This window comes from Mus caroli, unplaced genomic scaffold, assembly GCF_978045245.1.
Source record: "Mus caroli unplaced genomic scaffold, Mus_caroli_1 scaffold_13, whole genome shotgun sequence".
Lineage (NCBI taxonomy): Eukaryota > Metazoa > Chordata > Mammalia > Rodentia > Muridae > Mus > Mus caroli.
Window position 1 is genome coordinate 69211156 of NW_028227268.1, and position 142649 is coordinate 69353804.

A 142649-nucleotide genomic window follows, 5' to 3' on the forward strand; every position below is an offset into this window, starting at 1 on the left:
CTGTCCACAAGGACTTAGCCATTGCTCTTAAGGCACCCACCTAAAGGCTCACAGACAATAGTTTCCCAAGTATGGTTTTCATTGATGGTTGTCTTTCCTGCTGCTATCCTCATCCTACAGGGGAAGAAGCTAAGAGTAGTTAATTACTGTGCCCCAAATCATAGTCAGAGCAAGACTTGGGCCTGGCCACTAGCTATCCATGAACAGCACTTGGACCAAGGAATCTAAACCTTAAGCCTGCATTTCCTATTTTTTAATCTCTTTTGCCCCTTGTTATTGATAAGGCCAGTGCTTAATTCCAGGCAGTGAAGTAGGCACCACTCAGACCAGGGAATCCAAACCTTGACTCAGCATTTTCTGGCTTTTTCTTTGTTTTGTTAGTTTTTTGTTTCTGATCACACGAAGGATCTTCCTTTTCACCCAAGTGCTTTATATATGTGAGTAATGTGGAACTTGATAGTCAATGTCAGCATCTTTCTCAATTGGCACATTAACTCATTTTGTGTATGTATGGTATATACATGTGTAGCTATGCATATGTGTGTGTTTGTGTGTGTGTATGCATGCGTGTGCACACACAGCATGCTTGTAGGCCAGAGGTTAAAGTTGAGGGTCATTTCCTTTTTATTTTTAATTTTTCAACATTTTTATTTAGTGTGCTGGAACAAGCAAGCTTCTGCCTCATGCACGTACGATCAGATGTCAACTTGTGCCAGCTGGTTCTCTTCTTCCACTACGTGGAACCTAGAGATTAAACTCAGAGCCTAAGGCCTGGTGGCAGGTGCCTTTTCCTGCCGAGTCATTTGGCCAGTCCTGGACTCTATAGATTCAGGTAGTTTGGCTGGCCAGTACACCCCAGAGACTCTTGTCTCTGCCTCCCTGATGCTGAGAATACAGGTACAGTGCGTGTCCAGCTTTTTGTGAGGCTTTGGAGACTCAGCTCTGGTTCTCATGCTTGCAAAGCAAGCACTTTGGGGTTTTTTGGTTTGTTTGTTTGTTTGTTTGTTTTGTTGAGACAGGGTTTCTCTGTATAGCCTGGCTGTCCTGGAACTCACTTTGTAGACCAGGCTGGCCTCGAACTCAGAAATCCGCCTGCCTCTGCCTCCGCCTCCTGAGTGCTGGGATTAAAGGCCACCACGCCTGGCTCAAAGCAAGCACTTTGCTGACTAAATTATCTTCCCATCCCCTCGCTGATTTGTTACTTGTCTTACTACGTGTTTAGTTACTACATACCTAGTCTTACATAGAGAGTCTAGTTACTAGCCATTATCTATAGCAACAAGAAACCTTAAAACACTTACGATTGTTACACAGTAAGTCTTCACAGTGGTCCTCAACCTAGGGCCACCCCCTTGGCAGCCCTCTGTTTCCTCAATATAACAGAAGCAAATTTTGTTATGAAGTAGCAACAAAATCTTATGGTTGGAGGCCATCACAACATGAACTGTATTAAAGAGTTGCAGCATTAGGTTGGTTGAAAACACACTGGTACCACAAGGTCGAGGTCTCCTCCACCAAGGGCAACCCAGTGCCAGTCACCCAGCCCAAACCGCTGCCACTGGTCAAGTCCAGCCCAGAGCACGGACACTTGAGTCACTGGTGGTCAGCCGGGTGACCTTGGCTCCTGCGTGGGCCAGTGTTCCCGGGGCTTCGCAGCAGCACCACTAGCCCTGCGCTGTGAACGCGCGCTCCTGCGCGCGCATTGCCCCGCCAGCCCACAGCGCCCGCCCGTGGTCTGCGTTCGCTCAAGGTGAGCTCGGGCCAGTCCTGCCTCCCCTAGTTTTCACTTTCGCTTTTGCTTTTAATAGCTTCTCTGAAGAGAAACAAAGAGGCAACCTCGATGGTCGACTGCCACGACGGGTGATGGGGTCGGAGGTGAGGGGAGAGGAGAGCGGCCGCCTGGACCCCGGGCCCACAAGAGAGGTAAGTGCAGCCCCTGCCGCTCGCGGGCTCCTCCTTGCGGTGCTGGTGCCAAGCTCTGGATCCACGCGGGTCACAGGGACGCCTGGCGTGTTAAGCGTGGCAGGGCTGGGGTCCGAGTGGCTCAGAACCACAAGGCCAGGCAGGAGGATCTGGGAAGCCTGGAACCAGCGCTCTGGGGATATTGCAGTCCAGGGTCCAGTGGTGCGTTGGCCACCTAAGTGAGCTTCTTTTTGTAGCATGCACACACACCTTCCTCTGTCCCTCTCTTCCTCTCCTTCCCTCTGTCTGTTCCTCTCCTCCTCTCCTTCCTTCTGTCTGTCCCTCTCCCACACCCTCATCCCCCATTTCCTCTTCTCTCCCCATTTCTGTAGAAATCCTTCTGAACCCATGTTGCCTTTTGCGGCCCCCCTCCACACACACTCTTTCATGGGAGTATGCATCTGAATGCAGAACCCACTGCCCCACTTGAGCTCACAAGGAACGCAACCTCCCCTCCAGCCTTACCTGGCAGCCTTAGCCACTGAGCTGCCAAGGTTTGTGCACCTGTCCTACCTCCTGAGCGTTACAAGACCCTGCAAACGCAGCTTCCCTTTCGTGATCATAGACATTAAGACTAGGCTAGAATCAACCCTTCTTCTGGTGTCCTTCCCCTAAGTGAAGTCTGAGGGTCATTTTATGAAGGGACCATAGTCCATGCCAGCAAAGATGGACAGGGACCTTCCCAGACCACAGATCAATCTCCTGCCTCCCACAGAGGAATGAAAATGGTGGCTGTTTTGTCTTGCCTGTAGTGATGTATACACACTTAGGTGTGAATACTGGACTCCATCCCAAACTCTGGAGACAGCCCCTGCCCTCGGGGCATCCACCTTCCCTGGCAAGAAAAACTGTACAGATATGGTTCAATAGAGAACACCTACAACCCCAGCACCCTGGAGGCAGAGGCAGAGGGGTATCTGAGTTCCAGGCCAGCTAAGTTCCAGGTCTCAGCCAGGGCTACTTAGTGAGACTGTTGTACAGCAGAGATGAAACACATGGCACAAGTGACAAGAGCTAAAAGCAAAATGACCAAGTCTTCAGGTGCCTGCTTATATTTGAATGACAGCTTTTTGCCTGACTTGTGTGTGCTTGGCAAGGACGAGCTTGAACTCAACTTGTGTCTCCATAAACGTTATTTTCACCTAATCTCAGGGATCTGACCCTAGGTCCACAGCTGAAACAAAACTTGATCTGAACTTTAAAAGCGGGGTCTGAATTTGAGAAAGATTGCCAGATGTCCTAAGTTTACAAAACTCTGGATCTTCGCACCCTTAATCCTAGGATGGTATGGGGAGGCACGGCTTCTAACACATTCTGCTTAATATGCCAGAAAAATGAGGTTGTTATCTCTCATTTTGTGGCTTTCTTTCTTTCTTTTTTTTTTTTTTTAAAGATTTATTTATTATATGTAAGTACACTGTAGCTGTCTTCAGACACTCCAGAAGAGGGCGCCAGATCTCGTAGCAGATGGTTGTGAGCCACCATGTGGTTGCTGGGATTTGAACTCTGGACCTTTGGAAGAGCAGTCGGGTGCTCTTACCCACTGAGCCATCTCACCAGCCCCGTGGCTTGCTTTCTTTCACAAGTTATTCCTTTTTCTCCAGGGCTCCTTTCTCTCCCTCTGAGCCAAATTGAAGCAGCAACCATGGATAATAAATAAACCCCCAATATTGTTTTCTGATAAAAATGAGCAGAGTGCATCACAGTGACTACGCCATCTGGACTTAGACTTGTGGGGTGGTGCGGGTGGGGCAAAGAGGCCCTCCTAATTCTGTCTCTAAACACTTTTGGTTTTGCTTTTGGCTGTGGACAAAATTTTATCAAATGCTCATTCTGTATTTGGCAAGGTAATCTTGTGATCACCTCTCCCTGCCAATTTATAACAACATTAAATTGAGCAGCATATCCTATTTTCTGTATTCAAACACAGCTCATCTAGGATAGAGATCTGCTCATTGGTAGTTGATAGAACACTCATGTGGGCCTGAAAATATGGGAGAGAGATTTTAAAATCATATAAATTGATGTCTGTGTTAAAAGGAGATTTACCGGAGTGGCTTACAGCTTGTGGTCCAGGTAATCCAGCAGCGGCTGCCTCCTGAATGGAAGGCCAAGATTCCAGTAGCTGTTCAGGCCATGAGACTGGATGTCTTTGCCGTCCCCATCTTGTAGTGAACCCCCAGAGGATGTCTAGAGAGCTGCTAGTCTTCAGTCTATGTTGCACTACTGAAGAAGTGGATTCTAGGGGCTGGTGAGATGGCTCAGTGGGTAAGAGCACCTGACTGCTCTTCTGAAGGTCCAGAGTTCAAATCCCAGCAACCACATGGTGGCTCACAACCATCCGTAACGAGATCTGACGCCCTCTTCTGGAGTGTCTGAAGACAGCTACAGTGTACTTACATATAATAAATAAATAAATAAATAAATAAATAAATAAAAAAAAAGAAGTGGATTCTAACAGCAGCGAAGAAACCAAGCTGATGCATTCGCGGTCCAGGGAGAGTGAGGGCAAGCAGGCAGTTCCCGAGCCCTTTTATATGGACGTTCACCAGAAGGGGTGGCCCCGATTCAGGGTGAGTCTTCCCACCTCAGAGAAGACAATCAAGAAAATTCTCACCAGTGTGCCTAGCTGCTTGGGTTCTAGTTGATTTCTAGATTTGGCCAAGTTAACAACCAAGATTGGCCATGGAGCAATGTGCTTTTAATTGATGAGCCGTCGATCATTTAGGTGACAGTCTTATGACTTTAAAGATGTCAGTTCATGTGGTCTTTTTCTGTTTAGACCCTTTTTATTTTTAAATTAATTTTGTATGTGTATCTGGGGGGCCGGCACATGTGCCTGACATGACACACATATGAAGGTGAGAGAGAAACCTGGCTGATACTCTCCCTCTGTCATGACACCTGGGATTGAACCTGTCACCAGCTTGATGGCAAGTACCCTTGCCTGATGATCTTCTCTCTGCCCTGCTAAACCTCTTTTTATTGATTGATTGATTGATTGATTGAGGTTTTGCTTTGTTTTTAGTTTTCTGAAACAGGGTCTCACTATGTAGCTCTAGCCATCCTAGAACTCACTATGTAGATCAGGCTGGCCTTGAACTCACAGAAATCTGCCTGCCTGTGTGATACAACACTTGGGAGTAAATGCTGTGATTAAAGGTGTGTGCATCACGGGCTGGAGGTTGGTTAAGAGCACTGACTGCTCTTCCAAAGGTCCTGAGTTCAATTCCCGGCAACCACATGGTGGCTCACAATCATCTGTAACGGGATCTGATGCCCTCTTCTGGTATATCTGAAGACAGCTATAGTATACTTGTCATATTTTTAAAAATAAATAAATAAAATCTAAAACAAACAAACAAACAAAAAGGTGCGCATCACTACACCTGGCCTGTAAGCCTCTTTGCAGAAGGAATTCTTGTCTTGGTTATTGTCCACCAGTCAGCTTTGTCTTCCATAGCTCCTACCACGCTGATTCAGGTTTTATACTTAGTGTTCATTTCTCTATATTTTGTTGGCTACATGCATTTTGTAGTAGATTTAAACAGTGTATATGTGTTTATGAGAGAGGAAAGTTCACTCCTGCTTCTGTGAAACACTTTCTGTAGGCAAACAAGATTACAGTGGTGGCTTTTTCCTGGACCATTTCCTATCTCTTACAAACATAGTTCTACAGTTTTCCAAATTATGTAAGTCATAGGCCACACACACACACACACCTCTATTTAAATGGAATGTCCTAATTTATCCAGTTTCTAACGATAAAAATTATTTTAAAAGCCTTGTCTTTGAGTAGTAGGATCTAACTGGTCTGTATTGATTTGGTTCAGTGTAGATGTGGTCTTCGTTCTGTCACTTTGGCATATATTTATTGTGAGTTATTCCCCTCCTACCCCCAGGTTGGTTTTTTTGGTTTTTGTTTGTTTGTTTGTTTGTTTGTTTCTTGAGACTGGGCCTCATGTAGCCCAGGCTGGCCTTTGACTCTAGGTGTAGCTAAGGATGTTCTTGAATTCATGATCCTTTGTCTTTACCTCTTTAAGAGCTAGGGTTTCAGATAGGACCTGTCTTCATTTTTTTCTTTTTAAAAAGGATTTATTTTTGCTGATGTGTATATTTGTACATATATGTATGTTCATGTGTACGCTGACATACCCATGAGTGCCTTTGGAGACCAGAAGAGATGGTTGGGCTGTTGTGGGCTAGCTGATACGGTGCTGGAAACGAACTTCTGTCATCATCAAGAGCAACAAGTGACCTAACACTGAGCCTTCTCTCTGGCCCCTCATGCTTATTTTTAATTTTCTTTAATAAAATAGAGCCTTACTCAGTATGTCCTCTCAACCTTCTGCCTTTAGTCTGTAATCTCCAGTAGCTAGGACTACATGTCTGGCTTTCCTGACCATTTTTTGATTAGAGATTGGAAAGTGCCAAGTTGCAAAGTGCCAAGTTTTACAAGGGCCATCATTCAGTTCATATATATACATATTCATATGTGTGTATATATATGTATGTGTGTGTATAGATAGATAGATAGATCTATATATATATTTCATTTTAATGGTTGTGTGTGTATGCCTGAGTATATGTCCACCGTTTGTATTCAGGAATCACATGGGGGTCAGAGGAGGGCACCAGATCCCTGAGAACTGGAGTTATATCGGTGGTTGTGAGCTACCATGTGGGTGCTGGGACTCACACCCAAGTCTTCTGCAAGAACAGCAGTACTCTTAACCATTGAGCCATTTCTCCAGTCCCTGTCATTCAGTTCTTAAAACATATTTTCCTATCAGTGGCAAATATTAATAAGAATCTATTACTTTCTTTGAAACATGAAACCTTTTAGCATGTTTTAATTATCAAACGCTTATGTGTGTGCATGTGTGTGTGTGCACATATGTGTGAAGATCAAAGTATAACATGGGGAAGCCAGTTTCTCTCCTTCTACCGTCTGGGTCCCCAGAGCTGCACTCAAGTCAACAGGCTTGGCGGCAGTCCTTTTACTGAACTGAGTCATCTGGCTGGCTCCCCAATACCTTCTGAGCATGTTTTTACTATTCTTTTCCAGCTTTCTCCAGTATTCCTACAGATAGTATCTGCCCAGAAGAGTCATCTGGAAGCTTCCCATGTTATTAAATTCTTCTTGCTTTGTTTTAAAATCCACATTTATTTTTTTTCCACTTTAGAGATTTTTAACCATCACATTTATCTGTAACCTATTCGTGTAACTGTCTGAGGAGTGGAAGGGAAAGGCTCAGACACGTTTAAGAGTTTCCCCGTGGCTCTCTGAAGATGCACAGTGAAGTGGATCTGCACAGTGACGCTTCCCAGAGGCTCACATTTCTCCTAAGTATACTTTGGAATCCCTGCCCTTCTGGTCCTCAGCTGACCTTTCCTGGCACAGAGACCTTCTGGAATATTTGCAGATGCTGAAGTCACTTCCTCAGGTTTTGCAGCGTTTACTTTAGCTCAGTTAAACCAAATGCTCTATCGCTCTGTGTAAACTTCCTTGTAACTGAAGGCTCCCATAAAAACCCTGCCCTAGAATAGGAGACTGGCTAGAGGAACATGGAAATTGAAATTGAGCTGCTGGGCACCAGTGATGTAGCTCCGTTGGCAGAATGCTTACCCAGCCTGCACAAGAACCCTGGTGTTCCATCCCCTCCACTGCACAAACCCAGGGATTGGGGGGAGGGATGCTGGAGCCACGGCTCAGTCATTAAGAGTACGTGCTATGCAATTATGAGCATTGCAGCTTAAATCTCAGCACCCACACCACATGCTAGGTGTCCCATGCCTACTTGAAACTTAGCTTTGAGGGCACTGGAGACAGAAGGATCCCTGAGCTTCGCAGCTCCGGGTTCAGGCAGATACCCTGCCTCAAAGGAATAGACAGAAAATGATAAAGGGGGCCCCCTAATCCCCTCTTCTGGCCTCTGCATGCACCCCATCACATGAACATGCAAAGATAGGCAAATCTAAAAATTAAAAAAGTGTGATAGCAAGTCCCTCTAATCCCCAAGCTTGGGAGGCAAAAGCAGGAAGATCAAGATCATGCTTGGTTACTTGAGTTTGAAGCCAGCCTGAGAAACATGAGACCTTGTTTCAAGAACCAATGGGCTGGAGATATGGCTCAGGATTTACAGCTCCTCTTCTAGAGGTTCAATTCCCAGCACCCATACGGTAGCAAACAGCTGTCTGTAGCTCTAGTTCCAGGGGATCAGTGTCCTCCTTTGGCCTCCATGGGCACTGTATACATGTGCTATACAGACCTACATGTAGGCACACATCCATACACGTAAAATTTAAAAACAAACAATGACAACAACAAAAACTTGAGAGTTTGAGGGATGGTTCAGTGGTTAAGAACACTGGCTGTTCTTCAGAGGAGCCAGGCTCAATTCCCAGTACTCACATGGTGGCTCATGGTTCCATCACTCCTGTTCCAGGGGCTCTGCTGCTTTGTTTTCTGGCCTCCACCTGCACCAGGCATACACATACCATTTGCAAACAAACCATTTTTATATATTAACACACACACACACACAGAGTTAACTTTCCCCTGCCCCTAAGTCTGCCAGATTTGCCATCTGCAGGCAGGCCTTGGTCTTTTTATGCTCTTAGAATCCAGTTAGGCTCCTGTGACCCTGCATGCAGCAAGGGGGCTGGAGCAGGGGGTACATTGCAGGGAAGCAGTCTTCCTGATCATCTCCCAGTCTTTTCGGGGTACTAGATCTGGCTTTTCACTGAACCGAAGGCTGCTCTCTGACACACAGCCTCATCATCTCCCACTGCTGTTATCCAGGTCTTAGGACCTGAGTTCGATCACACATGAGAGAGAGAAGCAAATTCCACAAATTGTCCTCTTGTCATTTGCTCATGCACACACCACTCAGTGGCTTAAAATAACACATTCATTATTTAAGGGTTCTGGAAGGCAGAAGTCCCAAAATGGAGAGTCTGGCAGTATCGCACTCTTTCAGGAACCCTTAAGGAAGAACTGTGATTAATACATTCACCTGGATGCTCTCTCCTTCTCAAGACACTCACTCACTCACGTCTGCATCACCCCCTTGTCTGTGTGCAGGAGCCTATGACAGTCTCAGGAATCCACATCTTTGGAGAGATGATTGCCTTTCAACTCACTACCTAGCATAATCTTTTAAAAACACACATCTGAGCACATTACTCCTCTCTGCCCAGGACCCTGAGAGTTGCTGTGGTTCACAGAGGATACCTACTGTTTGGCATCCAGTGCACTGAAAGACTGGCCACGCCCCTTCTTAGCCGCCCGCTGCCTCCACGCAGCTTCCTGTCTGTGAACTAACCTGTACACAGAGCATGCTTCCTACTGCAGGTCTCCACCCCACCCAGGATGTTCTCAATCTACAGAGAGTAGCAAATCTTCCCTGTGGTAACACTCTAGGCGGCAGGGACCACAGTTACTATGTAAAGACTCCATAGGAGCTAAGAGCCTGGCTAAAGCTTACTTATGATTGTATCCCTAGCAAAACCTGACATGGTTCTTGAAGACAAAGGAATATACACGAGATTTGTTTGTTGACCTTGTTTTCTACCGTCTATGCTTTGCTCATGCTCAGCGTGTGTGTCTGTGAGTGCGCATGTGTACTATGGACGTGCGTGTGTGTGTGTGTGTGTGTGTGTGCGCGCGCGTGGATATACAAGGCATGGTGAATGTGTGAAGATCAAAGGACAAGTTCAGCCGATGGTCCTCACCTTCCACTTTGCTAGAAGCAGAGTCTGTGTTGGCTGCCTCTGTGCTGTGCACTCCTGGCTAAGTGGCCTGTGAGCTTCGGGTGATTCTCCTGTCTCATCTCCTGCTTCCCCACAGGAGCGTTTGGAGTATAGATTCATGCACCACTGCACCTGGCTTTACATGAGTTCTGGGGAATCGAACTCAGGTCTTGATGCTTGCTTGCTTGCTGTGTGCAGGTACTTACCCACTGAGCCATTGTGCAGCTCCTGCTCTGCATTTACCATCTTTCCTGTGTTACCTCTAGTAAGTAGAGTGGAAGCCCTGAGAGGAGAAATTTATCTTGTGTGTATGCATCTCTCACCACAAATACCAGGGCGGTGCTGTATTCGTGAAGATGTGGGAACAGCCTCCAGGGTACTCAGCGTCTCCAAGTTTCCATTTCTCACCAACCTCTTTGAAATCAGCTGATATCCCCGTTCTTCATTTTAATCACCCAGCCTAATTTTGACATCAGGCTGACTGGCGGAGACCTTTTAAAAAACATTCACTTGTTGCTCTGAGGATTCAATAAATGAATAAAAAACAAGCATATGGCCTACAGCTGCGTGTGAGGGTTAGCTGCTGTTTTTAAGAAACAGCTGGGGCTGGTGAGATGGTTCAATGGGTAAGAGCACCCGACTGCTCTTCCAAAGGTCCGGAGTTCAAATCCCAGCAACCACATGGTGGCTCACAACCATTTGTAACGAGATCTGACTCCCTCTTCTGGAGTGTCTGAAGACAGCTACAGTGTACTTACATATAATCAATAAATAAATAAATCAAAAACAAAAAAAAAAGAAAAGAAACAGCTGTGTGTGAGGGTTAGCTGCTGTCGTTAAGAAATGTCTGTGGGTTGGGTGTGTTAATCTCAGCTCTTGGAGGGCTAAGGCAGGTAGATCTCTGAGTTGGAGGCCAGCCTGGTCTATACAGTGAGTTCTGTGATAGCCAGGCTATGTAGAAAGACTTATCTTGGGGTTAGGGGGAGAAAAGAAAAAGAAAGAAAGAAAAATTGGATGGGACTGGCAAGCTTGCTCAGTGGGGTAAAGGCACTTCTCTTCTACCCTGATAATCTGAGTTCAATCCCCAAGACCCACAGAGTAGAAGGAAAGACCAAATTCCTGAAAGTTGTCCTCTGACTTCCACACACATGCTGTAGAGCATACATGCCAACACACACTCCCTCCCCAAGTCAACGAATACATACATGTAATATTTTTTTAATGTTTATACTTGCCAGGTGTGGTGGCACTTACCTCCAGTCCCAGCACTTCGTAGGATGAGGCAGGGGGATCACAGGTTTCAGGCCAGCTTTGATATCAAGGTCTAAAAAATAAAATTTATACAGCAGCTAGGTGTGGTGGCCTATGCCTTTTAATCTCTGGAGGCAGAGACATCCAGATCTCTGTGGGTTTGAGGCCAGCCTGGTCCACAAAGCAAGTTCCAGGCCAACCAGCGCTACACAGCCCAGTCTCAAAATAAAAATAAAATAAAATAAAATAAAATAAAATAAAATAAAATAAAATAAAATAAAATAAAATAAAATAGAAAGGGCAGGGAGGTAGGGAGGGCTAGAAGAGCTTGCTTTGGTGGGTGGCTTTAGCTGAGTGCTCTGGGTCAGTCTTAAGTGTTTCTATGTCTGGCCTGCAGGTGGCAGCATGCCCCGGGCCTCCTTGTGATGTCAGGAGGCTGGACAGCCAAGAAAGAAGAAAATGGACTCCCTCCTTCTGAAGACTTGCCTGAAAGCCAGCCACGAGTGAGTGTGAGCTTTTGCAGCCTCCTGCGTTAGATTGTAGGCGCTGATGTGAACCACATGTGTTCCGTGTTGGAGTTGTTTGTTGATATTCACAATTCGTCTATAAAACCGTAATCTGTGAAACCAGCTATCTTTACAATGTTGCAGGGAATGAAGGACTCGGGGTGGGAGCGGGGGAAGTGCACCCCAGTAGCTCAGCAGGTGTGTGGTCTGTTGGAGTGTGAGGTATCTGTGCTGGGCTCTTTAGTTGCTCTCACAGCTGCTCTGTAGTGCTTCAGGGTCCACTGGGGACTTATCCTGGCTCACCAGATCCCGAGTTCTGTCATCCCTAAGGCCAGACTACTCCCTTGATCACCCCACCCACAACCCATTAATTTAATAGCTTACTTATCCTAAGACCTTCTTTGTGCTTCAGTCCTTTGAGGGGCTGGAGAGACCTCGGGGGGGGGGGGGGGGCTGCAAATGCTCGCGGGTGGAGAACACATGCTCTTCTTCTAGAGGACATGAGTTCAGTCCCTAGCTTATAACCCACCCCTGGAACTCCAGCTCCAGAGACTGATGTGTTCCTCTGGCCTCTCATGGCACCCACACACACAGCTGTGCACATGAACAGACATAAAAAATAAAGCTTTAAAGAAAACTCAGTGGACTTGCATGGGCTGCTGGTGGTTTATGGTCTATTTTATTTTATCCCATTTTGTTAGTGTTTCTACCAAATGTTGTATTGTTATTGAGATTACCTCTGCCTTTTCATGCCAAAGGTCACTGCACCCCTCCTTCCTTCTACCGGCCCTCCCTGAATTTCACCTGCTGGGCTTGGTGTGATGACTGCCCCTCAGCTGTGGTCCCTCTGAGTCCCCACCTGAGAAGGTTCCTGTGACATCAGCAGCAACCTTGGTGGTCCCTGGTGCTCAGCCCCAACCAACCTGGGTCAGCTTTGCTCCACACTGTCTTCATCCTGTGGAATTCCAGACACTCAGCTGAAAAGTTGGATCTTAATTTTACCAAACACCATGCTTAAGAGTGAGGTTTTGCTGGGCGGTGGTGGCGCACGCCTTTAATCCCAGCACTTGGGAGGCAGAGGCAGGATTTCTGAGTTCGAGACCAACCTGGTCTACAGAGTGAGTTCCAGGACAGCCAGGGCTATACAGAGAAACCCTGTCTTGAAAAACAAAAAACAAACAAACAAAAAAAGAGTGAGGTTTTTATGATTGGAAGAAAGAGGTATTTTGTAAATCAAGTTTGCTTTTTGTCTTTTGCCTAAAATTACTAATTTTAAAAAAATATTTAAATTTGGGTCTGGGCATAATAGTTCATACCTTTAGTTCTAGGGCTGCAGGCTGATCTGAGTTTGAGGAAACCTTGATCTACATAGTAAGTTCCCAGACAGCCAGGGCTACACAGTGACACTCTCCAAAACCACCTTTAAAAAAAAGACTTATGGGGCTGGTGAGATGGCTCAGTGGGTAAGAGCACCCGACTGCTCTTCCAAAGGTCTCAGGATCTCTGGAAGAGCAGTCAGTGCTCTTAACCGCTAAGCCATTAGTCCAGCCTTCCAAAACAACTTTTTAATTGATGTATTTTGTTTACAATCCAGTTTCTTTCTCCCTCTCCTGCTCCCTCCTACCTTCACCCCTCCTTCCTGGCTTTGTTTTTTTGTTTTGTTTTGTTTTTGTTTTTGTTCTTTTGAAACAGAGTTTCAACAGTGGCCCTGGCTGTCTGAGAACTCACTCTGTAGACCAGGCTGGCTTCCGACTTAGAGATCTGCCTGCCTCTGCCTCCTAAGTGCTGGGCCTGAAGATGGGCACCATGCAGTTTAGTTCCTTTCTCTTCTCTCTCTTAAATTGTTTTCATTTGTTTGCTGTTTCATTCTGGCTATCTGTGGCAGTGGGTTTATTCTCAAGCACGGTCAATAGCCTAGAGAAAGAACTACTACCAGGAGGAGGGGGGTGGACGTGGGGTGGCTCAGGAGGCGAAGGGGCTTGCTGCCAAGTCCAGAGACCTGAGTTTAGTCCACAAGACCCACATGGCAGAGAAAGAGAACCAACTCCCACAAGATGTTCTCTGATGTCCATCGTGGTGCTTACAAGTGCACACAGACAGGCACACAAAATAAAATGGAACTTCAAACATGTTATTAAACAGCTAATATTAGGGTTGGAGATGTCGCTCAGTGGTAGAAAAAAAACAACAGCTGCTGCTGCTGCTGCTGCTGCTGCTGCTGCTGCTGCTGCTGGTGCTGGTGGTGGTGCTGCTGCTGCTGGTGCTGGTGCTGCTGCTGCTGCTGCTGCTGCTGGTGGTGGTGGTGGAGGTGGTGGTGCTGATGTTATTCTTTAGTTAGAAGTACAGAAGCCAGGGCTAGGGGTGTCACCCAGGGAACAGGTCTACCCAGAGTTTCATTCCCAGCACTTTAAAGAGAGAGAGAGAGAGAGAGAGAGAGAGAGAGAGAGAGAGAGAGAGACTGTGACTTACAGAACAAGTTAGGATGCCCCTAAGACCCCAGTGGGTTTCTTACCCCTTTGGCCTCCAGCGGGTGGGAGATGAACCACATTTATCTTCATACTGACCAGAAAAACAAAGGGAAATTAACGAGAGACAAAAACATAATCGTCAAACTATTCCTGGCTTTACACTTACTATCCTTTATTCAACTGTCTGTCCTGTTGCTTTTAACCCAAATGGTTGAAACACCCTGGCCAAACTTCCCTGATCTGCATGATTCAGATTTTACTGGTTAAGGGTTGAAGTCGCATCACAAGAGCCAGAATGCTTGCCTAGGATGTTCAAGTCTGCATGCTTCGGCCCCAGCACCACAAAGTTAACAAATTACCAGTTAGAGGACAGATGGTACAGCTAGCTGGTAAAATGTGTCAGATTCCATTCTGCAAACTGGAAAGGGTTTTGGTGGTGGTGGTGGTGGTGGTTTGGTTTTGAGACAGGGTTTCGCCTCCCTGGCTATCCTGGAACTCCCTTTGTAGACCAGGATGGCATCAAACTCACAGAGACCCACCTGCCTCTGCCTCCCAGGCTGGGATTAAAGATGTGCCCCACCACCTCCCAGCCTGGAAAAGTTTTCTTTTAAAACTTGAAAAGCCCTCCTCTGTACCGAGGTTTTGCAACACATTTGAGGGACTCACACCAATGAACACTGAACTCCAGGGACATAGCTGTCTCCGTTTGTTCTAGAAACTGATACAAAAGAACCCAAATTCTTGCCGCAAGTGAGCTGTTATCCCAGTCAGTGACTTTGGGAGCAGTCTTCATCTTTTAAGTGCTTGCAGATGTTTAGATGGGTGTTATCTGAGTTGGTTAAGCGCTGGTCACAGATAGCTAAGATTCTCATACAAGTCTTCCCAAACATGTCTGACTCACTGCTATGAACCAGGAACCTCTGGGACAAACGGGGCATTTCATGCTGGCTGACTTGGGTCAGTAGACACCCCAACTATGAATTTGTGATTTGGGGAGTGTTTTGGTTTTTAAATTTTCCTTTAAAAACAAAAACAAACAATCAATCAATCAAACAAACAAAAAACCTGCACACACAAATGTAATAATAATTAAAAAAATAAGCAAGAAATGAAAGTATGGGTCTTGAGGTTTTTCTGGAGAGAATGGGTAGTTGTTGAGAGTGGAGACTCTTCCCAGGGCTTTTCCAAGGTGGACTGGACAGGGGAGTAGGAGCAGTGGAGGCCTGAACCAGAGAGAAGAGAGAAACAGCAGAAGTTGGGAAGTAGCTTGGGGGCCTGGGGTGCTGCTGGGTAGCTACAGGACATTGTTCCCTGAGCCTGCCACTGTCTACAGCATGGGTGGCTGGAATTCTCCTGCCACCTCTGTGTGCCTGTGTTCAGCTTCTTGCCCACCCGGCCTTAGAAAGCCCTGGGGCTGGGCTGCTGCTTTTGAGTAAAACACAGGTGTGAGCGCCGTGGGGAAGGACAGAGCAGGCGGGGACACAGTCATAAGGCATTTCCGGCTGGGTTGTTTTGAAGTCACCACTTAGCAGTTTTCAGTTGAATTGTGTTTTCCTTCCGGCAGCCCTTCCTTCACTGAGACTGCAATACTGGTGATTGCACTGGGCTGTTTTTAGGGAGTTCCTCTGCTGGTGTGGTATGGTCTGCATTGGAATATAAATGAATTCCAACCCCCCGACCCCCACCCCACACACAGGCCAAACATGTAGAAAGGGGTGTGGCTTAAATGTGTCTCCAATTTAATTTCTAGGTTTCATTCCTTTGCTTGGAACAAAGAGGGAGTGTTGGGGTCACTCTTAAACACATTATAAGGTGTAACTTCCAGTGAGTCAGTAGTTTTATTTGTAAATTTTTTTTGTTACATATTTGCCCTCTGAACCATCTCACTGGCCTAGTATGTGTGTATGGTATGGTATGGTATGTATGTATGTATGTATTGTGGTGCTGGGAACTAAACCCAGAACCTCGTACATGTTAAGAAAGTGCTCTGCTACCAAGCTATAGCCTGACATGGTATTTTAGATGCCTAAAAGAAAAGACAATTGCCCCAACAATCTTATAGTCCTCCTGGGGCTGGCAGTCCAGCATGGTCAGTAGATGGCTTGCCTGGCATGCAAGAGGCCCTGGGCTCCAACCCCAGCACTGTATAAAACTCAGTGTGGTGATGGCCACTGTCATCCCAGCACTGGGGAGGTGGAGGCAGTAGGATCAGGACTCTGGGGTCATCTATACAGACATGGAAAATACCCTAAAAAGCCCAGGTAGACCAGGCTTCATAAGACTTGCCCTAGGAGTTCCAATAAGTTCCAGCTGGAGGAAAGAAGACTGGTGGTGTCTGTCTTAGACACTCAGGTGTGAAGAGAGAGTGGCTGTCGAAAGCCATCATACTAGATAAGTTGGCTGGACAGATTTTGGTGGGGTTATGAGTTTGAATTTGATGCCAAGAAAGAAAAAAGAAAAGAAGAAAAAGTAATACATTTTGAAACAGAGGGGATGCTTAGAGAATAAACAGGAAACTTTTATTTTTGCTTTACATCTAGAAAAAGCAATGCTTTATTTTTGAACAATTTTCCAAGGTCACAGGGCCAGCTGGGATTGGAGTCAGCACACCTCAAGAGTCCCATAAGCTGGTTTGTGCTATCTGCAGCTACAGGTGACCTTGCCTGTGACCAGGTCCCCACCCAGCCCTGACCTTGTGTATCTTTAGTCTATACTTGGCTACATTTATCTTTGACTATCACTCCCTAATCTGATCTGTCACAGGGTGAAAGGGGACTTTACCTAAAGTCCCTGTGGTTGGCACTGGGAAAGCTGGGGCAGGAAGCTGGCCAATTCTCCTCACTCTGAATAAAGAATGTGACAGACAAGTCCCTGGAGCTGGGGACTGCATGAACTGGAGTCTGTCAACTCCCTGCCAACTTTGGTTTGCACCCAGGTGTTCTGTGTATTCCTTTGTTATTTCTTGGGTGTTCAGTAACCAGCTAAGCACCTAAAATGTACCAGGTTGAGCGGTGGGCACGGACTTGTAGTAGGGAAGAAAGGATACCAGGCCTTCCCTCAAGAAGCGATGGCAGACCCTAGAGGGGAGAAGGAGAACCCTACTGACCAATTCTGTAGTGAAATACAGTCTGTCTTTATGGTTAGAAAGATGGACTTGAAAGGCTGGGGAATGTAGCTTACCCAGCACCCGTGAAGCTCTGGGTTCTGCCTCCAGCCTTGCAGAAATCAGGTATGGTGGTACCCACCTGTAATCCCAACCCTGCCAAGGTGGAGACAGGAGAATCAAAAATTAAATTCTATTGTGCATAGAGTTCCCGGCTTGCCTAGGCTCAGGAGACCCCATGTAAAAGAAAAACCTAAAACAAGCAAAGTGGAATATAGGAAAGAACAAAGTATACAAACTCTCTTAGCACGGTTTGATTTTGTTTGGAGAGACTCCACCTTGACCAGAGAGGGCACTTACATCCTCACTCTCCTCTCCCCCAAGACCCTGGAGACCCAAGCTGTTGGCCCTTTTCTTTTTTTTTTTTTTTTTTGTTTTGTTTTTTTTTTTTTTGGTTTTTCGAGACAGGGTTTTTCTGTGTAGCCCTGGCTGTCCTGGCACTCACTTTGTAGACCAGGCTGGCCTCGAACTCAGAAATCCGCCTGCCTCTGCCTTGTTGGCCCTTTTCTTGATCTCTCTAGTCTCCAGTGTGAACTTTGGTTAATTCTATTCTTCCTGTCTGAGGGGAAAAGTAATTCTTAAGGAACATCCCCATTCTAGAGGGTTCTGGTTCTGCTTAAAAAATAAAAACTGGGCTGGTGAGAGATGGCTCAGCAGGTAAGAACACTGACTGCTCTTCTGAAGGTCCTGAGTTCAAATCCCAGCAACCACGTGGTGGCTCACAACCACCTGTAATGAGATCTGATGCCCTCTTCTGGTGTGTCTGAAATCAGTTACAGTGTACTTATGTATAATAATAAATAAATCTTTTTAAAAAAAAAATAAATAAAAACCGCTGGGCAGTGATGGCCCACACCTTTAATCCCAGCACTGGGGAGGCAGAGGCAGGTGGATTTCTGAGTTCGAGGCCAACCTGGTCTACAGAGTGAGTTCCAGGACAGCCAGGGCTACACAGAGAAACCCTGTCTCAAAATAAAAAACAAAAAATTAAATAAATAAATAAATAAGATTAAAAACCCTCCCAAAAGATTGATGGTGGTGGTGGTGGGGTGTTCTTGAGCGCCCATGTGTGTAGAGGCCAGGGAATGGTGTCTGGTGTCCTCCTCAGCTGCTCTCTGCCTTGTTTTCAGAGGCAGCGTCTCTCACTGAACCTGGAGCTTCCGGATGGAGTTAGGCTGGCTGGCTAGCAAGCTCCAGGGACATGCAACCCCAGCTCCATCTGCCTAGTGCTAGGATTACAGACACGCACAGCAATGCACCCAGCGTTTTACATCTGAAATCATGCCTTCATGCTTACAAGGCAAGCACTCTAGACCACTCTCCCCACACCCCTACCCCAAAACTTAAAAAGATTAAAAACACCCCTGTATCTAGGGTTTCATGATTGTTATTCATTTCATGCAGGCCCCAACCCCTTTCTTTTGCTTTCAAAACAATCACACACGTCTGTATGTCTGGGCATGGAAGGACAGACAGGCATGATACTGACAGCAGCCAGATCACCTTTGCTGTGCCCCTGGACTGTCCCTAAGAGACCTGTCCTCATGGTTTCCTCATCTGTGCACTGGAATGAAATAATTCATGGTAAGGATGCAGCAAGGCTGGCTATGACTGTACAACCAGCATAGTGTATGGCTTAGGGTAACGACTCATGGACCACTGGCTAGGATGCTTGTGATACAGGGAGGAAAATGTAAACCTGGAGGTCGACTCCGCAAAGCCCTGGTAAAGTCTGAGCAAATCCAAAGCTGGTCAGTCTAGCTAATGCTCTCCCTCCAGATTTCATTCTGGCTTCAAGGGAAAATGGTGATACTAAACAGATCTTCTGAGGCCAGACCATTACCTGCCATTTCTAGCTTTTGCAAGGGAAAACTTCCTTAGCACACAGGAGCCTCAATTCTAGGCATGCAGAGCCCCTCTGAGCCAGGCAAATGGGAGCAAAGGACAGGGTGTGCCACCCTCTTGCTTCTGTGAATGGCAATAGCAAGGTTAGGGGTAAGGCATGTTCCTGGTATAGCCTATCCCTTGCCTGCTGTAGCCATGTCCTGCCAATCTCCTTGGAGCACCACAGAATCCTCCTGGAGCCTGAATGGGGAGTAGCTGGGTGGGCAGGCCCTGTCACCTGCTCTCAGGTTAGTTAGGGTGGAGGCATGGGCTCCTCAAGCCGATCTTTTTGCTTTATGGGACAAGACTATGAGGCACTCTCTCCAGCCACCCTGGTTACCTGGTTGCCATAGAACCCTTCCCACTGGTCTTAGCCACAGAACAGTGGTGGCTTTTGCTGCTGATAGAGTAGATGTCAGAGCTACCCAGGAGGGTTTGCCCAGGAGACAGATGCATGTGGGCATGCTTGGGAAGGAATTCAGCTTTTCAACTCGTACGTTTCTATATGTGTAAAATGGGAGCAAAACTACCCACATACTTTGTGGTATGGTTTGAACAAAACAGACAGGTGCAAACTATAGAGCACAAGCCTGTACGTGGGAGCTATTTTAAAAACAAAAACAAACCAAACAAAAACTCTAGTAGTCTCTCAGTAGAAACAGCCAGGGAGTGTGACCAAGCCCAGCTTCCTGAAGACTGTACATAACGCAGCTTCTAAATTGAAAAAAACCAACAACCTCCAAGATCCCTTTGCCACACTGTTGGCTTTTTAATTTTTATTAGATTTATTTGTGTGTATGCTGCTTCCACACGTGTGCACGTGGAGGTCGGAGGACCGCTTTTGTAAGTTGGTTCTTTCATTCCGCCAGGTGGGTCCTGGGGATTGAACTCAGGCCCTCGGGGTTGGCAGCTTGGACCCACCCACTCCTTTACCCAACTGAGTCATCTTGCCAGCTCTCTGCCACTGTGTTATACTCAGTGATTCTTGTTGCCTAGGGTGGGTAACGGAGCCGACCAGAGTGTGACACCACACCACTCATTTCCCAGCATCTCTTCTGCATAAGTTCGTTGTCCTTGAAAGGAAACACAGTTACGCAACCAGCCTGACACTGTGGGGCTGGCGAGGCAGCTCTGCAGGTAACACGCATGAAAGCCCGAGTTCAGATCCCCAGCACCCTTGTGAAAGGTCAGAGGTCCGGTCTGGCCAGGCATGCTTCCGTAATAAGGGCAGTGCCATGGGAGATGAAGCCAGGAGGATCACTGGAACCTGATGGCTGCCAGCTCACCCCACGGTCATTAAGAGACCCTGTCCCAAAGGAATAAGGTAGAGAGTGATCACAGGACATCCGATGTCATTCCTCTGGCCTCTTCGCAAGCACCAGCACACCATGGGCACATCTACCATTCTCACCAACAAAAGTAAATAAATAAGTTGAAGGTTTATAATACCGAAGGCTGTGCATAATTATCCCTTTTGAGTCACGTAAGGTCTAGGTGGAAAAAAAAAAAAAACCAGACAGCTGTGATCCCCAAGGCAGCCCTGTTGGTGTGCAGCAAACCTGAGCTCAGGTGACACAGAACAGTGCCTACCTTCGCCTCGGCACTGTCCCCTGAACGTGGCTGTGGCTGAAGTGACTGTGACAGCGGGTACCCTGGTTGAGTCCCTCCCCCACAAGACTGAGCTGTGCATCACAGTTTCACAAATCTGTCCTGTTCTAGAATATTCCAAGGAACACTGCTGGCTTTTCCTTTGGTGGACACTTTAGGTCTGGAGGGCAGTGGCTTCTTCCTTGAGTCCCTTTTGCAGTGTTCCCCAGAGGCTGGCTCCCCATGCTTGAGAGAAAGAGATTCATACTGAGAGCTTGCTCCGTCCGTCTCCTGGTAGAAGTATGAACATGAACGGGACAGCCACCGACATGCAGGTGGTCAGGCTTGAGGCTGGCCTAACAGAGGCATGTGATGTCTGGTTGAACAGTAGGCAGGCACCATACCCAAGTGCCCTCCAGCTGAGTAGCTGGTCCCTTCCTCACAAGTCTTCCATACATCTCTGTCTTTGGGGAGCCAGCCGATCCCCCAACAAAGTGAATCAGGGGCTGTCAATCAGAGGCTGTTGTCCCCCTGGTCTACAGTCCCAGAGGACAGGAAATGCAGATCTGACTTACTAGCACTCTTGACACCTGAAACTGAACCTGCCCCTCATAGCAAGTTCCTACTTTGTGTCTCATATGGTTCCCCACGCAAGCTGCTGTTGGGCAGCCTGGAGCCCAGCTGGCCAGTCTCCAGCAGAGAGACCCAGGACTCAGAAGGCTCTAAGGCTGCCAGCATGGCCAAGCTGGCTGTGCTGCTGTTAATACTAGCAGCTTCCATGGCGACCTGGAGATAAACACCTGTGATCCAGCAAAGGCTGGAACAAGATTAGGTGTCTGGGGCAGGGTGGGGCCTGGACTGTGATTCAGACACCCTTATATGACCTGTATTTTTTATGGGGCTATTCCACCGGTATAATTTGTTTGTTAGCCAGATAAGGTAGCAGGAACCCAGGCTCCCTTGGGCAGGTATCTTAGAGGGAAGCAGGTGCCTTGAGCTTTCTCTGGATGAAATGCTGGGGGGTGGATTCTAATGGGAGGGATGTTTGGGAGCTTCTAGGCCAGCCCAGTTTCCTAATCAGCCAAAATCTCTGCTGCCAGCCGAGGTTTGCAGCAATGCTGTGATCACCTCCCAGTCTCTTTGCAACAAGTGGCTCCAACACCTTCCTGCCCTAAAGCAAAACATGTGACTTAAAAGAAGTAACCTGACCTCAGTTACCAGGTGCAAATATCAGTCACTGGGAGTCACGGAGAGGCCAATCTTTGAGCTCTGCTTGTTAACTATTAAGAGTACACTGTTCAGGGTGTGATAAAGGCTGTCTGCCTTGCCATTTATGATTTCCAGTAAACGAGAGCACTTCAAGGAAGGGCCAGGGCAAGAGAGAGGTTCCAGACCAGGCCCTCCACTGAGCTGGAAAAGCAGTTTCTGCAGAGGTCTAAGCGGCAGGAGCAAAGCTCCAGATCCTAACAAAAAAGATTGGTCCTCTCTAGCCAGGGCAGCCAAGCACTCGCTCTGGGCACACTGGTCTACCGTTCTGAGCACCAGCAGCTCCGCTCTTACAGAAAGCTGGGGAAACATCCCCAGCTGACACCTGTGCTGGCTTCTTCTGCATCTGGCCACTGTGGGGAAGCCCAGACCACAAGCAAACTGCAGGCAGGCAGTATGCCTGCCTGCGATGGGAACTGAGGTTCTGTCTACCCTCTGATGCCAAGATGGAGGTGGCTCTCTAGGCCCGTTTGGAGTTTTTTGAAGCATCTAACTGAGCAGCAAATACAGAAAATTTGTATCAAGTGAAATTAGCCTGCAGTTACCAGTAGCATGTGCCCACCTACTTGGTGTGTTATGAACACTGCCCCATCCACACACCTTACCTATGCTAAGGCACTGGGGCAGGTCTTTGCTCAAGTGGAGAAACAACTGAGTGGTAGATAGAAAATAGACACAGGATGAAACACTGAGGGCTGGGGATAAGGCCTGGGGATTCAGTCTCTAGCTATAAACTAGGTGTGAGGGCACATGCCTATAATCCCAGCATTGGGTGGTAGAGGCAGGAGAATCATAATTCCAGGGTCATTCTTGACTACATGGTTTGTTTGAGGCCAAAATTTAGATTCCATCCTAAAAAAAAAAATAAAAAATTTACGATCCTAGCAGTGCTAGTCGTAAGTGTTGTCTGAAAGTTACAACACTGATAATGTCACCAAGAGACTGAGGAACTGATAGGGTGGTCAGGGTCAGGCTCTCAGGGCTACCTGAAAGAGAAGCAGAGACAAGAAGGAATAGGTGCATAGTGACCAGTTCAGTCCCCTGTCCTCCTGACCCTTTCTTTCCCGTCTTCTGGATTATCACCCAAACACCCATTTGGTATAAACTTTTATTGGGTGTCCTCGGTGCCATGCGCTCTGCTGAGCAGTGCTGAAACCAGGACAGATCGATCTATCAAGTTCCCTTCGGGGTGTTGGAGAATTAACCAGAACCCCACAGAAGCCGGCATGGTGAGTTCTGTGAGAGGAGAGTCCCAGAGGCTAACAGAGGTCAGAATGGCTTTCTGATCCACCGTGGGCTCTGAGGGAAAAAGAAGGAAAAATGATGCTGTGCTATGGGATGTGGTGAGAGGATGCTGGAGCCTGAGGCAGGTTAAGGGATGGGGTGAGTAGACGCCTGAGCCATGCTAAGGGAGGAATGTGGTTAGTCTGCAGGCCTGTCCCAGGCAAGGAGAAGCTGGAGGCTGGGGGTAAGCAGGCTTGGGAGGTCTTTGAGATGGACAGCTGCTGGGAGCAGTCAGAGACCTCCGAGGCTCCGGAGCCTCAGCCAGACACTCAAGGATAGCTTGTAGAGTTGAGACAGATTACTATGGGGCCAAATCAGCAGCAAGCAAGACTGGAGAACAAGATGCTGCTTATGAGCTGTGCCTTAGACCACTCTGGGGCACAGATTCCTACCTGAGAGCCAGCCCCTGGCATGGCCATCCCTGCCCAATAGCCTCTCTTCTCAGATCAGCATAGAGATGGACCGTAGCCAGGCACCAGGATGTGAATGAGCAAGCACTCAAACATCCAGGAGGGCACATCAGCCGCTTAGCTCTCAGTGGACAGAGCTGCACGGGTCCAACCTGTGAGGCAAAGGCCAACCAGGCTTTGCATTTAGGTCAAGAAGACTTTTGTCACCAAATCCCTCTCAGGCATGTCACTGGGTTGTATAATGACAAAGGAGATTGTCATCACATCTCAGTAGATATGTATTTGGACTTAAGACACAAAATAATTGTGTATGTTACCCCAGCCTGCTGGGGACATTGGCACCCTCCGCCCTTTCTTCTTACTCGATCTCCAGTTTGTATTGTTTGTATTCCTCTGTCTCATCCCCAGTCCAAGCCTCTGGTTATCTTTTTCACACACACACACACACACACACACACACACACACACACACTCAAACACATAAAGCTCCTTAACAACATTCCAGTATAAGTGATGACAGACACTGATTACTTTAAGTACAGCTATCATCTGTAATCTGTTGACAACCAGAAAATAAACAGAGAAATGGGGGTAAGAGGGGAGAAAGAAAGGGGAGCGGGGGCAGAGGCCAGAGGACTCTGTGGCCTCAACTGCTCCAGGCACTGGTAACCCCATCATGTTTCTTTTGCTTAAATAGCCATGTGTCCCTTAAGGTCTTTCTCTGCCCATATCACATGCCAAGTCCTGGGAGCTAGCTGGTGGGCTATCCCACCCCAAACCCTTGCCTCTGCCATCTGCTCAGGTTTACTCAATAGAGAACACTAGCAAGAGATGAAAGATTAGGACAAAAGTTGCTTCCCCTTGGGGTGGGTGGGCTTGTTCAGTGAGTATGGGTACCGTGCCACCATATGTGAGGCTCTAAGTTCGAATCCCGGGACCCACACGGTAGAAAGAGCACAGACTCTTACAAGTTCTCCTCTGACCTCCGCATGTCTTCTATGGCATACATTCCCTCCAACCCAACATACGTACATAAGTAAATGTAAAATTTCTGTTTTGGTTTGGTTTTTTGATACAGGATTTCTCCGTGTATCCCTGGCTGTCTTGGAATTCACTCTACAGACTGGGCTGGCCTCGAACTCAGAGATCTGCTCACCCAGGATTAAAGGCGTGTGCCACCACTACTCAATAATAAATGTAATTTTTAAGAGTTTATTCCCCTTGGTCTCCACCCAACTACTGTTTCCTTCCCCTTGGAGCCCACAGCTCCTGCCAGGTACCCGTTCCAGCAGCTCCCTTAACCTCCCCCTCTTTCACACCATCACCATCATGCAGCTACAAGTCATAACTGCTCCCCAAGGAGCATCACAATCCAGGGCAGGCAGCCACCAGCCCCTCCCACATTCCCATGGAAGAGCCCCACTTCAGTCCGCTACCAACCTGACTTTGATGAGGTGAGGACTCTATCATCCCCATCTGAAGACAGCAATGCCAAGGCTCAGAGGTTTCACAGCCTGTGTAAGGGAGGGCACAAGGCTGGCGAACAGCAGAGCGGGTCTCCATTCCAGCTGTTCCAAAGTGTGTGTGCTTGTCATTAGGTTAGATTACTTCCCACACACTAGAATTCACCTCCCCGGACTTGGTGCGTCTGTTTACTCTGGTCTTCCATTTCTCAGTCCACAACCATTTAATATGAGAATTGTAGGGCAGTGCTAGAAGCAGGTCTCCCGGAAAAATAGTGGAAGTGACGGTGGCTGGCTATGGTGCAGAAAGGGCACAAAAGCCTGTGACGCTAGGCTGATGTGAATTTGAGTGTCCCACATGAACGCACTTGCGATGCCTCACCTGTCCTTTGCTCTGAAGGGCAGGCACACCCGACATCATAGCCCCTAGGTAACCTGGGGTTATCTAATACCTTTCCCCACTTCTCAGCACTGCTCTTCCACTTGATTCTAGCTAACAGACAGAGACAGACAGGATACAGTGTTGGCCCTTCAGAGGCTGGCTTTCATGATCAATGGTGATACTGAAACTGCTGACTCAGTCTGCAGGAGGATATTACTTTTTATTTTAAGGAACTTTCAAAAACACCTAAAATTTAATTGTACATGCATCTTAGCCCTGGAGTATCCTTGGGTACAAAGTTTCCTAGCAGTTTACGTCACTTGGGATTAGAGTCTCTGAGGACAGGCCAGGAAGTTGCTGTTCAGCCCCTGAGTTACCTAGTAGGCAGCCCTATCTTATCTCACCAGCCCTTCTGGAGGATAGCATGAAAGGTATCCTCCTTTAAAAATCTCTTCACTTTGCCTGGCAGTGGTAGTGCACATCTTTAAGCCCAACACTTGGGAGATAAAGGCAGGTGGATCGCTTTGAGATCCAGGACAGCCAGGGGTACACAGAGAAACCTCATCTCAAGAAACAAAAACAAACAGAGAAGAGGAGGAGGTGGAGGAGGAAAATATCATTTCATTTTAAAGTTTTTTGTTTTTTGGGTTTTTTTTACTTTTTATTGGGGTATGCTGTACAAATGTCGCACCTAGGGTGTAGAGATCAGAGGAGAACTTGCAGGAGTCTCTCCTCCCACATTAGCCACAGCTATCTTCTTAGCCATCTCAGGGACACATTCTGTTTTGCAAAAGGAGGGTGGGATGGCCAACATTCTGGCATGAAAATGAAAATGAGAGTTTAAATGAGAGCTATAAGTGGAGGATGAACTAGAAGGAGCCTAAGGCCTAATAATGACCTCTGGAGCCAGCAATTCTGGAATGACAGCATCCAGCCTGCCTTACGCTTTATTTTTATATTGAAGAAGAATCTCTATCTTGATTAGGCCACTGTTGTTTTCTGCTCTATAACAGCTGAGACAGATTCTAAACAATCATCCCATTCTGTCATGTGGAGTGCTTTTTTCCACGATTAGTCTGCGGATTTGACACACAGGCTAACTCTACTCTGTCGCTATGGATAATCCTGTCTAAGTTTCTGTCTTTTCTTTTTTTTTAATTAATTAATTTATATATTATATGTAAGTACACTGTAGCTGTCCTCAGATACTCCAGAAGAGGGCATCAGATTTCGTTATGGATGGTTGTGAGCCACCATGTTGGTTGCTGGGATTTGAACTCAGGACCTTTGGAAGAGCAGTCGGAGCTCTTAATCACTAAGGCATCTCGCCAGCCCCTGAGTTTCTTTTTAAAGCATTGGTGTTTATTTTTCACGTAGACAAAATTTGCAGGCTTTCTTTGTTGTTGCTGTTGTTTTGTTTTTTAAGACAAGGTTTCTCTGTGTAGCCCTGGCTGTCCTGGAACTCACTCTGTAGACCAGGCTGGCCTTGAACTCAGAAATCCGCCTGCCTCTGCCTCCCGAGTGAGGTGGTGGTTGTCATTATTATTATTACTATTATTATATTTTGCTTTGTTTTGCTTTTTGAACTAAGGTTGCCAAGACCTTATGCTGTATTTGAGCTAGTCTGGAACTTGTGGCAATTCTCCTGCCTCCTCCCAATAGTTCTAGAATTTGGCATGTACCACCAAGTGGCTCAAAATTTCCAGATTCTTAGGGTGCACTTCTGTTTAAACGCCTCCCCCGTATCAGGTGAGCAGTCACTGTATTCTTCTAGCATCTTAACTGATTCTCCTGTTGACACTTAACACAGAGAGACTTTCAATGCTATTTGTCAGTTTTTAATTTTTTGTTGGTTTTTGTTGTTCTCATATAACCCAGGCTACCTACACACACACACACACACACACACACACACTCTCTCTCTCTCTCTCACATCACCCCAGTGCTGGGATTACAAGAGTGAAGAGTGTGTGTGCCTAGTTCATTCTCTTTCTTCTTCTTCTTCTTCTCCTCCTCCTCCGCCTTATCTTCTTCTTCATCTCTTCTTCCTTCTCTTCCTTCTCCTCCTCTTCTTCCTCCTCCTCTTCTTCTTCCTTCTTCCTCCTTATTTTTAATTTTATTTTTTGAGACAGGATCTTTCTGTGTAGCCCTGGCTATCTTGGAACTTGCTTTTTAGTCCAGGCTGGCTTCCAACTCAGATATTCACCTGCCTCTGCCTCCTAAGTTCTAACCCAGCTATTCTTAACCTGTTGATGGCTAAGTTTCTAACCCCTTCTACTCTCCTAAATTCTGACATAGAAACCAGCATCCCCCTTGCACACAGAGCCAGCATCCCTGTTGCACACAGAGCCAGCATCCCCCTTGCTCACAGAGCCAGCATCCCCCTTGTTCACAGAGCCAGCATCCCCCTTGCTCACAGAGCCAGCATCCCCCTTGTTCACAGAGCCAGCATCCCCCTTGTTCACAGAGCCAGCATCCCCCTTGTTCACAGAGCCAGCATCCCCCTTGCTCACAGAGCCAGCATCCCCCTTGTTCACAGAGCCAGCATCCCCCTTGTTCACAGAGCCAGCATCCCCCTTGCTCACAGAGCCAGCATCCCCCTTGTTCACAGAAGCCAGCATCCTTTTGTTCATAGAGACCAGCACCCCTCTGTTCACACTGCCTTTCCTATACTGAGCATCCTGGAGGTGAGCACACCTAGCACATAACCTCATCTTCCCACCTCCTCCCAGCCTACCTCTGTACTCACCTACCTACCACCCAAGGAAGCACTGAGCCTCTACTAGAGCACTGGTTCTCAACCATCCTAATGCTGCAACCCTTTAATTCAGTTCCTCCTGATGTGGTGACCCCAACCATAAAATTATGTCGTTGCTACTTCATGACAGTAATTTTGCTACTGTTGTGAAGTATAATACATACATCTGATATGCAGAATGTCTAATATGACCCACAGGTTGAGACCCTCTGTTCTAGAATTCTCCCAGTGTCCAGCACTATTCCATCTGGTCTCTAATTTCTGTTTAGCTATGCAAGCCATAATAGCTCCCAACTACCAGGAGTCTATTTCTTCTCTGGAAAGGCAATATGAATAATATTTTTTTCTGATTAATTATGGAGCTTTTGGGTTTTGTTTGCTTGTTTTGGCAGTGTTGGTTGGTTGGTTTGACAACATCCATGTATCCCAGACTGGCTTCAAAGTTGCTATGTAGCAAAAGATGACCTTGAACTTCCAAGTGCTAGGATTACAGGTATCCACTGCTACCCCAAGTTTATGAGATGCTAGGAATCAAACCTATGGCTTTGTGAATGCTAACTAGCCATTCTACCATTGGAGCTACATCTCCAGTCCAGAGGGAGCTTTGTAAATTAAAATTTTGTTCTTCCATGAGAGAAATTAACTATACTAATCATTCAAAAGTTCAAAAAATAGGCTGGGCATGGTGGCACCAGCCTTTATTTCCAGCATTTGGGAGGCAGAGGTAAACGGATCTCTTTAAGTTAGAGGCCAGCCTGGTCTACAAGGAGAGTTCTAGGACAGCCAAGTCTACACAAAAAAAAACCCTGTTTCAAAACAAAAACAAACAAACAAAAGAACAAATAAAGCAAAAGTTGATAATCCCAGCATTTGGGAGGCAGAGACAGGCAGATTTCTGAGTTCTTGGCCAGCCTGGTCTACAGAGTGAGTTCCAGGACAGCCAGGGCTACACAGAGAAACCCTGCCTCGAAAAAAAACAAAAACAAAAAAAGTTGAAAAATACAGAAAACACCAAGCCAAACAAAAGACCCCCAGTATTCATCATTACACTATTTAAAAGGCAATAAAGTAACTGAACGGCTGAGCCAGGTGGTGGCTTTGATCCCAGCACTCAGGAGGCAGAAGCAGGCAGATCACATGAGTTTGAGACTAGCCTGGTGTACTGAGTGAATTCCAGGAGAGCCAAGGCTGTTACACAGAGAAACCCTGTCTCAAAACAAAAAGGGAAAGGCCCACCCAGCACCACAGGGTAAACTCTATAAAATAGTTGGCACACCTCCCCAAACTTACTTATGTAAACAACTAGACATTGGGGGCTATGCAGTTAATGTTCTATTGCTGTGAAGAGACACCGTGACCAAAGCAACTCATAAAAGAAATCGTTTAATTGGGAGCTTGCTTACAGTTTCAGAGGTTAGTCTATGATCATACTTGTGGGAAGCAGACATGCATAGCGCTGGCACAGTAGCTGAGAACTTTACATCCTGATCTCATAGCAGCCGGCAGAGAGAGACAGACACTGGGCAAGTTTTGGGCTTTTGAAATCTCAAAGCCCTCCCCCAGTAAAACACCTCCTCCAACAAGACCACACCCACTCCAACAAGACCACACCCACCCTAACAAGACCACCCCCACTCCAACAAGACCACACCTCCTAACCCTTCCTAAACAGTTCACAAACTAGGGACTAAGCATTCAAATATATGAGCCTATGAGGACCATTCTCATTCAAACCCCCAAAGGGGCTTTGGGGGAGGGGGACCCAAGCCTAGACCTTAGGCATGCTAGGCAAGTGTTCTACCTCTGCCCTTGGTTTTTTGAGACAAGATGATCTCTGTCAGTGTAGCCCAGGCTAGCCTCAAACTCATGATCCTCTGCTTCCTAAGTACTGAGATTACAGGTCTGTCCCACCATGCCTGACTTTGAAGCGTGGCCATGAAAATGGGATCATTGTATTCTTTATCCAGCAACTGGAGTTTTATCAATAACATTTTTTGTGTGTGTACGTCCTTTAAGACAATACATAGAGACCTGTTTTACTTTTTTACCTGTGTGTGTAGGGTATGCCTGTATGCATGCACACCTCCTTTGCATGTATGTATTGGTGCAGAGACACGTGTGTTCTCTTGCATGTGGAGGAACCATCATCCACCTCTTTTCTACTTTACTCATTGTGTCAGGGTGTCTCAACCAAACCCAGATCTCTCCAGAATGGCCGACTTTTCTAGCCGGCTTATTCTGGGACTCTCCTGTCTCTGCAGCCACCTTCCAAGGCTAGAATTACAGATAAGCACCATGGCCACCTGACATTTACACGGGTTTCTGGAGGTCTGAATCCTGGCTCTCATGCTTGTATAGCAAGTGCTTTAGCCACTGGGGCCATCTCCCAGTCCCCATGTTATTTTGTTTGTTTGTTTGTTTGTTTAGAGACAGGGTCTCACCATACAGCCCTGGGTGGCCTTGAACTCACAGAGATCCTCCTGCCTCTGCCTGTCAAGTGCTGGCATTCAAGGTGTGTACCACCATGCTCGGCCACTGTGTTCTCGTTCTCTCTTCTGTGTTAACATGCCAGATTTTCATGTTCTTCCTAATGGATTTTGCGGTGTCCTCCTCAGAGCTATAGAGGACTGTAAAACCATCCTTGCTCTTACTCCCTTCTACATTTGCCGGAGCATTTCTGTAAGGTAGGTTCTTAATACGGAGATTGTAGAGTTAAAGAATAAACATGTAGTAAATGGCATGTACTCTGCAGACAGGAGAAGAGACAATGCGAAGGCAGAGGAAAGATGCAGCAGGTGGACTGGAGGGCAGAAAGAGAGACAATGTGTGGCACCTTTACGTTTGTGCATAGGTGAGATTTAACTGTAAACTCACAGATACAGGTGTGACATTGAAGCAGAGAAGCAGGGTAGCTGGGGGGGGGCAGTGAGAGGGCGAGCAGATAGTGGAGGGGTAGGTACGAGCAAAGCAGTCACTTAGAAGTGTAGAAATAAGCTGGGCAGTGGTGGCACACGCCTTTAATCCCAGCACGTGGGAGGCAGAGGCAGGCGGATTTCTGAGTTTGAGGCCAGCCTGGTCTACAGAGTGAGTTCCAGGACAGCCAGGGCTACACAGAGAAATCCTGTCTCGGAAAAAAAAAAAAAAAAAGAAGTGTGTGAAGCAACAGGACAAAAAGATGCATGCTTCCAGGTGCCTTTGTCACCCCCAGTGCACCCGTTGTCCCATTTTGGGAATTTATTTTCACAAAACTCACATCTAGTTGTGTCTTCTCTGTTTAAAATGCTTGAGCAGCTTCTCTCTGCCAGCAAGTCCTGAGCTTTCAGCCCAACGCCTCTATAATCACGTTTACATTTGATTTTGTATTTACTATTAGCATGGTGGCCTATGTGGAAGTCACAGGACAACTTTGGTGGCATTGGTTTGCGTGGTCCACCTCTAGGTGGGATCCAAGGACCACACTTGGGTCATCAGGCACACAGTGAGAGTCTGTACCCACTTCAGCCTTCACACTAACCCCTCAGCTGTTCTAGATCCTCTGGGAAGCAGACCCCAGGCAGGACCAGGAAGTGCAGATTTACTGAAAGATCAAGCTGGAGAAATGGACAGGGAAAGTTAGCCTGGAGAGAGTGGTTAGTGTCTGGTTCCTGGAAAGGAAGGAAAAAGAAGGAAGATCTCTTAGGAGACACCTCAGACTGACCTTGAAGAATGTGCCAACCAGCCTGGTAAGGACTGGAGCCCTGGAGTGCTCTCCCTGAGCAGAAATGGACTAGCCTAGAGTACACATCCTTGACAGGGCTTCCAGGAATTGACCTGACTTGGTGCAGCTAGGGGATGCAGAAATGACCATCACACAGACACACGGAAAAGCTGGGATCGGGTGGTCCAAGCTCTCTGACAGAGAAACCAGAGTGTGCAGGAAGCTCAGCGTGTTTATTATTTACAGTTGACAGAGAGGCAGGGTTATTACAGCTGAACAAGGAGCTGGGGTTATCACCTACAGATAAACAGGGAGGCAGGTTGATATGTTTATATACAGCTGAACAAAGAGTCAGGTTTAGCTGGTCTCTGTAGGAGTCTCTAGGTAGGCAGTCTTCAGGCTGTAAACACAGTGGATAGAGCTGTTGCGGGGAGAAAGCTATGGTGGACATTTTCTGCACACACTGTCAACACCTGCACTTGGACCAGAAGGTGGCTTTGGCATCTTTTTGAGCCTCACACCATGGGAAGGCAGGAAGGTTTTGCACTTTCCCTGTAGGTCTGAGTCTTGGCACAACCCGCTCACATCAACAACACACTCTGGACCTCACACACTCCAGCCATTATCATCCAGCCATTATCAAGGAGCTGCCCTGGGGAGTGGCCTTTGTTGCAGGACATTTGTTCACACTGTGAACCCCGAGATTGTGCTGTTTACTAAAAATACCTGTTTCTAGTTGTGGTGTGGCTCAGCACTTAGCACATCCCTTTAATCCTTCTGGCTGGCATACAGACTTAATCCCAAACCATGAAGGTAAGGTTAGTTTGTAGACAGAAGCACCCACGTTTGAAAGTGATGTCTAGTAGATTGACAGACAAAGTGATGAATCAGAAAAAGATTTGGCAGAATAGGATACACCCAACTCTCACAAGAAAGAGAAGCTACTTAAGGAGCAGAGGAAGAGAAAAAGAGGAGGAGGAGGAGTTTTACCGGGACAGTTATAGAGAAACAGGTTGCAGGGAGAGAACAAGCTAGACACAGGTGAAGACAAGCCTTATTCAAACATATCACCAAACTTAATATGAGGCCTGCAGAACAATTCAATAAAAAAAAAAAAAAAAAAAAAAACTGAGAGAACCCAGTCCTCACAGAGGACTTTGAGCCAGAACAGCTGAGTTGAACCAGCCAGGCAGATCTCAGACAGAACTAGAAAGGGTGAGTTTATTCAGCAGTAAGTCTCAGAAGCTGAAAACATTCTAGGCCTAGATTAGATTGTATGGAGGCTGGAAGCTTCCAGGACTAGGTCTGGGAGAGCAGACTGAGGTAGTAAGCCTCGGAGACAACAATTCTATCAGGAGAGTAAAAAAACAGTTTTATAGGTCTTGACTTGGGAACTGCCTGCACCCTGAAGCTGCAGGTACCACAGCCACCATAATCAAAGCCTGATTTTTTTTTTTTTTTTTTTTTTTTTTTGGTTTTTTCGAGACAGGGTTTCTCTGTATAGCCCTGGCTGTCCTGGAACTCACTTTGTAGACCAGGCTGGCCTCGAACTCAGAAATCCGCCTGCCTCTGCCTCCCGAGTGCTGGGATTAAAGGCGTGCGCCACCACGCCCGGCTCAAAGCCTGATTTTATTATCTCCCTTTCCATTCTCCAAGACCCTGTGCACTGGCGCCACTGGCCTGACCACATGTCAGGAGCCACACCAATCTTCTATGTCTACCTAAATCCCAGCCTCTGCTTATTCAGTCCTCTCTGCCTCTGATGCTCCTTCCAACAGAAAACTTCATGTTCTCAGCATCTGGCTTAATTGCAATTTCCTGATGGCACTCTGAAAATTTTGTCCCTTCCTATTCCTGTGGTACTATTTTTAGGTCAGTAGTCTCCAGGCTGGAATGTCTTGGTCACTGTTCTGAGACAAGGTCTTGTGTAGCCTAGACCTGCCTCAAACTTACAATCCTCCTGCCTCACCTTATTGAATATGAAGATTACAAATGCATGCCATTACATTGACTCTGGTCAAACAAACAGAGGCTTCCAGGAGTCTTTTTAGCTATCCGTGTATATCAATGAGTGTCTGTGATGTGTGTGTACACTAGTGCACACGGGCATACACATTTGCTGAGGCCAGAAGAGGTTTTGGATCCCAAGAACTAGAATTGCAGGTGGGTATGAGGCACCTGATATGGGTGCTGGGAACTGAACTCAGGTCTTCTTCAAGAGTAGTGAGTACTCATAACCTCTGAATCATCTCTAGAGGCCGCCCACTTCCCTTTTTCCCAGATGTGAATGTTTGCCCCTCTCCCCACCCCCACATACCTTCTTTCTCTAGCAGGGTGTTCAGCACGGGTGGAAGTCAGGAGACTCTGGCTTAGATGTTGGCACTGCCTTGACTGTTGTTAGGAATTTTTTTTAAAGATTTATTTATTATATATAAGTACACTGTAGCTGTCTTCAGACACACCAGAGGAGGGCATCAGATCCCATTACAGATGGTTGTGAGCTGCCATGTGGTTGCTGGGATTTGAACTCAGGACCTCTGGAAGAGCAGTCGGTGCTCTTAACAACTGAGCCATCTCTCCAGCCCTATTTTTTTTTAAGATGTTGCTTACTTGTATTTTATATGAAGGAATGTTTTTGAACATATATGTAGTGCACAGTGTGCATGCAGTGCCTGTGGAAGCCAGAAGACGACACTGGATCTCCTCTGACTGGAGTTAGGGACAGTCGTGAGCCTCCCTGCCAGGTGCTAGGAACGGAACTGGGGTTGTCTGCAAGAGCAGCCAGTGCTCTTAACCATTTTCCCAGCCCTTTAGTGGGAATTCTTGGAGGCCATCTCTAGAGCCCCAGAATAACCTCTGGGGCTACACCCAAAGTGTTCTCAAGTGTTATCATTCCTTTGCACTCGACGGGTCAGTGAGCCAGACCACTGTGTTAGCGTAGAGAACAGCAACCTCTCTAACATGGAAGGCTGGTTCCCTGGGTTTTAATCCCAGTGCTGTGTCACAGAGACCCCAAAGAAGGCTCGAGAAAGAAACCCAGACCTCACATTGTTCTAAGGCTGTCCCCAGAGGCTTTGCCTTCCGTATGTAACGGGAAAAGAGACTTTATGGATTCTGAGGCCACAATCCAGAGTTAACCCTAAGAGTCAGATCATGCATGCTGAGAGGACGGGATAACAGACCCACACACTTAGAAGCCAGCATCAGGAAGAGCAGACTTCTGCTGTGCTGCTAAAGGACCCCTCACTGTTGTTATTAAGTCACTCTAAAGATCTCAAACCAAGACCAGAGTTGTGGGCAGATTGTTCAGGGACCCAGAACCTGGGGTGTATGAAGTGCATCACCAGACACCAGGAAAAACAAACAAAACAAATTAGAGCAAAATACACAGCTCCATTATGCAAGGCACAAGCAAAACCTTTTTTAGTCCTGGCTACAATCGTGAACCAAGAACGCCGTCTGTAGAGATTCCCCGAGGGTCATGTAAGCAATTGAGATGGTTATATCTTTTTAAACAGTTTCTGAAAACTTGGGGTAAAAAACAAAATCTCAGCTATTCATCTTGAAACAGCCTGCTAGTCCAGGAGAAGCCTGAGGCCCTACAGATTCACTTCCCTGGAACTGGGGCTGGGAGCAGAGCTCGGGCTTCTGGAGTTGCTGGGGACAGGGGTATGTGTTCCCAGCCTTCCATTCCCATAGGCATCTGTGTCTTGTCCTGGGGAGAGAGCAGGACCCAGGATGTAGCCGGAGGTCTCCTGGGGATCCTTCATCCCAGGCTCTTTCTTCTCACTTAACAGTCTGACATGAAGGAAACACGCAGGGCTGCCGGGCCCTGAGCCATGGCAAGAATCTTCCCTTCTCTCTGGAGTCTTGGGAGGCCCTGGCTTTCCCCAACCAGTGGAGCTTAGACTCTTCAAAGCATTGCCCGAGTCTCTAGACACTTACCTGGTTACCATCCTAGCCCAACTCCATGTCTCCATGTTCTTAGATATGGGCAAGTGTTTAATGTCATTCCTCTCTGCTCAGTTTTGTATTGTACCTCAATGGCGCTATCTCTCTCTCTCTCTCTCTCTCTCTCTCTCTCTCTCTCTCTCTCTCTGTGTGTGTGTGTGTGTGTGTGTGTGTGTTAGGGGGTCATCTGTGTGAGGTGGTGGATGTCTGTAATTCTAGCATCAGGAGATAGAGGAGGAAAGCTACAACTGAAGCCAGCCTGGGCTACATGGTGAATTCTGGGCCACCCTTGCCTGCCTCGTGGAGACCCTGTTTCAACAGACTAACAGAGTTAGGAAAATACTTCAGTCTGAAAAGCTCTTGCTTACTGCACAAATGTGAGACCATAGTTCGCTCCTCAGAGCTCACAGAAAAGCCAGGTGAGATGGCTCAGGGCTGTAATCCCAGCTCTGCAGGAGCAGGGAGAGGTAGAACCCTGGACTCACGAAGTCACCCAGAAAGCTCCAGATGATCAAAGAGACCCTGTGTCACAAAACAAGGTGGGTGTCACCTGAGAAATGACACCTGAACTTGACCTCTGGCCTCTTTGAGCACCTGCCTGTGCACAGTTGTACATTCAGACAAACAAGCACACATACAGAACAAGCAAGTAAAAAATAATTAAAATTATAAGTGTAAAGAGGGCTTGGTCTAGTAGTTCTTAGCTTGTTTGAGATCTCACTCCTTTTCCAGGATCTCTTGGAACAAGTAGACCCTCTCTCTGGAAGAATTCACAGGCAGCCAGAACTGTGTGCACAGTTTGCAGCTTTCAAGGGCCACTGCCCCAGCCTGAGTTTCTGAGCTCTTAGCGGAGAGAGAAGAAGTGGGAGAAGGTGATGTCAGGGCCAGGGGACAGAGAGAGACACAGGTAGGGGGTCACGACTGGTGGTCGTACCTAAGACTAGGCACAGGATCACCAGTGAGTGTTGCTAGTCCTAGGCAGAGTCAGGTCTCAAACTTGATCAGACAGCTATCTGAGGTGCCTATTTAGCATATCAGACAGACTCTGGCTCCAGGCTCCTCAGTCCATACTCAGGACTGTGATTGCCTCTTACAGAGTCATCCAGGCTGGCATATCCCACTCCCTACCCTCCACCTCTCCAGCCCCCGGACTTCTCTTCCCTTTCCCCAGACTCTCTGATTCCTTTATCACCTCAGCCATTTTGGTTACTCACTTTTGGTCCTCTTAGTTCCTTTGCATTCTCTTGACCTCCTGCCCCCCACTCAGACTCTCCCGGTTCATTCCCCGGTTCATTCTGTTGGCCATGTTCAGTCGGAGCCTTCCAGGTGCCTCTGGCTATTCTCTCCCTCATTATCTACAGTAAGCCTTCTCCTCAACCATGATTGGGATGGTTTTTTTTTGTTTGTTTTTTTTTTGTTTTTTTTTTTCAGTCAGCAACTGTGCTAGGCCACAGCAGTGGTCCATGGCCATGGGCTGGGGCTTATGCACTGTAACTTTGAATATCTAGCATAAAATTTAAAGAGTTGAAGGAAACTGGCCCTAGAGTCATTTTCCTGGAGGACGCGAGTGGCACTTATGTCTATCTGGTAGGTTGGGGCCCTCACAGCCAGTTGACAGGGGCTCCCAGTAGGCTCCCAGCCAACAAGGTAGGGAGGGGCTTGGTCACTGCACACCCTAAGAAAATGAAATGAGTACATGATCGCTCCAAAGTATAGTTGAGATTTTTGTTATAGATAGGAGAGAAAGTCCTGCCAGAGGCATATGGAAGAGTCTAGAGCAAGAATAGAAAGTAGGACCTTGGACATGGCCAATTGACTGAACTGAGTCACCAAGTATTGAAGGGAACAGAGAGAAGAAGAAAGAGGAGATGGGGGAGGGGTAGGCCAAGAACCAAGAGCAAATGGACTTGGGGAGGAGAGCAAAGTCCATGAGCTGGAGATTTAGGATAGGAGAAGAGCTGAGAGGAGCCACAGGTACTAAGTGACCCGGAGGCCAGTGTGCGCTTTGGTATGCTAATGGGCATTTGTCCTGGGCTTCTTTTGGACCCAACAACGATAAATTCTTGAGTCTAAGATTCTGTCTTTTCTGTGGGGAAGTGGATCTCATGAAGTAGCATGTGATTGCTAGGGTATCATTCTGTGCAAACTGGGTGGTGGGGGGGTGGAAATGGGGAAGTTTTTGGACCCAGATTCCATCCCAACACATCACAGGGGATTTCTGGAAGCAGAGCAGCCACCGAAGCAAGCACAATGATTGTTTGTAGTCCAGAGCTTGTGCAAAGCTCCCGCTGGGTGGTGACTCAGGGAGGGTAGAATTTCCCTTGGGCCAGCCAGCTGGACAAGTCTACTTTGTTCACTGTGCAGGCCCCAGCACAGAGGAGCAGGGTCTGACCAAGGGGAGGGGGTAAGGTGGGTGGGAGGGGAGGGAACCTGATTTAACATGCACATGTACATGATGATCAGCCAGGGTTTCCCCCCACATCCAGCCTACCCTATCCCTAGCCCCAGCCTTCCCAGCACTGGCTCCACAGATGATCCAAAACAGACATCTGCACATGCCTGCTGAGCTTCGGGAGGTGCCGCTCCCACCGATGCCACATGGCATGGATCAGTCTTCACACTCAAGTGGATCCACCCTTGAGTGAGATGTTCTCCAACCTCCGAATCTCCCCCCTTGCTTCACTGTGGTGTTTAAAACTATCAGTTTTATTCTTACTGATGTGTTCTCTGGACTCTTTTGTTCGTGTGCGTGTGTGCGTGTGTGTGTGTATGTATGTGTGCATGCATGTATGTGTGTGTGTGTGCGTGTGTGTGCATGCATGTATGTGTGTGTATGTGCGCGTGCGTGTGTGCGCGCGCATAGCTGCATGTAGGTGTGTGTTACTTCCAGGCACCTTATGCCCAAGCTGGCCTAAGATTCACTCTGTAGCCTAGACAGTCCTTGACTTCCTTGTCACCCCAAATAGCTGGGATGACAGGCACATGCACCGCAAGGTGAGGCGTGAGGCGTCCAGGTTATTGGCCGTCATGCAGTCTGTTGGCACAGTGAGGCTGACAGGTTGGAAAGTATCAGCTAGCCGGACCACAGTTTTAGTCTGTGCAAGGAGATAATGAATCTGCGTTTCACTTTCTCGTGGTCTAGCAAGCTCCCTGATGCAAGCGAGCAGACACTGCCGTATAGCCAGCCCACTGCCATCACCAGGGAAGTACCTAGCACCACATCATTTCCTCCAGGTGCTCTCCCTTTGACTAAGGAAGGGAAAGTTAGCCATGTGTTCCTGACCTGGGAAGGGAGGAGACACACACTACAGATGCTAGAGAGGGCAGGATGCAGTCCTGATCCATCAGGGCCAGGTCACATTGAGTCAAGAAGACGGGCCCCTGGCCCTGATGGCTCAGGCATGCAAAGCAGATGCCAACTGTCATCCTGCATACTGACAGTGCCAATCAATTACGGTTACTGGGTTTCAGTTCTCTGAGGAGTAACCTTTTGGGTGTGGTGGGGCCAGGCAGATGAATCAGCCACAGGCCTGCTTCTCCACAGGTGCTCCACTTAGCAGAGGAAAGGGAGGCTAGTCTTGGTCGTCTGAACCCTGAATCCTCTGCATTCCCTCTTATCCCTGGCTTAAGTTTAGCTGCCTCTCTTCACTGCATCTGGGGTCCTGGTCTTGGGCTCTCAGAAATTAGTAAATCCAGGTACTTATGGTCTGGTGGGAGGGAGTCCTTTCTGGCTCACAGCAAGGTCAGCCAGCTCCAAGACAGGTGCCTAACAGTCCCCATGTTCACCCTGGGCTGTGGATTCTCTAGTCCCTTGCCGGCAGGACTGCACTGACAGAGGAGCCTAAGACATCCCCATCCCCTTTTCATTGGCCCTGGGCATCTACAGATCCCAGGAAGAGAGGGGTTGGGGCTCAGGTGAGCGTGGGAGAGGCAGGCGCTGCCCCTCCTAAGGATATACCTTCTCTCTCTTTAAGACTTATGAATTGGCTGCTCCATTTTTACCCCCACATCCCTCTGCAGGCCCATCGCTCCCAACAAAATGAGTCCCCCAGGGGTCAGAACCCAGCTCTGACCTTCCCCACCCTCTTCCTCCTGTGATGTGGACAAGGTCCCTAACATTCTAAGCTAGTTTCTTTATTAGGAGAGGAGATAATGACTACTCCTACTCTCCTCAGGATGGCCCGCCTCATCCTTAAAAGTGTCCCAGAGCAAGGATTGGGGATGTGCGTTTGGGACCAGTACAGGAACGATGGTGCATTGTAAGTCAGGAGTGTCCAGGCGTAGCAAATGGGTAGAGGACAACCAACTCTGTCTACTCGAATAAACTGCAGAGCTTCCTGTCTGTGTCATGGAGCAAGGGGGGGGGGGGCAGGTAACCCTCCAGGCCTTTGAGTTTGTTGGACACCAGATACCTGTGTATTTTACCAGTGTGTTAGTCGATGTCGTCATACTCATCTTACAGACGAGCTAGCTCAAGCCTCTGGAGTAGCATGTGTGGGTGCCACTGCACTGAGTTCAGGTGTTACTAGCTGTAAGTGCGCAGTCAGCAGAGTCCCACCGTGCAACACATGCCTTCCCCGGTGTGGTGACCTTCAGGTTTGGGACTCTCTTACTTTCTAGGCACTGCCTCCAAGGGCACAGACTGTCCCTAGAAGTCCCTTGAGAGATGGAGAGCAAACCAGGGAGTGTCCCTACATCTCTGACCCCAAGCCAGGATTTTTCCCCCATTGCCCGGGGTGGGGGAGATGGGGGGAGCTTACCCATGGGGATTTCCCCAAGGGGCTGGAGTGGGCTTTTTTCTGGGGTCAGAGAAGGACATTGCACTCAGGCTGAGGTGGGGAATCCCCCATGGATTTCATGGTGCCAATGGGAGGAGCCTATTTTTTTCCTGATACATGGGCTCTTAAGGGGGAAGAGAGACTAGGGCCTGCCTGAATTAGCCTCTTAGCCAAGCTTCTTGATGTCTGGAGCTCCATCTTCCTTCCCGCCCCCCACCAGCCAACACCCTCCCCTGCTTGCTGCCATGAGACCATGACACCAGGCAATGACACTTGTATTTAATAACGGAAGGAAACAGTCTACGACTTGGAGCCTCCACCCACTTCTGAGGAAAAATAAAAGACACCAGATTGTTCATTACAACACCGACTTTTGATGGCACTGACTAGAAACAAGGCCAGTGTTTAAGGATAAGAAACAAAAATTATCCTGAAGAGGAAACTCAGATGACAAGAGGATTTCATATAAAAACTCAAGTCACAAAAACAGTGTTCACGGTTTCTCTTTTTGGTTTTGTTGGTTTTGTAACTAAATTTTCTTTCTTTCTTCCTTTTATGCATATAGATGTTTTGCCTGCATGTATGTGCTCCACATGTATGTCTGGTGTCCATGGAGGCTGGAATAGGGCATCATATCCTCTGGAACTAGAATTAGGGACAGTTGTATACCACCCCATGTATACTGGGAATCAAACCTTGGTTCTCTGAAAGAGCAGCCAGTGAGTGCTCTGACCATTGAGACATCCAGCCCCTTACTGAGACAGGACCTTGCTGTACATTCCAGACTGACTTCAAACTCCCTGCAATCCTCCAGCCTTAGCCTCTGAGCATTGGGATTACAGGCATATGCCACCACATACAGCTTGCTTTCATTTCCTTCCTCCCAGTTTTACTGTTGCAAGCCAGACACGGTGATGTATACTTATAATTCCAGAATTTGAGAAATGGAGTCATTAGGGTCAGGAGTTCAAGGCCAACCTGAGCAGGACGAGACTCTATCTAAAAATATATAAGGAAACAACTGTCTGGAAGGATGTCTATGAAATGCTTTTGTGTATGAGACTAAGTCTCATTTTGTTGTCCTGAAGCTTCCTGTGTAGACCAGGCTGGGCTTAAACCTGGTCCTCTAGCCTTTGCCTCCCCAGTGCTGGGATCACAGGCATGTGCCACTACCCCAGTTAATACCAAATGCTAGCTGTAGTTACTGCTGAGAAGTAGGATTATATGTGCCTTTTGGGGGCAGGGGTTCTGTCTTCAGTATTTTCCAAAGCTCCATCAGTGAAAGGCACTGTCTTTTATGTTTTCGTAGTTGTGAAGGAGAAAGCTCACAATATCAGGCACGAGGGAGCTCTCCTTCTGGCTCTGTAGCTAGTCAGCCCAGTCCCCAGCCAAGGTGCAGAAGTGCAGACAAAAGATGCTAAGAAGAAAGCATCAGAAAGGATTGGCCCAGTATGTCTGTCCAGCCATCACCAGAGAGCCCAGCTGACAATACAGGCTGTAGCAGGAGGAGGCTCCTCCGTGCCTTCTGCCATCCCTTGCCCCATATTACTGTGCTCATAGGCTCATTGGCATCTGAAGTTACCTCTCTGTTAATGGCATGTCTGATGAGCTTTATCTCTGTGGAGAGAGAACAGGAGCCCTTGAGCCTCCCATCACGGAAGATCAGATGAGCAGCCCTGGACTATGGACATTTATCCTGAGGCTACACATGGCAGTGTGAGATGGAACTGACTTCATATGAAAGGAGAAGGAGAGAGATAGCAGACTTGTGAGCCCTGAAATGGATGGAACATGACAACTGGGGGAACCTGGCCCCATCCATAGTTCCAGTTACAGGTGTTGTGGGTGAGCCAGCTTTGCAGTCTGCATTTGAGGATAGTGAAGAGAGAGCCAATTTCTCTTCCATTCTGAAGTCCCTCCTGCTATGGCAGCTACCTCCACTCATCATCCCGTCTTCATGTTCATCCCATCCGTTCTGCTGGTCCTGCCGTGACCAGGTAGCTTGCAAGATGCTACATCCAGTCTTTAGTTCTCTGTCTTCACATTAGGTGGCCTGTCTCTGTGTGCTGCTCATCCCCCCTGGCTCCCATCCTGTTGGCCCTCCTACACAGAGTCCTCAGGCACCTTTGCTGAGCTGTTGAATGGGCTTCTGTTGTCCCCAGCTTCCCCCTGACATCCACCCTCTTGGTAGTCTTATCCTACACCATGACACTAAAGAGCTACATGCTAAAAACTCCCAGCCTTCATTCCCAGCCTCTCCAGATTCACCTTCTAGTGGCATGCCTAAAAGATATCAGTGTTTAACATCTCCCCAACAGTCACCCTGCCCCATCACCAAGCCTGCGCTGTTGCAGGCATCTGTATCTCACAAGCTCAGACGCTGCTCTGACTAGTTTCTGTTGTCAACTTAACACACCCTTGAGTCACCTGGCAAGAAGGAATCCCAATCAAAGAAATCATCTTGTCCTGTGGCTATGTCTGTGCGGAATTCTAGTGATTGATGTAAGAGGGCTTAGCCCACTGTGGGTGGCACTATCCCTAAGCAAATGGACCTGGCCTATTTAAGCAACTCAGCAGAACATGAGCCAGAGAAGCCAGCAAGCAGCATCCCCCTGTGGTTTCTGCTCCAGGTTCCTGCTATGATTTCTCTTAATGATAGATTATGAGCTGGAGGTTCAGATGAAAGAAGCCCTTTTTCAGGGGGCTTTTGCTTACCGTGTTTTATCACAGCATCAAAAATCAAATTAGCCGGGCATGGTGGCACACACCTTTAATCCTAGCACTAGGGAGGCAGAGGCAGGTGGATTTCTGAGTTCGAGGCCAGCCTGGTCTACAGAGTGAGTTCCAGGACAGCCAGAGCTATACAGAGAAACCCTGTCTCAAAAAACAAAAACAAAACAAAACAAAACAAAAAATCAAACTAGAATAACTAGATGGCCACCTCCATATTTTATTTTATTTTATAAGATTTATTTATTTATTTATTATTTTATGTATGTGAGTACACTGTAGCTGTACAGATGGTTGTCATGTGGTTGTTGGGAGTTGCATTTTTTTAGAACTTCTGCTCGCTCTGGTCAACCCCATCGCTCCATTCAGCCCCGCTTGCTCAGCCCCTGCTTGCTTCAGCCCAAAGATTTATTTATTATTATACATAAGAACACTGTAGCTGACTTCAGAAGTACCAGAAGAGGGCATCAAATCTCACTACAAGTGGTTGTGAGTCACCATGTGGTTGCTGGGATCTGAACTCAGGACCTTCGGAAGAGCAGCCAAGTGCTCTTCCCCGCTGAGCCATCTTGCCAGCCCCTCCTCCATCTTTTAAAAAGGAATCTCTCACAGTCAGCTATTGGATGGAACACAGGGCCCCCAATGGAGGAGCTAGAGAAAGTACCCAAGGAGCTAAAGGGGTCTGCAACCCTATAGGTGGAACATCAATATGAATTAACTAGTACCCCAAGAGCTCATGTCTCTAGCTGCATATGTATCAGAAGATGACCTAGTTGGCCATCATTGGGAAGAGAGGTCCCTTAGTCTTGCAAACTTTATATGCCTCAGTATGGGGGAACACCAGGGCCAAGAAGTGGGAGTGGGTGGGTAGGGGAGTGGCGGGAGGTCTGGGGGACTTTTGGGATAGCATTTGAAATGTAAATGAAGAAAATACCTAAAAAAAATAACATGTCAATAAATAAAATTTTATTTATCAAGTAAAAAAAGAAAAAGGAATCTCACCGGGCAGTGTGGCACACTCCTTTAATCCCGGCACTTGGGAAGCAGAGGCAGGCAGATTTCTGAGTTTGAGGCCAGCCTGGTCTACAGAGTAAGTTCCAGGACAGCCAGGGCTACACAGAGAAACCCTGTCTAGGAAAAAACAAAACAAAAAAAATCTCAAATTATCAATTGTTATCTATTGGCAAAGCCTGTTAGCGCCATGCTCTAGAATTTGACCACACCCCAACACCTCCTTGTTACTCCTCTGTCCAAGCCACTATTGTCCCTAGGGTTTCTGCAGTAGCTGGCTCTCTGACTGAATGATTCTAACTTTGTTAAGTTTATTCTCAACAGTGCTTCTAGGATGATGTCATTTCTCTCTATTAACCCTTTTAGTGGCTCCACTCTTGGAGAGGCAAAGCCCAAATTTGCATACTGGCTTTCGTATACTGCCTTGCAATTACAGGACTGTCTCTCTACTTTTTTTTTTTTTTTTTTTTTTTTTTTTTTGATTTTCAAGACAGGGTTTCTCTATGTAGCCCTGGCTGTCCTGGAACTCACTCTATAGACCAGGCTGGCCTCGAACTCAGAAACCCGCCTGCCTCTGCCTCCCAAGTGCTGGGATTAAAGGCATGTGCGCCAACACACCCGGCTGGCTGCCTCTCTACTTCTTGAGCCTCTCTTTCCTCCTCTTTGTCATTACTCTGGTCACACAGCTGTCCTCTCTGGTCATGCCAGGCAAGCTGTCTGTCACCTCCAGACTTTAAATGTTCTTGTTCCTGACCCTGGGAGCCACTCTTCCATAACCCACTGAGTTCAGATCCTCAACCCTTGGGTTATTTTTTCACTCTTGAAAATCCAACCTTCCATATGTGCGCATGCACGTGCATGCGTGTTTGTAGACCTTTCTTTCTCTTTCTTTTTCTCTTTCTTTTTCTCTTTCTTTTCTTTTTCTTTTTTTTTTTTTTCCTAATGCATCTCTTATATCCTAGCCTGCCCTTGAACTTACTGTATATCCAAGTGTGTCTCTGCATTTCCAGTTCTCCTGCCTCTGCCTCCTAAGTATAATGGTCACGGGCACATGCTACCACACCTAGTTTTATGTGGTGCTGGAGGTGAAACCTAGAGCTTCATACATGCAAGGCAAACAGTAAACCAACTGGGCTACATACATCCCAGCCTCACTGTTCAGAATTTTAAAACTATTTCTCAACATTCCCTATTCTTCTTGATTTTCTTTTTTCCCCCCCTTCATAGCACTTTATTTCCTGTGACTACTATATGTTTGTTTATTAATTCAGCTCTTAGTATTTGCAAGAACACAGACTCCCTAAGAGCAAATGCTTCTTTCCACTGCTGCATACTCTGGGTCCTAGGACAGTGTCCGGCATGTATGGTAGGTGTTCAGTAACTGCTGAGATCTGCCCACCCATGGTGAGATGGCCATAGGGTGTTCAATAAGTAGCTGCTGAGTGGCTCCATCGGTAAAGATAAATAAAGAGGTCCCTTCTATTCCCAGAGCCTTGAGAAGGAAGAGCGCTGGGGTTTCTCCCGTCTGCAAGCATTCAATACTGAGAAGCCAGTCTCTGTAGAAAGGGCCTTGGGTGTGCCATGCCCCTGTGCCTGTCTCAGTTTGTGTGCAGCTAGCCCACATCTCAGTGGCTCTTGGAGAGCTTGTCAGAGATGCACCTGCATTACTCACCGTCTGTCCCCAATCCACTCGCTATCCACGTCCTTTCTTCTTCCAGGTGCTGGAGTGCACAGCACCTCAGAAGAGAACAGCTAAGAGGTAAGAGAGCAATGGACTGCGGCTGGTTTGGGATTTCCCGTCTTAAAGGTTATGGAAAGTAGCCCAGGAAACCCCAGGGGAACGGTGCTGGTTTCACGGACAGAGTGTGAACCCTGGAACTAGGGGACAGTTCACTCATGCCAGGGGTGGCCTGAGGTCTTTAGAGTCTGTTTTCTGCTGGTACAATGGAACATCTGAAATTGGATAATTTATAAAGGAAAACATTTCATTTAGACTCATTTTTTTCCCAGAGGCAGGAAGCCCAAGATCAGATAGCCCTACCTCATATGGCTCTCATGCAGTAACATGAACGAGGCGGCAGTCAGCAGGACAGGGCTCGCTGAGGATTCCACAGAGCCAGTGATCTCAGAGTGACAGACCTTGTTCTAGACCTAGCAGCAGCGCTTCCATGGGAAAATGCCTGGCTTCAGGCCCACAGGATAGCCTTCCTGCTCCACCACCCAGAGGCCTTCCCTTGCTAGCGTCTCCAGAGCTCCTCCCTGGTGTTCCAAAGTCAAGGAAGGCCTTGATCAGTTTAGTTCTAGACCAAGAGCTTACTAAAATGTCTCTCCTCCCTGCCCCCACTATGGTTCCCTGCTGAATCTCAGTCTAATTGACAAAAAAAGAAAAGAAAGAAAATCAGCGGCTACTTGATATAAGACAGCATGTCTATACCAAAATGTACTGCTGGCGTGGGGGGGGGGCTACTAGGGAGCTACTGCTGCTGATGCGGGGGGGGGGGGGCTGCTGATGTTGTGGGTATGGGAGTGATGATGTAGACTAATGTTGCTGTGGGGATGCTCCTGATGTAAGATAGTGTGTGCTGCTGCTGTGACTGGAAAGAGGTAGCTTTAAAACTGTGTCCAGCCTTCGATCAAGCAGTTGGCTTTGCAGAACTAAGGAATAATCACATCCAAGCAAAGGTGACTGTACAAAGGTGTCTATAACTGCAACATTTGTAACATCACAGAGAACTTGTTCAGGAGCCAGTTAGTTTGCTCAGTAAGGGTGCCTGCCACCAAGCCTGAAGACCAGAGTTTGATTCCCACTCCCACAAGTTGACTTCTGACTTCCGCACACTCAGCAAGCACGTGTGTCTCCTTCCACTCAAGTACACAATCAATCAATCAATCAATCAATCAATAAATAAATGTAATTTTAAAAGAAAAGAAATTATTTACAACTTTCCCATCTATCCAAGGGTATATCAAGCATCAGAGTGACATACACCCATATTTATTGAGAAAGACATATCTATTATCTTGTTGTTTGTGGGTTCTTTTCTTCTCCTCCTCCTCCTCCTTCTTCTTCTTCCTCCTCCTCCTCCTCCTCCTCTTTTTCCTCCTTCTCCTCCTTCTCCTCCTCCTCCTCCTTCTTCTTCAACAGGGTTTCTCTGTGTAGCTCTGGCCATTCATGACCTGTCTGTAGACCAGGCTGGCCTCAAACTCAAAGATCCACTTCCCTCTGCCTCCAACACTCAGCTTGTTGTTCATATTTTGAGACAGGGTCTCACTGTGTTACCCTGGATGTCCTGGAACAGAGATATGCCTGTCTCTGTCTCCTGATGCTATGATTTCCAGCTGTCTGTTTGCTTTTGAGATAGGATGTCATGTAACCCAAACTGACTTTGGGCTCATTGTACAGCCAAGTCTGACCTGGAAGTCTTGACCTTCCTGCCTCTGTCCCTCAAGTTCTGGGATTACAGGTGTGCACCACTACCCCAGGCAATATATTTGGATATATTGGCTTTGAACAAAGGATAAATAAAAGACTTGGATCACATAGACAGTAGCTTTGCATCCTGGGCAGCTGAAAATTACCTTCTCTTAGCCAGTCTGGGAACCAAGACAATGTGATCTGCCTTAGCCTTTCTCCCATACCTGATGGAGATGGCACCTCCAAGGCTGCAGCAGACTCCCAGCCAATGTGTGGCCAGAAGGCATGGACCTCGAGAGCTCTGCAGGAGCCTTGATCTTCTGTTTTGTTTTGGAGGAAGGCTAACAGAATCATGAGTCATTTCACGATTTCCTTGTTTTCTACAGGGCATATTTCTACAATAATGGTGGTGTGCTTTAAAAAAAAATGTGGGTTTTCTTTTTTTCATGTATGGGGTTTTTTTGTTTTTGTTTTTAGTGCAGCCATTGAAGAGTTAAGAAGGGGGGGTAGTGAGATAGTTCAGTGGGTAAATGTGCTTATCAGCTGTTATACAAGCCTAGAAATCTGAGTTCAATGCCCTGAACCTTCATAAATGTGGAAGGAGAGAGCCAGCGCTACAAAATTGTTGGTCTCTGACCTCCACACGTGACACCCCCACCCCCTTCACACACATTAAATAAAAGTTTAAAAACTTTTTTAAAGCTGTAGTGCGTTGACACGCAAGCCAGCTGAATAGCCCCTAGACTCTGAGCTCCAGGCTCGGAGAAGAGGTGCTCAAAGGCCAACAATGAGAGGAAGATACAGTCCTCAGAACCTGCTTCTGCCTCAACTGGCCTGCTCTTCTCCATGCCATCAGCTCCTGGTAGAAGAGCTGTTAACCTAAGGCCAGTCTGTCCCGACTTCAGGTGATAAGCGTGTGCCTTCTGCAACAGCTGAGACTGCCTGGCTCTGGCCTAGCAGAGAGAAGCTACGTGGTTCCAGGGCCTGGCTCCTTGCCCATCTTTAGCACCATTTTGTCCACATCCAGAACAGGAAAAGCAGGAGTCCTAAGGAATCACAAGAAGTCATTCTGTAAGCAGTCTCCCCATTCTAATTATCTGTTGCTCCATGAGCCTTTTGGTTGGTAATTCAGTGACTTTCATGAACGTGCATGTTAACCATTTAATTACTAAGCTAAGAGAGGTAGTTAGTTGTCTCTCCAGGATGTGAATCTCATCCCCGTGCTAGAATCCCTTTTCATATTATTGTGTATGAGTATATTATATATGTAGGTGTATGTGGGTACCCATGCCAGAACACATGTGTAAACGTTAATGGAAAACTGTGGAGTCAGTTTTCCCCTTCTATTTATTCGAGTTCCAGGGGTTGAACTCAGGTTCTCCAGTCTTGGGTAACAAGCTGTTTACCCAGAGAACTGTACTACTGCTGGGCTGAATTCTTGACACCTTCATTGTGGCTTCCTGTCCTTGCGGTCATAGTTCTGTGGATGCAGAAGGGATGAGAAGAGAAGAAAGAGCAGCTCACAGCTTCCATTGTTAAGATGAATATCATGGGTGACAACTGTAGGCATTCTGTCTAAGCCCCACCCCACAGTTACCTAGCAACAGACAGGCATGCTCCTCCCCACAGTTACCTGGCTATTGCCTGGCCCACTATCAATGGGGCTGCTTGCCCCCTCCTGTCTTGCTTTCTTGTTTTGCTCTTGCCTGCATTCTTGGACTCCTTCCTTCCCCCCCCCCCCATCCCTTCCCTATACCCTTCCCTCTCTTTCCACCTCTGGCCTCTACTTCTCCACTCTGCCTCTACTACACTCTTAACTCCCCTCCCCATGCCCTGAATAAACTCTATTCTATACTATACCATTCTATACCATACCGTGTGTGGCTGGTCCTCAGGGGAAGAGATGCATGGGCCCGATGAGACAACCCCTCCCCCCATACCTCACCACACCCCCATAGAACATATTTCTTCTCTATCTTTTTATAAACACATCACCAATGCTGGGTGTCTTTGGTTGCTACCCCACCAGCCCGGCTTCTATTGCTTCTCTGTCCTTCTCTACATTGCCCAAGATTCAGCCAGGGGGGAAACTGTCAGCTTTCTTCCGTGTCTTCATTTTTCCAGTTGTGTTTGCCAATTGAAGACCCAGCTGAGGATGAAGAGAAGTAGAGTCTCCCTGGGGTGCTTTCTGCCCCAGCTCCCCCCTTGCTAGCTCAGCAGTACCAGTTTGCTCGGCAGCACTGGCCTGCAGCTCTTAGGTTCCTGGCCACAGTTGGCTTCCTACTGTGGAGGTCCCTACTGGCTGCTCACTTTCCCTTTATATTTCTATCAATGCTGCCTCCCCTCCCCTCTTCATAAACAGGCCCTTCCTTAAACTCTTCTGCCCCTGGGTGGCGGGAAGGGGTGGATCTGCTTCCTGCTGAGACTGACCCAGACAAGAAACGTGTTCTGCTCTGTCTCTAACATAAGAATACACAGTTCTCCAGCTGAGCCTTAGGAGATGCTCATAGGAGCCCCTGGCTTTGAGCTTTATAACACACCCAAGCCACACAGTTGCTGAGACCGCTCTTCCCCTCCTTGCTTTTAACTATACTACAAACAATGGAGGGGACCTGGTTAGTGATATCTCACCCAAGAATTTGGAGGGAAAAATAAATAAATAAGTAAATGAACGGGTAACTGGAGAGAAATCTGGAGAAAGCCTGGACAGTGTCTTTCAAAATTTGTGTGACTGGTTGGAAAAGCAGAACTTCCTGGAGAGCAAAGCCCTGATGGGTTTATAAGGTGAAGTTGGATGTCTTGGGGGACATCCAGTCATTGTCCCGTGGGATTCCCCCCAGGCCACCTGTGAAGAGTCCCTCAGGTGGGCCCACCCATCCACCTAGTTTGTGTGATGCTGGCTCAATTCTGTTCTGCAGCGAGTCCTGTGCCTGTCTGTCATGTGTGTGTGTCTGTCGCTGGTATGAGGACATGCTAGAGGCCAGGGAGGCATGGACCTTGCCCCCCATCACAGCTGACTCTGGAGGAGCCATCCAGTTCCCGTTCCCACCACTGAGTCCAGACTCTACGGTTCTCTACCCCGACTCTCCCTGGATCCTCTCAGGAGCTTGTCGCTCCCTCCAGTCTACCCTTACTATTTTCTCTAATTTGAATATTACCCTTTGAATCTTGCATATCTCTAGAGAAAGAAAAACATAAAATATAATCAAGAACTTCTTGCTGGGCAGTGGTGGCACACGCCTTTTAGTCCCAGCACTTGGGAGGCAGAGGCAGGCAGATTTCTGAGTTCGAGGCCAGCCTGGTCTACAGAGTGAGTTCCAGGACAGCTGGAGCTATACAGAGAAACCCTGTGGGGGCGGGGGGGGGGGAGAGACAAGCAACAAAAACCAAAACAAAACAAAAAGAACTTCTTGCTGCTCAGTTCCTAAAGCACAAAAAGGAAAAAAAAATCACAAATGGTGCTTTTTAAGTTTTTATTACATTATTTCGTTTGGGAGGATGCTGTCATTCCATGCAGTGCCTTTGGGGGAGGGGGGAGGATCAGAGGACCACAGAACCATCTCTCTCTGCAGTCCTCCCAGATGCTTCATAGAGAGGACAACAGGAGAGCCTGGTGCCAGGCTATACCCAAGCTGCTTTCCAGTATAAGTGTGTGCTAGTGGCTCTGAGGTGGGATGACCCACGCCTTGTGGAAACTGGAGCCGAGCCATAACCAGTACTGTGGTGGCAGTTGGACCTAGCACGTTGCTACGGGTGTTGCATCCTATTATTCTGCTTTTAAAGATTTGTGTGTTGAGGGCTGGAGAGATGGCTCAGTGATTAAGAAAGAGCAGTGACTGCTCTTCCAGAGGTCCTAAGTTCAATTCCCAACAACCACATGGTGGCTCACAACCATCTATAATGGGATCCCATGCCCTCTTTTGGTGTGTCTAAAGACAGCTACAGTGGACTCAAACATAAAATAAATAAATAAATCTTTTTTAAAAATTGTGTGTGTGTGTGTGTGTGTGTGTGTGTGTAAAGCATGACCACTGAGCGGCCTCTCTAGATCCCGTAACACTTCACAAGGCATGAAGCATATGGGTCCTCTAGTAAAACAAAGTTTTCAAAGTCAGCCTTTGGTGGTAGCTGCTGCAGAGGTGGGCTTAATCCCCAGATGACAGAACAGGGAGGGCTAAGCTGTACTGCCTATTGGCAGAGAGAAGCTAGAGATGCTCTCTGATCAATTATGTTCCACCTCACCTGGACAAAGGAGGTAGCAGCCAAGTCAGGAAGCCCAGGCTGCTGAGATGGCTCAACCGTGGGCCACCAAGCCTAGAGGCCTGAGCTGTGTCCCTGGGATCCACATGGCAGGTCCGTGAGCTGAATGATGGTGGCATATTCCTTTGATGACGGCACTGTCCAGGCAGAGAGGACCAGCTTGGTCTACAGAGCAAGTTCTAGCCAGGGCTACACAAAGAAACCCTGTCTTAGTTAAAAAGTAAAATCAATGAAGCCTAAAGATTTACTAGATGGTTAAACTAACAATAAAGGGCTGGAGAGATGGCTCAGCGGGTAAGAGCACTGACTGCTCTTCTGTAGGTCCTGAGTTCAAATCCCAGCAACCACATAGTAGCTCACAACCATCCTTAATGAGATCTGATGCCCTCTTCTGGTGTGTCTGAAGACAGCTACAGTGTACTTACATATAATAAATAAATAAATCTTTAAAAAAGTTAGGAGACAACTCAAAGTAAAATTGAAGTAATTGGGCCAGGTGTACTGGTGCACGCCTTTCATCCCAGCACATGGGAGGCAGAGGCAGGCAAATTTCTGAGTTCGAGGCCAGCCTGGTCTACAGAGTGAGTTCCAGGACAGCCAGGGCTATACAGAGAAACCCTGTCTCAGGGGAAAAAAATTGAAGGAATTGGTAATTGCATTGTTAATTTAGTTTAAATAAGTCTATGTTTGTTATTTAATACCTCAGAACTCCAAGGAAGGGGGAGATTGACAGCAACCAGATGTACATTTCCACATTGGATATAGCACAGTTGCCCCTGTGGTATCTCACAGACTGGAGGTGAGACAGCATATGGATCACAGAGGTTCCAGCCAAGGGCATCAAAGGCAGAACATTAGGCTCAGGCCTTCTTCTAGTCCACCCCAAAAGAGCTGTGACCCTTCCCCCTTACTGGACCATCATTCCCATCTCACAGGGTGGGGACCAGAACCAGGGAGGTGGGATTCTGCAGCCTAGTGGAGAGATCCAGTCCACCCCTCCTGCTATAACCACACTTTTCTCACCTCCAGGGAGGGGCCTCGAAACCCTTGAGTGACACAGCTTCTATTAGATCCCACGCCACTCTGAGTCCTTTGGTCAAGTGCATCCATCCGAGGACTCCCCTGCCCCTCAGCACGCATCTAGCAGAAGCAAGGAAGCCTCAGGCCTCACCGAGCTCACGGTGAACTCAACCCTGCAAGGCAGATCAGGGACACTACTCCAATTTCTAGTTCTGCCCTCTTACTGCAGATGGCTGAGACCCCAAGGCTTAAACCTGAGCACAGCCAGTCTACATAGCCCCCTCCAAAAGCAGGGGGTTCATGGTCTATGTTCCTGGAGGGACAGATAGGACTCAGGGGGGTATAATATCTGTGTGTGAGCCTGTGTTCTGTCTCATCCTGTTTAAGATGCCTGTAGTTTAACCAGAATATACTGGAAGTCAGCTATATCTAGGGAGACTGTCTCCAACCTCGTGGAATGTTCAGGAAGTTCTCAGCTATGCTCTTAAAACTGAGCCCAGCATGGTCCTCAGGAAGATGTTGCAAGTTTCCTAATCTGGACACAGAGGCCAAGAGGCGTGGTCTGAAGTCAGAGCTGGCTGTTCCCTACAAACACAAACACCCCGAGTCAACCTTTCCCCTCCTCCGCTCATGTCGTCAGAGCCTCAGCTGCAGTTCTGCCCTAGGGAAACCCAGCTACCACTTCTCTAAGAGTGACTTAATAATAGTGTGCCGAGAGAGCGATCCATTTTCCGGGGCAGAGTGGGTGGGGCCTACCATGTTCCCATTACACGCCATTTTACCTGATGCAACTGCTTTCAACAGAAGAAACACATTGCAACAGCCTGCTATAACGTCTCTTCCACCTGCCTAGGGGACCTTCCATGGGCAAGGATGCCATTTCACCTCACTGATCCACTGCACTCTGCTGGAAATGGCTTTCAGCGGGACCACTTGAGGCCTTGACATTTTTTTTTAATATCTGTCAGGGCCAATTGGGGTGGCTCCGCAGATGAAGGCACTTGCCACCAAGCCTGACTATGTGAGTTCAATCCCCAGGACCTACAGGGTAGAAGGGGGAAACTGTTACTTCAGATTATCCTATGACATCCATATATGTGCCATCATGTGCTTCCCCCTTGCAAAACTAAATGTAAAGCAAAAGAATTGTTTTTTAAAGGTTTTATTTATTTTATGTATGTGAGTGCACTGTAGCTGTCTTCAGAAGCACCAGCAGAGGACATCAGATCCCATTACAGATGGTTCTGAGCCACCATGTGGTTGCTGGGAATTGAACTCAGGATTTCTGGAAGAGCAGTCAGTGCTCTTAACCACTGAGCCATCTCTCCAGTCAGCCAAAGAATATTATTTACGTGTGTGTGTGTGTGTGTGTGTGTGCACCACGTGCATACAGGTGCCCATGGAATCTAGAGTGCCTCACACCTAGAGTGCCCTGGGACTGGAGTTACAAGCAGTTATAAGCAGTTACACGTGGGCCCTCTGTATGAGCAGGAAGTGCTGTTATCTGCCTACCTGCCCAGCCTCCTCTCCAGCTCCAGCTTGAGGCCTCTCAGTGGACCTGCTTTTCCAGTGCATCTGAAACTCACCCTGCCTGGATCTCACCCTGACCCCCAAGATCCCAAAGAAACTGGTGCGACTTTAAATAAACCTTTTTTTTTATTAGGGTTTTTAAATCCTTTTTAGTTTTATTAAAGATGCCAAAAAACAAAGAGAGCACGAAACATGAATATAAACATAGCCTGAGTCACCAGTCTTGGTATGGAGATCACCTGCATACCTGGTACTTCCGGGTCCTAACTCTGTGATCTGCATGAAAAACTGTCAATGGGCGGACATTCTGGTGGGAGCGGGTATGTTTCTGTCAAGTGTATGCTTGAAGGAGGAATTATAGTCAGTCCCTCTAGCTGTGCATGAGGCGAGTTCATCACAGCTCTGCCAACAGTTGGTATTTTCTGATTTTCTTTTTCATGTTTTCCTGGTCTAGTGGGTATACAGTGGTATCATAATCACATTGTGGTTTTAATTTGCATATCCCCAGTGACTAATGTAGTTGAATAATAATTTCATTTATGTATTAGCCAGTTAGGACTCTGGAAGTAGCTGGGTATCAGCCCATCTCTTTTGTTTGTTTGTTTGATTTGTTTGACAGGGTCTTATATAGCCCAGGCTGGCCTTTCAAACACACTAAGTAGTCAAGATTGACCTAAAACTGCTGTCACTGCCTAAGTGCTGGTATCACAGGTGTGAGCCACCACACCCAGTTTTCTGCAGTGTTGAGTCAAGGCCTTGTGCGTGCCATGCCCAGCAATCCCTCACTCACCAGCAGTGGTACATCCCCAGTCCTGCTCTGAGCGTATTTCTCAAAGTCCTTGGATAATGTTAGTGTGCAGCCAAGACTCAGAGCCACCAAACTAAACCCCGAGTGCTTGTCCTCTTTCCCCTATGTGGGTTTCCTACCCTACTCCTGAATCCCAGAGGACCTCGTGGACTTGAACTCACTAGCTGCACCTCCCAAAAAGCGGCAAGAGATTGAAGCTGACAGTTGAGGATCTTCAGGAATGTGACCTCCACTTCAGAAGGGCCTGGGGTGGGGCTCGAAGCATCCACAGCTACCACAGACATTTCCTGACCACAAAAATGGCCCCCTTGCTGCTCCTCACGATGCCTCGGGCACTCGTGTAGAGGAAGTAAAGGGCGCCATGCCAGGTACTTCCCAGTTTCTGGGCTAGCGTGAATGGGTCCCAGCTCTTGTCTGAGGTTATGTTTAGGCTGGGACAGTAGCGCATGTGTTCCAGAGACTGACGAAGCATTTGTGCTGGGTTCCAGAGGAGCTGATAGGCCTCCCCCACATGGGTACCAGCTGCCTCCCTCATCTGGAATGGCCTCTTCCATTCTCTGGTCCTAGGGCTTTCTCAACCTTTCCTTAAGCCCCAGTCCTCTGACTTCTGCAGCTCTTAAAGTGAGGACACACATTGTGGCTTCTGATGTCATGCTACCTTGATTGGGTCTGTGTTAGCTATGCTCACCTCCCATCGCCCGTGGGCTGTAATGTCATCCTAGGGTCTGCAGGGCACTCCCTGCTCCCTCCCCGTGATAGCTTGGAGAGAGCATCTTCCAACATGAGGAGACCTGGTCCATACATAGAGAAGAGCTAGGCAGGCAAGCTGACTACCATGTATGAGATCCATGGGAGCATCATGTCAGCCTGGTTAGTGAGAAGCCCTTCTACTGAGTCAGGAGTTCTCAGTCCCCAGGACCAAGGCTGGGATGCAGGCCTGGATGAGGTGTGCACAAAAGCCCCTGGGGGCAGTAGGCTCCAGACACCCCACTAGAGTTCACCACAGTACCCAGTACGCAGTGTCTGTCCCATGCACTCCTGAAGAAGACCAGGGGCTGCCTTCTCCTCCTTGAAGCTCTGCCAGCTTCATGCCACTGACAGGCTAGGTAGAGGCTGGGGCACAGAACTTGCTCTGGCTTCTGCCTCATGCCACGTCCCACCGAAACAGACCCATCTTGGGAAATGCTCTGGAAACAGAGTACTCCATATCTGATCATCCAAATGCAAACGTTGTATTGGGGTTCTTCTAACTGGCCCAGATGGTCTGTGGTAGCCAGTGACTGGGATGCTTCCCAAACCCAGCAAGGCAGGAACCCTCCTCCACCAGTGTAGGAAGCTTGTAGCCGCTTTACCTTCTCAGCAGCCGTCAGCATCTTCTGTTCTCTCCATATTCACCACCTGAACTTAATAAAAGAGCACCTGTCCACTGAGCAAGCTTCCTTTTACTTCAGGGGTCCACACACCCAAAGCGATCATACCCTCCTATCCTCTCAGACCAGGCCTACAAAGGCTCCTATTCCTGGCCCCTGCCATGATGCATTGTCCCCAAGGTCTGCATGGTGCTTCCTGCGCTGTGGCTCTGCCTTCCCCATCAAATAGATGGTGTTAGTCATTACAAAGGGAAAAAGGTTTGGTTCTGATAGATTTGGATTCGTTCCAAAGTAATTTAGATGGGACGTCCAGTCAAAAGGTAATTTGATTTGGGACATGCAAATAGAGCCCATCACAGGATGGTACTAAACACGTTTCCGACCGACGGTGGTTTTCACGAGCAAACAAACCAAACAAGTGTGGGCAGTTGGGAGTCTGCATGGCTAATGGGCATGGAGAATGTGGCCAGTGTAGAAAACACAGAGGGAGGACTTAGAGAGATGAAGAGAGGGCGACAGTAGCTGATGAGGAAGGAGGGGTGTGGCAAGAAGACAGGTGGAACATGGAAGAAGTCTGAGCCAGGGAGGCTGCCAGGGAGTCAGGGTGGGAGTTCATGAGAGCGGGGAATCTAAAGCCCTTCGTTGGTGTCTGTCTTTGTCACTTCTCTGTTGCTATGAAGAGACACCATGACCAAGGCACTTCTAAAAGAAAGCATGAATTGTGGGGTTTACCTGCAGTTTCAGAGGATCGTGTGTAAGACTCTGGCAAGCCTAGCTTACCAGAGACCCCTGAGTGAACAACATGGAGACGGGAATCGATGCAAAAGCAAGAGGAATTTTATTTAATCCAACATGCTGGGGTTGCCCTGCACATGGGGAGAGAATGACCACGCACAGCCCATCCATCGAGCCTTTATACACTTCTCAGGGCCACTGCCATTAGGCACAATGTGACTGGCAGAATAGTGTGACTTTTTAAACTGATTGGTCTTTAGGGAATGAGGTGGTTGGGACTTCCCTTGTCTGCACCCACCCGCAGGTCGTCCCCCCCCCACACACACACACACACTCGCTGTCTGAGGAATGTTAACTAGCCTCTCCCTTCCAGGGGGGCAGGGGTTCCATGACCTTTCTAAAGGTCCTGAGCTGACCCCTTCACATGGGCACCATGCCAAGGAGCAGGCTAGCAAGCATGCAGGCATGGTACTGGAGCCGTAGTTGACAGGTCATGTCTTATCCACAAGAGACGAGAGAGATATAGAGACAGACAGAAACTGGGCCCTTTTGAAACCTAAATCTCATCCCAGTGACAAGGCCACACCTCCTAGTCCTTCTCCATCAACTTGGAATCAAACATTCAAATATATGAGGGGGGGGGTGGTCTCGTTCAACTGCCACAGTCTCTAATGCCTTATATGCTAAAACAAACAAATAAGCAAACCTACCATAGAGTCCAGCTCCCCTGCTTCTGTCAGTGTAGCCAAAAGAAATGAGAGCAGGGGCTGAAGAGACTTTTGTTATTGGTCAGATTTCCATCACTGTAACAAAACATCTGAGGGAAGCAGTCTACAGGAAACCATTTAGCTCATGGTTTTAAAGGCTTCAGGGCATGGTCGTTCAGCTCCATTGCTGTTGGGCCTGTGATGTCATAGACCAGAAGATGCATGAAAGAGGACACTCAAGCCGGGCGTGGTGGCGCACGCCTTTAATCCCAGCACTCGGGAGGCAGAGGCAGGCGGATTTCTGAGTTCGAGGCCAGCCTGGTCTACAAAGTGAGCTCCAGGACAGCCAGAGCTATAAAGAGAAACCCTGTCTCGAAAAACCAAAAAAAAAAAAAAAAAAAAAAAAGAGGACACTCAGCTCATCTCGTTTCTGGGCACAATCCAAGGACCTTTCTTCTGCTAGTCCCCACCTAAGGGTGCCTTAGGCCATGTCAGGCTTTCGGGCACTTGGGCCTTTGGAGAACCTTCAGGGTCCTAGTACAAGGTTCACTCCCCAGTGCTTGCTTTATTAACTCCAGCCAGAGGGAAGAGACAGCACTTGCCCATTGACAGGAGTGGATGGACCAAATAACTCTTGACACCTGCGGCTACAAGGAAGAGGAAGAGAAAACGGTGATCTTCTGAAGGTTCAGTCCTGGAATCTACCCAAACAAACGGGCGTTAACAAGACAAAAGGCTTACAGAGTCAACAGTTTGCATAAACACAAAGGATTAGGACCACAAAGGAGTGGGTCCTCCAATAGCACCCAGACCCAGACGGGAACTTTTTACACCCAACACCCACTGTTTTCTATTTGTTTGTAGTTTTAGTTTTTGCTGCAGGGGGATCAAGCCTAATGCATCAGAAAGACTGCATTCTACCACAGAGCCACACCCCAGCCTCAGAAGCAGGGGCTATGGAAGCAGTGATTAGAAGCACTTAGTAGGGTCTAGCAGGTTGTTTTTAGGAGGGAGAATGAGCCCTGAGAACAGATGGTGGACTGCAACTAAGTCCCTCCTGGCTCTGAGTGTAGCATTAGATTTTCAATCTCCTCTGTCCTGTATGAACTTAATTTTTTACAGTTAGTGAAAAATCAGTAAAAAGGCTGGTGTGTCCTTTGCTGGATCTGGTCTGCAGGTGACAGGAAGGAAAACCCTCCCTTCTCTGAAGTTGCTGTCCCCAAGGGCTCTCTGGTTGAAAGTCTAAATGGGAATGAAAGTCTGGTTGAAAGACCTTAGTAAAACAAGCCAGCCTCTGAGGGACGCATTATGTATCATGCCGTGTTTTACAGGTATAGGGGTTCAGTTGGGATGATGGGACGGATCTGGAGATGGTTACGTTAGGCCTCAGAACCACGGACGTCAAAGGGTTAGAATGACCAAGCATGGAGGCTCATACCTACGCTACCAGCCAGCACCTAAGGGGCAGAAGGAGAATCTAGGAGTTTTAAGGCCAGCCTGAGCTAGTTAGATCCTTCTCAAACAAAACAAACATTACAACTGTCGTAATGGTTATTTTGGTTGTCAGCTTGATATGATCTAGAACAATGAGGAAATCCACCCCCTGGGCTTGTCTGTGTTAAGGTAGGAAGACCCACCCTCGATGTGAGTAGCTTAATTCCTGGGAGAGGATCCTAGACTGAACAATAAGAAAGTGAGCTGGGCATCAGCGTGCATCTCTCTCTGCTTCCCAGCCGTGAATGCACAGTGAGCAGCTGCTTTCAGCTCCTGTTCCTACGCCTTCTACACCATGATGGCCCAGACCCTCAAACCGGGTGCCAAAGTTAGCCTTTCTCCCTTTGGGTGTTTTTGGTTTGGTTTGGTTTGGTTTTGGTTTTGGTTTTGGTTTTGTATGATATTTCGTCGTAGCAAGTAAGTAATGATACATATTATATTATACCGTAAAGATGAATGTGGATATGTTATAGAGATTTTAGAAACTATTAGTAAACACAATGGCTGGGGTGGAGAGCATCGGGCAGGGCAGGAGGGGATGGGACTTAAAGTCATTCTCAAGCATTAAATAGAGCCACTGCTAATTTTTCAGTATCTTTCTATTTTAGAGAGCGAGAGAGCAAGGGGGTGGGGAGTGTGTGTGGGTTGGTTGGTTGGGTGGGTGGGTGGTTGGTTGGGTGGGTGGTTGCTTGGTTGGTTGGATGGGTGGTTGGGTGGTTGATTGGGTGGTTGGTTGGTTGGGTGGGTGGTTGCTTGGTTGGTTGGGTGGGTGGTTGGGTGGTTGGTTGGTTGGGTGGTTGGTTGGTTGGGTGGGTGGTTGCTTGGTTGGTTGGGTGGGTGGTTGGGTGGTTGGTTGGTTGGGTGGTTGGTTGGTTGGGTGGGTGGTTGGGTGGTTAGTTGGGTGGGTGGTTGGGTGGTTGGTTGGGTGGTTGGTTGGTTGGGTGGGTGGGTGGGTGGGTGGTTCAGAGGCCATATTGAACTTAAAGGAAGAATCTCCTCAGCCTGTCTCCCAGCTGTCCCATGGTGCCTCCTCCTCCCTTGGAACCTCCCAGAACTACATCTGTTACTCTGGATGTCAGCCAATCCTAGCTGACTTTGCTCTATTCATATCCCAGGAGGATTGTGCCCTGAAAATGCCCATTTCTTTGCTGTGTCTAATACTCCTGCAGAACGTGCCAGTAAGACATGGGAAGGGTTGGAGAGAGGAGGGCCTCTTGTCCCTTACAGACACTAAACGACAGCTCTCTGGAGCTCCTAGGTCAGCTGGTCAGGCTGGGCTATACTCAGGTACCTCCAACCCCTGCCTGGGTACACTAGCTTCTAGGGCGTGATGTGGAGCCTCACGCTATCCTTGGTTAAATCCTGCTTCCCCAGCCTGTCACAAAACGGGACCTCCATTCTCAAGGGGTAGGCTAGCCTTGGGCTCCGAAATAGGTTGCAGAGTCTCTGACCCCTTTTGCAGCCACTTCCTCTGTGCCTCTTCTCCTGAGGCCCTCTTCTACACTGTAGTGAGTGGGCCGCCATGCTCCCCCACAGTGGGGCTCTGTAGACACTGGAAACTGTTATGTTCCCACTGACAGAGATCTGACTCAGTAAGACAGCAGTTGCCACATACCATGGAGGTATGTGGCTCACATTTGGACCTAACTATAGCCCCCTGTCTCTGCTTGAATACCTGGTCTGGGATGCTCAACATCTCCAACTTAAATTGGCAGAGAGAGATCAAATGTCAGAGCCACTCAGAGAGTGTATGAGCGCCCAAGACAGACAAAGCCTTAGTGTGGCCCTTCTCTCTTGACTGTGAGGCTTCCAAAGAAGGATTTATTCAGCCTTGCAGCCTGGGGCTTTACAGCCCAGCCTGGAGAAGATTATGTTTTTATTGCAACTTTGATTAATGATTGATCAAAGACTGATACTAGAAGCACTGAAGAACAAATTTGCCCTAGAGATTAAGGACGCTTACATCTGCCAGGCTGGCTGGGGGTGGGGGTGGGGAGGGACTATCCACCTGCTCTCTCCAGGATCAAACCAGGACAAGGGTGCATGGGAGACCCGCCCCACAGGTTCCCAAACAGAGAGGGAAAAGATGAAAAGTAACCTCAAGCCAGTTTAGAGTGAAGCTAAGACTTTCAAGGAAATGACAGCGGAGAGAGGAAAGGGGATTGGCAGCCTCCAATGGGATCTTTGTCTTGTTTCTGTTACTACTGTTCTCCCATTGCATTGATGAAAAGGAAACCAAGGCAGGGGGAAGGAGCTTCCTAAAAATATGTAAAACTGTTGAGCTTTCTCTCAGCCATCTTGTAAAGAGCTGCGTGGACTCCCCTCATGAGGAAGGAGGCGTTTTCTCACACAGTTTAACCAAGGGTCAAAGGTCAGGCAGGGAAAGATGGGGTGCTGAACAGGGAGACCCCCCTTTCATAAACATTTGTACTACAAAGAGCCTTGGAGCTGGTTCAGGCCATAATGGTTTGCTCCAGCTGTCTTGCTGGCCTCTGACTTGCCCATAAGTAAAGTATGAATCACCGACTGACATTGACCAGGGAGCCTGAATCTGCTCCCTCTGAGCATCCCTACAGAGTTCTGCCCCTGCCTGCCCTCAGGGAACTCCCGGGAGCAGGGTGCTGGCTGGACGGCTTCCTCTTGGCAGCTTCTCCAGAGCCCTGGGGACCAGGGCAAGCAGAAAGCTGGCAGAACAGCTTCTGAATTGAAACTGGAAAATGAAACTGGAAAAATCAAAGCCTCACATCCCGCAGGGCGCCAGGCTCTCTTTTCCACAAGAGTCCCCAAGGGAGAAAGGCGCATGCTCAGTGAGGGTGGCAGGGTCAGTCCATAATGTGGCTTCATGTGCCATTTCCAACACTGCCCGGGGCGGGGTGGGGCTGCCTTCACTCCTACCGCCAGCCTGGACTTCCCCATGAGCCAGGAGGCACTCACACAATCTAACTGGGGGTCAAAGATCAGAAATCCTGGGCTCAGCTCCTCTAACTCCACCTCTACAGATACACACGAGTTCCAGGGTACACACACGATGGCAGCCTGGATAATCCAGCAGGCCAGCCTTCAGACAGATAACAGATTTCCTGACAAAATTAGGATACAGGAGAGAATTCAGGGCAAAAGAGCTACAAATTGACCTGCTGACTCCACCCTACCCCTCATCTCATCTGAAATGTCTCCTCCTCTGGGAAGAGCTTCTCAGATCCCTCCAGCCCTACACATACATCCCTTAGGTGAAGACCCTTTGAAACTGCACCTTCTCTTTGCCTTGCCTTTGCTAGCTATCTATATGCTAACATACCCAGCATCTGCCTCTTTCAGTGAACTGCACTCCTTTGAGGCTTAGACTTTGTCTGTGCGGCTTATGTTCCATCCCCGTGCTGCCAAGTACACACTCAGTGTGGACTCCTTATGACGCTCCCTCACAACTACTATTGCCTCAGGGGCTCTGGTGTCTACAAGCCTTCCCAGACCTTCACGTGACGCTGTGGTGGTGACAGATACCCCAAGTCTGCAGTTTCCAGTCTCTAGCCCCAGGTCATGGAATACTGGGACTGTCTCCAGTATCTACAGGATTCTAGGTTGGGGGTGGGGATTGGTCATGGAACCTCCCGTGGCACATTCAACATAGCTCTGTCTCTGCCCCCTTATCTAAACAGCTGGACGTCACGTAGCCCATTGCACAGACACAAGGACACTTGACTCCAGAAGGACCAGAAGGAAAGCCATTTTCATTGCATCAAGTAGGAGCTGAAAGGTTGGGGAAATGAGCGATTTAAAAAAAAAATTTATTAAATTGTGCGTGTGTGTGTGTGTGTGTGTGTATGTGTGTGTGTGTGTGTGTACCTTGTTGTTACCCTAGCTTAGAGCAGTTATTACTATGAATACAAATATATCTCCCAAACACACAGGGCAGGGTAAATATGAGGGGCCTGCCACCTCATCTTCCTTCCAATGTTTGTCTGGGATAGGACAATAGCTTCATTTATTTAATGTGAAGTTAGAAGTCGTAGCAGAGGAAGGTGACAAACTCAAACTGCCAACCGTTTGAACTGTGGGCTGCCTGGCCTGGGCTGAAGCCGATGTGGCCAGTGCAGATGGTGAGGGCCCAGGGGCAGGCCCACTTCCTCCCTCCCTGCCTGCCTCCGCCTCTGTCTCTGTCTCACCAGCAGGCTTCCCAGGGCTGCAGGAAGTGAGGCAAGGAGCGGATCTTTTGGGTGTGTTTGTGGGGGGAGTGCGGGAGTAGGGAGTGGGGCATAGACGGTGCAGCTGCCATGTTTGAGGATGGAAGCTTGGTCCTCTCTGGGTCGGGACTTCTGAGCTGCCACGGGCTAGTCTCTGCCTTCTTGCCACTAAGCCTGCTCAAAGTGAGTCTGCTGCAGGCTCTTCTGTCTTGCGACTGAGTGCCACGGTCTTGATGGTCCAGGGAGACAGGAAGGGGGAGAGTCGAGTCTTCTCTTGGAGGAAATGCAGCTGTGGTTTTGAGACGTTCATAGTGCTGAGCTGTGGTTGGTGTTTCTCAGGGTTCTCAGAGGTGAACGTACGGTCAGCCCCGTGTCACCAAATAAGGTTCACAGTGACCCTAGCAACAGTCTTCACTGCCCATTGGCTGCCGCAGCTGCCATGAGAGGCGGGCTGCTGTTTCCACATGCACAGAGGTTCCTCCGCCTGAAATCATTGCCCTTCAGAGCACCGCAGAAAGGGACCATGTTCTGAGCAAAGGTGGACAAGCGGGGGTGGGGTGGGGCGGGGCGGAGCTCTGCCGGGCCCTGTGAGTTTCAGAGTCCAAACCTCCTGAATCCTCACACAGATACTGACCAACACCGTCTGTGCAGTGGCCAGAGCCCAGCTTGCGGAGACAGGCCCTCTAGCCCCTGCCCGGGCTTCCAGCCTGAACTCCACAGTAGTTACCATTTTGGTTCAGCTCATTTTCCTTTGTGCCAGGCACTGAGCTAGAGTCTTTCTATATGAGATGCCTTTGAAACAGTAACCCTGTTAGCCCTCTTTTATACAGAAACCGAGGCTGAAGAAAGTGAGGACTGACCCAAAGTTATAAGTCACACTTTAATCTCAATTTAGATAGCTCCAGATCCCATGCTGTTGGCCACTGTACTGTCCTGAGTGTCTCTGGCTCAGCCACTCAGCGTTCTGACATAAGGGGGATTAAGATGAAGTCTGCACATGTGACGTATGCCTGGGGAACCTGGTGCCAAGCAGTAGATTGTCTGACTATATGTATACATACACACACACATACCTCAGCAGGGTGACCTGGGCATTCCCCCAACAGGCCTCCCAAGAGTCCCACATGGTCCTCCAAGGAGTATGCTGCTCAAACATTGAGGTTTGGGAACTAGATTTTCGCTGTGCTTCTCTCTGGTCTTTGGTCTCCACTTCCTCTTCTGGACTTCTTCCCATCCCCCACCCAACTGCACCACCAGTGTGAGGAGCAGAGAGAAGGCCACCAAAGAGATGCTAGCCTGTGGGAGCCAGGGGAAACAGGGCTGGCAGGCCAGGCCGAAGGGTTCAGAAAGGAAAGAGTCAAAGTAAAAGAGCAGCCATTTCTCCTCTAGCCAGACAGCACTGCTGCGGGGTTAGAGCACCGCCTCCCTAAGGACCACTTTCTAGACCAAAAGTAAAACTGAAGAGGCTGAAGCCTGGCTCAGTGCTAGGGAGCACTTGCTGCTCCTGCAGAGGACGCGAGTCCCTTCCCAACATCCACAACTGCTTGTAACTTTCTCTTGTGGCCTCTGTGGATACACATGTACATGCATGCACGTGTGCGTGCGCGCACACACACACACAAATAAAAACTTAAAATATATGTATATTTGGGGGAGTCAGTGAGATGGCACTGATTAAAGTCATCAGCCACCAAGCCTGATGATAAATTCTATAGCTGGTACCTACACGGGAGGAGAAGAGAACTGACTTCCTCCTGTCCTCTGATCTCCACATGTATGCCATGGCACAATCTCCTACCCCCTGACAAAAAAATAAATAAATGCAAAGAAAAAATTTAAGATGAAAATGCAAATACCTTATAATTTCAAAGTTCCACTCCTCCGAATCTTTTCTTGCCGTGGTCCTGACCCTTTTACCCTGGCAGGTTTTGTTATGTGATAAAACTTCCCATTTGGAGAGGCAACGCACATCTGGTCTCCCCAGATAGGGAGCCCAAGACAGACCAAAGTATGGATACAGTGTCCAAGTTGTGAGCCATAGGTTTTGGGGTTACTTACAGGAATATGTGTGAGAGGTTACTTACAGGAGCAGAAATGACTCAAAGACAGCTGCAACAGCAAGGCTCACTCCAGCATGGGTGAGAGCTTACAAAGCTGGGAACCTGGAGCACAATGCACAGCTCAACAGGTTGGAGAGTTTCCAGATGGCTCAGTTTGTCTAAATTTCTTCCAGGCAGCTGGGCTGTCTGCTGGCACAGCTTTTCTCCTCTGAGAGTTGTCTTTGTATCTCAGCTTTCTTCCCTCTGAGAGAGCCTCTCATGTTACTCTGGTGGGGAGGGGCCTAATGAATCTGGTCGGTTTCAGGAACTTCCTGAAGCTATTTTAAGTTTACCTTCCTGCTCAACTTCCCTGCGGTACAGAATGTTTCAATCTCACTGTTTCACAGTAGAAAAAGAATCCCGAATTTCAGAGTGACACACATACCCCTATAATCTCATAGATAGAGAGAGGCAGGGGAGATCAAGAGTTAAAGGAGAGGCTGGCTGGGATGGTGTGTCTGAGATTATCTTAGGTGACTTGAGACCCTGTCTCAACAGACAACCAACCAACCAACCAAACAAACAATCCAAACATCTATGGACAGAAAAGGAGCCCAGATAAACCACAAGACATTCTTGCAGGGACAACAGGAGCCACAGAGATATGCAGTAGCTATACTATCTGGTAATACTGGAATGATCAGTGATTACTATTATTAAGGAAATAATCGGCAAAATACATACAAATGGATTTTTCTCAGGAGCTGGCTCAGCAGTTAAGAGCACTAACTGTTCTTCCAGAAGTCCTGAGTTCAATTCCCAGCAACTACATGGTGGCTCAGAACCATCTTTAATGGGATTCAGTGCCCTCTTCCAGTGTGTCTGAAGACAGAGACAGTGTACTCATATAAAATAAATAAATAAATCTTTTTTTTAAATCTCACTTAAAAGCCAGCTCAGCTCTCTGGAGGGCCGCCGTCACCATGGGCCTCAAGTTTGGGAACCTGGCAGGGATACGGCACGTGATCTCCTACAGCTTGTCACCCTTTGAGCAGCACACCTTCCCAAGCTATTTCAGCAAAGGCATCCCCAACGTGCTGCGCCGCACTCGCGAGCGCATCCTGCGCGTGGCGCCTCCATTTGTAGTGGTCTACCTGATCTACACATGGGGCAACCAGGATTTTGAGCAGTCAAAAAGGAAGAATCCAGCCATGTATGAAAATGACAAGTAAACGGCCTGTACCTGAGTGACAGTCTCCTGCTTCTGAAAGACCCTTCTCTGGGAAAGGAATCCACACTGTAGTCTTGAAGACAATAAACTACTTATGGACTTCCAAAAAAAAATCTCACTTATAATAAATATATACATATTTTTTTTCTCAAAAAGTTTATCCCTGGCAACACTCAGCTTGGGAAGGCAAACAAAGGATGGAGGGCTACCATGCGTATATACGAATGAGCATAGACATCTCATAGGGAGCACCTGGAGGACTTTGCACAGGGAACACATGAAGGACTTTGGCCATAGGGTTACTATCTCTTACTCTTGGTGATGGTTTCAAAGAGATTTGCCTTCTGGTTATCGTTAAACAGAACTTATGTTATGTAAGGGTTTTTTTGTATATATATTTTTTCACCGTAGGAATTGAAGAGCAAGGCTGATGACAGGACTTAGCCAGGAATGGTGCTTGCTGCCATGCCTGATGACCTCAGTTCCCAGTAACCCATACACACACACACACACACACACACACACACACACACACACATATGTGTGTGTGTGTGTGTGTGTGTGTGTGTGTGTGGTAGACAGAGAGAACCAACCCCCACAATTGTCCTCTGACTTCCACGTGTACTCCATGGCAGAAGTGTGACCTCTATATGCATATACACAGAAGGTAGGCAGATAGACAAACAGATCAATAGCACTTTAACCAAGGGTGTAGCTTAGTCTGTAGGGCACTTGTCTATCATGCATAAAGTCCTGGGTCCAAACTCTGGCACCACATAAACCAGGCACCATGGCCCATGCCTGTGATCCTAGCATGGAAGCACAGGGGCAGGAAGATCAGTAGTTCAAGGGCATTCTTGGTTACATAGTAAACTGGAAGCCAGCCTGAGCTTCATGAGACCCTGCAGAAGGAAGTGAGGAAGGAAGAGGGGCAGGCCGTGGAAGGAAGGAGCAGTTGTGAATCAGTTCATGAATCTTGTGTTGCCCTCAGCATCACCTCAAGCTCATCCCACCCTGCACCTCTGTGCAGACACCATCAGTACCACACTGCTTGCTCTGACACAACTGTGACTGACAATGAGAGACAGACATCAAGGAAGGACAATCTGTGTTGCCGTAGCCAGAAGCCATCAGAGGTGTGAGAATGGGGACTGGAAGAAGCCATAGGTCTGTGTTGAGGGTTGGTCTGGTGAAGCCACGTATTCAAATGCTAAGTCCTGGACCCCCAAGATCTGGTTGCCAACTCCCCGGACACAAGCCCATTCTCATGTACACCAAATGATGTTGTATGAAGCTTGCTTCCCTAATTTTATTGACCGATCTGTGATCAGTTTGGTTTATTGACCTCAGTTGCGAGTCAATAAAACAGCTCAACAGCCTGTAGCTGGGCAGAAGAGAAGTAGGCAGTGTCTCAGTTCCTGGGCTTGGGTCTTAGGTAGGAACCACAAGAAAGATCAAGGGAGAAGGCAGCCGCCACGGGGTGGATTGTGAGCACGTGGCCATGAGGGCTGGCCTGATGAATCAGGAAAGGTGCAAATGGGGCAGATGCAAGTGTTTATGGGGATTTTGGTGGGGAAGTAGACAAGACAGCATAGAGGGTCGATATCTGCCCAGCTGTAGTGCGTTAAAGCTTATTATAATCTAAAGTTTTCTGTGTCTTTTATTTGGGGACTGTGTCTTTAAATGGTCCAAAGTGGGGTAGAAACCCTAACAGATATTAAAGGTAGCAAGGAGGTGTAGCAAACTCTAAGAATAACCATAGTGGTCTGTGAGTTACTTCTGCCATGCTGTGACCAAAATAGCCGAAGGGAACAGCTTAAGGCAGGAGAGATTTATTTTGACTCACTGTTTCAAGGGATTCCAGTCCACGATGGTGGGGAAGGTGCAGCGGTTACAAGAGTGTGTCATTGGGGCAGAGCAGGAAGCAATGAGTGAGAACTAGGGACTGGCCTATGACCTTCAAAAGCCTGCTCCCATTGATTTACTTCCTAGACTCCACCCATCATCCTCCTTACCAATACCACCACCAACTGGGACACAAATGCTCCCCAGACACTGTCTTCCTGACCAAGGCCTATCTGGACTTTGGGGGACTGGAAGACACAGAGGAATTCATGTAAATACCCCTTCCAAGGTTGCTGTCACCACATGTTCCCCACCCAGAGCCATCTTCAGCCAAGTATCCCTAAGGAGTCTCCCGTCATAGATGCCTCATTAACTCTTTATCAGACACCTGAGCTCAAGAAGTAAGTGAGCAGCCATTAGCAATGACAGATGCTGGAGCCTAAGGGATGTTTAGTGAGAAACCCAAGGCCTTCTAACTAACTCAGCTTCAGTGGCCTGAGCTCCCTAAAGGTACAAACTTGGTTTGGTCCCTCTTTATTTCCTTACTTGTTTGCATTAGTCTTGTGTCACACTTAACTCAGTCGAGTGAACTCATAGGTAGCTTATGTTGCAAAGCACAGAGGCCTTAGAACCCTGCTTCACAGGCCGCTCATTGGGCCTCTCTGGAAGGTCTTGTCTATCATAAGATAATCCTGCCAGTTGGAGCCAGCTTCCTTAGTGATACCCAGGGCTTTCCCCCAAGGGCTCATGTTACACAGGGCATTCTGACAAGTGTTAATGAAGTCATGTTCTTTAGCTTCTTCCCGCTCAGTGAGCACAGCTCTGCACACTCTGGCTGGCCCTCAGCACACTGGTGATCCAGTCTGAAGAGGCAACGGCAGTGTCCAGATAGATTCTGAACATACAGAATTAGAGGTGTGAGTGGGGAAACTTTGCCTCTCATTCCTGCACTGCCTGCCGGTGTCTTTGGACCGTCATGGTGCTGCTACTGGCATGGCCTCCAGCCCTGCAGAAAGGCTCAGGGTTGCTCCCCTCCCCCACCCCATTTTCTTTCTTGGGTGCTAATTCATTAGTCATCATCTGCCTTGTTTTTTGAAACAGTCTCTCACTGAGCCTGGAGCTCACCAATTAGGCTAGGCTGGCTGTCCAGCAAACCCCAGGGATCTGCCTGTCTCTGTCTCAAAGTTGGGATTACAACAGAGCACCTGAAGTTTTTTATGTTGATTGTAGGGATCAAACTCAAGATCTCAAGCTTGGGATGCAAGCATCTTACCAACTGAGCCACCTCTCCAGGCCCTATTAAAGAATAATTTAAATGTTCTTCTGGCCTTTGTCTGGGCCCTATTTTGTTGTAAAGCTCCCCCCCCCCCCAAATTGTTACCCTCCAACAGATCCTGGAACCCCAAGGCAGCTGGCTAGTGGTATACATTTCATCAGCATCAGTTCGTATTATCTACTCTGTTATTTTGTTATTTGGATAGATGATAGGTCCCTTTTACCATTTAGTGAGCATGTGCTGTGTGCCAAAAACTGCTAGGTGCAGTTTTTGCTGTGAGCAGATAGACTTGTCCCCACCCCCCCAGAGCACCCAGACGAGCCAACTGCAAGATAATCCCTGATTGACTTACTATGGTGAACACATCGATTGCCAGATATCATTGGGTGCCCTCTGGGGGTTCACCTCTGAGCACACCCTACATGCCTTGGGGTGCTAACATGCAACCGTAGAGGAAGAATAAAAATGGCTTTTTAGGGGTGGGATCCTGAGTCTGTCACAAACCCACTGGGTGACCATGGGTGAGTGATTTAACCTTTCCGAGTGTCAGTTCTCAGTGAAGTCAAGTTAACTTGACATATGAAAATGCATAGGATCACCACACCGAGGAACCCGAAGGGAGTGGGCTGCTGCACACATTTGGGTCTGTGAGGTTTCTGGTGACCTGAGTTTGGACTGACCTGAGGTTAATGGTCAGAGGCAGCTATTGTTACACACATTAAGGGGAAGCAGAGGTCAGTGCGGGCCAGCAGGCTGCACCAGCTATGGCCAGGCCATGCTTTGTTCTTCAAGGAAGGGTAGGGCTGGGAGCAGCGCAGGCTGTGGTGGGAGCCAAGGCCAAGAGGCAGAGACTCCCAGACCGCGTCTGAGAGATGGAAGCCAAGGAACAGACTGCAACATCAACAACACCAAGGCCTGAGGGGAGGAGCTTTGCCCTTTTCTCTGGGCTCGGATGAGTCCCTGGGAGCTGAACTGGGGGCCGCTGGGATGAAACCAAAGCAAATGCTGCAAAGGGCTTCGAAGGCTCCAAAACCTTATCGAGACCTGGATCAAAGCCAAGGCCAGAGTTAGGGCCCATACCAGGGCAGAACCCAGTCACAGAACTCCTCACGTTATGACCTCCCAGAAGGAAACCCCTGCCCTGACTGTGACCCTATGCTGGGAGCATCCTGACTATGACCCTGAGTTGGGAGCAGGGCCAACAGGCATTCGTTTTTATTATCCCAGGAAAGGTTAATCCAACAAATACAAAGAACCTATCACTCGAAGGTGACATAAGTGTGAGCTGCATTTCCATTGACAGTGCCATTCGTAGGCAATCAGGTAGCCCTTGAGGGTACAACTGATGAGCAGTTTTTTTTTTTTTTCTTCCCGAGACAGGGTTTCTCTGTGTAGCTTTGGCTGTCCTGGAACTCACTCTGTAGACCAGGCTGGCCTCGAACTCAGAGATCCGCCTGCCTCTGCCTCCCAAGTGCTGGGATTAATGGCGTGCGCCACCACGCCCGGCTGATGAGCAGTTTTAAGTCCTTCCTTTGCCCTGTAAAATGTCATATGTTTCCTCCGGAAGTGCTGATTTTAATGCAGACGAACTCTAGAAAGCAGTATTTTCTTTTTTTATTTAAGAATTTTGTATGCAGTTGGAAGTGGTGGTGCATGCCTTTAATCCTAGCACTTGGGAGGCAGAGGCAGGCGGATTTCTGAGTTCGAGGCCAGCCTGGTCTACAAAGTGAGTTCCAGGACAGCCAGGGCTATACAGAGAAACCCTGTCTCGGAAAAAAAAAAAAGAATTTTGTATGCAAGTTGACTGTATCTTCATCCTTTTAACCCTCCTCTCCTCTCTCCAGTTCCTTTCCCGCCCTCTCTTCCCTCCTTAATACAGGAGTCACATAAAATTAGGGCTGACCTTTTAGGATTAGAGGCTTGCTTCTCCCTAAAGACTCCCCTGCCTGCCACTGACTGCATGTGGCTCTGCATCTAGGAATGATGGCTTCTGAAAATGACTGGTGTGTTCTTTGCAGCCTTCCTTATACAGGCATCCATGGTGTGGGATGCAGAGAGTTCATGAGTGCACAAAAAACATTCCTTAAAAGGAAGAAGGTTCTGGGCAATGGTGGCACACGCTTTAATCAAGCACTTGGGAGGCAGAGGCAGGTGGATCTCTGAGTTCGAGGCCAGCCTGGTCTACAGAGCGAGTTCCAGGACAGCCAGGGCTACACAGAGAAACCCTGTCGGGGGCGGGGGGGGGGGGGAGAGCTAGGCTTAGAAACACACACTTGCACACTTGTAATCCTATCATTCAGAAGACTAAGGCAGGAGGATTACTGTGAATTCAAAGCCAGTTTCTGAGGTATATAGTGAGACCCCATTAGGAGGTTGGTACATAAAACAAACAAGCGTAGTGCAAAGCTGTAGCCAGCAGGACATCCTGTGGGGACAAGGGTGGCTCTCGCATCCGCATCCTGTGTGAGCTGCTGCAGAGGTGGGGAGCCTCGGCCGGGCCCTGCTCTCATGGCCGGGCTACAGCCTCCTGCCTGAGGGTGAGAAGAGCTTCTAATGACTTTGCACTTGTCCTTCCTTCCCCTCAGGATGCACTGATCACCCACACACACACACATACACACACACACAGACACACACACACACACACCACACAAACACACACACACCAAAAGGCAGGTGGACTATGGTTCTGCCAAGATCCTTGTTTCTCTCACAGACCCACAAGCTCTGTGAGCTTCTAGGACAGACCCTGTTCTCTCCACTGTTCAATGGGTGTTCTGCTGTGATTAACACTGACCACAGACCACGTAGGGAAGAAAGGTTCTCTTTGGCTTACAGATTACGCCATCAGTCAGGGAAGGCCCGGTCAGGAAGCACAACAGAGACAGGAACACTGCCTGCTGGCTGCCATCCTGAAGCTTGCTCAGCTTATTGGCACCTACCGACCTCAGGCCAGTCCGATGGTGGCACTATCACAGCCTGGGTCCTTGTTCTCTCTTCCTAGGTGTGCCAAGTTGACAACCAACATCGCTTCCACTTTGTGAATGAAGATGCTGAGGTCGCCAGTGGAGCCAGTAGCCTGGGTGAGGCCGCACAGCTAGTTAAGTGACTTTATGCAGATCTGGTTGGTATCTAATGCAGTAACTTCCTTTAAATGCCTTCCCTGAGCCACACTGGACCCCCCTAGGGAGGACAGCTAAGCACTGAAGGCTGTTTATTACCGGTGAGTATGACCACAGGCTTTACCCTGAGAGTCCTTAGCCAGGTCCTATAGGTTCTGTCTGTCTGTCCTGAGGGCCTCAGTTTACAGGCACTCATCCAGAGACTGCTCAAAACCAGGACTTCTAGTCACTGAGGGCTTGGGCAGGTTCCCTATAGGCGTGTCCTGCAGAGGCACTGTCCTTCTTGGCCTATCCCAGGCTTTGATTTTCCCAGATGGACAGGCCTTTTACTAAACCTCTACACTCCCAGTGCTCCCTGGGCCCTAGGACAGAGGAGATACACGGGGTCTTCTCCCTGGCCATCCCAGGGTTCATTTGAGAGGTAACATGTTTGTCCTGTGATTCTGACTCCAATCAAGGTCTGGGTCCTGGTACAGCTGCAGCCTCCCTTCTAGAAGCTTCTGAGGAGTGTCAGTTTCCTGTTGCCGCTGTAAGAGATGTCCTTGCACTTCGTGGCCTAGGCTAGCACACAGTTACAGTTCTGAGGGGGCCAAGAGACAGAAGAGATCCCGCAGGGCTATCCTCAGGGTGTATAGCAAACTATGGGCTCTAGGAAACAGCCTATGGGCAAGGCAGCACACACCTGTAACCCTAGCACTCAAAAGACTGAGCCAGAATGTTCTAAAGCTGAAGGCCAGTCTGGGCTATATATAGAAGAATGAGTTCCTGCCTCCAAAAAAAAAAAAAAAAAAAAAAAAAAGTTGTTAAGTCCCCTTCATTGTCCAGTTTTTAAAGGCTTCCTCCATTTCTTAGTTTCATGGTGCCTCCTTCTAGATTCAAAACCAGTGATAGATGGTCCTGTCTTTTCCTTATTGTCATGTCTCTGATTCTATCTCCCTTGTTCCCCCCCGCCACTTTCCCACTTAGAAGAACCCTTGTAAATGGCTGAGTATAGTGGTGTATGCCTTTAATCCCAGCACTCAGGAATCAGAGGCAGGGGGAATCTCTGTGAGTTCAAAGCCAGCCTTGTTTATAGAGTGAGTTTCAGGACATCCAGAGCTATGTAGTGAGACCCTGTCTCAATAAACAAACAAATAAATGAAGCCGGGCGGTGGTGGCACACGCCTTTAATCCCAGCACTTGGGAGGCAGAGGCAGGTAGATTACTGAGTTTGAGGCCAGCCTGGTCTACAAAAGGAGTTCCAGGACGGCTAGGGCTATACAGAGAAACCCTGTCTCGAAAAACCAAAAAAAAAAAAAAAAAAAAAAAGAAACCTTTAAATTTTGAGATAGGGTCCTGTTACATCAGCTCAGAGTGCCTTGAACTCACCGTGTAGCCTAGCAGATCTCGACCTTAAGATACCCCAGAGCAGGATGAATGCAGAGTTTCAGGGGTAAAGGCACTTAACCCTGATGACATGAGTTCTAGGCCCCAGGACCCACATGGTGGGCAGAGGAAAACAAGTCCTTCAAGTTGTCCTTTGACAGCTACACACATGCAATGGCGCACCCCCCTCCAACAAATAAATATGTTTTTTTCTAACATCCTCTTGAGCCTTAGTCTCTTGAGTAATTAAGTTTATAGGCCCATGCAACCAAACCCAGACGCCTCTCTATTTCAGATTAAACTGATTAGCAGGCTGGATCCCTTGTTGCCACAGAACTTAGCGAAGTCATGGGCTCTGGGTATTAGAAGGTAGGTATCTACCCCACCATGGATTGTTATTCTGCCTATTCACCCACTCCTCCAGGGTTTCCAAGCATCTCTCATCTTCAGGCACACACACTGGACCACAGGTGGGATATGCCTGTCATTGCATAGCCTCCCTCCTGCTTCTTCCTCATTTAGCTCAGCCTGTCCTGGACTCATCTCCCACCCTCTTGCTTCCAGTTCTTGGAAGGGAGGGGGTGAGCTGGAGAATGGGGGAAGGGGTATGCAGATGGAGGAGGGGAGGGTGGGCTCAGATGCAGCTGTGGGAGCCCAGAGGGCTGGGCCTTTCCTACCAAATGCCTGCACTTTGTAGAGGTGCAGGCCAGAGCCTGGCCTGAGTCTTGCAGAATCTGAGGGCAGCTCTGGCCTGGTGTAGCATCAGGAAGATATTAGAGGCTCCATTGTATACCCCTGACTTCCATGATAACCAGAATTCCCCTGAGCCCTTTCTCAGGGGGTGACAGCCTATCTACCTTCATTCCTTCCTCTTTTCCTGCCCTTTGAGCCGTAGGCTGGGAGCTGGAGGGGAAATTCTAGCTAGGCCTCTGTCTGCCCCTTAGTGGGAGAGCAGAGGCAAGAAAGGCTAGACAAAACCTTGACCCCCAAGTAGGGTAAGCAGCTGGCCCTGGGACCTTCTCTGATGAACTAGAAATCTCAAATCCCAAGGACCCTCTCTCCATTTCTGAGCAGACTGAAACCCTTGGTGCCGTCTCCTCTGCACCTCCCAAGTCTGCGTCAGTCACGTCTGCTTCCTGTATGACCAGCCCTTGAGATCCGAAGATGCTAGAAAGATGAGGTTGGGGAGTGAGGTATCTTCTACCTATGCCCACCTGGCACAGCATTCTCAGCTGCATGCATGAGCGAACGACACAATGTGCTTACATCAGAACTTCTGAGTGTACTGCCCTGGTCACCTCCGGGTGCTGTTCTGCAGATGCCTTTAATAAACGTTTTTATTTCCTCATACCTCTTCCTCTTTGCATAACTAAACCATGTTTTTATTTGCGTATTGAAAATAAGATTCTTCTCATACAATATATTCTGTTCACTGTTTCCCCTCCCCCAGCCCCTCACAGATTGTCCCCACTTCCCCACTACTACCACATCCACACCCTTTCTTTGTAATGAGATAGCACTTGAGTGTGTGTGTGTGTGTGTGTGTGTGTGTGTGTGTTAATGAGTATTTATTTAGTGCATATGACCCAGCACATGTGTGGAAGTCAGAGAGCAACCTGTGGGAGTTGGTTCTCTTTTTCCACAGTGAGTTCAGGGGAATCTAACTTGGCGGCAAGTGCCCTTACCCACTTGGCTATCCTACTAGGTATTCTTGTATGTTTTTAAAATAGAATACCCATCAAGAAAGACTCTCCAACTTCAGTCCCGCTGGGAACACAGGCAGACTGTACTACATCTGTCATACACACAGTGGCCCTTGTCCCCAAACCTTCACCTTTGATTGCTGGTTGGTCAGGACTCTACTGCAGAGGCAGGTCTAGTCACTCACAGGTACCCCGATCCCACAGCCTGCTCTCTTGAACCTTAGGGCCCAGGTGAGCTCAGCAAAGTACATGCCAAGGACATGGGTACTCAAATGTAAGTTGGGATCGAAGCACTGTGAGAATGTAGAAAGGAGACAGTTGTCCCCGGGGAGCTTCCAGTCCAATAGAATTCAGCTCTCCATGGACCACCTAGGCACACAGGAGAGGGCTAACACTTTGTCTATGAGGACCCACACGACACCTCTTAGAATGGGCAGAGACTGAGAATGGGATCCTCCCAAGTGACCTAAAGCCGACTCCGCCAGCTGGGAACATGGGCTCTCCTGGGCTCAGCATCTGTGTCCGGCTGCTCAGTGCTCTCCAGCACCAGAGTGCTGATGATCGGCCGTGGGAAACTGGACCACCCCTTCAAGCCTTCCTTCCTGCCCTCCTCACAGTCCTCCTCCTGCAATCCTCATGCAAAGGACTGCCAGGCTCCATCCAGTCTTTGCTCTGGCTGTCACGAAACATGCGGCTCCCCTCTATATTCCAGCAAGCTAGCCAAAAGAGTTGGAAGGGAACCACGGGTCCCCAGCTATGACAGTGACGCTCTACCTCCCACAGGCGGGGTCTGCATCCCCAACCGCAGCCTAACATTGGCCGGTTGTGGTCAACATGCCAGAACTTCTTGCCTTGTTCATGGTGGGGTTTTGTTGTTGCTTTATTTTGTTTGTTTGAGGCACGGTCTCTCTCTATAGCCCTGGCAGGCTGGCATGTTGGCGGGCCAAGAACTCAATATGTATGCCAGGCTGGCCTTGAACTCAGAAAGATCTGCTTGCCTCCGCTTCCCAGATGGACTTGGTTTAGAGCAGAACTGGTCACTTTGCTCAGACAGAAGCATGGCTAACAAAGTATGCTTTGAAGCCTGGAGCTAAGCCCTGGCAGGCCAGAGTCCTCTGGAGCAAACACCTACAACCAAGCTACCTCCTGCTCTGAGGTCAAGTTACAAGCCTCATCTGTATCTCTGCTCCCTGGGGCCCTAGCCCTTGAAACAGCAGGCAGCTTCCTAGGCACAGGTAAATAAAGCATTGCTTCTCTTGAAGGCCAAGCTTCACCCCACTGGGGCCCCAGGGAAGTACAGACAACTGTCTAGACCCTAGACTCCAGGGTGTCAGAGGATGCAGCCACAGCTCAAGAGTCCCAAATACCTTCTTGGCATGGGGTCCCCAGCTATTCTCCGTTTCCTTCTTGCAGAAACCATGATACTGTCAATGGAGCCAGACTGGGTTCTGGGCATGGACAGAGGTGGTTTAGAAGCCAGCCTCCATAATGATTAGCTAAGTCATCTTGGGCGAGCCCCTTAGCCTTGTTGAACATCGATTTCTGGTTTGTGAGCAAGAGGTTGGTGGTGGGGAGAGGTATGTGCATGTGTGCTTGTGTATGTGGGGCTTGGCTGTGTTGTCATGTCCACCTAAATGTAGTCCAGTTGAGCCCTCGCTGCCGATTCTGTTCTCCTGGTAGATGGTTGGCAGGTAGATGTCTGCCTCTTGTCATTTCCACTTGATATCCATGCATTACCTCATGATTTCAGCATCTCCCCAATTGAAAGGAAACTCTTAACTGTAGGCATCGAGACCTCACCGCCAAGCCACCAGAATTAGGGGCTTTTGAAATCTCCTGAGGAGGAACAGCAACTGCTGGGCATACTTTAATCCCAGTACTTGGGAAGCAGAGACAAGTAGATAGATCTCTGTGAGTTTAAGCATAGTGAGTTCTAGGACAGCCAGACCAATATATATATATTTTAAAGACAGGAGATATATATATATATATATATATATATATATATATATATATATATCTCCTGTCTTTAAAAAAAAACTAAAATAAAGTAAATAAAATAAAATAAAATAAAGTAAAGTAAAAGCAGCAATAAGTCTCTTGGGAGCTCCTTGGAGCTAGGGAAACTACAAGGTCTCAGATTTGGTCCCCCAGGGAGCCCAGAGATAAGCTATGCCCCAGCTCATTCCCACCCAGACCTCTTGCCTCTGGGACAGCGTGGTAGGGATCTGACCAATTCACATGGGTTAAGAAACAGCATCGGACAGAAGCAAAGGCTTCCTGCTGAGTCTTCTAACAGGACAGTCCTGGCACACTCATGGACCTGCTCCCTGCCCTCCCCTGTACAGGAGTAGAGTTTTGGATCTGACCTGTTAGGCAAGGCCTGGCCCCAACTAGAGTGCTTTGCTTCCAGAGGAAAGGGGCTCCACCTCCTACCAAGCCTCCCAGGGTCTCAGCTCTCAGCCACTGGCCTCACAAGAGGCTTTGAAACTTGAGAAATCTTTTTTTGTTGTTTTGTTTTGTTTTTGTTTTTGTAGACAGGGTTTCTCTGTGTAGCCCTGGCTGTCCTGGAACTCACTCTGTAGAACAGGCTGGCCTGGAACTGAGAAATCTGCCTGCCTCTGCCTCCCAAGTGCTGGGATTGAAGGCGTGCACCACCACTGCCCGGTGAGAAATCTCTTATCCTTTGAGCCAGGACACAGACAGAAGTTAGAAGCTGATACATTGTCGTCTCTGGCTTGCTTCCAAGAAGTGAATAAACAAGCCACCTCAGTTAAAGGGACACCTTTGGAATAAGGCAAGGAAGGACTCCAGAGACTCAGCAGAAATGCCCCCAAATATCTATGAATTTGGGCCACCATGGCAAAGCCAGCCATAACCATGTAAAATCCAGTTATAGACTCTACACCTGCCTCACCTCTGAGCTGGCAAAAGTGGGGCTTTTCCTATGAACCCCACCTTTTTATCAGTCAACCTCATTGGAGAGTGGTCCTTGATAGCTATCATTATCATCCTAACCCCAAGAAAATTCATCCTTCAGTGACCTTCCAGTTGCTCAGCCAAGAGTGTCCATTAGTGGTTAGACAGAAACTCTTAGGAACGGCCCTCAGAAGCACTATAAAGTTCTTAGAATTATTGTAAGCCTAAATTAGGCTAAATTTATACTCATATTGCGCCATTCCAGGCTCCAGCTGCCACCTTTATTTGAGCAGTCTTATTTTACAGTGTCTGTCTTCCAGGCAAGGGCTGAAATCTAGGGTGCGACCACTCTTAACTAATGGTGATGATCCTCAAGGCTTGGTTGGTCCCTAGGATCTAGCTGCCCTGGGAGGTTTGGTCCCTCTCTGGACATCCCAAGGGGTTGGCTCTATCCATAAGAGGAGCTTTGGACTCCATCTTGGTCCTGGAGGTTGGGAGCTGATAGAAGAATGCCTTTGATCCATTGCATGTTTCTGATAATGTACTATTGATAAGCTTTGCTTATTAGGGCATGAGACTTCCCCTGCTGCTTGGGACTTCATGTATCACAACTGCCTACTCTCCATTGGGGATCAAGTTGAAGGAGATTAAAGTCAGAAGTGGGTCTGTCTGTGGTAGAATGGGTTCCTCCAGTCCAGCTGGCTTCACACCACTCACTCCTACCCACCATGGACTTAGAAAGTCACCCACTAGGAAACTCCATAGATGCCTCATGAGGCTAAGCACCTCAAATCTAGTTCTTAGCAAGGAATGGGTCATCAAAGAACTAAGGAGGTGATAGATCCATCTTCCTGCAATTAAGGACCCCACCCCCACCCTCATACAGGATGGTCACCCAGCAAGAACCCACCTGCCACTCACACAGAATGATGACAATAACCACATCCAATGGTGGTGCACGCCTTTAATCCCAGCACTCGGGAGGCAGAGGCAGGCGGATTTCTGAGTTCAAGGCCAGCCTGGTCTACAGAATGAGTTCCAGGACAGCCAGTGCTACACAGAGAAACCCTGTCTCGAAAAACAAAACAAACAAAAGAACAGTGACTGCTCTTCCAAAGTTCAGTTCCCAAGCAACCACATGGTGGCTCAAAAGCATCTGCAATGGGATCTGATGGTGTCTGAAGACAGCTACAGTGTACTCATATACATAAAATTAATAAATTTAAATTAAAGAGAAACCTAAAAGCTGTTTGCAGACCTTGCACCTCAGGTCCTTACAGGAGTAGGGCCTTGTCTTAAAGAACTGTTGGTTTTTTGGTTTTGTAGGCAGGGTTTCTCTGTATAGCCCTGGCTGTCCTGGAACTCACTCTGTAGACCAGGCTGGCCTTGAACTCAGAAATCCGCCTGCCTCTGCCTCAGTGAGTGCTGGGATTAAAGGCGTGCGCCTCCACACCCAGTTTAAAGAACTGTTGTTATACAGGGCTCCTTAACTATGGTTTTCAGACACTTCTGATCCAGCACCCTGCACAGAGCTCACAGACATTTGCCCATGCACAGTTCTGAAAGAGGGAAGCAAAGAAACTTTTACTTCAGCACAAGGGCATGGGAGTGGGAGAGGGGCAGTGTGGGGGTGTTGGCTCAGTCTTTAAAGCACTTGCTTTGAAGTGTGCAGGCCTGAGTTCAAGCCCCAGAGCCCTTATAAAGTCATGTGTGGTGGTGCAGAGGACAGTGATTCCCAGTAACTGCAACAGGGGAATCAGAGGGAAATGGACCCCTGGAGCTCAGCTAGTTGGGGACAGGCCAGAGACCATCTCAAACATAAAACCATAAAGTACCTGAGGAATAAGACACCAAAGGAAGTAGCCCTCTGATCGTCCTATGTGCACGTATAATGTATGCAGTGGGGTTGGTATTCAGCGCTCAGAATTAACTTCTAAAATAACCAGGTAGGCGTGGACTAGCCAGCAATCAGTCCTTCATTCCGTCCTGTCCTTCACTCTGCCCCAAAACTGTTTCCAGGTGAGTCCAAACCATAGTCACCTGGGGCCATTCAAATTTTTCTTGAAATTAAACATCAAGTTCCTGAATGTATCACTGGACGCCTTTCAGCCACTTAGTTCTCAGGCTTGACTAGTGTCAGCACCCAGTGAGACCAGCACAGCAGGCCCTGGGGACGTTGCCTGCACTGTTCTCTACATGGTCAGTGTCACACCAATTGTCTGTTGTTTGAAATGGTTCTGAATGTGTCACAGGCTGACAAACAACTGGGCCCCAAGAGTTCAAAATCAACTCCCAAGCCAGACGGATGACCTACAAAGTTAAAGAGCCAACCTCTAGGAGTTGTTGTCCTCTGACCTACACATACAAACTCAGAGGCAGGCAGAGCTCTGTGAGTTTGAGGCCAGCCTGGTCTACACAGTGAGTTCCAGGAAAGCCACAGCTACATTGTGGGGCGCTGTCTCAAAAACAAACAAATAAACAACAAAACCAAAAACCCAGCCAGAGAGATGGCTCAGCAGGGAAGAGCACTGGCTGCTCTCCCTGAGGATCCAAATTCAGCACTCTATGGCAGCTCACAGCTGTCTGTGACTCCATTTCCAGAGGATCTGACACCCTTTGTAGACATACATTCAGGCACATGAAGTGAAAAATTAAAACAAAATAAAAACTCCCTTCCGTGGCAAATGAGTATAAATGAGCATGTCCCTGTGGCATGACGCCCCCTCCTCCTGCCATCTTCTTCTTGACCATAACTGGAAAGATTTGTGATCGACTCATGTCAATGCTCAGCTGAAGCCCAGGCAGAAAGCCAGCAAAAGACTCCCATCAGGAGGTTTCCTTAAAAAGTAAGACCAATTCTGATTTCTAAATAAAAAGCCACACGCTGTAAACAACTTAAATTTTTATAAAAAGACAAATATACATATTTACACAGGTCCACCATGTGACCAAACACCATTTAGCAGTTAGGTGGCGTTTCTAATAGATAGTCAAGAGTCACGCCAAGGCGCTCACAACCCCCCTTTTCCCTGGGCCTGCTGAGGACTGCCAAGGCCTGAGGAGACAGCAGGCACCAGGCAAGGCACTATATAAATAAATGCAAAGGCCTAGACTGGGGAGAAATGTTAGTGTACACTTCTGATCAGAAATGTGGCAAAGTCCACAGAGAAAGTGCCATTTTTTTTCCTGAGCCCCACAGCTGGAGCAGGTAGTGAGGCAGAATCCCTCTGAGGCTAAGGGAGCCAACCTTCACAGGACCCCATTTTTTTCCCTTCACATTTCACTGGCTTGGGAACCATCCCAGGGCTCGGTTGGGAAGGGCAGCAGTTCTTTGGGAATAGGACTCATTTAGTGCAATTGTCTCCTAGTACAGAGCCAGCTCTAGGGCCAGTTATATGTTCTTCTGTGGGCGCTGGTCTATTCCCCTCAGGGCCAGCCCAGTGATAAGACCCTCTCTAAGCAACAAGGCTTTTAAAAAGCTAGAAGATGACTCCTGTTCATGGCCTCTGCCTCACACTAACCTCAGACCTCCAATCCATCTTCCTAGGAGTCAGGGCCAGCTTCACCTCACAAAACTCAGACTCTGCCCCCTAAGCCCTGAGAGCCCACTGACCCAAGGAGGATGGTCCCCTGTTTGGCAGTGGGACTATGTTTTGCCACGTCAAGGGGCCCACAGGAGTCTTAGCTTTTTTTGTATCACAGCCACCATGATGCCAAGGACTAACTCACTCAGGAGGGTAAGAACGGGTCAGCGACCCAAACTATGGTGCACAAGGAATGGCCTGAATAGAGGGTGGAGGCCTCATAGAGTTGCCCAGCAGGCTGTCCATCCACATGATGGAGTCCATATTCTTCATCTCCGTGAAGACATGTTGTATGCCTATCCCAATGTCCCCTAGAAGATGACCAAAAAAGAAAAAGGCTTTGAATAAGTAAGGAAGGGTATGTGAATCTCAACCAGCTGTCCACAGCCCACAGCAACTCCATGTCTTATATAGACCAGCCCCAGCACAGGGAGAGCTGGGAATTCTCACTTCATGCTGTACCTGTTGGCCTGGTTTAAAAGGGATGCTGGGATGCTTTAATCTGGCTCTGGCTCTGCCTCCATCAGCTTTCCCCTTCTCCCAGAACCCGGAAGGACCTAGAAGCCTCTTACCTCGAGGGCTGTCAATCTCTGGTTCCTCCTTGCAGCTGAAGTCTCCATAGACGGAAGAGAGCTGGGTCCCTGGCTCATTGAGCAAGTATCCCTTGCCATCGATGTGTGTCGGCTGCCACTCAGACTGTTCAAAGAGCTGGAGACAGAGCATGAAGCCATCAGCTGCCTGCCGGTGCATTCTCACCCTGTGGCCCTTCCCTTGGGTGACCTAACCCTTCCCAAGCAGGATCACAACCTTGACTGTTTATGGGTAACAATATGCAAAACTGTCTAGGGAGCGGAGCACAAAGTGACCTGGGCCCTGCTGGCCCCACCCCTCCTGTGTGTTGCTGTCCCCCTCTGGCACAGAACCTGCATGAGTCCCCTCTGCTGGGGGAGGACATAGGAACTGGCAGGGCAGCTTAAAGCCAAGGTTAGTATAACAAGCCAGGAAAGTCAGAGGACAAGCAACTAGGCACACAATTCAAAAGTTCTGTGTTCATTCATGGGCCAGACTCGGGATAAAACTACCTTAAAAACATTTTATGGTCACTTTGAAAACTGCAGCTGAAAAAGTAAACCACAAAAGAACTTGCTAAGAAAAAAACAAAACCAGAGGGTTTCTTTTTTTTTCCCCCTCCTAAAGTCATCCTAGTACAGATCCCCAAAGCTGGATTATTGAAACCTGATGTGCATCTCCCAAACTTGACGGGCTGGGTATGCTGGGGCGGAGGACACAGCGCTCATGAGGGCTGACTCAGAGCTGTCTGGGACCCTGAGGCTTGCTTCTAGATGGCCAGTGAGAGACTAGGCTTCTCACTTGCTGAGGTAGCAGTTCCCCCACAACACATGAAGGAGGGAGGGCTACCTGTGTAACTACACACAGGCAGCCATACGGTAACAGCACCTGCCCAAAGCGACTCGGAAGCTGTCCCTAGCTTGCGGTCTCCTCCCGGATGTAATATGCAAAGGGGATTTACCTTCATAAGGTCTTCGGCTATCTTCCCTTCCTCATCCTCGTCTGTTGCAGCTGTGGAGGGGCAGAGGTTGGCCATGTCTGCTTGCCTGCAGCTTCACACCACCTCCCCAAATCTCCCAACCAGCCTCTGCCTGCCCTGGAGATCCCAGAACAGGACACTGGCCTCATGACTCACCCTCCCCAACTACGGAGCAGAGCGAGGCTGTATCCCTCCCACCCCTTCACTTCCTTCCTCACCCTCAGACAACTCAGAGTGCAGGGAAGCCAGGAGCACTAGCCACCTTTGACCAAGTTGTGGCCCAATTCCCTCCCTCTTGGCCTGGAGCACATGAGAGCTCTGACCGGTCTCCTGTGTCCCAGGAACTTGCTTTCTTGCTGCAGGGATAGGGTAAAGCAGTGCCCGGCTCTATCAGCTCAAAAGCACAGAGGTTTCTTCGCCCTCGCTGTGATGGTTTCTCTATGTCGGCCCAGTTGTTCTAGAACTCACTATGTAGACAAGGCTGGCCCACCTGCCTGCCTGCTTCCTAATGCTGGGGATAAAGGTGGATACCAACGCCCAACTTGGCACATAGATCTCTAAGCAGACTCCATTCCCCCTCTCAAGACAAGACAGGCCAGGGCCCCAAGTACAAACCTTCGGAGGTGGAAGGCATGGGTGACACCTGTAGGTTATACAGATCGGTGGTACTGTCTGGTATAATGTCCATCTGCATATGCCACTCAGAGAGAGTGCTGCTGACGACACACGGTGACAGTGCTGGGAGAGAGTACAGCAGAAAGTGCAGGTCAGGACGGGATGTGTTCTTAGTCTGCAATTCATCGGCCCCTCCACCCCTTACTCCTCCCTGATAGGTTCGTGCGATGCCTCTTGGCATCTAAACACACCCTTGCCACAGTGGCCACCTCACCTGGAGTTATGTCCCTTTCCATATCCAAGTCCTGACCCAGGTAGCCCTGAGTGGTGTAACTGCTGTGGTCATCAGGTAGGGTAGAGCTGCTGAGTCCATCAGAGAAGGTGTCCGGGCTAGCATCTCCACACAGCTACAGAGAGGAGACAGCTTAGGTCTGCTGTGGCACTTACCCACTGCCCACCCTACCTATAGGCTGGGCTGCCTAGAGCCACACTCACCTTCCTCTTGGTTTTGCTCTTAGTGTCTCGGCTGGACTTGGACTTTCTCTCTGTGGGAAGAACAGGCTGTGAGCGGCAGCTGGTCTTCCTTCTGCCCGTCTTCCCTCCCCTTCCTCCCGAGGACCTGGTGCCCTTGGCTACCTTTCCTCTGGTTCCTGGTGAGGGGTGGCAGCATCCGGTACACCCGCACAGCAGAGCTGCCCTTGTTCCTACTCTGATCCTTCACTTCCTCGATGTCTGGCAGGGAGTTCATGGCACAACGGAAGTTGGCCTTCCACGTCTTGGGATCTGGCTCTTTCTCCCCTGCTTTGTATCGGCCTACAGGACGGAAGAGTAAATGCATATATCAGCTGCTCCCTGGGCTGGGAGAAGAAAGGCAAGGGAACCCCAGACATCCATACTAGCAAAAACCAACTGTCAACAGGCCCTGGGGCTTAGACATCCAGCAGACTGGGAAGGACTCAAATGGGCTCACTTGAGTCTCCATCCCCCATAAATGTGCTGACTTGGACCTCAACAGTCTCCCTGCTTAGGTTCTCAGCAGCCAGAGACTCCCGGGACTTAGGCTTATCTGATGTTTCTGAAGTACAAGTGGGCACAGCCCCTGCCACGAGGACGGTTACTAACAGGTCTGAATTGGAACGAGGGAGGGCCTGACTCCTCAAGGAAGAAAGGAGGCCACCAACCAGATGGGGCTTGGGTCAAGGACCTTGAGAAAGGAAGATGGAAGTCTCTTGGTACCCTGACTCACAACTGTCTTTTCTAGGGACAACTGTATTCTATACAGACTCCTTAAAGCACACATACTTTCTAACATTTTTTTGCCTTTATAAGTCCTCTGAGAACTTGCTAGAACAATGTGAGATTCTGTCCTATAGGTGCATCTCACCCCCTGCTCCAGTAATTCTGCATGCTGTGTCGGGGAGCTCAGAGGCCACCCAGAACACTGATGGTAGTGTGTGTCCCCCTGTCTCTCCTCTGCCCACCTGTGTGAATGGCCCAGCTCCGGAACAGACAGGCATCCTTGTTGATGTCCCAGCCGTGCTTAGCAGCGTGCTTCCATGGAATCTGGAAGATCATCTCTTCCTGAACAGTGTACACAGAAGACCGTGTCAGCTCAGAGTGCGACCGAGGATGCACAGCCCCCAAGTATGGGAAAAGGCTGACTTCCCCTTTTTACCCCGACATCTGGCCTGGATTGACCCATCCTGGCTGCCTTTAACAGGGCACTCTGCAGCTTTTAGGAAGGGCGGTAGGGGGCTTAGGTTCTGATGAGCCACAGCACCAGAAGCTCGAAGACACCCCTGTCCTACACTGTGGATATGCTGAGAACCTAAGCAGCACCCTCTCTCAGCCCTAGCCTGGCAGGCCTTGGATGCTTCTCTCTGGCTAATGAGCATCGGAACATGGGAACTTCTTGCTTTAGAGTCTCTTCAGGAGGCCTGGCACAGTGACTCCTACAGAGGTAGGGTCCTGCTCATACTCCCAAGGGATCCCTGTACCAGACCTGGATGAGGGCTGCCTATGTAACATTGGCCCACTCTTCTCCCCTAAGTAAGACATAAAGAGAAAAGGTTTGTGTGTGGGGGGGGTGGGGAACTGTTTGTTTTTAATAAAAAGTATGTATGGGAACAACAGCCACAATGGGTAAGGTTTTGTTTTTTAGTTCTGTTTTTTAAATTTTTATGCGTGTATTGTGTGAGTGTGTGTGTGTGTGAGAGAGAGAGGTGTGCAAGCCAGGGCACTTATGTACAGGTCAGAGGCCAACCTCCTACCATGAGAGGACTAGGGATCAAAGTCAGGCCTTCAGGCTCGCTGGAAGGTGCCTTTACTCCAGCCCCAAGATCCAAGAGGCTCTTACCACCACCACTCTTGTTACTGCTGGTTCACTGTACACTCTCTCAATCAAGTTGGTTCAAGTTGGTCTTGGGTTTCACACTTTTTACATGACTTTGTAACCTACCTTAAAGTGCCTCAGTTTCCTTATCCGAGACCCATCTCACAGGATTACTATGCCGGTTAAAACGCACAGTTTGGTAACATATCAAAAAAGGAGCCAAGCACGTATTAATTATCACCAATGCTACTGCTGCTGCCTAACTGCCATGCATGCCAGCTGTGGCTTCTTGGGTCTCCTACTTAACTAGTCCCATTCCTTCAACTGCTTTTCTGTCTGTCTCAGTCTATCCGACTGGAGCCATGTAAGACTTATGTATACAGCGTTTCTCTTGGAAGAGAGAGGAACCCAGGCTCTGCAGATGCTGAGAAGTTTTGGTGCTGAGGACCTGTGCCACTAGGAGGGTGAGCTGGCCACAACTTCAGGAAGGAAGAAGCAGGAGGCAGAAGTCAGACCTTGCACGTTCTGGCATGCAGCACCCACTGGGAAATACATTTTCCTGCTCTCTTAACGTTCACTCATGAAATTTGGCGCCCCAAGAGAATATGCGTTAAACAGTAGCAGGAATACACAGAATAACACTCACTTTATTGATCCAGATCAGCCCTGGAATTTGGTTGGAATTAATCTGCATCTCTAGCCAGGGTCTCATCCGCATTCGAGTGATTGGCATGGTGGCTGGAGGGAGAAGACAGAGGCCTGTGTTTGGAGTCTGTTAAACAACCCTGGGCACTACCCTGCTCCACCCAAGGCCGCTCGATCAATTACCTTCTCCTGTCCTCACACCCAGGTCATTACCCTCCCCTACTCTCCTGCCATCAGCCAGGTACCCAGGTCCTACAATCATAGATTAGGGACCCTACAGTAGAATGAAACTCTCCAGCATCATGGGCAAAGCCACCTGCCCATTCTTTCAGTCTCTCCCAGTCAGTCTCAGGAAGAAACAACCAAGCAAGTTTGGATGGATGGTTGCCGGATATAAGTGCAAAAAAAAAAAAAAAAAAAAGCCAGAACTTTTCTCTCAAAATTCAATCTTTGGAAGAAGGAAGGGACTACTTTTGCTTGTCACCCCCAGCCCTGCACCTTCCAGGCTGGGCAAGCAAGCAAGTCAACCTCCATATCTCGGGCACTTCTCCCCAACCACTCCAATCTAGTCTATGTCCCCTCTTGACAGCCAGTGCTCACAACATACAGGCTGGGGCGCAACCCCTTCCGGCCTGGTTTCCCCTGCTGCAAAGAGAAGTGGCGCAAGCAACACCTGTGGCACCTCCTCCCGAAAGCCCTGTAGTTCACGACCGGGTCCAGCCAGTCAAGGCAGCGAGCCAACCTCTGCACCGAACACTGCGCGTCCGAAAGCAAGAGCCCAGGCGCCAAGCTGCGACCGCCAAAAGTGCGCGCAGGCGGACATCCGAGTCCCCTTGGCGCTGCTCGCGGGTGCGCGCGACGGCCACTCTGGGCTACCAAGAGGCCCCGCAGCGGCTCCGCGCACGCAGACCGCCGAGCGCGGCCAGAGGGCGGCGCACGCCGCGGCCCGCCTCCCGCCCGCTTGCAGCGCCCTCCCAAGCCAGCGCGCCACCCCAACCCAGGGTGTCTCTGGCCCCCACTTCCTGGTGTCCCGTGCGCCTTTTGTTTCACGCCACCCGTCGGTACCCGCGCAGCCCGGGCGAGCTCACCTTTGCTGCAGGAGCGATCCACAGAGGGTGCCCGGGAGCAAGGCACGGAGTTGCGGTGTAGGTACGTGATGCGCGCACCGAGCGAAAGATGCCCGAGATGCTGGGGTCCTCTGGCCACCTCGGCTGACCTCGGCGCAGCTCAGCCCGGTTCGGTTCGGTTCGGTTCGGCTTAGACTGTGAGAGCACGTCCTACCTCGACGAAGGAGTAGTGCGCACTGGCGAGTCCGCGGCGCCGCGAAGAAATCTAAACACTTAGCGGGATTCCCCGGTCCCGACTCGGCCACGCCCCCGCCGGGCCGCTCCTGCGCGCCCATTGGCCCACTCGGCCTCATCATTTCGGGGAAATCAGGCTGTTGTAGAGCTAAGCGGCGAAGGGGAAGTACAAGGCAGCTGCGCTCCCCACCCCCTCGGGCCCGCGCCACCGCCCCGGGGCTACCGCGGGCCCGCCCCTTGCTCCTCTCCATTCCCCTGCCCCCTTGCCTGTCTTGGAAAGCCGAGGCCGTCCCCTTCGTTCTGCAGACTCCCAGCCTGCTGGCTCCTATGACGGTCTTCCCCTTCTCCACAGGAGACACCTAACTCCCTATGTCTCCAGAACACCCGATTCCCTCTCCAGAAGGGTCCCCGGGACTAAATCACCCTGAAAATCAGTCTGGTAATGAAGTGTCAAGAAGGGAGAAATTATGTCCCTGTACCGCCTTACGTGCCACTTGGCTGCTCTGGGAAATTGAGGCAGAAGGCCTAACTTGGAATTACGGGGCAGTAGTAACTCCCAGCCTGGACTCTGCAGGGCCAGCCGTTGAAGGACGCAGGGACTCTTAATTTCCGTAACCATAAAATGTCAATAGCTCACTTGCTAGTCTGAAGTGATGGGGGAACACCGTGTCCTTATGGGGAGAGATGATGTATTTGCTTACATGGGCACAAGATGCGGATGTGCTTTCCTGTGCCACACGAGGTTCTAGCTAGCAGTGACCAAGGCGACCCTTTTACCTTGGGACTACCTAACACCAAAGAAGTGGATAAAATTCCGAAGTGGCTGTGGTTCCTTCTAGGACACCTGCTTCAGCTCTCCATCCTCGATGTAGCCCTTGGGAGAGAGTTCCTCTCTGATAGTCTTGAAGTCATTTCTGAGTCCCCAAAGCCTGGCTCTGGAGAAGTTCTGGGCAGCATAGGGAAATTGTGGCTAAGGCATTGGATCTAATAAAAGAAAGGGGGACCCCCCCAAAAAGGGGGACCCAGGTCCCAAGGGGATGGCAAGGGCAGCGGGTTAACTGGTATTCACAAGTAAACCTTGCCAATTTGTTCTTTCTCTTAGCGGCTGGGCTAGTGTGTACATGTTCCATCTCCGAACTCTGGCCCCTCAGGCTTCTTTGCTTCCTCGAAGCTTCTGACTCACAAGTACATCAGTCCTCTACCGTGTTATTCTCTTGTGTCACCTTCCTCACCTTAGCTGTCCATCTAGGACAGCACCCAGTTTGAATGTTGCAAGCTGCAATACACACATCAATGGACGATTGTACCTGTAATGTCACTGCCTCAGAGAGGAGATTTAGGAGCTTGGAGATTCAAGGTGACAGGGGGATTTTGGAGGGAGGTATTGAGACTCTAGAATAAATAGGGAGGTATTTGAAGTGCAAATTAAGAGAATCACTAAAGACCAGGGCCTTCTGATCACGTGACTCTGAATCTGACACCTGCTCTCTGTGCAACAGATGTATACTTGCTCTGTGGAGACACGCTGACGCAGCCAATGGAAAAATTCAAAATGAGATTAGGGAGAGAAACTTTGTAACTCTTGAAGCCCACAGAGACCCTACTGAAAGCAACCGGAGACTACAAATTACATCAAAATAACTGTGTGGGTATACATAATGAAAGTCAGCCTGTGTCCTGGAATGTCCATATGCAGCCTTGTTAGTGATGGGTACCTGTTTTCTGTCATAAGGATAAATAAAAATTTACCCGATAGATAAATACCCTGTTGTAGGACATTTAGGTTATTTCCACTTTTCCCCAATAGAGACAACACTGTGAGCAAAGTCTCTACACACACACACACACACACACACACACACACACACACACAGAGTCTTCTGCTTAGAAGACATCTCTGTCCCACCCTCACTGCTACGATTTAACAGTGAAACTGACATTTTCATCTTTTAAATGTTCTATGCGAGGTTTTTCCCACGTTGACTTTAGGGGTTCTTCTTTTTTTTTTAATTTTTTTTTTGGAAGAGGGTCTTCTGTAGCCTGGGTTAGCCTTAAACAACTCATCTTCCTGCTTCTATTTCCCAATGCTGGGATTACAAGTCGGTACCAACATCTTGCCTGGTACTTGATTTAAAATTATAAAGAATCTGCCTATGATTGGGTGTGGGGCTATGTTTTTTTTGGGGGGGGGTGATTGTTTTGTTTTGTTGTTGTTTTAGTCTTTATTGTGTTTCCAATTTTTTTTGGGGGGGGAGGGTCTAGGCAGGGTTTCTCTATGTAGCCTTGACTGTCCTAGAGCTTTGTAGACCAGGGTACTCTCAAACCTATAGAGCTCCATCTGTGTCTACCACCCAAGTGCCGAGATTATAGACATGTACCACCACTACCACCCAGCCAGTTTCTAATTTTTTTTTTTTTTTCTGAGACAGCTCACCATATCCCAGGCCGACCTTGAGTTCTGAACTTGCTTTTAACCTATCAAATGTTGAGCATGCAAGTATGCACCACTTCACTGGGAGTTTTTGGCACTGGGGGTGGATCCCAGGCTTTGTACACGCTGGGCAAGTGCTATGCCAACTGAGCTACATCTTCAACTAGGCTCAAACCCTCTGTCTTCCCACCCCACTTCCCGCTCCCTCAGTTGTTCTTAGAAAAGTGGGGAAAACAGGCTGTAGCGCTGAGTCTGAAAGCTTGGTTGGTATCTTGTGCTTTTGGCGTTCCACTGGGGCTGGGGAAAAGCACAATGAGAAAGAAGCAACTCGCTGCTCTTGCAGATGACCTGAGTGGACTCTTAGCACCCACATTGGGCTTCTCACAAGCATCTGTGATGTTAGCTCCTGGGAATCTGATGCCCTTTTCTGGCCTCCCTGGGCATCTACACTCAACTCTTAAAAGTAAATCTTTTTTTTTTTAAAGGAATGAAATTATTATTCTCTCTGGTCCTCAATTAACTATAAACCAGAAATAATCTCTACCCATCTCCCCTAATTGTTGAGAGAAGATTGGTAAACCAAAATATCAGAGGCCACTATTTTAGACGGAGCTCCTGTCCTAGGCTCCAACAGACCAAACCAAAATGGAGTCCCTCGTGCTAAGTTCTCCATTATTAATTGAAATGTGAAAGGAACACACAGATCTTAAACCAAACCAAGTTTTCCTAAACACAGGAGTTCTAAGTCCCAATGAGTTAGCACATGGCGAGGAAGTCCTCTCTGCACCTGAACCACCCAAGCATTAACCAATCAGCTTTTCCCTTGATATTTTGTTTCCTTCTTTCTGTCCTCACAGAACCTGTCTTGCTGTCCCTCAGCAGTAGTTCTCCTTCTAATCCATGAATCACGTCTAACTCATGAACCATAGCCAGTGAGATTCATAATCAAATTTCTTGCAGTTTTTCCCTGTGTAATCAGGTAGACTATTAAAGCCCTTCCCAAACCATTAAACACTTCTCAACTAAAAGGTATCAACAAGCCTTCCCCTGTGTTTCTGGGCTCTGAACCCTCTCCTCCCCACCCCATTTTCCCCATTTCCCCCATACGCAGGAATACTTCTTCCTCTTCACTAATTTCCACTTCTACCTGCTCCCTCTTTTTGTTTGAAAACAATGTCTCATGTAACCCAGGTTGTCCTTTTAAAAATGTGTTAACTTAACTATTTTTGTGTGTCGGCGTGTTCATATATGAAGGTATATGTGCCACAGGGCACATGTGTAAGCCAGAGAACAACCTAGAACATTGATCTTCCACTTCCACCTATGGCTTTTTTTTTTTTTTTTTTTTTTTTTGTTTTTTTTCGAGACAGGGTTTCTCTGTATAGTCCTGGCTGTCCTGGAACTCACTTTGTAGACCAGGCTGGCCTCGAACTCAGAAATCCGCCTGCCTCTGCCTCCCAAGTGCTGGGATTAAAGGCGTGCGCCACCACGCCCGGCTGCACCTATGGCTTTTACATGGGCTCCAGAGAACAAAGATCAGATTTGGTCAGAGCAAGTGCTTTTACCTGCTGAGGCATTGTCTAGTCTACTTAGGCTGGCATTAAATTCCTGATCTTCCTGCCTCCACCTCCCAAGTGCTGGAGTTGCAGAAGTGCACCCCCACACTTGGCTTCCATTTCTACCCCTTAAAAACTCAGAACAACACCTTTAATCCCAGCACTTGGGAGGCAGAGGCAGGCGGATTTCTGAGTTCGAGGTCAGCCTGGTCTACAGAGTGAGTTCCAGGACAGCCAGGGCTACACAGAGAAACCCTGTCTCAACAAACAAACAAACAAACCCTCAGAACAAAATGCCCAGTTTCAATGAGTACCCTCAAAGCAACCAATCAGAACTCCTCTGCACACACACACACACACACACACCTTTGCCCTCGGACCTCAGCTCTGTGTCTTATCTCTCCATTACTATCGCCTCCTGAGTCGGGGAACACAGGCTACCTTTTTCTGTAAGAGTCTATCTAGCAGGTGCCTCACACCCCACGGCTGGAGTTAGAGCTAAAGAGAGTAGCTGCCTGTCCTACTCAGGAGCACCCATAGGGTGCCTCCCCAAAGTCCCCTGGCTCAGTTTGGGTTAGTGTACTGCGCAGCTTCTCAGTGCTGGGCCCTGAGGTTCTCTGGACTTCCAGAGGCACTAGCAGGGTCTCCTTGAATGTGACTTTTCTGATCATAATGCTGGGGGTGACCTGGGGACATATCTCAATTGACAGAGTGCCTGGGTAGTGTAGCTTGCACAAAGCTCTGGTTCCATCCCCAGCACCAGGAACTCCAGGCATGGTGATTTATCCCTGAAATCCCAGTCCCCACCCCCCCACCCCCATCCCCCCGCTGTGGGGGAAGCAAGGACAGCCTGGAGCACAGGAGATAGGGCTGGTGACAAAGTCATATACAAACACTCTGTAGGACCCTCTACCCTCTTTTCTGGTATACCAAATCCTTTCCCCTGACACCTCCCTCCTTGGTTACCAAGGCCACCCTAAGGTCCCCATGTTCACCAGCATAAACCTGGCATCTGGAAGGCACTACAAATCCTTGCTAAATGGCTGTTCCCTCATCTGATGGCAATTCTCTGTATTCAGACATTCCTTTGGCAGCCTGTGGTTGTGCTGACAGACAGGTGTGAGATCGGAAATGCTCTCAGAAATCCGAGGTATTGACAGGACCCAGTGAGACTTGAATTAGGTTTTTGACTGCCCCCAAAGCAGACAAGCTCTTGGCAGGGCTTCCAGACCCCTGTGGTCCAGAGGCAGGGCTCCTTGAAATGCTCAGACTCTCCTAGCAGGCGAGCTCCATTTTCCCTGCAAACTTCTTCATGAGGAGCCTATCTCAATTAGTAGAGGGCATGCCTGGCATGCATGAAATCCTAGGGTAGACCTCCAGTATAGCATAATCCTGATGAGACAAATGTGCCCACTTGTAATTCCAACACTGGAAAAATAGAGGCCGGAGGATTGGCAGCTCAGGGTCACCCTGGGCTACCTAGACCCTGTCTAAAAATAAAGACACAAGTCAGACATCAAAGCATCCAAAACAAAGCCTGACATGAGACTCCTGGTCCCACCACTGTGACTGTGAGAAGCCTGGGCAGAAAAGAAATCTTAACTTATTCAATAAATGGGAATTGAACTTCTGCTCAGAGTTAGTCCGAAGTTTGATTCTGGGGAATTGCCTGGGCACGAGATCAACCCCTCCCTGCTCCCAGCTCTGGCACTCACACTGTATGACACAGCAGAATAAACTTTGTACTGTTATTTTTATTTATGTATTTATTTTAAATCCAAAATGAGGCGAGTGGGATGCAGCAGCTGACTGGGAAAGCACAGGGTTCTGCCTTGGGACCCAACAGGCTGAAGTCACACAGGACGCCCGGTGGTGGTGTCAGAGCCGCTCCGGAACTCATCGCCCCTCCCCCGCCCGCGGGAGTGTGCGTGTGACAGTGTGGGCTGCCACTGGGGCCCGCTGCGGAGTTTCATTTCTTATAAACACAGCGTTGGGAGGAAAGAGGCCTCAGTTCCCATCCGCCCTGTGGGGCCTGGAGAGCCAAGCCAGAGGAGACTGTGAGGCCAGACCCAGAGGCCGTGACCCAGGGCAGGGCTGGATGAGAGCAGCTCCACTTCACTGTGGCTGAGTCCTGCGGGGTAGTCGAGACACCACCCCCACCCTACATCAGCCTGCCTTGGCCTTGGGGTGAGCCCCCCTCTTCTCCACGTGATGCACTCGGGTGCCGGGTGTGCGTGATTGGAGGAGAGTGGGCAACCAGGCCCTTTGGGCCAACTTCCACATTCCTGATCCGCCCCGACTTGGGGGTGAGTTGCAGGCTCCGCTCTGGCTAGCTTCCTGGAAAGGGAGGGAAGCAGGCAGGCGGAGAACCGCAGAGCCTCCCAGCTGGGCCGCCCAGGTGGCTGCCTCCATTCTAACCCCACGCCTATATTCTCCCACGCATGCACGCCAGGCCTGCCCCACCCGTGCCAGGCAGTCACCTGCCAACAGGCAGAGCATTTTTTTCTCCCCAACACCCAGCCTTCCCCTTCTGCCATAAGTTTGCACCTAGCTCAGCATCTATAAGCTGTGTGGCCTGGGGATAAGTGCTAAACTTCTCTGTGCAGACCAATCACCTGGGATAGATGAAGCTGGCAAGCCTCTAGCTGAGCTCCTGCTCTTAATAATCCCCTCCCCCGTCCCTCTTGTCCGTTCGGTCCCTTGTTCCGTCCCTTTCCCCGGGGTTGACAGGCACACAGGAGAAGTACAGGGGGATGTCCCACAAGAACATTCCATCATCTGTTGCAGCCTGAGAACCTGGCTGAGATAACTCGCAGTACCCTGGCGATAAGGGGTGTGAACTAGCTGGGATTCGGAGCCCTAGTTCCCAACACCCACTCTCAAGGTTCCGTCGGCCTGGGCAGGAGGGGCGGGGCTTGAGTTTCGCTTTCTTGCCAACGTGGAGGCAACAAGGAAATCGAGGAGTTTCCCGGAACCGCTGAGCTCTGCTCCAAAGCAGGCAGCAAGACGGGCACATGTCCAGAGTCCCTGGCCAGCAGCTCGCTGGAACTTCCAGTGGGAACCGGGGAAAACCAACCCCGGAAAAGCCCCACCTCAGCGCACCTGCCCAGTTCTTTTGGGGCTGTTGTTCCCAGAGAAGGTGGGGATCTCAAGGGAGAACTGCAGAGGGTTCACCGAACAGGGTGTAATGGTGTCGGTCGGTCCACCAGCTGAGGATGGACCACAAAGTCAAGTAATACCCGAGGAATGACTGTCCCCACCTGAATCCTAGAGTTTTATCCTAGAGACAAGATCTCACATACCCAAGACTGTTGGACTCACTGTGGAGCTGAGTATGTATGACCTTGAACTTGTGATTCTCCTGGTCTTTGCAGTATCAGGGTTTGATGCAGGCTAGGCAGACACTACTAACTCAGCCCCATCATCTCCAGTACATGTGTGCCCATGCATGCCTGTGTGCAAGCTAAGGTTTCCAATAGCCCAGGCTGGCCTCAAATTCCTGTGTAGCTGAGGCTGGCCTGGAACTCAGGATCTTCTCATCTTCCAGACCTCCTAAATGCTGGGATGCGGGCACCAGCAACTGTGCTGGTTCATAGCCACTCTTTGCTCGCTCTTTTCCTTATCCATCGGGAAGATTTCTCTGCACATGCTCAAGAAGAGCATCGCCCTTCCGTCCTGTCCAGCCTGCTAAGCTCAAGGCTAGAAACAACCAAACTTAGAGGCGGGCACAGGGACAACAGTCAAGCTGAGTGAATTGGAGGCATGGAATGGAACGGGACTTCTGGATCCAGTCCCCTGGCCCCTTGCCCAGTCAGGTCCTGCAGATGAAAGAAGAGTCCCTCTCTAGGAGTGGACTCAGCCCCTTCGGGAGTGACTGAGCCCTGCCCTCCCGTGGGTCCTTGGGCAGCTAGCAGACTGTTCTCATCCCTAAGGAATGTGATTTGTGAGCTTGGCCACTTCCTTCTGTCCTCAGAGGCTGAAGCTCCCTGCAGCCATGGATGGCTGTGGGTTGGGTTTGAATCTGAGCCAGGAAGCTTGGCAGGGAGGGACCAGGATGGTGTTTTGGGGGAGTCAGAGTATAGTTCCCTCCCTTGCATCTTCAATCCAAAGAAGAATCTGGGGTCAAGGGAGGCAGGGTCACCCCAAAGCTTATATTTCCTTAAATCCTTGGATCTCCCTCTTTGCAGCCATGGCTTTCGGGAAGGCAGGAATCAAACTCAGTAGACCTCCCTGGTCCAGAAGAGTTGGGGTCGGGGCTGGCAGTAGTGGTGACCATCTGAAGACAAGCAGTTTGCCAAGAGGGGGGCAGGCAGATAGGTCAAGCCAGGTTCAGGATTGCCATGCCTGCAAGAGGGCTAGGGAAACTCTAAATTCTGCAAGAGCGGAGCTTGTGCTATGCCCGCAGACCCTGGTGACTCAGCCTGGGAATCCCGATGCCAGGGCCTGCCCCAGAGATGAGAGTGCCTGGCTGCCATGGCAGCAGTTGAGGGGGCCCCATTATTGTACCTCCTTTTGTGGTGAGGCAGCTTTAGGTTTTTTTTTTTTTCAGATTTAATTTTTAAGACCATTTTTATATGTATTTTCTTCCTCTCCTGCCCCCTCGCGCACGTGTGTGTGTGTGCACGAGCGTGTGTATGTGTGTAACACACTCAAACATCTGTGTACAATGCTCAAGAAGAGACCAGAGGAGAGTGCCAGATTGTCTGCAGCTGGAGTTTCGGGCTGTGTGCAGGGATCCTAACCTGGAGTCTCTACAAGGGCAAGTGTCATTACCACTGAGCCAGTATTTCTGAGTTAAAGAACCAACTGACCCTAGCTCATAAAACAGGCCTGGGAGCAGGCCTAAAAGTGTCTGTGCTGGGTTTCACTAGGGGGCATATTTGTGGGGAAAAAAAAAAACCAGGAGGAGAGGAAGGTGCATCCTGCTTGCTACTGTATCCCCAAGAGCCAGCATAAAGCAGGTACCCTATGGGAAGTAGTGAAAGATGGATTGGAGGGAGGATGGATAGGAGGATCGGGTAGGGGATGTATAAATGGGTGGGTAGGAGGGATAAATGAAGAGAAAGATGGATAGACTGATAGGCAGGTGGATGAGTAGAAGGAAAGACAGGTAGATGGATGGGACAGTGGATGAGATGGATGGATAGATGGTGGGTGGATGGATAAATGGATCACTTCGAGGGCAGGTAGATGGTGAACTCAGCAGGTCTTAGCAGTATGTACATGTTCCCTGAGATAATCTTAACAATAAAATAATTTCTACAAAAAACATACGCTGCCCCGGTAGTAGGGAATGAAGAGTGAGGCTTCCCTGCGTGGCACTGGGGTTGTTTCTGCTCTGCTCTGTCGTTCTAGCAGGACCTCTGCTCCCTTTCCCATCACCTCCCCCCAGACCTCCTTTCACCCCTTCCAACTCCCACCCCCACCCCCTCGTCAAGGTAAAAGAACAGAAGACAAGGGCTTTTAGGTTCATGCTAAGTGGCTCTCTTCCTTCCCTGGAAGGACTGGCTGAAGGGAGGACTAATTAAGACGGACATGCGAGATTCCAGTCTTTTTTCGAGATTCCAGTCTTTCTCCACCCCAGTCTTAAGATTCAGACCAGACGGCTGCTCAGGCCACACCCACCTGCGGCAGCCCCTGTTTACTGAGAAGAAAATAACAAGCCCCCTACTGGGAGCAGTTCTGTGTTTAATCCCTCGCCCCGCGGTCGGTGGGGCTCCAGGTGCCGTTCTCACTTCCCCTAGGAAGCTCACAGCTTTCAGATTGCCGGACTCCTAGGGTCATCAGAAGGCTACTAGCGGAGATGCTTCCTCCCCTGGAATTCACCCCCTCCACCTGCTGCTACCCAGGACACAGGGACAGCCCGGCTCCAGCTCTAAAACCTCCTACCCATTTTCTCTAAGACCCACAAGAAGGAACTCCCACTCTACCTTTCGAGCCTGAGCCTGAACCTGAACTCTCCCCACGATCCCATATGCTGCTTGTTTGTGTGTGTGCGTGTGTGTTTACAAATCTAATACACTGCTTACCAAAAAACCACACCTGTTTGGCAGCAGGCAAGAGGTTGTCAGAAGCCCCTACACCCACCCTGCCTGAAGAGTCAGGAAGAAAGACTTGCTGGCTTCCCGCTGGATGAGTGACAGGCCACAGTGAGTATCATTTTGTCAGCCAGCCAGCACACAGTGCTGCACAGGGAGTGTCCTGGAGGACTGGGCTCTATCAGTGAAGCCAGAATGAACTAGGGCATGCTGGGAGAAGAAGCTATGGGCCAGGGGGGACCTGTAGTGACTTGTCTGTCATTCTCAGGAAGCAAAACCCATGCCTTAAGATTCCACAGGAATAGAATAGAGTGCCTCGGACAGCCATGTGTGAGCCGGGGTGCCAGTCAGTGACAGATTTAGGCAGCTTCTTATAGAGCCGGAACTACAGGATGCTGAAGACTTAATGTATCTGATGACCGTGGGGTGTGTTGTTCAGTAAGACAGCCATCACTAGCCTATATAGAAAGTCTGTAAGGGCAGAGGGATCTTGGTTACCTCCCACAGAAGGCCCAAGTGTACTCCGCTTACATGTATGTGTCATACCTGGAGTGTGAGGCCAAGAGACAGAGATGCCGAAGGGGTGGGGGACAGGGTGCCTCAGCCAGTGGTCACAGATGGATCCTCTGCGGAAGTATCAGTCTAACCAGGCTTGAAGCATGAGGCAAAGTCCACAGACCAAGGGATAAAAGAGGCCTTCGTCTGGGGAGGACAGCAGAGAAAGGCCTGGAATTTAGGCCTTTTCCCACATGGCTTGCCCTGGCTGCCTCAGGAAAAGCTCCAAGGCTGCAGAGGAGGATTGCCCACCAGACCTCTAGGGAGAGGCAGTCTGTGAATCAGCATTTTTAAGGAAGCAGGGACCAGCTCTACATCTGTGTGTGCCTGAAAGTGCCTCCTTAAAAGTTTGTTGTGGGGCTGGTGAGATGGCTCAGTGGGTAAGAGCACCCGACTGCTCTTCCGAAGGTCCAGAGTTCTAATCCCAGCAACCACATGGTGGCTCACAACCATCCGTAACGAGATCTGGCACCCTCTTCTGGAGTGTCTGAAGACAGCTACAGTGTACTTACATATAATAAATAAATAAATCTTTAAAAAAAAAAATTGTTGTGACTGCCTCACCCTAGTCCAAGACCCTGCTGCTCCCTAGAGGTGGGGAGGGTAGCAGCAGACCCTTCAAGGGACCCTCCCTGGAGGATCAGGGGTGTGACTCTGGTTTGGTTTGTTTTGCCTTTTTTATTAAAACAAACAAAAAACCAATCACATTCACAGATGTATGTGAGGATGAGAGAAGGTACCCACCACCCTGTATGTGTGTGTCAGTTTGAGGACAACTTAGCAGAGTGGGGCTCTCCTTTCACCATGAGGAGCCAGAGTTCAAACTCAGGTAGGCAGCTGGCAGACATGCTTTAATCTTCTGACCATCTCATGGGCCCCTGTAAGTCAGGGTTTGCCAATCCTGGGTATCTTGATCAGAGTCAGAAGATGGGGATTTGAGTGTGGTTGGGAGGCAGCAGAGGCAGGAGTGAAGCCTTTGGGCCTTCCCCAGGCCTTCTCTCGTTCTGTGAGAAAGAAGTACAATGAGGGAGCCCAAGCACCTTGCCCTGGGTGCATACCTGGCCATTGCTAGGTCAAGGCCTAAGACTGGGGATCCCGGAACGTGGTTTAGAGAGTAGAGCAAGAGGTCAAAAGGCCTCAGCTTGTCCCAGGAATGCCCTAGTAATTGGTGATTAACTCGAGGCTAATGTGATACCCGAAGATTGCTCTGTCTCGTCCTTTGCACTCTGGCTCTGTGGGTATGGCAGAGGAAAGGGAGAAGAAGGTGGCCTGTGCTGCAGGGTGGGGCTTGTCAATTGGTCCACAGTCCCTCTGTTGTCCAGCAGAACTGCAGTGTCTTAGATCCCCCCATGAACTTCAGCCCCTGTGGCTGCAGCTCCTCCTATTGGCAAGTTTCAAGAACTACAGTTCCCTTTTGGGGGAGGCAGGTCTAAGGGTCCAGGGAAGAGAAAAAGCTATGGGGCTAATGCTGCCAAGTTGGCGCGTAGGGCAGGCATGGCAGGCGGACTTTGGCTAAAGCAGATAGGCTTGTGCCTCCTGGTAAACAGCATCTACTTCCTGCTCAATGGCCTTTGAACAGATGCCAGAAAGGCCAGGACCCAGGCAAAGGTGGAGGTGGGGTTTTCTAAGGTAACTACTAAGGGACAACAGTTCACATGGAGGTCCCCACCCTTTTATCGTCCATATGACCCAAAGAAAATATTCATGAAAGGCTGAGCCCTAGTCTCTGTCAGTAGATGCAAGCACACCCATGGTTCCCCTGAACTAGAAACCCCGGAATCATAGGCTTCAGACCGAGCTGGAGGGCTAGGCCTATGGAGGGCCTTTCCCTCCAGCACTATAAAGAGAAGAATACCTGGGAGTGGAGGCATGCACCTTTAATCCTAGCACTGAAAGGCAGAGGCAGGCAGATCTCTGTGAGTTTGAGGTCAGCCTGCTCTACAGAACGAGTTCCAGGACAGCCAGGGCTACACAGAGGAAACCCTGTCTTGAAAAACCAAAAGGAAGAAGAGGAGGGGAAAGCTTTGGAGAACATTTTAAAGATTTATTTATATCATTTATATGAGCACATCACAGCTGTCTTCAGACACACCAGAAGAGGGCATCAGATCCCATTACAGATGGTTGTGAGCCACCATGTGGATGCTGGGAATTGAACTCAGGACCTTTGGAAAAGCAGTCAGTGCTCTTGACCACTGAGCCATCTCTCCAGCCCCTGGAGAGCATTAAAGTCAGCTGGGACTAAATATTGAGTTGGAGGCTGGGCTGAAGTATACGAGACCCTATCTCAAAACAAACATCTGGGACTTTGCCTGTAAGGACTGAAGCCACCCCTGGCTCTTAGGAGCACAGGCCAGGGCTTCTCCCAAGGAAACTTCTGTCACTAGCCTTGGCAGTGTGGAGGGGACTATTCTATTTAGGACTCAGAGTAGACCTTGGCAAACAGCTCCTAATCCTTCATAGGGCATCGGATGCTCTACACAGCAGAGTCTCAGAACTCTCAGCCACAAGGCTTTCAGTCATCTAGGACGAACCTGCAGGAGGAAAGGAAGTCTCCAGGAAGACAGTAACCTGGTGCCTGGCTGCTGGAACTGCTCAGGCATACATGGACCCTCATTCTGCCTTCAGGCCTGGTGCATCCCCTGAGAAGACAGGAGCCATTAGTGCCAGGAGCTGTGTCACCAGTGTGAGGAGGCAGAGCCATCACACTGGGACTTTCGGGGAGGGGAAATCATCTCACAGATACCAAAGAGATGTGATGCTCAGAGAGCCATGTGGCCTCAGAAGGCTCAGATTTCTTTTAACAAACAGGTCTGGGGAAGTGGCTGTGGTGTCACAAGCCTGTCATCCTAGCCCTTGGAAAAGGAAGCGGGAAGCTTGGGAGTTCTGGGCCAGCCTGAGCTTCCTGAGACCCTGTCTCCCCAAACCAAAATAGAGTTGGGAAGATAGCTCATGTGCCTGTTGCACAAGCAGAAGGACTGGGTTCTGGTTCCTGGCACCCATTTAAAAAGCTGTACACGCCTGTGTCCTGGTGCTGGGAAACCAGGCTGTGTGGAACCTGGGGATGCACAGGTCAGCCAGTCTAGACGATCTGTGAGCTTTGGGTTCAGTGAGATGCACTGTCTCTAAACAAATAAATAAGATGGAAGCTGGGTGTGGTGGCGAACGCCTTTAATCCCAGCACTCGGGAGGCAGAGGCAGGCGAATTTCTGAGTTCGAGGCCAGCCTGGTCTACAGAGTGAGTTCCAGGACAGCCAGGGATACACAGAGAAACCCTGTCTTGAAAAACCAAAAATAAATAAATAAATAAATAAATAAATAAATAAATAAATAAATAAGATGGAAGGAGATAGAGGAAGGTACTGCAAATCACAAACACAAACATGTATAGACACATTCATAAGAACATATATCCACATACATACATACGCATGTGCACAAACTGCAATGTTAAAAACAGGGATAGGAAGCCTTTGGGCTGTGTTGCTAACTTCACCATCACATTTTGTGTATTCTATGTGAGCCTGACAGCCCCAGCAGCCAAGGTATGCCTGACTATCTCTAGGGTGGCAGACTTGTACCAGGTCAGGGTTATTGTCATTGAGTCACAAAGCTCCCAGGATGTGCTGGGTGAGCTGATCTCTTCTAGCTTTTTAAAAACGTATTTGTTTGATATTTGGTGTGTGTGTGTGTGTGTGTGTGTGTGTGTGTGTGTGTGTGCATGAGCGTGCACGCAAGCGTGAGTGTACAGGTTCAAGAGCACAATGTGCAAACGTAGCGGAAGCCAAATGAGGTCCTTGGTGTTTTCCTCTATTGCTCGCTGTCAATAAGAACCAGAAGCAGCCAGTTCAGCTAGGCTGGCCAGCCAGGGAGCTCTTGGGCTATTCTGTTTTGCCCTTCTCTGCTGGGTGACAGACAGTTGTAGCTATGTCTGGCTCTTTATGTCTAGTGCTGGAGATTCGAGCCCACTGAGTCATACCCTCAGCCCCTCTCCTTTCATTCTTTTCTGCAGATTTTTTTCTCTGGTTAGTTTCCTGAATGCTCATCTTTGCTAGCCCAGGGCCGGTTACTGATCATGCATGGGGACTGATGGATGCTGTGATAAACCCAGAGAACAAACATTTACTCTGACAGGTGCCAGATGCAGAAGTGTGTGAGGGGCACTGACACTCAGCAGGAGTTTATGAAGTGGGCATGGTGTCAGTGAGCTATGATCTTGGTGTGGGGAGGGGTGGGGGAGGGGGAGGGGGAGGACAGGAAGGTGAGAAGCTCGAAGTAAGCCTCAGCTGCATCTTCAAGGCCCAGGCCAGCCTGGGTTTGTTCATAAAAGAGAATGTGGTGGCTGGGGGTGGGGATGGGGTGGAGTGGGGGTGGGGACGACAGATGGAGAAATGGCTCAATGTCAAAACGCTTGCTGCTCCTCCAGAGGACCCAAGTTCAGTTCCCAGCAGCTCTGTGCAGGGGCTCACATCCACTGGTACCTCTAAGCTCCAGGGGATCCAACGCCTTCTTCTGACCTCTACAGGTGCCTCCCCTCCCCCACACAAATAAAAGCAATAAAATCTGGATTAAAACAACAACAACAACCACCACCCAAATTTATTGAGCCTGGGCTATGTACCAGATATGGCCAAATAACAGAGGGACAGAGATAAGTAAAAGAGTCCTCTTTTTAAAAAAATTGACTTAAGCCTGGCAGTGGTGGTACATGCATTAAATGCTGGCACGCTGGAGGCAGAGGCAGGCTGATCTTTGAGTTTGAGGCCAGCCTGATCTACAGAACAAATTTCAGAACAGCCAGAGAAACCCTGCCTCACAAAAACAAAACAACAAAAAGTTTAACGTATGTGTATGTGTGTTTTGTCTACATGTGTGTCCGTGTACCATGTGTGTACCTGGTATCTGTGGAGGTCCGAGAGGGTGTTGGATCTTCTGGAACTGGAGTTACAGGCTGGAGTTTTCAATCTGTGGGTCAAGATTGTTTTGGGAGTCAAACTACCCTTTAACAGGGGTCACATATCAAATATCCTGCATATCCAATATTTACATTATAATTCATCGAAGTAACAAAATTACAGTTGTGAAGTAACAACAAAAATAATTTTATGGCTAAGAGTCAACACAACACGAGGAACTGTATTAAGGGGTCCCAGCATTAGGAAAGTCGAGGATCACTGGTATAGACTATCATGAGCCTCTGTGTGGGTGCTGGGAATTGAACCCAGGGCCTCTGGAAGAACAGTTAGTCCTCTTAACCACTGAGCTATTTAGTCCTATAGGAGTCCCTGTTCTTGAAACTAATTTTCCAGCACAGGTAGGTTTAGTCGGTTATTAAACAAGGAAACTGCCACACATTTATAAGATAATATGATGTCACAGAGCAAAGAATGCCACCTTAATTTGGGGTCTCAGGAATGTCTCTCGGAGGAGAGTGATCTTTTAGCTCTCTGACAGAAAGATCAGCAGAAGAACATTCTAAACTGACGGGACAGGCAGTGCAAAGCTCTGGGGTGGGGAGACAGCCACACAGCTGCCGCATGGACGACATGGGGACGTGATTAAAAAGAGCCATCGAGACAAGCAGGCCCAGACCAGGTGGGGTCTTTGGGACCCATTTCTGAGCATTAGGCTTTATGCCAAAGGAATGGAAAACTTGCTTGTATCTCATGGCACGCACCTATAGTCAGTCCCAGCACTCAGGAAGCAGAGGCAGGAGGATCAGAAATTCAAGATCATCCTTGGTTCTCTGTAGGCATAAATTCTTTGCAACCTACTTTCAACAAGGGTTCAACCTCTCCTCTAGCCCACCTCTAGGATGGGGGAAACTGGACCTGTTCAGCAATAATTCTTTTCGGGGCAAGCTCGATCTTCTTGGGCAGCAAGCAGTTCAACCCCATGGCAAACACCAAACACGATTCAGCAGCTGCAGACCAGTCCTCTAGGCAGGCAGATACCAGGCAGCTGTAGTTCCATCCTGAAGAAACCACCAGGCTCACCAACCGGCCTGAGGGGAGGCTATGGAAGCTGCCACAGGAACCTCATGAGCAGTTCTTGGGTGAGTTTCTCTCAATGGCAGCGTTACCACAAGTTGAGCTCACCGACACCATGTAAGGCAAACCAACACATGCCTGTCATTAGTGCAGAACAGAGAGGCAAAGCTCGGTGCTCATCTCCCGGTGTCTGTGGGGTCATATTTACACTCCTTCATCCCAAGTTCCTTCACGTGTCTGCTCTGTCAGAACATCCTTCACCTGTGTGCCCCAGCAAAACATCATCTGACATCACTAAATTTCTAAAGAACTAGGAAGTTTCCACTTCAGCTACCCAGCAAGTTGAAGCCAGCCTGGGCTATGCAAGACCCTGTTTCAAAAAACAAAGAGGGCTGGGGATTGTGTATTGCTTGCTTGGCATGTCTGAAGCCCCAGATTGTTTGCCAGTACTGTATACATTTGCTATAGTGGTGGATATTCGTAATCCCAGTACTTGGGCAGTAGAGGCAGGAGGACCAGAAATTCAAGTTTATCTTTGGCTACATAATGAGTCTAAGGCTAGCCTGGGCCACATTAAATCCTGTCTCAAAGTGAACAGTAGAGCCATGTCAGATGGATGGATCAGTAGGTAAAGACATTTTCCACCCAAACTTGGCAACCTGGGTTTGATTCCAGGAACTCATGCAAAGATGGAAGGAGAGAACTGACTGCATATAAGTGTCCTCCAACCTCCATTTGGACATGTTGCATGCACACACACTAATAGATGATGATGATGATGATGATGATGAATGACAGTTTACTAAGAGAACAATATGCAGAGATGCTCAATATGTAAAAATTCTGGCTGCTCTTGCAAAGGACTGAAGTTCAAATCCCAGCACCTGTAACCCCACCTTCAGGGGATCTGAAGCCCTTTTCTGGCCTCCTTTGGAACCTGCACTTACATGCACACACACACACACACACACACCTAAAAATAAACCCTTTTAAAAACACAGTTTAATTAAAAATAATAACAAAAACAAAAAGGACACACAGACTTAGAAAGGATACCATGTGCAGGAGGGAAACAGTGCAGTGTTCTTTCTCTTTCTCTTTTAATATTTGTTTTTATTACTTTTAATTATGTATGTGTGTATATCTATACATATACATATATATACATATATGTATATATATGATTTTGTATATAAATATGTACACATGAACACAAGTGCCCATGGAGGCCAAAGACACTAGATCCTCCTGGAGCTGGAGTTACAAGTGGTTGTGGCTACCTTACTTGGGTCCTCGGATCCCAACCCAGGTCAAGAGCAGTATGTTCTCTTAACTGCTGAGCCATCTCTCCAGCCTGAGGTGTGCCCTTTAAGAAGCTCACTGACTGGGACTGGAGAGATGGCTCAGCGGTCCTCTCATCATCACCAACTGCTCTTCTGAAGGTCCTGAGTTCAAATCCCAGCAACCACATGGTGGCTCGCAACCATCCATAATGAGATCTGACACCCTCTTCTGGTGTGTCTGATGACAGATATAATAATAAATAAATCTAGAAGAAGAAGAAGAAGAAGAAGAAGAAGAAGCCCACTGATTGCTGTGTGTAGGGTGGGCTGCAATGGGGCCAGAGTAGGAGGGGGTACAGGAGGGGTGAGCCAGGGTGGAGGGACAGCAGCGCAGACAGTAGGAAAGAATCCAGGAAATAATCCATACAGGGCAGAGTGTGGCAGGGAAGCCAGACAGCTGACTCAGTTGTGGAAGCAGCTATAGAATGGGAGAAAATATTTATAAATGCATACTTACCACCAAAGTATTTGTGGCTAGAATACACAAAGAATGTTTGCAAAACAAAACATAGTGATTCCACTGGCAACCCAGCACATGGGAGGTAAAGGCAGGAGGATCAGGGCTTCAGAGTCATCTTCCGTTTACACAGTAAGTCAGGGGCCAGTCTGGGCTACATGATACCTTGTTTCAAAAAAGGAAAAAAAAATCAAAGTAGTCAACTTCATTAGTCACATGTCACACACCTTTAATTCCAGCACTTGGGAAGCAGAGATTGACTGCTCTGCATAGTGAGACTCTGTCTCAAAAAATATTTAAATACAATAAAGTATATATATATATATATATATATATATATATATATATATTCACATATATATGCATGCAGGGGAGGGGAGGATCATATGAAATATATGTGAAAATCCCTTATGGAAGCCTATTACTTTGCTGTAAGGTAATTTACTTTATTTATTATCATTAGTGCATGCATGTTTGTGCATGATGCTGTTAAGCTGACAGTCACTAGCCACCAAAGTGGTACACCAATCATCCCAGCATTTGGGAGGTGATCACAGGAAGATCAGAAATTTAAGGGTTATCCTTTGCTACAGTGCCGAACAAGTTTGTAGCCAGACTGGGCTACATGAGACTTTGTTGCAAACAAACAAACAAAAACTTCCAGAGGAAAATGACCATGTGTGACTAAGGGTCAAATGACTTCAGATTTGAAAGTGAGTCTCACTGTTAGAAGCAAGGAGAGATACATCTTTACATAGTGTGTGTGTGTACATTTGTGTCTATGTGTCCTTGTTTAGTGTGTGTGTGAGCACATTTGTGTTTGGGTATAAGATAAGCACTTGTTTTTTGTATGTACACACATGCCACAGCAGTCATGAGTGTGTAAGAGCACAGTGTGCAGGAGTCAGTTTCCTCTTCCCACCATGTATCCTGGGGTTTGAACTCAGGCTTGTCAGCAAGTGCTCTCCAAACCTTTAAACTGCCAAGGAAGAGCAGGATGGTGGTTGCGAATGCCTTCAGTTCTAGCACTCGGAGGCTGAGGCAGGTAGATCGCTGAGTTTGTGGCCAGCCTGGTCTACAGAGTGCATTTCAGGACAGCCAAGGCTACCCAGAGAAACCCTATCTTGATTTTAAAAAATAATAAAAATAAAAGAAAATTGTAGCCTCCCCCAGCCTTGAGCAGGCTGATTCAGACCTTGCTGCCACTGGGAATGAGACCACCTGGGGTGGAGCCTTCCCACCGAGATAGTTCTATTGTTCTGTCACCTGCTGCTGCTCTGCTCCAAGACAGCTGAGAGGCTGAACCTGTCTTCCTGAGATATTCCTGAGATAGCTGACAACTTGTGGAATTGGCAACCTAATGCCAACAGCTCTGACAGACTAAATGCTAACAACTTAGCAACAAAGCATCAAGAAGCCTGGTGTGGCAGGGGATGGGCCTCCCCCTTTATAAGCACAGACTCTCAGTAAACATCGGGCCATGATCAGAAAATTGGTCTTCGTCTCTTAACTTCTGTCACATTCCCTCCTTTACGGCTCCGGCCTCCCACTCAGGAACCCAGTTCATGTGGCCGCAGGCGGCTACAGAAAATAAAGTCTGAGGTAAAAGCACCACAGAGCTGGGTTCTCTCCTGAACTTGAAGGCAATGGGGACTGGCAGCTGCAGGAGGGAGGGGCACCTCAGGCCTTCTCAGCTGGAGAGAAACTATGGTGGTTCCTTGGCAGCCGTGAGTGGACAGCCGAAAGTTCTAAGCAGAAGGCAGATGTTAGACCTTTTTTTGGTTTTTTGTTAAAAATGAAATAAAGGATGTTTCATGATGAAAAAACAAAAATAACATTTGGGGGACCAGCAATGCAGCCTGGTGGTGGAGTGTTGCCCAGTGTGCACCGTTACTTGTCCTGGGTCCGATCTTTAGCACTGCAAACAAACAACAATAGGTTTTTGATGCTGTTGTCAATGTATGTGATGACAAGTCAGGAGAAACGTCACCAAAGTACATCATAGACATCCATGAAGGTGCCGTAGCAAAACCCATTATGCCATACAGTTAATTTTGGTTTTTAAAGCAAGGGCATTGCATGCCTCTAATCCCAGCACTTGGAAGGCTGAGGCAGAGGGCTCACTGAAAGCTCAGGACCAGCCTGGACTACAAACATAGAGACCCTGTCTCAGAACTCTTCCCCCACAGCCAAATATCCATCCCCACCCAACAAGATGCTACGATAACAAGAGTGGGAGATGAGGAAACCTGAGGAAAAGGGAACCCTCATCACTGTGGGTGAGAATGTGAACCAGGGCAGCCAGCTGTGGACATAATGGAGGTTCCTCATTACTAAAAGTAGACTCCCACGTGATTCGTGGGACCAGCCCTGTATACACTGAAGGAACCCGAGTCAGCACACAGCGGGCCCATAGCATGGCTCACAACAGCCAAGATATGGAGCCAGGCAAGATGTCCATCAGCAGACAAACCAGGAGAAAGAAAAGCAGTACATGCACACAAGACACGCTCTTTTTTTTTTTTTTTTAAGATTTATTTATTTATTATATGTAAGTACACTGTAGCTGACGTCTTCAGACACTCCAGAAGAGGGAGTCAGACCTCGTTACGGATGGTTGTGAGCCACCATGTGGTTGCTGGGATTTGAACTCTGGACCTTCGGAAGGGCAGTCGGGTGCTCTTACCCACTGAGCCATCTCACCAGCCCCCAAGACACGCTCTTGTCTCGCCTTCTCACTCTGTAGCCCCGCTGACCTGGAATTCACTGTGTACTCCAGGCTAGCCGCGAGTTTAGTATGATAATCCTTCTTCCTTGGCCTCCTAAATGCTGGGATTACAGGTATACACTGCAGGCCCAACACAACAGTTTTGTTCTACCATAAAGAATTAAGTTTCCTAGCACTCTGTTGGCAGAGACAGGGGGATCTTTGTGAGTTCAAGGCCAGCCTGGTTTACAGAGCAGGTTTCAGGACAGTCAGGACTACACAGAGAAACCCTGTCTCTAAAAACCAAACCAACCAAACAAACAAATAGAATTACGTTATCTCCAGGAAAATAGATGTAACCGAAGATCACCTTGTTAAGCAAAATAAGCCAGACACAGACAAATGTTGCATGCTTCCTCTCATTTGAGGAACCCAGGTTCAAACGTGTGCACACACACACACACACACGAGCATGGAACAGAACGTGAAGGAGGAAACCACAGATGGTGGTGGGAAAGGAAAGACAAAATGTTGGACTTTCTCTCAGCGGTAGATCTAACCTAACAGTTACGCAAGGCTACTTATATATAACATACGATAAGACATGAGAGAGGAGGGAGGCTGGTGGTCAGAGAGGACCAGCTGGAAAAGAGGGATTTGCACTGAAGGCTAGAGAGGGGGAGAGGGGGTAGACAGGACTAAAACACAGCGATTCGTATGCCATGGCTGTGAAAACGTCATGACAAAACTCACTTGTTTATTTTATTATCTTTTTGAGCCAGGACCTCACTATGTAATCCTGATTAGCCTGGAACTTGCTGTAGATATAGACCAGGCCAACCAGGAATTCACAGAGATCCACTTGCCTCTGCACCCCTGTCCTTGCCCCGTCCAAGCTGTGGCTAAAGCCATGTGTCACCACCCTATAAAACTCATTCCCATGCTTTCTCTTTTATTAGAGAGATAGATAGATAGATAGATAGATAGATAGATAGATAGATAGATAGATAGATATTATAATTACATCATTCTCCCTTATTCCTTTCCCCCCAACCCATTCCAGGCAACATCCCAACTTTCTTGTAAAATTCATGGCCTCTTTTTCTTTAATTGTGGTTACATTTGTGTGTGCATGTTTGTGGTATGTGTGTGTGTCTGTGTATTTCCAATATATAAAGCCAACCTGTTTAGTCCATATAATGTTCTTTAATGTTCTTTTGTTTTGTTCTTTTTTTTTTTTTTTATTTAAGATTGGGTCTCATTACAGATGGTTTGTGAGCCACCATCTGTAATGTGACTGCTGGGAATTGAATTCAGGTCATCTGGAAGAGCAGACAGTGCTCTTAATGGCTGAGCCATCTCTCTAGGCCCCCCCTTACAAACATTTGTATGTATATGTATGTACATGTTTTCAGGACTGACCTCGACATCCTAAGTCCCCTGGAGTTCTTTGTCTAGGGTTGAAGCCTCATAAGCTTTCTCCCTTCCATGTTAGCATGTCTGTGTGGGATCTTCCTATTCAGGCCATGTTTAGGTAGCATGTTGCATGTTGTCACGTGTGCAGAATCTCTGGCATTTCTAGGACACAATCTAACAGCAGAACTCCTGTTCTCTGGCTCTTATGGTCTTTCCTCCCCATCTTCCATGGTGATCCCCGAGCCTTGGGTGAGCAGTTGTGTTATAGATGTGGCAGCTGAGACTGGTGCTCCTCAACTCTGCATTTTGATTGGTTGTGGTTTTCTGTAATGGTCTCCACCTACTGCAAAGAGAGGCTTCCTTGATGAGGGGTGAGGACTACACTTACCTGTGGGCATAAGGATAAATATTTAGAATGTAGTTAGGAGTTGCGTTGGTTTAATAAAGTGGTGGTTGTGGGTTCCTTTCCAGGATCCATGACCTCACTAGCCCAGGGAAGCTGGCTAGGTTTCCAGTATGGCCGTGGTTCCCCCCTTGTTAGCATCAAGCCTGAAGTCCGTTTGGAGAGCAATTGGTTACAGACGAGGTATGTGTGCCACCACTGCACACTGAGGGATACCATGCTGTGCTAGCTGTTATTGTGATCAATACTCATCCCAGCTGGGTAGGAATGTTGCAAGTTTGTATGGTGCCTTCTGGTACTATGGAAGCTAGTCCTCAGGCTTGTAGATAATATCTACCTCTGAGCCTCTGAGCCTTGTGTTCAAAGTATGTGATGTCTTCAGTAGTAGGGTCGTACCTTCCACAGCCAAGGACAACAACAATATTCTATAATGTAAGTATATGTTGTCCCAGAGGACAACCTATAGGAAGGTTTGTTTCCTACCAAAAGGAAACAAACGAAATATACAGTTGATACAGATAAAATACAGTTCGTGTGTTTATTTAAATAGGATGCCAAAAGTGTTCAAATAATGCCAGTGCAGGCAGGGTAAAGAAAATAGAGCGGTAACAACATCTAACACAAGTGAATAAACAACTCCCCAGAAAACAAACAGGAGGTACTCAGCACTCAGGAGGAGTAGAACAGAGAGAATCCCAGCTGATAGGTACCTTTATGAGTGGTATACACAAATTCTTTATTTTATTTTATTTGGTTTTTCGAGACAGGGTTTCTCTGTATAACCCTGGCTGTCCTGGGACTCACTCTTGTAGACCAGGCTGGCCTCGAACTCAGAAATCCGCCTGCCTCTGCCTCCCTAGTGCTGGGATTAAAGGTGTGTGCCACCACTGCCTGGTAAATTCTTTATTTTAAAAAAGTGCTTTTGAGACAGTATTTCTGTGTAGCACTGGCTGGCCTTAATGTCAGTCTGTAGACCAGGCTGACACACATATCCAACTGCCTCTCTTTGTGTATGTGTGTGTTCAAATAGATATACACACAGGTGCAGATACTAGATGTTAAAACATATTCCGACATCACTCTCTGCCTTATTTTTTTTAATTTTTAAAATTATATTTATTTCCAGGGGTTGGAGAGATGGCTCAGCAGTTAAGAGGTCCGGCTCTTTCAGAGGTCCTGAGTTCAATTCCCAGGAACTACATGGCAGGTCACAATCATCTATACTGTGATCTGATGCCCTCTTCTGGCATGCAAATGTGAATGCAGATAAAGTTTTTCTTTTGAAAAACTTATTTTCTTTTAAAAAAAAATGCACCAGGTGGTGGTGGCACATATCTTTAATTTTAGCACTTGAGAGGCTGGGGCAGGCAGATCTCTGAGTTTGAGAGCATCCTGGTCTACAGAGTGAGTTCCAGGACAGCCAGGGCTACACAAAGAAACCTGGTCTTGAAGAACAAAATAACAACGTATTTATTTGCCCGTGTGTGTGTGTGTGTGTGTGTGTGTGTGTGTGTGTGTGTGTGTGTAGGTCAGAGAACAACTTAACTAGAATTGATTTTCCTCTTCTGCAGATGGATCCAGGGAATTGTACTTAAGCTGTCAAACTTGGCAGCAAGCATCTTCTCTATCAGCTGAGTCATTCCTCTGACCCAACACCTAATATTTTGAGACAAGGTCCCTTGTGCCCTTCTCAGCCTTGAGCAGTTTTTTTTTCCAGCCTTGAGCAGGCTGGACAGATCTTGAGTGCTTGCCACAAAGGACCTTAACAACCTAGGTGGAGTCATCTGCCTTGGTTGCTCGTGCAAGTTCCCACGGGAACTTAGAAGAATAGACTGCCCACTGACCTACTACTAGTGTCTTGGTTATAGAGTATTGGCTTATAAGTTATTTGGTATGATTAAAATTTTGTAACTTTGGTAATAGAAATTTGGCTTAAAACTGGTAACTCGGGGTTGGAGTCATTCTAAATAACACGTAGCATGAGCCAACCCAGGAAAATACGTCTCTAAAGATATTTCTAAATTGGGATAATATTTTATGTAATTCTTATCCTAGAAACTAGACTTATGAAGGATAGAATTTAAAACAATGTCTCTTTAATGAGGGTTTTTTTTTTTTTTTTTTTTTTTTTTTTTTTTGGTTTTTTGAGACAGGGTTTCTCTGTGTAGCCCTGGCTGACCTGGAACTCACTCTGTAGACCAGGCTGGCCTTGAACTCAGAAATCCGCCTGCCTCTGCCTCCCGAGTGCTGGGATTAAAGGCGAGCGCCACCACGCCCAGCTTTAATGAGGTATTAAAAGCTGCACTGTCATGCACTCATATATAAGAACTGGCAGCCAAACTTTGTATCGTGAAAGTAATGCTCTTGGTATTGATTTTAGAGAGAAAGGATTGTTTAAAAACTGGGCTTTGTTTTCCAAAATTATGGGCATGCTCTTTATTGAAAAAGAAACTTAAAAATAGAGTTAAACTGCCAGTGTTCCAATAGCTGCAGTCTACAATTCAGTCTCAAGCTCATGATTTTTAACTCACCCAGACTTGTAATTAAGAAAAATTTAAGCAAGTGAAGATGATTGTAAGAGTAATAAAAGAGTTTAAAACAGCTATAGCATAGTACCCACCTGCTGCCCCTTTTACACAAGCTTTATTGGATACAGTGGTAGAAGCAAATTTAACCCCCAAGATTGGAAAGGAGCTCTCAGTGGGAGTTTATCTGGGAAGAACCGCCTCAGGAATTTGTGGATAGACTTGTTAAAAGCAGCTGGTAGAATTTTTGGAGATCCTCAGGCTGGAGTTCCTTTTGTTACATAATTGATTTATGAGAGTGCTAATGCAGCCTGTGTGCCCCCATCTGTCCATACAAAGCCAAGACAGAACCTGATAAACAAAGCTGTCCCTTGTCAGGAAACAGGAGGAAGGGTCAGCGTCAGACCTCAAGGCACTCACAACAGGCAGTTTCCTAGCCAAGAAAATCAGAGCAACCCCAGTAAGCACAGGATTGGACCTCAGTCCCACCACCTACATGATCCTGACCCCAGAAATGGGAGTTCAAACCCTGCCTATAGGAGTTTTTGGTTCCTTGCCTCCAGGAGCCTTGGTGTTATTTTTAGGCCAAAACATCACTATTATAAAAGATATCTATCCTGGAGTTATAGATAATGATTATTCAGGACAAAGTAGAATTATGGCTGCTTCCCTCATGGCATTATAACTGTATCTGCTAACAGAAGAATTGCTCAACTTGTTTTACTTCCCTTGCATCCGCTACCTTCCCAATGTGTTAAGAGTAGGAGAGGACTTTAATCCCAGCACTCGGGAGGCAGAGGCAGGCGGATTTCTGAGTTCGAGGCCAGTCTGGTCTACAGAGTGAGTTCCAGGACAGCCAGGGCTATACAGAGAAACCCTGTTTTGAAAAACCAAAAAAAAAATAAAAAAAAAATAAATAAAAAAAGAGTAGGAGAAGACAAGGTGGCTTTGGTTCCTCTGATGTGTACTGACTGGGTCCAATCTGTTACTAATAAGAGACCTAACCTTAAATTACTAATTGAAGAAAAAAGTTTTGAAGGATTAATAGACAATGGAGCTGATATACTCTCTCATCTCCAAGGGGTTGGTTATGCCAGTAATCCAAAACAAAGTCCAAACTTAAGATGCATGAAAGGTTAATGAAACTAGGAACTTATGGGGGCATTACGACCTGGCTTACCTACTCCAGCTGCTGTTCCAAAAAATAGCTATAAAATTATTATAAATTTAAAAGGTTGTTTTTATACTATTCCTTTGTGTCTTGATGGTTGTAATGGGTTTACACTTAGGGTGTCTCGTAATTTTGAATAACTCATGAAGTAATATCATTAAAAAGTTTTGCCTCAAAGAATATCAGATAGCCCTACATTACGTCAAAAATGTGTTTCTGCTTCAGTACAGGAGGTTAGGACTTTGAATCCTTCAGTGTATACTATTCGTTATATGGATATTTTATTAACTGATCCCTCTGAAGGCGTTTCACTACACGCCTTTCTCTTCTTATACAACAAACTTTAAAATTTTGGAGTAGTTGCTGCTCCAGAAAAGATTCAAAGGCAATGTCTTTTCCAGTAGTTGGGGCATCAGTTATATCCTAAACAAACTGGCTCAGAAAATCCAAGTAGGAAAAGAGAATTTACAGCTGGGCGTGGTGGCACACGCCTTTAATCCCAGCACTCGGAAGCAGAGGCAGGCGGATTTCTGAGTTCGAGGCCAGCCTGGTCTACAGAGTGAGTTCCAGGACAGCCAGGGCTATACAGAGAAACCCTGTCTCAACACACACACACACACACACACACACACACACACACACACACACACACACACACAGATAATAAGATAATTTATTTACCTTAAATGATTTTCAAAAGCTTCTAGGAGATGTTAATTGGCTAAGACCTCACCTTAAGCTCACCACAGGAGAACTTAAATCTCTGTCTGTTTGATATTCTCAGGGGGGATGCAAATCCTAGTTCCCCTGAACAATTAACTAATGATGGACAAATGGCTTTGCAGAAAGCAGAGGAAGCTATTAGCCAACAACAGATACATTATATAGACTATGACCAATGGTTGACTGTTTCACAGCAGTCCTTAGGCAAAAGGAACCATTAATGTGGATTCATTTTTCTTTATCTCCAAGTAAAGTTTGCACGCCCTATTATGAAGCTGTTGCTGTGTTAATACAGAATTATAGGATAGAGTCATGAAAGTGTTTTGGCAAAGAACTTGATGAAACATTTATTTCTTATTTCAAACAGCAGTTAAATTGATTATTGCAGAATACTGATATTTGGCCTATTGCATGAGGAATTTTTTAGGCAAATTTGATAATAATTATTCAAAAGACAAGTTGTTAGAATTTGCCTCTCTACATACTTTTGTATTTCCTGTAAATTTACACATGCAGCCCCATAGAGAATGCATTTACTGTATTTACAAACTGCTCATCTAATGGGAGAGAAACATATGTGATTGGATCACATGTTTATTCTCTCGAGTTTCTCCCTTGCTTCACAAATAATTGAATTACGTGCTGTAGCCACTGTTTTTGAAATGTTGAAAAATCAAGCTTTTAATTTGTATACTGATAGCCAATATATAGCTCATGGTTTACAATTGCTTAAAATTGTTCCTGTTTTAGATACTGATAATTCTCAAATTTTACAGTTATTTATACTGATACGGCTTAAGTTAAGAAACTGTTTCTTACTTTATAGGACATTTAAGGGCTCACACTGGATTTCCTGGACCCCTGGGCAATGGCACAGCAGATTTGTATACCAGGCAGATTATAGGCCTTACAAGAACAATTAGCCAAACAATCTCATTTTTTACATACTCAAAACAGTAATAGTTCGAGACAATTTGGTATTTCTAGAAAATACACACATCAATTTGTAAAGACTTGTTCTCAGTGTCCTCTATTTCCTCATGTACAATGTAAATGATGACTCCTTGAGGACTCCTCCCTAATCAATTATGGCAAATGAATGTTACCCATATTTCCCTATTATCCTAAAGGACAAGGTATTGTGGAACACATCCATGGAACTTTAAAACAATATCTTCATAGAAAACAAAAAAGGAGGAATTATATCTCTATTTATCACAAAATTATGTAACTCATGCTTTTTATTTTAAAATATTAAAATTTGGATGCCAAGGAAGTCTCTGAGTGTGGGAGGAGCAGCTACTGGCACTTCTGCCCTGGCTTTGCAAGGAAAAAATTATGAGCTCCTTATAACAGCAATAGATACTGATATAGAAAGGATAGAAACCTCTATTTCCCATTTGCAAGAATCTCTAACCTCCTTGTCTGAGGTAGTGCTTCAAAACAGGAGAGGACTTGATCTTTCATCCCTTCAGCAGGGAGGACGGTGTGCAGCCCTCCATGAAGAATGCATCATTCAGGAGTTAGTAAAGGATTCTATGGCTAAAGCTCGAGAAAGAATAGCAAAAACGAAAAGAGAAAAAGGACAGAATCAGAGATGGTTTGAATCTTGGTTCTCCACTTCCTCATGGTTTACAACTTTAATTTCTACACTGCTTGAACCATTAATTATACTTTTTTTTTTTTGCTTTTAACTTTGGGACCTTGTATCTTAAACAGATTGGTTGCCTTCATACAGAGTCACTTTCGGCAAGCTCAGCTATTCACCATGGCAGTTATCCATCGCTGTGAAGAAATGCATTGAGCGCATATTCATATATCCTTCATGGCTTTGGTCTGAATGGGAAAGTTTGCTATAGAAGTCCGGTAGTCAGAGATGGGTAAAAGTGTTCTTGAGCTCCTGTCAACCTAAGACAAAGACATACATCAATGCTATTCTTTTTTTTTTTTTTTTTTTTTTGAGACAGGGTTTCTCTGTGTAGCCCTGGCTGTCCTGGAACTCACTTTGTAGACCAGGCTGGCCTCGAACCTTGAAATCTGCCTGCCTCTGCCTCCCGAGTGCTGGGATTAAAGGCGTGCACCACCACTGCCCGGCTCAATGCTATTCTTGATCTCCATGACCGGTAAGAAGGAGCAGTATAGACACTGACCTAAGACAGTCACCATCACCTGGCCACTCTTTACCCTAGATGGGATTCTGTAAAACAAGTAAATCTTGTGGAGTCACCCACCTTGGTTGCGCGTCCAGGTTCCCACAGGAAGTTAGAAGAATAGACTGCCCACTGACCTTGCTTTGCAACATAATCCAGCTGAAACAAAGGATGGGTCTGTGGGCTCTCCCTATATAAACCCAGTGCTGAAGATTAAATTTGGAGCCTTGGTCAGAACCTTGTCTTGGGTTCATTCTTCTCTCACCCACCCCCCATTTCTTTTTCATTTCCAACTCCCCTTTCAGGTAAACCCAGTTTGTCCATGGTCGCTGGATGGCTACCGTCTCTCACTGTCCTGAGAGCTCACAGAGTGACTAGAGGCCAACTAGCTCACTCCTGTCTTTGTCAGTCCAGCACTGGGATAACAGGTATGTGCTGGCTTTACAAATAGATTTTGGGGTTCTATTTAGGTCCCATGCTTATGATCTATGCACTTGATAGACTGAGCCATCTTCCCAGTTCATAAATACATATATTTTATGTGCACCTAATACTTTGCTACTGTAAAAGTATTGCCTCTACCAAGATACCACTCTTTGTTTGTTTGTTTGTTTGTTTGTCTGTTTAGACAAGGTTTCTCTGTGTAGCCCTGTCTGCCCTGGAACTTACTGTTACCAGGCTGGCCTTGAACTCAGAGATCCACCTGCTCTACCTCCTGAGTGCTAGGACTAAATGCATGTGCCACCAAGCCCAGCTAGGATATGGATAACTATTTTAAGGAGTTTTAGCACGTGTCTACCTTACGTGTTTCCAAGAGCCACGATAACCCCATTTTTAAAATGAGGTCCCATGAACAACTCCTTGTCTACAAATCTGGTATTTAGGACTCTTAGCTCAGTGTTCTCACAAGTTTGGGAGGTGAAAGCCATGGGAGAAACAAAACAAAATAAAACAAGACAAAACAAAACAAAACAAAAACAAAAAAAAAAAATAGGGGTGGGGTTGGGAGTAGGGAGCAGGGAGAGTAGCCTGGTGCTGTGTTATTGTTATTGTTAAAGTCCTGACATGGTGCCCTCTAGTGGCACGTTGTAAAAAGCCACCCGGGCTCCACACTGTCCTCTAGTGGTTGAGAATGCCTTCAGTGTACAATGATAGAGGGCCGAGTAGGACGACCTTTCCTCCGCAGAACTCCCACTGCTTCCTGCTGGAGGATTAGGAAGAGGGCAAGTGATTTACTTGTGTTTGTTTATTGAGACAGACTCTCATTGTGTAGCTCTGGCTGGCTTGGAACTCACTGTATAGACCATGCTGCCTTCAAATTCGCAGAGATCTACAGTTCTCTGTCTCCTTGAATGCTGAGATTAAAAGTGTGCGCCTGCCTTCTCTCTGCATCTGAATCAGACTGATGCTAGGCATGGGCTGGTGTAAACTGGCAGAAGGTCTCTTATGTAGAAGGCAGACCTGGATCCCAGAACTCTGGGGAGGAGGTGAGGAAGGCTGGTGTCCAGCTATTTGAAGGCCTCTAAAGTGGGAACAATGAGGGGTAGTGGGGTGGGCTGAAAATTAACATATCAGCCACCAGGGGGCGGTGTTGGATCTCGCCAATGGCCTGCGCCACTGGAAAGAGCACGGAACAGCACTGAGCAGCCTTGCAGCCACACTCGGCTCTCCGACTGGTGGGAATTTCGGCCACAAGAGGGAGATAGTGAGCTGAGCTCGTGGTTTCAAGGTTGAACTATTTTCTAAAAGACTTCAAAAGGTGAGCTTGGTGATACGTGCCTGAAAAGCCCAGGGCTCAGGAGACAGAGGCAGGAAGATCACTCAGTTTAGGGGCCAATGACACCTTGACTCAGAATAGGGGTAGGCAGTTGCATAGTGAGAATCTGACTGTAAAATAAAATAAAGTGCAGGGGCTTACCATACTGCAGGACCTGAGTTCTGTTCCCAGTACTTTGCTTACAACCTCCTGAAACTCCAGTTCCAGGGGATCCCATGCTCTCCTCTGACCACCATGGGCACAAACACTTATATGGCACATATCCATATGAACACACGTGTGTGTACACACACACACACATGCACACATATAATTGTTTTTGTTTTGTTTTGCTTTGCTTTGCTTTGTTTTTGTTTTGTTTTCAAGACAGGGTTTCTCTTTGTAGGTCTGGCTGTCCTGGAACTCATCCTGCAAACCAGGCTGGCCTCAAACTCAGATTTGACTGCCTCTGCCATTCAAGTACAGGGATTAAAAATGTGCCACTATTGACCAGCAGTAAAATATTTTTAAAACAAGTTGGGCATGATGGCACACACTTAATTCCAGCATTCATGAGACAGAGGCAGAGGCAGAGGCAGAGGCAGGCAAATCTCTGAGTTTGAGACCAGCCTGTTCTACATTGTGGGTTCCAAGACAGCTAGGACTACACAGAGAAACCCTGTCTCAAAAATTTTTACTTTTTTTTTTTTTTTGAAGAAAAATAACGAATCTAAAACAAAGTAAAATAAAAAGAGCAGGTCTGTTTGTGCTCAGGTGGAATTCAAAGACCAAGAGACAGCTGGTGAGTGTGGCTGTGCCAAGGGTCTGCATTTTGTTAGGTTCCAGGACAGGGCCAAAGCTCCTGACCGGTTAAGAAGCTCCACAAAGCAAAACACGCAGCAGCGTCAAGAGAGACCTAGTGATCACCTTGACAGCACAGGCCCTGGGAAATTATCGCTCTTTTGGCTAAGGCTTTGGACTTGGACCTTAGCAAGAGAGAATGTGATTCTCTTTGTCCAGCTTCGGGAAACTGAACCCATGCAGAACACGGCGCTGTTTCACGTCCATCGCACTCACCCTACCACCCTGCGCAGCCGCTCCGTATGTGCGCTCACTGTCTCCCTCTACTGGAGACCATGAGCTAAAGCAGGGCTGTGTCTGTCCCTGGGCCGCGGCTAAAGCTGAAGACAGCGCTCAGCTTGTACTGCTATAGATGCTCCTCAGGAAAAGTGACAGGTAGATGTGGAACATCAGTGCCCAGAGCCCAGTAGCCTGGGCAACTGGTCTGCTTCTAGTTGTGGTGGTTCTTGCAAGGAGAGTCGCCTTGCTCACGAGCCTTCACACTTGGAATCATTCCTCACTTAGAAGCATAGATTTGGCCTTCATTTCAGACCACTGCTAAGAGTCCAGCCTGCCCGTTCGAAAGATTCTGAGGGCTCTAGGGGACCCTGTAAGCTGCCCTGCTTCCGCTCTTTACAGTGTTGTGAGAGTCTTTCTAGACATCCGAGAAACGGGAAGCATCGTGATGTATGGTGGGGTTTGAATAGAATGGTAGAAGACAAAACCCCATTTCTTCCAAGACAGAAAGAAGTTCCTGTTTGCTTCAGCTCCGGGTTTCTCCCACCTCAATTCAACAGGGGGAGGGGAAGTACCCTTCCAGGGGTAGAAAGTACTGGGTGGGAAGTACCCTTCCAGGGGTGGAAAAGAGCAGGCTCGGGCACTTTCACATTGATTATTATGAAACCGGTCATATGTACGAGAGAAAGCAGCACTCATGCCAACGACCTAAAACTCGATCAACTCAGAGGGCACCCCCTGCCCCACCACAGTGTCCAAATCCCCTCCTGCCAGAAGAGACATGATACAGGTGTTTCCCCTTCCCTTCATTTCTTCTCCCCTGACCCCTGAACCTCTCTGTCTTGACACCGTCTTGAGGCTGACTTCAATCTCAAAATGTAGCTGAGGAGCCCTTTGCATTTCTGGTCCTACTTCCGACGTGCCAGCACTGAGTACACCGTGCTGGGGATCCAACCTAGAGCTTTGTGCACCCCAGGCAAGCACTCTTCCAAGGGAGCTACATCCCAGCCCCTCTTTGAGTTAATAATTTCTTTGTTACCCTTTAAAGTTTTGTCACAGATGTAAATGTTCTGATATTATATATTATTTTATTTTGTCTATTCGGGGCAGGGGCTGCAGGGAACTTTTTTTTTGTTTGTTTCTTTTATCCATATCGGTGCTTTGTCTGCCTGTATGTCTGGGCACCACATGCGTGCCAGGTGTCTACAGAGTCCAAAAGAGGGCACCAGCTCCCCCGGGTTACAGACTGTTGGGAAATGTCATGTGGATGCTGGAAATGGAACCTGAGTTTTCTGGAAGAGCATCCAGTGCTCTCAACTGCTGAGCCATCTCCTCAGTCCCTGGTAGTGAACTTTACTGGTGGTAATTGAGAGAATGGGGCTTCCTAACTTGTCTGAGTATCTGGAATGGAACTGTGAGGGTATATTCAGTGTGATGGAGACTGAATCCAGCAGGGACTCCTCAGCAGCTGAGGGCCCCTATCTTATGATATGGGTGGTCCATGGCTTCTTATTTCTTTTCTCTTCTCTTCTCTTCTCTTCTCTTCTCTTCTCTTCTCTTCTCTTCTCTTCTCTTCTCTTCCTTTCTTTCTTTTTTTTTTTTTTTCAAGACAGGGCTTCTCTGTGTAGTCCTAGCTGTCCTGGAACTCACTCTGTAGACCAGGCTGGCCTCAAACTCAGAAATCTGCCTGCCTCTGCCTCCGAAGTGCTGGGATTAAAGGTGTGTGCCACCACCACCACCGGGCTGGCTTCTTATTTCTTGAAGGCCCTGTAAGGCATGAGATCCATAGCTCTGTTTCTGTAGCTCAATTCACTATCATATCAGATAATGAGCTTGACAAAGTGGTCATTGAGAGCGATGCCATCCATCACCATAGGAGGAAGAGTGCCACTGTTAAAGTCACAGGAGACAGCCTGGTCCTCAGTATAGTTCAGGATTCCCTTTGGGGTCCACATGCCTGCTTCACCCTCTTCTTGATGTCATCATACTTGGCAGTTCTCTCTGAGCAGCAGGTCAGATCCACGATGGCCATATTGGAATGAGGAAGGACAGGCCAAAGTGACTCCATTGTGTCCTAGCTTCACCAAACTGCTCCTTAGCCCCTACTGAGCACTTCCAGATAAGTAGAATCTTCTTGTGCAACCGAACCAGCAATTCCAGGAGGTCCAATTGTTTAACAGTACAAAGTGTTTTAATCAACTGAACCAAAACCTTTGAAACCTCAACCTCCCCTACAACCCCACCCCTGACATAACCTCCTCCGACTTGATGTAATTAAACATAATGCTGAAGGTTTGGGAGTGTATGGCCCATGGTATACATGCAAGAAGCAATGGGCTTAATCCCAGCATCCAAAAAGATTACTACAAATAGAATATTAGATAGATTTAGGAAATATGAGTAAGGTGTGGCCTTTAGTTAAGGATAAAAAAGAAATCAGTATCTACGAAGGAGCCACACAGGGAGGAAAGGCCACAAAGATGGGGGCATCTACTCTATTTGAATAATTCTGTTTAAATCTGAAATCATCCATGAAGTTAAAAAAACAACTTTATTTAGGGCTGGAGAGATGGTTACAAGCATTGGCTGCTCTTCTACAGGAGCCAGGTTCAATTCCCAGCACCCACATCTTGGCTCATGGTTGTCTGTAATTCTAGTGCCAGGGAATCTGCTGCTCTCTTCTGGGTTTCTCAGGTACCAGGCACACATGTGGTGCACAGATATACATGCAGGCAAAAAAAAATCATATACATAAAATAATACATTTAATTTTTTATTTAAATGGGAAATGATGGTGTGTACCGGTAATCCCAACATTTGGGAGATGGAAGGAGGAGATGTCAGGTATTTAATATAGGTAGTAAGTTCAAGACCAGCATGGGTTATGTGACAGACACCCTGTCTGTCTCAAGAAGAAGGGGGGAGGGGAGAGATGGTTAGAAAAAGAAGTTGTTTAAGGCAAGGCCATAACTGGTCAGTGGGCAAGGATTTCTTTAAAGCATATACTGGGTTGAACCTCTGGGTCACTGGGTTCGTGTGCCGGAACTGTGTTGCTAGGACCTGCATTTCAAAACTACCAATTTATTCCCTGGGTGATGTATCAGAATTCCTTTTACTTCACGTCCTGGACCGAGGCGTAATATCTGACTTTTGATTTCTGCCAGTCGGGTAGGTGGGAAGTGTTATCTCCCTGTGGTTTAATTTTTCATTTCCCTGGTAACTAACTCGGTGTGCATCTCTTCCTGTGTTTATTGGCCATTTGCATTTCCTGTTCTGGGTAGTGCTGATTCAAGTCTTTCACCTTTTTTTTTTCTTTTCCTTTTTGAGTGGGTTAATTATCTTTTTCTGATTAATTAAGAGAACTTTGCGATACTTTCTGGAAATTTGTCCATTGCCTTTAATATTTTCCCTAGCTTGCCACAGGTCTTCGCAAATGCCAAAGTGGGTGAATGAGTTTACCTTTTCCTTCATGGTCTGCGCTGGAAGGGTTCTCACCGATTACTTCCCACATTTGGGAAGGGCGACCCTGCCTCTCCGGTGCCCTTAGCTCTCCCTCAGCCTTTCCTGGGTACTTGGAGGTGGACCTCAGTGGATAACACAAATGAATTCTTTTTGTTTCTAGATTCTTTAAAAAGTTACATTTATTTATTAAGCCTGGGAAGTGGGGCATGCGTGCTCCAGCACACGAGTGGAGATCAGAGGTCCAGAGTCGGTTCTCCATGTCCACCATGTCGGTCCCAGGGATCAAACCCAGGTGATCAAGTTCAACAGCAAACACCTTTGCTATCTGAACCGTTTCACTGGCCCACTGCTGAGTTCTTCATCTGTAGATTTGGCAGTGGGTTGGCAAGCACTGCCCAGTGATCCAAGGGTGGGAGGAGCATGGAGTCAGGATGTTCATCTTTCCGGTCCCTCCTCACAGGAAGTTCCAGTGCCCGTAAAGAGTCCCTCTGTATATAGTACCCCTGAGCCTTCTGGTTCCACTCCTGCGGTTACTAGCTGTAGATAGGTTTCTTTCCCTACATCTTGTTCTCATTTTAGGAGTCCCCTCAGTAACTACTCTCCTCAAGTTATTCAGTGTGGTGGCTTATTTTGATGGTCAACTTGACACAACTTAGAATCGCGAGAAATGGGAAGTTCAGATTGGCCGGCGGCCATGTTGTAGGGGTTGGGTGGGGTTGTCCCGATTGCCTTCTTTAATGTGGGAGGCTCTAGCCTGAAATTGGCAGGGTCAGGTTCGGAGCCCTCCACTGTAGAGTGGAGGTCAGCTACTATGCATGCATGCAGTCATTTTTCTCTGCTCTTAAAAACAGACCCCCCAAAAATGGGTTCTTTGAGAATTTCAAACAATGTGTTGATCATAATCAGCCCTCCCCAACTCCTTCCAGATCTCCCCCCCTTGCCTACCCACCCAGATTTGTGGGCTTTTCTGTTGTTTTGTTTTGTTTTTGTAACCCATCATGTCTAGTTTGCGTTGCCCACACTCTTGGATGTGCGGGTCTTCCACTGGAGCATGGCTAGAACTCCAGAACTTGCAGAAGTCCCACCCCCACCCCACAGCATCTATCAGTTGCCAATAGTTTCTCTCTAGAGGCGGGACTTGGTGCCCATCTCTCCTCTCAGGCTGAAGTTTAGTCAGGCTTGGGTCTACACAAATCCAGTGCCTGGTGTCGCAGCTGCTGCGAGGTCACATGGTAGCTGTCCTACTGTATCCGGAAGACTGTTTCCTTAGAGTTGCCGCTACCTCTGAATCTTATGCTCTTTCCACCCTGTTTCCTTTGATGGTTCCTGAACTTGGGAGGGGGTGTATAATATAGATGCCCCGTCTAAGGCTGAACATCCTGCAGTCTCTTATTCTCTGTTCCTTGACCAGTTGTGGATCTCTGTGCTAATCGACAATTACTGCCAATAGAAATGTCTCTGATGAGAGCCAAGACATGCGTGAATCTATAGGTATAAGGACAAGTCACTGGAAGTCAGTTTGATGCTGTGTCTGTGGATAGGTGGGTCATAGGCCCTGCTGTTATTCAGCTAAATGGACATAGTATCACACTTATGTCTCTGTGGGTGTGGCGTGATAAGCCTTTCCTTACCACCTTGACTCCTCTGCAGTGATGACCTCTAACCCTGAATTGTGAGCTAAACCAAATCTTTCTCCCCAAGTTCTTTTTTTGTCAGAGCACTCCATTGCAGCAACAGAAATGAAACTAGAATATCCTGTGTAAAAAACTAATCATTTCTTGCTAGGAATGCTCACCCAAGGGCAGCTTGTGGACGTTGTTTTTCTACCATGTGGTATCCAAGGACTGCGCTTCAGACATCAAGTTTGGTAGCCAGCACCTGAACCGTGCAATGAGCCCAAGACCCCCCCACCCCCATTTTGTTTTTGTTTTTGTTTTTTTTTAAGATTTATTTATTATATGTAAGTACATTGTAATTGTCTTCAGACACACCAGAAGAGGGTGTCAGATCTCATTTCAGGTGGTTGTGAGCCACCATGTGGTTGCTGGGATTTGAACTCTGGACATTCAGAAGAGCAGTGGGGTGCTCTTACCCACTGAGCCATCTCACCAGCCCCCTTGTTTTTGTTTTTGAGACAGGGTTTTTTAGTGTTGCCCTGGCTGTCCTGGAACTCACTCTGTTAACTAGACTGGCTTCAACTCAGAGAGATAGCCTGCTTCTGCCTCCCTGAATGCTGGGATCAAAGGCATGTTTGGAGCCACCACCACCTGGCTCCAAATCTCCATTTTAATACATATTCATGATACTGGTTCTCTTTCTCTAGAAAACCCTGACACAGGAAGTACAAATATAAAAGGACATCATATGTCATCAGGGAATTTCAAGTTAAAGCCAGATACCACTATCCACTCATTAGAATGGCCCGGACCCAAAATCCCACCAACAGCAGATACTGGTGACAAGGTGTCAGCACAGAATCTCTAGTTCATTGTGGTGGAGATGCAGCTGGCAGTTCCCTCCAGAGCTCAGCGTGCTTTCACCAGACTCCACAGTCTGTGTTCTTCACTTTCTATCCAAATGAGGGGAAACGTACATCGATTGAGCAACCTACTTGGAGATGTTTATAGAGACCTTCTTATAATTGCCAAGCCTGGAAGCAATCACAATGTCCATTTAATGGATGGATGCTCACTGTGGTGCATCCAGACAGTAGAATGTTAAATTCCATGTTAAAAGAAAATGAGTAGAGCTGGGCGATCAATGGCTTGGCATATAAAGTGCCTGTCACGCAAGCACCCACATGCAAAAGCTGGACAGTGTTGGCACACATTTGTCACCCCAGTGGCAAGGAATGGGTATGTATGTGTCAGGGGTGGGGTGGGGGTGGGGGGACAAGAGCATCATCAGGATCATCAGGGCTTGCTGGGCAGGAAACCTAGCCCAACTGGTGAGCTTCAACTAGCCAGTTCAGTGAATCAGCCCGACTCAAAAAATAAAGTGTGGAGTAGTGGAGGAAAGCACTCAATGTTGTACATGTGAATGTACAGAAGCAAACAGTACAGGGAGGGGGAGAAGAAGGAGGAGGAGAAGAAGAGGAAGAAGAAGGAGAATAGCCGGGCGGTGGTGGCGCACGCCTTTAATCCTAGCACTTGGGAGGCAGATGCAGGCGGATTTCTGAAAAAAAAAAAAAAAAAAAAAAAAGAAGAAGGAGAAGGGAGAGAAGAAGAAGGAGGAGGAGGAAGAGGAAGAAGAAAGAGACATTGGAGACATAGCTCTGTGGTAGAGTGCTGACCTATCAAGTTCAAAGCAGAGTTCATCATGAAAAGCACAGACAGCCATGCATGGTGGTTAAGGCAGGAAGATTGTGAGTTCAAGGCTACTCTAGGCTATATAGAAAAACCTCGTCTAACACACAGCCACATAGGAAGCATAAATAAAAAAAAAGTAAAAGGAGCCAACCTGAAAGGTCTATATATGTGTCATTCTGCAAACATTAAAACTATTGACACAGTACAATAGCAGTTGCCAGCCCTTGGGGACAGGCGAGAATGACTAGGCTAAGCACAGGAGGTTTCTGGGATAGTGAAATGACGGGATGTGAGTACAGTGGTGGTAATGTGTCATTACATGTTATGGCTCACTGTGTTCAGTGGGTCTCTGTACCACCACCAAGAGTGAATGTAGTAAACTATGAACTTGGAGTAATAATGATGGGTCAGTGCTGGGTCAACAGTGTGACAGCTGACAGGAAAAGATGACAACCAGGCTTGGGGAGATGGCTCAGCAGCACCTTTTTTTGTTTGTTTGTTTGTTTGTATGGTTGGTTTTTTGAGACAGGGTTTCTCTGTGTAGCCCTGGCTGTCCTGGAACTCACTTTGTAGACCAGGCTGGCCTTGAACTCAGAAATCCACCTGCCTCTGCCTCCCGAGTGCTGGGATTAAAGGCGTGTGCCACCACGTCCAGCTGCTCACTGCTTTTATGGGGGACTCAAGTCTGGTTCCCAGCACTCACAGCTACCTATAACTCCAGCTCCCAGAGGTCTGACACCTCTTCTAGCCTCTGTAGGCACTTGGAACACACACACACACACACACACACACACACACACACACACACAGAGAGAGAGAGAGAGAGAGAGAGAGAGGCATAACATATGCATAAATCAAGAAAAACAAATCCTGGGGCTGGAGACATGGCTCAGTGGCTAAGAGCACTGGCTGCTCTTCCTGAGGACCAGTGTTTGAGTCCTAGCATCCGCATGGCAACTCTCAACTGTCCGTACTCCCAACTCTCAACTCCAGTTTCCTAAATCTGACACCCCTTCTGGCCTCTGTGGCCATCAGGCTTGCTTGTGGTACACGTACATGCAGGCAAAGCACCCATACACATAAAAATAAATAAATAAATAAAATCCACATAAAAAAAGACAGTTGCGGCCAGGCAGTGGTGGTGCACGCCCTTAATCCCAGCACTTGGGAGGCAGAGGCAGGCTACACAGAGAAACCCTGTCTCTAAAAACCGGAAAAAAAAAAGGCAGTTGCACTAGAACAGGTAGAACAGTGTATGAAAGAGCACAGAGGGATCTGGGGATGGAACATGGTAGAGTGTTTGCCCAGCATGTACAAAGCTCAGGGTTCAATTCCTAGCATGGCATGAGCCAGGTATGATGGCACTGCCTGCAATCTCAGCACTCAGAAGGTGAATCAGTAATGCATGGTTATCCTTAGCTATATTGAGAATTTAAGGCTAGCCTGGGCTACATGGAAACATGTCAAAAAAAAAAAAAGGCAAAGCTATACAAATGGGGTGTTGGAATAAGTCATTATTCCTACTGAGTAAAACCTTTTCAATAATTTTCTGTTGTTGTTGCTGCTTGAGACAGAGTTTCTCTGTGTAGCCCTGGCTGTCCTGAAACTCTCTTTGTAGACCAGGCTGGCCTTGAACTCAGAGATCTGCCTGCCTTTGCCTCCAAGTCTTTGGATTAAAGGCGTGCGCCACCACCACCTGGCTAAGTTCTCTACTTCTTTGTCTCTGTATCTTCCATCTTCCACCTCCCATCTGTCTGTTGCATGAGTCCGAATCTGTGCCAACCTAAAATCTGGTTAGAGAATCTGTCTGTCCCTGTGTCTGTTATGTGTCTATCTGTGTCTTTTGTTTTTTTTTCCAAACCCTTCCCTCTTTTGGGTGGTGAGGGGAAGACAGGGTTTCTCTGTGTAGCCCTAGCTGTCCTGGAACTCTCTTTGTAGACCAGGCTGGTCTTAAACTCAGAGCTGTGCCTGGCTTTGCCTCCCAAGTGCTGGGATTAAAGCTGTGCCCCACCACACTCCACTAGTTCTTATAAGGGACCTTAGGGTGAACTGTTAACTCAGCAAAAGTTCTAGTCTCTTAGAATGTAAGAGATACTTTCATAATATTGAGTCGCCACACTTTCTGTCCTTGGCAGACGCCAGGAATGCATGTAGTACACACACACACACACACACACACACACAATTTTCACACAAATAAAATAAATAAATAAATAAAATCTAACAAAATTTCAAAGAAACAAAGCAAAAAGTTTGAATGTTAAATTGAAGACATGGCCCATGCCTGCAATCCCAGCACTCAGGAGGCTGAAGTGGGAAGACTAGGGAATTTACATCAGTCTGAGCAACACAGTGAGTTTGAGGCCAGGCTAAGTTGCATAATGAAGCCGCATCTCAAAAAAATTAATAATTTTGGGAAGATAAAATATATTTTCCAAAGAAAATGCTGATGGAAAATTACCTATGGATAAATACTCAAGGTAAAAAAAAATGACTAGGGAGCCTGGCAATGGTGGTGCATGCTTTTAATCCCAGTACTTAGGGAGCCAAGGCAGGAGAGCCATGAGCCAGACTCTTTCTCAAAATCATAAAAGTAATATATTGGACCTTGCATACTGTAATACCGACCTGCCGGGCAAGATGATCTTGTTGATGTAGTAGTGGCATGACTTTCAGTGTGGTGGTCGTAACCAACTGTGGGCTCTGATTACCTAAGGCGTGCTCCCTGGGAGGGAATGCGTGTTGGGAATGTAAATCTGGTCAGAAGCCCACAGACACTTCAGAGAACGTTTTATTGTTTTACTGAACAGTCCAACTGCCTTCTATGTTCATATGTATGTTTCTACCCACAGGTGAGTGCTGCTTTCAACCGTCAGCAGAGGAGCACTTTATTTTCGGTAGTGGGCAGTGCTTAATGCAGGGTCATAACTGCTTAAAGTGGTGGGAATTAGTGGATGTGTGTCCTCAGCCCTACATGAGACATCACACAAAAGTGCACGCGCATACACACACACAAACCACAAAGCATAAGGAACATGATGAAGCGGGGTGGTGGGAAGGATGTTCGAGCCAGAGACTGGGGGTAAGTACTGTGAGATGCTGCCTCCTGGACGTGACTTGGCCCTTGTACTCAGGGCCTCACAGCAGCTGTGGTTATATCTTCACACCATCAAGCCAACCAAAGTTCAGTATGAATGGGGAGGGAAACTCCTAAGGCTCCTGTCCTAGTGAGGACCTGTTGGGGGTTGATGGCCACCAGGAGAGGGAGAGCACCTTTCCTGTAGGGATGTGGCCACTGGTAGGTTGCCTAAGCTCAAGTAGATGGTCCACACATGTGCTCATAGGGACAACACTAACTGGACTCAGTGGGCTAAAAAATAAGAGTGAGAAGATTTGAAATGGGGAGGGGGCCATACTGGGGAGTCCAGGAAGAGTGAGAGTGAATTACGGTGTGACCAGAATAGGTCACACAGACGTATAAATTTTTCAAGGAAAAGTATACTGAAAGATAAATACAGAGCCAGAGAGTCTGCTCTTCCAAAGGTCCTGAGTTCAATTCCCAGCAACCACATGGTGGCTCACAACCATCCGTAATGGGATCCGATGGCCTCTTCTGGTGTGTCTGAAGTCAGCTACAGTGTACTCATATAAATAAAATAACTTTTTTAAAAAAATAAGAAAATAAAGATAAATACATAAGTAAGCATATCAATCAATACATATTGTATACCTTTAGTTTATTACCGTTTTAAAAAGCCAAGTACATGTTTTTAAAAAAAAAACATACTAAGGAGCTGGAAGATGCTTCAGTGGGTAAGATGGAAGATGCTTCAGTGGGTAAGATGGAAGATGCTTCAGTGGGTAAGAGTGCCTGCTTCACGAACATGAGAAGCTGCATCTAGATCTCCAGCACCCATGGAAAAAGCCTGGCATGGCCACGCATACCTAAGACTCCACCCCTGGGGCTGAGCGGGAGGAAGAGGAGACAGGAGGATGGCTGGAACTTGCTGGCTGGCTGCCAGCCTAACCAAAAGAAATGGGAAACTCCATGTTCAGCAGGAGACCCTCTCAGGGAACGAGGTAGAGAGTGTTAGGGGAAGAGTCCCAGTGTGTTCATTTGACCTGCACAAGTGCATGTACACCCAACATGCATACACAGGTAGTTCATGGTGGTTTGTTTGTTTGTTTGTTTTTTCGAGACAGGGTTTCTCTGTGTAGCCCTGGCTGTCCTGGAACTCACTTTGTAGACCAGGCTGGCCTCGAACTCAGAAATCTGCCTGCCTATGCCTCCAAAGTGCTGGGATTAAAGGCATGTGCCACCACGCTCAGCTTCCACCTTGCTTTTTGAGACAAGATCTTTCACTGGTCCAGAACTCACCAATTCATTTAGGTTGGCTGAATAGAGAGCCCCGGGGATCTGGCTATTTCTGTCTCCCAGTGTCAGGATTACAAGTGTGCCCCCATCATGCCCAACTTTCTGAAATGGGTTTTGGAGCTCAAACTCAGCTCTTCATACTTGTATAGCAAGCACTTTATCAATGGAGCGATCTCCCATTCATTCATTCATTCATTCATTCATTCATCCTCTCATTCATTCCTCTCCTGTTTACCCTGAGCCATCTGGACATACTCCTACATAGAGAGATCCAGGCTCAGTTCCAGCCCTTGTTCTTGCTCCTGATACCATTACCAAGTCCACCCTTGGTGCTCCCTGAAACTCTAAGGAGTTGGAAGTGCTTAGCCAGCACATACTCAGTCTCTCCTCTGGGTCCCTGCACACACCCAGGGTTAGAAAAGACCAATAGCAAACTGAATTTGAGTTGCCCCTTTTGCTTTATTAGAATATCACATACGTTGTAATAAATATTAACTTACTGAATCCATCATAAATAATATGAACATCTTACAGAATTAAATAAAAGCATACATCTGTTTTTCCTGGAGTAAACTGGGGGAGGCTTCTCCAGTGACCCTGATACCTGAATAACATCCTAACCATTTGATGCTTTCTGTTGGCATGGGGTAGTAAGGTTGCGGTATTTACTTTGCTTCTTAAGTTCAGTTACACGGAGAAGTAAGGCCCAGCATGTGGCTGGCTCTCATTCACACTGCAAGGAGATGTCCCTTTTCTTTTCCAAAATCCAGCTGCTCCAGGCACAGAGGCACAGTCATGGCACAGTCTGATTCATACATAGGACATAAGAAAAGTCAACCTTCTCTCTCCCCATGAAATAGAAGTGGGCTTACTAGAGTTTGGGGAGAGTAGCAGGGAGTTGAGGAGAGATTGACTAGTGGGTATTAAATTGAAGTTAGATAGGAGCAGGAAGCCCCGGTGTGGCATCCCTCAGCAAGAGAGTCATTAAGTATCATCTATCTAAAAGGGTTAGGAGAAAGGATGCTGAGGTTGGGTATGTGATCCTCCTGCGTCCATCTGGGCCAAGAGTTCAAGGTCACCCTTGTTACACACTGAGTTCAAAGTCAGCCTGGAATACTTGAGAACCTGATGCAAAGAAGAGGATGAGGGGTAGGGAGTATAACTCAGTTGGTAACATGCACAAAGCCCTGGGTTCCATCTCCAGCACTTCATGAACTAGTGGCAATGGTGCATGTCTGTAACCTCAGCCTTCAGGAAGAGGAGGCAGGAGGATCAGAAATTCAAGGTTATCCTTGGCTACATTACCAGTTTGAGGCCAGCCTGTGCTACAGGAATTTCTGTTATGCGTATACAAAAAGGTTAAACACTTTGCATATATGGACAAAGATAGGTTTAACTTGACTACAGGACATAAATATGAATGGAAACAGCATTGCATTGGTATCCCTTGCATTTGCACAGTTTTGTGGGGTTTTTGCATCTGTTGACAATTTAACTTAAAATGTGAAGTCCTGTCGCCATGCAGCAGCTCAGCCTCAGCCTTCCATTGCCCACTCCGTACTCATCACACCAAGGAACTCTTGCAGGTAATCCAGGAACTGCCTCGTCCTCCGTCTCTCCTCGCCACACTTCTCCTGTGAAAAGAACAGACTGTCAGGTCGGCTCCTGGAGAACCAACTGCAGCCGGACTCACAGGGTCCCTGGGGAACTTACTTTTTGGCGGTCAATGTATTTCTTTATTAATGACAAGTTTTGGAATAGCATTTCCACAGTACCCCCGCGGACAGTTTGATTCTTCAGTATGTCTAGCCCCTGAAAGATGTCTCCAATGCATAGCTGGTGCTGAAAGAAGAAGATTATCAAGAAGCAAATAGATCAGACTGCCCACAATGTACACATATTTCGAATTATCATGCCATATGCAATAAATACATGCAATTTAAATGCATCGATAAAAAAAACCAGACAATCCAAGACGTGATGGTGCTTATCTGTAATCCCAGCATCCAGGAAGCTGAGGTAAGAGGACCAAGAGTTGAAGGCCAGCCTCTGATAGATAGAGTTTGAGGCCAGCTAGTGCTACATGAGATCATTTCAAAAAAAATGAAAACCAAAGTTAGGATTGGGCCTGGGGAGATGGCTCAATGGTTAAGATCACTGAGTCCGGGCTGGTGAGATGGCTCAGTGGGTAAGAGCACCCGACTGCTCTTCCGAAGGTCCAGAGTTCAAATCCCAGCAACCACATGGTGGCTCACAACCATCCACAACGAGATCTGGCGCCCTCTTCTGGAGTGTCTGAAGACAGCTACAGTGTACTTATATATAATAAATAAATCTTTAAAAAAAAAAAAGATCACTGAGTCCTCTTCCAGAGGACCTGGCTTCAGTTCCCAGCATCCATATGATGGCTCACATCTGCAGCTCCAGCCCCAGGTGATCTGATGCCCTTCTTTTAGCCTTCAGGAACACCAGACACATAGACACATACGTGGAGCACATACATATATATATGCAGGCAAAATACTCATACACATAAAATAAAAATAAACAAAAGGAATATATAGCCTTAAACTCTTAATACTTTCAGAAAGGTATTAGAGTGGGCGGGCTCTGGAATTCAGTGGTAGAGTGCCAACTTCACACACTGAACGCCCTGGGCTTGATCCTCAGCAGTAAAAAATAAGACAAGGAAAACAAAGAGAGGCACTAGGATGAAGAGAGCCATGGACAGAGCCAAAGGGAGCCCAGCAGGACTTCTCGCCATGCAAAGAATTTGTGAGGCTGTGAGATGCCTGACTGACAGCTCCAGCTGGCCACTTACATAACAGATCTAGCTCAAAGCCATTCCTAATATTAATTGGCTGGTGGGTTTTGTGTGTCTCATAGCCCAGGCTGGCCTCTAGCTCAAAAAATGTAGCTGAGGATGACCTTGAACCTATGATCTTCCCACCTCCATTTCACCATCATGAGATTACAGTCAGGTACTTCCATATTTAGTTTATGGGGTGCTAAGGGTCAACCCAGCATATTAGGCCATCTATCAACAGAGCTTATATCTCCAGCCCTCTAATGTTTTTGTTTATTTATTTATTGGATTTACTTTTGATACATACAGGGCAATGTATCTAAGCTGGCCCTAGACTCAGACTACCCCTGCCTTTGGCTCCCAAGTACTGGGATTACATAATTTGCCACTCTCATATTCTTTTTATTTATAAGCACAAACTTTCATATCTACCTACATAAACTTTCTTTTCCAAGAAAGTCAAACAGTTTAACTGAAACCGAATGCTTTGCTGGGTGTGGTGGCACAGGCCTGTGTCCCAGCTGCTCTATCAAGGCAAGAGAATCACTTGAACCCAGGAGCTTGAGACCTAGTGAGGTCCTCACCCCAGACACACACAACACCAGAAAGCTAAATGCAGATGACTTATAGCTTAGTATGCGAAGCTGACTTATTCATGCAAGCACGGCAGTAAAGGATAACTTACATTTTTATGAGTAGGGACAGGAAGCCTCATCGTCTGCAAAGGAAAGAATATAGGGTCATCCTAAAGAGAGTCTGCAATGCTTGCTGGTGATAGGGTTATCACCTGTGCATTAACACTAACACATTCATAATTGCACTATTTTTTTTTAGTATAGAATAGAGCTTATTTAGGGCATGGAGAGGGGAGTTGAGAGGGTAGTAGAGATAGAAAAAAAGCAGAGAGAGAGAAAGAGACAGAGAGAGAGGGAGAGAGAGAAAGAGAGGGGGGAAGAGGGAGAGGGAGAGAGAGAGGGAAAGGGAGAGGGAAAGGGAGAGGGAGAGGGAGAGGGAAAGGGAGAGGGAAAGGGAGAGGGAGAGGGAAAGAAAGTAGAGAAGTAGAGATGTGGGCCATGAGCACATGTGGGGGCGGTAGAATGGGGAGAGAGCGGGACAAGAGGACAGAACGGGAGCAAGAAGGCAAGAGAACAAGCCATAATTGCACTATTTAAAGCAGATCTTTATGTTTAGAAATGAATTGCCACAAATGGTTTGGTTTTTGTTTTGAAAAAAATTATTTTGAATCAGGGTCTTGCTTTAGCTTTGGCTGGCCTGTAACTGGCCATGTAGACAAGTCTGGCCTTGAACTCACAGAGATCCACCTGACCCTGCCTCCCAAGTTCTGGGATTAAAGGCCAAACGCAGCTACTTATGCATTCTGAAGAACCATAGCATCAGGCAAGGTAATGTGTCTGCAATCCTAGTATTTGGGAGCCATAGGTAAGGCGATCTAGTAGGGGTTAGGACAGCCTAGCCGACATAGCAAGTTTGAGGCCAGTCAGAGTGGTATAGCAAGGTCCTGATCTTAAAAACAAAGCTGAAGGAATAAGTTATACTTTACCTCGTTGCTTGTCAACAGAGCTCGGTGAGCGGACAGCTGTGTCAAGGTCTCTTTCACCACTGTGCTCATGGGAATCTCCATGGCAGTGGCCCAGACACAGCTGAGAGTCAGAACGCTCAAGTGCAGAAGCATTCTCCTCATGACTGAAGTCTTCAGCGCTGACCTTCAGCAAAGGAAGAGCGCAGAGCAGGGCCAAATCCCCAAGCAATTTATTCTCTCTCTGAGGAAATGAATAATTGCTAACAATCAGATAGAGGACACCTAATAAAGGCAAGTCCTGAAACTCAGGGTTTCCAGTACCCTGGGTGTTCAAACAAAATGCATTTTTTTTCTCTTTTAATAATAGTAAACATCTTGACCCCCGCCCCTGTTTAAAAGCATTTTCTATAACATAAAAGAATGTTTCTACAACTTTGATCCACATTTACACTCCATTCTGGTTATTGAATTTCTATTTAAAAGATGTGCATATATGGCGGGTCTCTCTAAAGATGCCCATGCTCACACTCTTGGGAGCGTGATCGGCTTTTCTTGAGCATCTTCTTTTTTATCCCCCTCCCCACCCCACCCCTGCTTTAATATGTGTTAAACTCAATTCCTGATAAAGTGAGAAAAAATGTATTCAAATGTATACCTCCAACAGAGTTAGGCTAAAATACATAAATGTTGAGAATGTCTTACTAGGTGTGATGGTACACACCTGCAGATGTGGGAGGTACAGTCAGGAGGATCAAGAGGTGACAGTCATCTTTGGGGTTTTTTGTGTGTACAGCAAAGGTGAGTTCAATCTGGAACACACAAGACCCTGTTCCAAACTGCCAAAGAGAAAAGGGAAAGGGGGTATTATTTATTTTTTTTTACATTGGCTGTAGCTAGACTTATCTGTGCTTAAAAAAAAAAAGAATTGAAAACTCTCTGGGAAAGACATTTTTTAAAGCAGCTGGTCTGACAGAGTTGAATTGCATGATGTAGGTTTTTGATCAGCATCCTGTCTGTTACTAAAAGGCCAACCCAGACTGAGTGGAGATAAGCAGGGTGCTTCTTGGTTCCTATGACAAAAAGTGCAGGGCAGAGGCTCCTTCCTGTACTGCTTCGTGGCTTGGCCTTGACCCACTTTTCAAGCAGCTTACTGTGTTTATGAGGGGTGTTCCAGGGTGACACCAGGACTCCTGGCTCTCTCTGTATCTTGTCACACACAGCAGGTTCGCATTTCTTCTCGTTTTCCTTCCGACTTTCATTTGTGGTGGGTTTATTAGGACACAGTCTGACTGTGTGGCCCAAACTGTCTATGAATTTCTGATGCTTCTGTCTCAGCCTCTCAAGCACTGTGTCAGGCCTGTTCCCCTGCACCGGGTTCCAGTATTGCTCTTCTCATTGTTCAATCAAAATAATTCAGTCCCTCAGCACTCTCTAGTTTCAAGATGCAGAGGAATCAAGCTGGAAGGAAGTTGAATGTTTCTCCCTGCTGGCTGGCTAGCACTCACAGTGCTGGAAGGTAGTATATGGACTGCTGAGGGAGAGCTGTAGAAACAGTCTTATGGGCTGGCGAGATGGTTCAGTGGATAAGAGCACTGACTGCTCTTCTGAAGGTCCTGAGTTCAAATCCCAGCAACCACATGGTGTCTCACAACCACCCATAAGGAGATCTGATGTCCTCTTCTGGTGTGTCTGAAGACAGCTACAGTGTACTTATGTATAATAATAAATAAATCTTAAAAAAAAAAAAACCAACAGTCTTTTTAGCTCTGCACCCTGTTTGCACAGGTCAACTGGCCAAGCAAGATGTGCCATCTGGTGCCCTAGTGGTAAGTCAGTTATGGAAGCAACCAACGGCTTTAGGGGTGAATTTGAGGCATACTCTATAGGAAGGAATTCTCAGGGAGCCTGGGAAAGGCTCACAGCTGGGTCATTGGCCCTAGCAGGGAAAGTGGTAAGGTTGTTGCACTGAATGGATATGATATGTCTGCCAAATTGTCTTCTAAGTAACTGTGTGTGTCCACAAATGAGCGCAGCTGTCAGCTTTGGTTAGGAACACTTATTTTAAAGTTGCCAATGGTAATTGTGGAGACCCGTAAGTGGTCAAGGTACTAAGGATGAGTGAGTATTGAATGCTCAGTCCCCAAAGGATTTGTCTATATCACCCCCTCCAATGCTCAGGAAACACAGCAGGAAGCAGGAGCAGACAGAATATAAGTGCCTAGGGAACTGGTAGACACTGTGGAATGCTGGTTTCTGGGCATGGTGTGGCTGTTGTGATCACCTATGCAAGACTGGGTTAGGCATCAACATCAGTCATGGAGGAATGAGAGGCTCAGGGCCCCCACCCTTCCCAAGCATTTATTTGCAGTTGCCGTTAATAGTTGATAGGTGAGGAAGAGTCTTTTTTTTTTCAGTGATCAAGATGCCTGTGGTCCTATAAACACTGGATCTCTAGAGAAAAACACAGAAGAATATTAGTTTAGAATACGGAGAGGATTAACAGGAGTGGAAAGGGGACTTGAGAGGGAAATGGGGTTAATATTGCTACAATAAATCACCATTTTTTTAAATCTTTTAATTTTTTGAGACAGGGTTTCTCTGTATAGCCCTGGCTGTCCTGGAACACACTTTGTAGACCAGGCTGGCCTCGAACTCAGAAATCCGCCTGCCTCTGCCTCCCAAGTGCTGGGATTAAAGGCATGCGCCACCACCTCCCAGCATAAATCACCATTAATATCATCAAAATATCATAATGGAATCCATTGCTGTGTATACTGATTAATGCTAATTAGAAAACTAGATTTAAAAAAAAACAGTTCACAGACAGAGGGCTACACTGTAGACACACTGTGACATAGTACAGCTTCCATAATGAGATGTTTTCTATGCGTTGTTATTTTGTTGTTGTTTGTGTGTGTGTGTGTTTTTGGTTTTTTGGGGGTTTTTTTGTTTTTTTTTTTTTTAGCTTGCAGGGAGGCTGCAAGGGTGAACTGCAGATTTGGGGAGATAGGGTGATGAGCAGGACTCGGGTGCATGGTGTGAAACTCACAAAGAATAAATAAAAAGTTAAGACAAACAAACAAAACCAGTTCAGTCTCTAGCAAAACATGGTGCTTAGCGCCTATATTCCTGGCATTTAAGAGTTTGAAGCAGAAGGATCAGGAATTTGAGTCCAATCTCAGCTACACAGTGAACTTGAGGCCAAGTGTAGGCTACAGGAGTCTCTATCTAAAAAACCAAATGCCCCAAACACAAACAACAACATTCAATGAATCCGGTCTCTGTTTGGAAAGAGGAGGGGGACTAATGGGAAGAAGGAAAGAGATGAGACAGGAAGGAGTGAATGTGACAAGGGACAATATAAACATGTATGCAACGTCATAGTGGAACCCCTTATCTTATAAAATTACCATACACCAATGAAATAAAGGAAACCCCAGCTCAGTAAGGGGGTTTATGTGTTCACCATGGACCTGTGGCTAAGCCTATGGGATACACCGCTTGCTCATCCTGAGCTGGAAGTGGACATCATCCCGTCCAAAGCACACAACTGGGGCATCCAGGGTTCACAGTACTTGTAAGAGGGATGTAGATGTTGGGGGAAGAAACAAACGTATCACAGACAGGGAGCATGTGGGCTTAGCCTCTCCCGTACGTCCCTCAGGCTGAGGTCCTTTCATATGGAGTGTTGCCTGTCCATGAGTATGTGTCACGAGGAGAACCAGTCTTTTGTTTCTTAGGCTTTAATCAATAATCCCAGAAGCACCCACAGATTGTTTCCCTGAATCTTTTTCCAAGACTGTGTATGGTTCTACATGGGATGCAGAGGCCTTTAGCATTTAGCTACCTGTGCAAAGTGTGTGCGACTGCACATGTGTATGTGTGTGTGCATGTGTGTTGTGCATCTTCAGGTATGTACTGAGGTTTGAGCTCTTGGCTAGACATATCTGAGTTGAACACTCTCAAGTATTGTGGGAGACAAACTGGCTCACTTCATCGAATCTGTTAGCAGTGAAGCAGGAACCACGGTGGCCGGGCTTAAAACGATGCTCTCAGAATCCAAGCTTAGCTCTGGCAGGACCTGGCTTGCCCCAGAGGTCATGAGACAATAATTCTATTTCCCTTCAGACATCTTCTGGCTACTCTGAGAAAGTGTGGGCTTAGATGAAGGCTTCAGGGGAATTGCCAAGTAATTTGCAATTTTAGTAACTCCACCAAGGTTTCAGAGTGATTCAACACCATGATAGAGCTACACAGGTCACAGAGGGAGTAGCAGATTGAAAAGTCCCCATAGTAGCCTTTACTAAGCAGCGGAAATGCAGCAGCTGCTCACCAAGTTTAGGGATGTAATTCTAGCTGGTTATGAATGGGATGAAGCGGGAAAGGCTGTATTTACAAAATGAAGGTAGCGAGGCCTAAATTGCAGCACAGATCATCTAAAAGTAGGCACTCAGCTCCAGCTCAGCTATTGCCATATGACTTCCACGGGCTTATGTTTCCAGATACCCAGTTTAAAAACAAAACCCCAAATCACACTTATTATATGTACACCAATTCTTTACTTAGAAAAAAAATATTTCCTGTTCAAAATTGTATTTATTGTTTGGTTGAGACAGGGTCTCCTGTAGCCCAGGCTGGTCTTGAACTTGCTAGGTACTCCTTGAATTCCTGATCCCTCTGCCTCAGCCTGCCGAGTGCTTAAACAAAATGTGTGTGCTGCCTGGTGGGCTCAATATTGGTTTTCTTACAATTTTTAAAAATTATTAAGAAATACACTGTAACATGAGATGTTTCATTTCAGCAACTATGTGTTGGGTCCAGTAGCATCATATGCAAAAATAAATTGTAGGCTGTTGACTTTGCAAAATAGAAGAAACTCAGTAACTACTGTCAGAGTTCCCCCCCCCTTCCCCCGCAGCCCCACCAGCCCTGTCTTTGGAACCCTTGGGTTTCCCTACAGGCACACTGTTGTCTTTTATAACAGGATTATTGTGCTTGGACTTCAGAGTTCATGGTGTTCTAGCATGTGGGAGGATTTTCTTCCCTGCTGAACAATACTCAGTCTTACGTACAGATTCTGTTTTGTTTGTCCATTTTTCTGCTGATGGATGCTTAGGTTTCTTCCTTCTTTCAACTACTATGGATAATGTTGTGTCTGGGCATGTGTGTACAATGTTTTTTTTTTTTTTCCGTTCTTAGTATAGGGTCTTGTATATGCTAAGCTGACCTTCAACTCACTATGTAGCTGATGATGCCCCTGACCTGCTGGTCCTCCTGCCTCCACCTCTCAAGTGCTGGGGTTACAGGTGTGCACCACTATACCAGGTTCCTCCCCTGCTCTCTCCTCTTCTTCCTTTTGAGATGGAGACTCTGACAATGTAACCCAAGCTGGCTACTCTCAATCTTCCAGCTTTAGCAGCTCAAGTATTGGAAGTACAGGTGACAGCTGTGCACCTCACAGCTCAGAATTGTATTTCTCATAAAGCTAGGTCACTAACTTTTCCTCTA

At 47.6% G+C, this 142649-nt stretch overlaps 3 protein-coding genes across 5 annotated transcripts; 1 reads left to right on the forward strand and 2 right to left on the reverse strand.

The window, feature by feature from the left end:
- Positions 1-1601: 1601 nt before the first annotated feature.
- On the forward strand, positions 1602-67209 carry LOC110305839 (cytochrome b-c1 complex subunit 8-like). Of its 2 annotated transcripts, XM_029483744.2 has the most exons (4): positions 1602-1923; positions 11366-11471; positions 46025-46065; positions 66817-67209. In XM_029483744.2, exons 2-4 carry the CDS (start codon positions 11428-11430, stop codon positions 67095-67097), a joined length of 366 nt encoding a protein of 121 aa, XP_029339604.1. In that variant the 5' UTR covers positions 1602-1923; positions 11366-11427; the 3' UTR covers positions 67098-67209. The 2 variants fall into 2 exon arrangements, with proteins under 2 accessions (XP_029339604.1, XP_085686144.1); XM_085830018.1 differs by lacking the exons at positions 1602-1923; positions 46025-46065 and having other exon boundaries at positions 11399-11471.
- A 15004-nt stretch (positions 67210-82213) lies between these two features.
- Irf1 (interferon regulatory factor 1) lies at positions 82214-89419 on the reverse strand. 2 transcript variants are annotated; one of them, XM_021177713.3, is made up of 10 exons: positions 89140-89419; positions 88053-88144; positions 86556-86655; positions 85711-85887; positions 85570-85619; positions 85349-85481; positions 85075-85197; positions 84442-84491; positions 83483-83618; positions 82214-83221 (listed from the first exon to the last, which is right to left on the reverse strand). In XM_021177713.3, exons 2-10 carry the CDS (start codon positions 88137-88139, stop codon positions 83088-83090), a joined length of 990 nt encoding a protein of 329 aa, XP_021033372.1. In that variant the 5' UTR covers positions 88140-88144; positions 89140-89419; the 3' UTR covers positions 82214-83087. The 2 variants fall into 2 exon arrangements, with proteins under 2 accessions (XP_021033372.1, XP_021033373.1); XM_021177714.3 differs by lacking the exon at positions 89140-89419 and adding an exon at positions 88659-88951.
- Positions 89420-133275: 43856 nt separating this feature from the next.
- Il5 (interleukin 5) lies at positions 133276-137303 on the reverse strand. Its single transcript, XM_021178377.2, has 4 exons — positions 137163-137303; positions 136287-136319; positions 134509-134637; positions 133276-134429 (listed from the first exon to the last, which is right to left on the reverse strand). Exons 1-4 carry the CDS (start codon positions 137301-137303, stop codon positions 134331-134333), a joined length of 402 nt encoding a protein of 133 aa, XP_021034036.1. The 3' UTR covers positions 133276-134330.
- Between the last annotated feature and the right edge of the window lie 5346 nt (positions 137304-142649).

What these genes read in the sequence shown, in the direction of transcription:
- Il5 (XM_021178377.2), bottom strand. Translation starts at nt 137,303, where the DNA reads ATGAGGAGAATGCTTCTGCACTTGAGCGTTCTGACTCTCAGCTGTGTC. An exon ending in CTCTGTTGACAAGCAACGAG is followed by an intron (nt 136,320 to 137,162) that starts GTAAAGTATAAC and finishes TTTCCTTTGCAG; the next exon opens with ACGATGAGGCTTCCTGTCCC. An exon ending in CTGTCCCTACTCATAAAAAT is followed by an intron (nt 134,638 to 136,286) that starts GTAAGTTATCCT and finishes TTCTTCTTTCAG; the next exon opens with CACCAGCTATGCATTGGAGA.
- Irf1 (XM_021177713.3), bottom strand. Translation starts at nt 88,139, where the DNA reads ATGCCAATCACTCGAATGCGGATGAGACCCTGGCTAGAGATGCAGATT. An exon ending in CACCAGGAACCAGAGGAAAG is followed by an intron (nt 85,620 to 85,710) that starts GTAGCCAAGGGC and finishes TTCTTCCCACAG; the next exon opens with AGAGAAAGTCCAAGTCCAGC. An exon ending in TAGCCGAAGACCTTATGAAG is followed by an intron (nt 83,619 to 84,441) that starts GTAAATCCCCTT and finishes CTCTGTCTCCAG; the next exon opens with CTCTTTGAACAGTCTGAGTG.
- LOC110305839 (XM_029483744.2), top strand. Translation starts at nt 11,428, where the DNA reads ATGGACTCCCTCCTTCTGAAGACTTGCCTGAAAGCCAGCCACGA. An exon ending in TGCCTGAAAGCCAGCCACGA is followed by an intron (nt 11,472 to 46,024) that starts GTGAGTGTGAGC and finishes TTCTTCTTCCAG; the next exon opens with GTGCTGGAGTGCACAGCACC. An exon ending in CAGAAGAGAACAGCTAAGAG is followed by an intron (nt 46,066 to 66,816) that starts GTAAGAGAGCAA and finishes CTCACTTAAAAG; the next exon opens with CCAGCTCAGCTCTCTGGAGG.